Source organism: Erithacus rubecula (genome assembly GCF_903797595.1).
Source record: "Erithacus rubecula genome assembly, chromosome: 4".
Taxonomy (NCBI): Eukaryota; Metazoa; Chordata; class Aves; order Passeriformes; family Muscicapidae; genus Erithacus; species Erithacus rubecula.
Genome location: NC_136686.1, coordinates 67,862,133 through 67,965,184, shown reverse-complemented (window position 1 = coordinate 67,965,184; position 103,052 = coordinate 67,862,133). Strand labels below are relative to the sequence as shown.

The following is a 103,052-nucleotide window of genomic DNA, read 5'->3' as shown; positions in this document are numbered from 1 at the left end:
GAATGGAAGGGCTGGACTGCACTAGTAATTCCCATTTCATACTGGGACAGACTGGGGGGATGGATCCTGAACCAGTGACTCCCATTTCATACTGGGAGAGGCTGCAGGGGATGGAGCTGCACCAGTGACTCCCATTTCATACTGGGACAGACTGGGGGGATGGATCCTGAACCAGTGACTCCCATTTCATACTGGGACACACTGGGAGGATGGATCCTGCACCAGTGACTCCCATTTTGTACTGGGACAGACTGGGGGGATGGATCCTGCACCAGTGACTCCCATTTCATACTGGGAATAACTGGTGGGAATCGATCTCTGTACCAGTAACCTCCAGTTCAGACTGGGACAGAATGGAAGGGCTGGACTAGTAATTCCCATTTCATACTGGGAGAGACTGGAGGGGGTGGACTGCACCAGTAACCTCCAGCTCGGACTGGGACAGACTGATGGCACCAGTGACTCCCAGTTCAGACTGGGACAGACTGGGGGGGATGGATCCATCCCCTCCCCCATCCTGGGTGTTACAGGGGGTCCCCCAGACATTTGGGGGGGGTCTCTGTGTGGATTTTCTGCCTCTCCCCCCATCTGCTGCCCCAGGGAGGGCCCTGCACTGCAAGGTGTGACCCCAAAAATGAAGGATTGAACCCCCAAAATGCAGGATTGGACCCCAAATTGCAGGTGGGTGCTGAGGATGAGGAGGGAGGGGGTTTTGGGGAGCTGATCCCAGGGAAGGTCAGTCCGGGGGGCACCGGGGAATTTGGGGTGGAGCCTTTGGGGGTGGAGCTTTGGGTGTGGTCAGGGGGTGGGGGTGGGGATGCTCCACCCCCGACCCCTCCCCCACAGGGCAGGGCCCCGGGGCAGGGTGGGGGAGGGGTTAAAAAAACCCAGCACGGGGGAAGGGAGGGGTGGACAGACTGGGAGATGGGTCAGGGGATGGACAGACGGACAGACAGAGGAAAGGATGGTGGAGGGATGGAGGGATGGACAGACAGGGGTTGGATGGACAGAGGGATGGATGGATGGATGGATGGATGGATGGATGGATGGATGGATGGATGGATGGATGGATGGATGGATGGATGGATGGATGGAGGGATGGATGGATGGATGGTCAGAGGGATGGATGGATGGATGGATGGACAGATGGAGGGATGGATGGATAGAGGGACAGAGGGATAGAGGGATGGATGGATGGATGGATGGATGGATGGATGGATGGATGGATGGATGGATGGATGGATGGATGGATGGATGGACGGACGGAGGGATGGATGGATGGACAGACAGACAGACAGGGGATGGATGGATGGACAGAGGGATGGATGGATGGACGGACAGACAGACAGACGATGTGTGTCCGCACAGCCGCGGCCGCAGCAATGGACAGACGGACGTTGGGTGTTCGTTACCTGGACGAGCAGACGGACGAACGGCCGGACAGACACACGGACACTGCGCCCCCCCCCCAGCCCCCAGCTCCATGGGAACCCCCGTGCGTCCGTCTGTCCGTCCCGCCCCGCCCCCAGCGGGGATGAGCGCAGCCTGCAGCCTAATCCAGCGTGATCCAATCTGGGCTTAGGGCAAAGCTGCGTAATCGCCCGCGCTGCCCTACATACCCCGGCGGGGGGAAGGGGCAGCCCGGCCCCCGCACAGCCCCGAGCCCCCGCACAGCCCCGAGCCCCCGCACAGCCCCGAGCCCCCGCACAGCCCCGAGCCCCCGCACAGCCCGGAGCCCCCGCACAGCCCGGAGCCCCTGCACAGCCCCGAGCCCCCGCACTGCCCCGGAGCCCCCGCACAGCCCCGAGCCCCCGCACAGCCCCGAGCCCCCGCACAGCCCCGAGCCCCCGCACAGCCCGGAGCCCCCGCACAGCCCCGAGCCCCCGCACAGCCCGGAGCCCCCGCACAGCCCCGAGCCCCCGCACAGCCCCGAGCCCCCGCACAGCCCCGAACCCCGCACAGCCCGGAGCCCCCGCACAGCCCCGAACCCCCGCACAGCCCCGAACCCCGCACAGCCCCGAGCCCCCGCACAGCCCCGAGCCCCCGCACAGCCCCGAACCCCCGCACAGCCCCGAACCCCGCACAGCCCCGAGCCCCCGCGCTGCCCGGAGCCCCCGCACAGCCCGGAGCCCCCGCACAGCCCCGAGCCCCCGCACAGCCCCGAACCCCGCACAGCCCCGAGCCCCCGCACAGCCCCGAGCCCCCGCACAGCCCCGAATCCCCGCACAGCCCGGAGCCCCCGCGCTGCCCCGAGCCCCCGCACAGCCCCGAGCCCCGCACAGCCCGGAGCCCCCGCGCTGCCACCGGCCCGGCGACACCGGGGGGACACCGGGGGGACACGTGGCAGCCACCACCGCGGCTGCTTCACCTGTGCCTGTTTCCTCCCTGCACGGGGCTGGGGTGGGATCTGATCTGGGGATGGGGTCGGATCGGGGAGTGGGATTGGATCCAGCAGCAGGGGCTGGATCTGGGATCGGGGGTTGGATCTGGGGCTGGGGTTGGATCTGGGGCTGGATTGGATCCAGGAACAGGGGTTAGATCCAGAGCTGGGGCTGGATCTGGTATCAGGGGTTGGATCTGGGGTTGGGATTGGATCTGGGGTCAGAGGTTGGATCTGGAGCTGGATTGGATCCTGGATCAAAGGTTGATTCTGGAGTTGGGGTTGGATTTGGGAGCAGGGGTTGGATCTGGAGCAGGAGTTGGATCCAGGATCAGGGGTTGGATCTGGGATTGGGGTTGGATCTGGAGCAAGGGCTGGATCCATGGCTGGATTTGGGGCTGGGTCCCCAATCCCACCCCCCAAGCCCTGCCCAGGGATCAGCCCCTGGCGCTGGAGTCACACAGGGACAGCGGCCGTGCTGCTCCAATGACCCCCATCCCACAGATCCCATTTCCCTGACATGGAGACGGGCTGGGATGCCAGACCCCCCCCAAACCCCCCCCCATGCCACACCCAGAGCATCCCCCAAACCCTCCCCAGCCCCCACAGCGCCCTCCCAGCCCTGGGGGGGTGTGTGGGGTGCCGGGGGGCACCGGGGGCTCGCGTGGGTGCCCCGGGGCCGTAGTTGGCAAGTCTAGAACCACCGGATCCTGCTGCTCACCAGTGTGAGTTCTACCATTGCCAAAGGCAGCCCCGGGGCTGGGGACACGAGGGACACGCGGGACACACGGGACACGCGGGGCCGGGCCTGGAGAGCTGCAAAAAAAAACCAGGAAAAACGATGAAATACCATTTCAGAAAACCCCACACGCAGCTGCAGATCCCCCGCGGGGACAAGAAGAGCGGCGTCCATCCTGCTGCTGGTGGCCACCGTGGGGACACAGCCTGGCCCAGGTGTCCCCACGGGCTGGGACACCGCGCTGGGATGGACACCACCTCAGTGTCACCGCTGCTCGGCTGTGATCCCGACAATCCCGGAGGGGTTTCCACCATCCCCAGCCCACCCAAACCCCGCTGCTCCTCCGCCCCGGCGCTGCTCTCCCCGCCCTCTCCCATATTGGCACTACACATAATTGCTCAAAAGCTACCAATCAAAGCAAAAATGTGCTAGTGCCAAAACGGGCCAGGCGGCCTCGGCGACGGCCCCAGGGGCTCGCGGGTCTTTCTCTGCTCTGTTTATGGCCCTATGGTAATTCACTGACCGCGGGGTTGCACAGTGAATTCTACCAGTGCCATACACAGAACAGGAGTAGCGAGCTCGCACCTCCCTTTTTTCCCCTTGGATTTCCACCCAAATCCTCCCCCAGCAGGAGTACAACACCCCCCCCAGCCTCGGGATGGCGACAGGAAAAAGGGGAATTGATGATTATTGATTGGTAGAATGATTCGGGAATGGGTGAGTGAGGGGAGAGGGTGGGGAGGATCCGGTCCCCAGCTCGGCTGGTGGGTTTTTTGGGATGGGGATGTTGGAAGCCATTTCCCAGCCACTGTCTTTGTGGGGCTATCCAGGAATTCCAGCCCCAGGTCCGCCACCCACAAACCCCCCAAAATGGCCCCAGACCCCCAAAATAGCCCCCAGACCCCCAAAATGTTGCAACCTCCCCCAGATGGCCATGAGTCCCCCAAAATGGTCCCAGATCTCAAACGTTACAAAGATTCTGGATGGTGCCACACCCCCAGAGTGCTGCAATCCTTCCAGTTAATTCTGAACTATCCAGATTGCTGCAGCCCCCCAAAAATGTTTCAATCCCCCAAAAGATTGCAACCCCCCAGGATGATTGAAGGCCCCCCAAAAATCTGCAATTCTTCTGGATGGTTGCAAGCCCTCGGAAGGTTAAACCCCCCTGGATGGTCACAGACACCCCCAAAATTTGTAACCTCCCCTGGATGCTTCTGAAGCATTCAGGTAACTTGAATTCTCCTCAAAAAAAAAAAAAAAAAAAAAAAAAAAAAAAGAAGACTGCAACCCCCCCTCGGAAGGTTACAAACCCCCCAAATGGCAAAACGTTTCAGAATACTCCTGATGGCTTCACGCCCCTCAAAACTGCGACACCCCAAAAAGATGCAGACATCCCTGAGGACTGCAAACCCCCAAATGGCTGCAAGCCCCCCAAAATGCTGAACCACCCCCCAGATCCTTCAGACCCTCCAAAACTCACAACCCCCCTGCGTTGCTGCAGATCCTCCAAAAGCAGGAGCCCACCCCAAGGATGCAGAACCCCTCGAGTGGTTGAGACCCCCCGGATGGCCGCAGACCCCCCAAAAACCTGCGACCCCCTGGGATGGTGGCAAAGCCCCCCCGGCTGGCAGTGACACCGTTCCCAGCGGCCGCGGCGGAGCAGGAGCAGGAGGAGGAGGAGGAGGAGGAGGAGGAGGAGGAGGAGGAAGGCACAAAGTCTCCTTTGTGTGGCCGAAGCCGAGGCCCCATCGAGCCGGGCGGGCCCGGGATGAGCTCGGGGTGCCCCAAATCCAGCGCTGGGGGCTGAACCCCCCTCGAGGTTCGCAGCCCCACCCCTCACACCCCGTCCGGCCTCAAATTTGGGGATGAAGGTCAATTTGGGGATGAAGGTCAATTTGGGGATGAAGGTGAGAGCGGCGCTCGCTGGGCTCGGCCATGCCCGCGCTTTGGGGAGGGGTCACCGCCGGCAGGGACAGCGCTGTCCCCAACCTGCACCCAACAGCAGCGCCCCAAAACCCTGGAGAAACCCCAAAACGCGGTGGCGCTCAGCCAAAGGAGGAGAAGGCGCGGTGGGCACAGCGCTGTCCTCACCTGGGGGACCCCGCCCTGGCGCCGCGGTGCTTGGGGACACGGGGGACACGGGCCAGGCCGAGCCGCCATCCTTGGCGTGACTTTGACCGCGACGGCTTCGCCTTAATCCGCGTGGCCGCGGCACCGAGCCAGGCGGGGCCCGAACCCCGACTCCGGGCCGGTGGCAGCCTTGGGGCGCCCCGTTTGTGGCTGTCCCCCTCGCTGCTGGCGGCTGTCCCCCTCGGCGGCCCGAGGCCACTGCGGCAGCCCAGCCCCTCTGCGGAGCCGCCGCACCCCGGCTCATGACGTTGGGAGCTGCCGCATTGCGGATGTTGCCCCCCCGGGGCCCCCCCCGGCCCCGCTCCCCCAGCCCCCTCCGAGGGCTCCCGAGGCTCCTGCAGCCAGGCCCGACACCTCCAGCATGGGGACGTCGGGGTCCCCTGGCCCCCCAGACGCGTTTTGGGGGTAAAAAGCCATCCCTCCCCAAAAGCCCAAAGGCCGCCCGAGTCACCTGCGGATGCTCGTGGAGCACCAAGATGGTGCTCGGGCTCTGTCGCTGCCACCGCGACCTGGCGGCTCCGGGATGTGGCCATGGGGGGCACTGGGGGTGGGCACCCGGCCAGCGACACCCCGACACCTGTGGGGGCAGGTGGCCATCCATGGGAATCGCCAGGTGGGGATCGGGATGGGGACAAGGACAGGGAGGGACAGAGATGGGGATGGGGACAGGGACAAGGATGGGAATGGGAATAGGGATGGAGATGAAGAGCGGGACGAGGAGAAGGAGAAGGAGAAGGAGAAGGAGAAGGAGAAGGAGAAGGAGAAGGAGAAGGAGAAGGAGAAGGAGAAGGAGAAGGAGAAGGAGAAGGAGAAGGAGAAGGAGAAGGAGAAGGAGAAGGAGCTCATGGGGATGGAGACACGGACAGAGATGGGGAATGGAAACGGGAGAACGAAAGAGACAGAAATTCGATCAGGGATACAGAGGAGGATGAGGATGGGGCTTGGGATGGGGACAGGGATGGAGACAGTGACGAGAACAGTGACAGGGATAGTGACAGTGACAGGGACAGTGCCGGAGCCGCCGTGCGCAGCCGGGAGCTCCATTTCGGGGTCAAACCGGGCGGATTTGTGCCGCAGTGCCCGAGGCTCCGGCCGTGCCCCCCCGCCCCCCCAGGGGAGCCCCCTCACCGGGCCAGGACCCCACCCTGCCACCCCCGACCGAGGTTCGGTGTCCCCAAGCAGGGCTGGGGACCCGCCTGAGCCCCCGAGGGTCCCTCCGCGCTCCGCAGCACCGGGGGGCAGGGGATGCGCACCCCGAGGATTGGGGGGCTCGGGCAGCCCCCCAGAGCAACCCCCCCGCCTTACGGGGTCCCCCCCAGCCCGGCTTTCGTTACCGGCGCTATTCGCTGACAGCGGAGCCGCCATCGGGGCTGCAGAGCGGCCAAGGAGCGCGGCCGGGGGCCGGGGAAGGCACCCCCGGACCCCCAAACAGCCCCCCCAGAGCCGGGGAGCAGCCGCGGCTGCGGGCGGAGGGGGCTGCACCCCGATTTCGTTGTCACTAACATCGAACCGCGGGATGCGGCCGCTGCGCCACCGCCCCGACGGCAGAGGTTTGGGGGAGCCCGAGCAGGATGGGGGGCTCGGGGAGGGGGGCTCGGCACGGGGGGCTCAGCCCGAAGGAGTTTTGGGGGGACCCTCACGTCGAGGGAAAGCTGGGAGAGCGGGGAACGCACGGGGTCGGGTCGTGTCGGGAGCGGTCGCGGGGGGAAGGGAGCGCTCAATGGGGGGTCCCCAAACCCCGGGGGGTCCCAGCACACCCGACCCATCCCCCCGCCCCCGGGGCCGCACTTACCCCTGCTCCGGGCGCTGCCTCTGCTCCGGGCGGGCACACCGACGGGGGGGTTACCGTGGGGCTGGGGGGACACGGAGGGACACGGGACCCCCTCCCGCATCCCGCATCCCCCGGGGGGGTCCCGCCGCCGCCCGCCGCCCCGGCGCTCGCCCAAGTGGCGGGGAGCGGCAGCGGCGGCGGCCTTAGCCCGGCCGGGTGCCCCCCCTGCGGCTCCCAATTGGCCCAGGTGCCCCGGAAGGTGGAGCCGGGCCCGGGGCGGGGATGGGGGGGGGGGATTCAGGGGGGGGACGGGCTCACCTTGGGCCACCCCCCCCTCCCACGCACCGCACCCCCGGGGCCGCCCCGGCGGGGCCAGCGGCGCGCTCCGTGCGCCCCGTTCCGAGGGGGGATGGAGAGACCCCCGAGTGCCGAGCACGGAGCGGGGGCTCCCGAACAGGCGGAGAAACCCCCCCGCTCCATCCCTCCATCGCTCCGGAGGCGGTGCCCGCAAATCCCCGCGGCCCCGGGGCGGCACCGGCACCGGCTCCGGCCCGGGGAAAGGCTGAGCCCCCAGCGGCGCTTCCTTCCCCTTGGGGGGGCATTTTTATAGCCGCTGCCGTCCCGCCCCGGGGCCGCCGTCGGGGCCGCTCACCGGCTGTCGGACACCGGAGCCGCGCACCTGAGCCGCCCCGCCAGCAACGATCCGGTTTCCCGTGCCTAAACTCCCCCCAATCCCCCCTCGGGGCCGGGGGGGGGGGGGAAGGAAACCGATCCCGAGCCCCCCCCGCGCCCCCCGGCACCGCAACTCGAGAGGCGCAGCTGCCGCCGCCCCGGGGGGACGGGACGGGCGGGGGATCGGGGGGCGCGACCCCCGGCTCGTGGGATGGATCCCGGGGGTCTGCAGGGTCCCCTCCTTGTCGCAGCCCCGCACGCCGCCCCTCAGCCTGCTAAAATTATATCCCACCCTACCAAAATTCTTGTCCCCAGTTTAAAACCCCCTCCCCGCCCCCCGAATCCGACACAAACTCCCCCAGCGCAAAAACGCGGGTTCTGACCATATAAAAAAATAAAAATACGTAAAAATATAAATACATAAAAACAAAAATATATACAAAACCTCAAATATACAAAACCTCAAATACATAAAAACCCAAATATATAAAAACTCAAATATACAAAAACTCAAATACATAAAATCTCAAATATCTAAAAACTCAAATATATAAACCCAGAAATATATGAAACCATAAATCTCTCGGGGGGTCAGTGCCGCCCCCCCGCCCCCAAGGTGCGTGTGCAGCGCTGGCTCCAGCGCCGCAAACCAGCCCGACCAGTTTGGGGCCAGGCTGCCCGCTGGGACCGGGATCGGGTTGCCGCGGGGATGGAGGGTGGGAGAAGCCATCGGCGCTTCCCGGGGTTTTTTTTGGGGGGAGGTGGGAGTATTTTTGGGGGCTGGGATGGGGCCAGCCCCCCCAAGAGATGGGGGAGAGGGGAGGGAAGGACAGTGATGGATCCTGGGATTGGGATGAGTTTGGGATGCTGCGCTGTGGGAGAAAGGAGCGTCCTGGGATGGTTCCCAAAACCAGGGAGCCCGGGACTTCTGGGGGTCCCCACGAGCCAGGGGTGGTCCCCAAGGATGGTTGGCAAGCAAGGAAGCACCTGGGATGGCCCTAACATCCCATTGGATGCTTCCCATGATTCCTCAGGTAGGGAGGGCTGCAGGTGCAAGCAAGGAACCCAAGAGGGTCCTGGGGACCTCAAGAACTTCTGGAGCCTCTGAGATGATCCCCAAGAAAAGATGAACCCCAGATGGTGCCCAGAAGTTGGGATGATCCTCAGGACCCCAGGATGATGTTCAAGAGCCTGGGATGGTCACTGAGACCCCACGATGGCTCCTGAGACCCCAAAACTGTCCTCAAGGTGGGAAGCATCCTAGATCCAGGATGATCCCTCCCTAAAATCCTTGGGTGGTCTCCAGGCAGGAAAGATCCCAAGAGCCTGGGATGGTCCCTGGGTTCCCAGGATGGCCCCAACCAAGGAGGGAACTTGGATGATCCCCAGGACCATGGGATGGACCCCAAACAAGGGTGGTGGTGCCCAAGGGATGATCCCAAAGCTGGGACATCCTGAGGCCGCATGGGATGGGGCTCTCAGCTCCAGGCTCACCCCTCTCCTGGCATCACCGACATTCCGGCTCCACCAAGGCGTGGCCGAAATTTCGCAGGATCCTCGTCCCGGCGTAAACCGAGCGGAGCAAACGGCCCTGTTTAAAAATTTACATCTCCTCCTTTTGTTCCTCCGCCGAATATTTAATGGGGATGGACCTGGAAGAGCCTCTGGAAAGGCGGAGGGGGTCGGGCGGGGGCTCTGCCGGGCCGGGTTTCTCCGAGGGGGATGGAGGGTGATGCAATATTGATGTGGAGGGATGAGGAAGAGCAGCCGAGTGCATCAGCCAGGGAACCCTCCCATGGCAAAATCCTCCCCTTTCCATGAGATCCTGGCTGAAAATGGGGTGGGAGCTCAGGGATGGGACGGGGAGCCTCGTTCACCCCAAGCTGGGAAGGGCAGGGATGAGTTCCTGTGGGTTTGGGGGGCTGGGAAGTGCAGGGATGAGCCCTGTGGGTTTTGGAAGTGGAAGGATGAGTTCTGTGGGTTTTGGAAGTGGAGGGATGAGTTCTGTGGGTTTGGGGATTTTGGAAGTGCAGGGATGAGCCCTGTGGGTTTGGGAAGTGCACGGATGAGTTCTGTGGGTTTGGGGATTTTGGAAGTGCAGGGATGAGCTCCTGTGGGTTTGGGGGTTTGGGAAGTGCAGGGATGAGTTCCTGTGGGTTTGGGGGGTTGGGAAGTGCAGGGATGAGCCCTGTGGGTTTTGGAAGTGGAGGGATGAGTTCCTGTGACTTTGGGGATTTTGGAAGTGCAGGGATGAGTTCCTGTGGGTTTAAGGATTTTGGAAGTGCAGGGATGAGTTCTGTGAGTTTGGGGGTTTGGAAAGTGCTGGGATGAGCTCCTGTGGGTTTGGGAAGGGTAGGGATCAGTTCCTGTGGGTTTAGGGATTTTGGAAGGGCAGGGATGAGTTCCTGTGACTTTGGGGATTTTGGAAGTGCAGGGATGAGCTCCTGTGTGTTCGGGGTTTCGGAAGTGCAGGCATGAGGTCCTGTGGGTTTGGGGGTTTGGGGGTTTGGGAAGTGCAGGGATGAGTTCCTGTGAGTTTGGGGGTTTTTGATCTGAAGCTGTGGGGATGAAAGGAGGAGTTGGGGGGGGAAAGCTAAAAATCGTGAAGGAGCAAAGCAGGGAGGGAGAAACCCCGGCTCCAAAAGTCTCAGAATCACCAGTTATGGGGGAAATTGAGATATTTGTACCCTGAGCTGGGACACTGGTGGTCACCTGGGATGTGACCAGGAAGGTCTGGGAAGGTCCATCCTGGCTCCAGCCCCACCACTCGGGGTCTGGATGGAGGAACAGGGATCCAAACCCTTCCCCACCCGCCCTGCCCTTCCCGGGGGGGGGGTCCCGGTCCCGCCGGGGCCGCACGGGGCCGCGTCCCTCGGGAATGTCATGCATTAGTAATGGCCAGCGATCCGCCGGCGCTGACGGCATTTCTTCCAGGCGGGAGGAACAATCCGGGCGGAAACCGGAGCCGGCCAGGGGCAGGCAGAGAGGCTCAGGTGTCCCCCAGGGGGACATCGGGGTCACCACCAGTGGCCTGGCTCGTCCTGGTGCCCGCTTGGGGCTCGGGGTGCATCCGGATCCTTTGGATGTCCAGGGGGTTGGGGAGAGGTTCTCATGGTGGAAGGTCCTGGCATGTGGCACAGGGACAAAGCCAGGAGGGCTGGGAATGTCCCAGTGCCACCAGGAGCAGCCCCAGGAGCACCGGGCAGCGCTGGACTGTCCCCTGTGTCACAGGGGCTGTGGGGCTGGGGGTGGCACCCAGAGACCCTTGGGGGTGGCACCAAGCACAGCCTGGTGGCAATGTCACCCAGAGAACTTTGGGGGTGGCACCAAGCACAGCCTGGTGACAATGGCACCCAGAGAACTTTGGGGATGGCAATGTCACCCAGAGACCCTTGGGGGTGGCACCAAGCACAGCCTGGTGGCAATGGCACCCAGAGAACTTTGGGGGTGGCACCAAGCACAGCCTGGTGGCAATGGCACCCAGAGACCCCTTGGGGGTGGCACCAAGAACAGCCTGGTGGCAATGGCACCCAGAGAACTTTGGGGTGGTGATGGCACCCAAACCTTCATGGAGGTGGCACCCAGGTCCCCACAGTGGTGGCACCAAGCAGAGCCAGGTGGGAGCAGCCAGAGCCCAATGGAGGTGGCACCCAAACCCTGCAGGGTTGGCACCCAAAACACCACAGGGAGAGCACCCAGAGCCCGGGGGAGACAACACCCAGGTGTCCAGAAAGTCCTTGGAATTCCAGGGGAATGGCACTACAAAACATTGTGGAAATAGGACCTGGAGACCCACGGGGATGGCACCCAGAATTCCACAGGCTGGCACCCAAAATCCCTGAGGGATGGCACGGATGGCCATGGCAGCCAGAGCCCCTCTGGGGTGGCATCTGAAGCTCCATGGGAATGTCACCCAGACCCCATTGGAATGTCACCTAGAGTCCCATGGGAATGTCACTCAGAGTCCCATGGGAATGTCACCTAGAGTCCTATGGGAATGTCACTCAGAGTCCCTTGCGAATGTCACCTAGAGTCCCATGAGATTGTCACCTAGAGTTTCATGGGAATGTCACCCAGAGTCCCATGAGATTGTCACCCAGAGTCCCATGGGAATGTCACCCAGAGTCCCATGGGATTGTCACCTAGAGTCCTATGGGAATGTCACCCAGACCCCTTAGGAATGTCACCCAGACCCCCATGGGAATGTCACCCAGAGCCCGTGAGGTGTCACCCCCATCCCAGGGAGCCTCAGGGCTTTGCCCTTTGCACCGTCACAGACCGGGCAGGTGACACTTTTGGGTGTCCCCAGGGCAGGGTGACACCTCCGGGTGCCCCCGTGAGCAGGAGCAGCCCCTGCCACCAGCACTGGGTCCCTGTCCCCCCAAACCACAGGTGGCAGCAGGTGGCACTTGGGGACACAGCAGCCCCGGGGGCAGCGCCAGGGGACAGGGAGGGCAGCCACTGGCGGGGCGCGGGGGCCACCTGCCGGGCCGAGGGGACAGTGCCAGCCCCGCTGGCCGCTGACAGGGGGGCCACCTGCCGGGCCGAGGGGACAGTGCCAGCCCCGCTGGCCGCTGACAGGGGGGACACCGCCGGGCCGAGGGGACAGTGCCACCCCCGCTGGCCGCTGACAGGGGGGACACCGCCGGGAGGGGGTGGCACTGTCCCCGCTGCCCGGCGCACGGGAAGGCGCAGAGCCCGGAGCGCTGGTGGCCCCGGCGGTGGCCCCGGGGGTGGCCCGGGGACAATGTCCCAGTCAGTGGCGCTGGCAGCAGGTGGCACTGGCGCGACACCGAGCTGGGGACAAACACCCCGAGCTGCGGAGGAGGAGGGGGATGGGGAGGAAGGTCAGGCTCAGATTTGGGGACAAGCCACGTGCCAGCCCTTGTCACCCCGCCAGCCCCGGAGCTGTCCCCATCCCCTGCACGTTCATCCCAACTCCAAAATTAGGAGAGATTATCCACAAAACAGCCGCTCTGCCTAATTAGCACCCATTAATGACACATCCATTAATTACAGAGCTCCCGTGGCAGCCGCACCTGGAACAGCTTCTGCAGCTGCGAGGGAAATATGGGATCTGGGAGGAATGGATGCCCCAAAATCCCAAAATCCTAAAAATCCTAAAAATACTAAAATTCCTAAAAATCAGCCCGGGAGCCGCGGCTGTGGTCACGGGGCATCACCTAAAAATTCTAAAATTCCTAAATGCCTAAAATCCGAAAAATCCTAAAACCCTAAAAATCCTAAAAATCAGCCTGGGAGTCGTGGCTGTGGTCACAGGGCATCACCTAAAAACCCTAAAATTCCTAAAAATTCTAAAAATGAGCTCGGGAGCCGTGGTTGTGGTCATGGGGCATCACCTAAATTCCTAAAAATCCTAAAAATTCTAAAAGTCCTAAAAATCAGCTCCGGAGTCGTGGCTGTGGTCATGGGGCATCACCTAAAAATCCTAAAATTCCTAAATTCCTAAAATTCCTAAAAATCCTAAAACCCTAAAAATCCTAAAACCCTAAAATCCTAAAATTCCTAAAAATCAGCTCGGGAGCGTGGCTGTGGTCACGGGGCATCACCTAAAAATCCTAAAATTCCTAAAAATTCTAAAAATCAGCTCGGGAGCCGTGGGTGTGGTCACGGGGCATCACCTAAAAATCCTAAAATTCCTAAAAATTCTAAAAATCAGCTCGGGAGCCGTGGCTGGGGCATCACCTCAAGAGCTGGAAAAGGAATTTGTGAGGTTGGAAAATCCTCCAAGATGATCAATTTTCCCTTCAGCCAGAAATTTTGGGGCTGATCCCTGAGGATCACAGCTGCTCCTGGGTTTTCCCTGCAAGCCCAAACACCAGCCAGGTTTCAAGGTATATACAGATTTTATTTTAAAAAAAGAGAAAAAAAGGAAAAAAAAAATTACAGTTCTTGAATTATACATGACTATTGGAGAGGTTCTACCCAGAGCTGTGTCACTTCAGTGACAAAAAAAAGGAGAAAAAGGAAAAATAACCAAGAACTGACTCCACCAAAGGGCAAAACCACCCCAAAATCAACTCAGGTCTCACCTGACAGGTGAAAGAGGCAGCAGGATGAGGAGGAGGGGAAGAAAAAAAGAAAAAAAAAAAAATAAAGTTGTCAAAGATAACCCAAAACCATCCCTGGCTGGGGATGTGTCCACTCAGCTTCTTCCAGGGAAAAACTCGAGGAAAAATGAGATTTTTTTTTTTTTTTTGGCAGGGGTAGAAGGCAAAAGTTGTTCCCAAAGCAGCTCCAGGGGCTGTGGCAAAATTTGGCAGTGGGAATTCCCAAAGTGACTCCACCACTGTTTTGTGAAGAAGAAAAACAACAAAAACCACCCTGAAGATGATAAAGAAAAATTTTTAAAAAAGCTGAAAATGATCCAAAAAAACCTTTCTTGCCCACCCCCCTCCAGCCAGGACACTCCAAGCAGCTGCTGCTCCCTGCCAGGACCAACCTGGGATTTGGGATTTGCTTTTTCCTGGGATTTGTCCTGGACAAACTCCATGAATCCATCCCAAAGTCTCACATCCAGCTGTGCTTCCCCAATTTTTTTTTTGTTTTTTTTGTTTTTGGGAATCCCAGCTCAATATTTCTCATATTTTGATGCCCTAAATCCACGTGGGGTGAATAATGTAGACAAAAAAAAAACCCTGCAAGGGAAAGGGGGGAGTGAGGGAATTAGAACACTATTTTTATACAATATTGAAAAAATACAAATTTTTATTGTGATTTTTTTTTTTGGTTGCCTTTTTTTTTTTTCTTGTTTTTTTTGTTGTTGTTGTTTTTTTTCCCTCGTTTTTTTTTTTTTTTTTTTTTAAGCTTTTTAAACTGAAATCACCACCCAGCACTGGACTCTAATCCTAAGTAGCACCTACAAGGTTTATAGCACAAGCAAAAAACTGCCAGGGCAGCAGGAAAAGCAGGTTCAACGTGGCCCCTCCCTCCCCAAATTAATGAGCAAACAACGTGCTAGATAAGAGTTAATTACATCATTACATGTTAAATAATTAATATTACCCTCCAACAAGCCACAAATTGCTAGATAGAGAACTTCAGCACAGAACTAGCCACAGCCCTACACCACTGCTGGAAAAAAAACAAATAAAAAAAAGGAGAGGGGAAAAAAAAAATTAAAAAATCTTTTCTTGGTGCCCAGAATTAACAGAAAGGAAATCCAAGAAGGTTTTTTATTAAGGAAAATCATGCCAAAGCCAAGTGGGACTTGATGGAGTTTTGGTTTTTTTTGTTGTTGTTTTCTCCCTCCCCCCCTCCTCCCCATCAAAATAAGAGAAAAAAAAGAAACTGATTGTGCTTTATGGATGGAGATGGGGTTGGGATGTCCCAGCCCCAAGTGGGTGGAAAGGAAAAGGAAACAAACCCAAATAATTCTGGGAAAATGACAAATGTACCAGTCTGACATTCAAAACTCTGCTCCAGAGTCGCTCAGGGTGGGTTGATTTTTTTTTTTTTTTTTTTTCTTCTCTTTTCCTGCATCACAAATGAAAAGATTTTATCCAAACCCCTCTGAAAAAAATCCCCAGAAGAAAAAACAGCAGGTAACATTCAGCTTTAAAAATCCATCTCAGTTCCAATCTCTGATGCACAATTATCCCAATTCAAGTATCCCAGCATCCCAAGGAGACATTTACTCATCAGATTTCTAGGAACAACAGCCAAAAAAAAAAAAAAAAAAAGGAAAAAAAAGGAAAAAAAAAATCTCTCAGCTTGCTGCAAGACACCAGGAGAAATCCAACATTCCAATTCCCAAACATCCTGGAGGAAAAAAAAAACCAAAATAAAGAAAAAACCAAACCAACCAACAAAAACCCAAAGAGTGAATTAATTTGCTTCCTCAGTTGGTGCTTTTTAGGCTTTTTTTTTTTTTTTTTTATTCAGTTCAAATTTTGTGTGGATTTTTTTTTCCCCCTAGATCATATTCTTAACTCTTCAAGAATTTTTGGTTTTGTTTTCTAGATCATATTCTTAACTCTTAAGGAATTTTTATCCTGTTGTACACACACAAGCAGATGAGAACCAAGGTGGTGCAGAAGAGGGGAAGAAAGAAAGATTTTAAAAATAAAATAAAATAAAAAGAACAAAAAAAAAAAAAGAAAAAAAGAAAATCAGTGCTGATGATCTGAAGCTCTGGTGAGGCAAATCCATCTGGTCAGAGAAAATTCCCAGGACACACAGAGAGTGTTTGTCAGCTCTGAACCAGATTTCCAGCAAAAGAGGGAGGAGGAAAAAAAGAAAAATAAAAAATAATAATAATATTAATAATAATAATAATAATAAAGCCAACTGGAAGCCATTGGAGGTTCCAAAGTGGGACAGAGAAGAGTTTGAATTTTTGAATTCCATGTGCTCAGGGATCCCAGTGGTTCCAACCTTCCAGCAAGGGAACAGCTCCTGATCCACTGCAGGGCAGGAACAGCATCCAGAATTCTCCAAAATTCTCCAAAATTCTCCAAAATTCTTCTCCAAACTTCTCCAATCTCCCCAGGAATGCAGCAGTGCAGGAGGAGTCCACAGCAGAACTGAAATTCTGATTTTCCAGATCCAGTGCTCCCAGCAGCTCCACTCATTTTCATTTTTTTTCTTTACTTAAATTTCAATTTTTTTTTTGTCTTTTTAAAACACAAACCTAGAGGAGCTCCTTCCATCCCTACACAGCTCAACCACCCCCAAGGTTTAAATTCCAACATCTCAAGTGGAAACCTCCATCCAACAGCAAATTCCTCTTTTTGTTTTCTGCTCTGTTTGGATTTTTGTTTGTTTTCTCTCTTTTTTTCTTTTTTGTTATTCCCTCCCTCCCAGGGCAGCACACCAAAAAGTAGACTTGGCCAAATGGGAAAAAAAAAATAAAATTAAATTAAATCTCAATGCATGCATCCAGGCTGCATATTGCTACCAGAATGGAATGTTGGGAATACTCTAAAAATGCACCTTGGGACAAAAAAAAAACCAAAAATAAACCAAAAAAATTGAGAAATGACTGAGAAAAAAAAAATCAAGATTCTAAAGGGTGATATATATATATGTATATATATATATCAATGCTATAATTCATAAAAACCTTGTTTAGTAATAAAAAAAAAATTGCTTTGTTTAAATATGAATATTATAGTCTTGCTTCTCATGGTTAGGAAATTAGAGTGTCTCTGAAAAGCCTCTACTACAACTCCATATCCTGAGCCTCATCTTCAGAGAAATCAGACATGGAGCTCTCAGATGAGCTGTCCCCAGTGCCTTCTTCCTGCTCTTTTAGTGCTTCTTCTGTTGCATATTTCTGGATGTATTCTGGGGGAAAAGAGGAAAAAAAAAAAAATAGAAATGAATTTTTAGGGGTGGTGGGGTGGGGGGTTGGTGAGAATTAAATGGGGGGGATATAGGGAAATATTGTGTGTATTAGTAAAATGTGGGGTGATATGATATGGTATGATTAATATAATATAATATAATATAATTATAATATAATATAATATAATATAATATAATATAATATAATATAATATAACAATATAGTATAATATAATATAATATAATATAATATAATATAATATAATATAATATAATATAATATAATATAATATAATATAATATAATTATAATATAATATAATATAATATAATATAATATAACATAATATAATATAACATAATATAACATAATATAATATATAACATAATAAAATATAACCTAACATAATAAAATGTAACATAATATATAACATAATATATAATATAGATTCATATAATATCATATAGTATAAGAATATAAGAATATATAAAATAATATATAATATAATGATATATGTTATATAATAATCTATAATAATCTATAATATAATAATCTATAATATGATGATCTATAATAATCTATAATATAATTATAGATTACATAATTATATATATATTATAATATTTATTGTAATATACTGAAATATCATCATGAATAAAAATAATAAAGGGAAATATCATCATGAATAAAAGCAATAAAAACAATTAACAATTATTGCTGATAAATTATATAATTTTTAAGTGATTTTAGTGCCCAGAGAAACTGTGGCTCCTCACTGGCTGCTCCAGGGAAATTCCCACAATTTCCTGGTGAGAAAAACCTCCTTGAAGCTTTTCAAGCTTTAAATGTCATTTTTTAAATGTCATTTTTTATCCAGAAAAGCTCCATGGCTGCTTTGTTGTTGTTTTTTTAAATTTATCTTATTTTTTGGGAAGGTTTAGCACAGGAAAAGTGAAATTCTTTCCATGCTGAGTCTTGCATTAATTGGGATTTGCATTGGGATTTTCAGTCCATTGAGGAAAACATAAAAATAAAAACTAAAAATAAAATAAAATAAAATAAAATAAAATAAAATAAAACAAAAAATACTCTCCCATCACACACACAAAAATTCCCTGTGCTCTGAATGACAAAAGCAGAGCAGCAATAAATAAATCAATCATGGATCTGTTCCTTTATTCCTGACTTTCAGCAATCTGAACCTGCCCAAGGTTCTTTTTTTTCAATTCAGCTCCATCCCATCCTTGTCAGGCAACCCTGGGAAGAGTTTTTGGGTTGATGGATTTATAAAATTTTATAAAATGTATTCCAAGATGAGGGGGCAGGATATTCCTTTATCCCAAGGGATTTGCTCAGAGCTTCCTTGGGATTAAATCAAATTTTTCTGGAATTTTTCCAAGGATATTTTTAAGTTTTAAGCAGTTTCCAGAGGACTCTCAGTGGAGATTTTATCTGATAAATCTTTTTTTTTTTTTTTGGCCTGGAAGCTCCATGGTATAAAAAAAAGCAAGGAATGGATTTTGGGATACTGAATAATCCTGAATAATTGACAATTTTAATCAAATTGTGACTCCAGCTTTAAGGTGATGTGGTAGAGCTGATCCCAGTACAGAACTCAAAACTCATCTCAAATCCAAATTTCCCCACCAGGAGATGAAATGTTGGTTGTGTTCTCTGGATCAGAGGAGAAATCACCTCCATAAATTTGGCACAGCAGGAAAGGGGCCCTGCTGATTTTTAGGCAAATTTTAAACATAATTCCTCATTTTTTTTTAATCCCAATTCTTATTTTTGCAAGGCTAAATCAGTTTGGTGTCTCACTCAGCAGATTGCTTGGATAATTCTATTTATCCAAAATATTTATCCAAAGTGTTTTGGGATCCTTCCCTGATCCCAAGGAGGTTCTGCCCTTGTTTTCTCCTCCAAAGCTCCTGAACCCCTTTGGAATTTTAGTTGAAATTCCTCCAATTTTTCCTTCCCCTCCTCTGCCAGTTTTTATTAATTTCCCTGCAGTTTCCAGACATGGATTTAGGAAGCCTTGGCTGAATTAAGAAGCAGCAAGAAAGGATTATTTGGCCTTTTCCACAAATTCCTGCTCTGGCCACAGAACCACCTCATCATCAATTCTCTCAGAACTTTCCAGCAAATCATTTTTTATCCACTGGCTGTTTAAAATTGGAATTTTTCCTGCTTTTTTTTTTTGATCACACATCTTTTCTTCCTTGCTTAACCTCAACACCCCTTAAAAAAATCACCAAAGGAATAATTTCCTTTGTGGAAAAGTGGCAAAGCTGATCTCCCCCAATAAATCCAATTCAAGCATTCCAATGATTTTTCTCCCCAAAAAAATCTCCCAAAATCCCACTGAATCATTCCCACCTTTCCTTGTTTAAGCTTTGCTGATGATTTTTAACCCAGCAGTTCCATTTAACTAAAAGAGAGGGAAAAAAACCCCAAAACTAAACGAGCAGCAAAGAGTTTCATTCCCAGAGGATGGAACCTCATTAATTGTGTTAATTAGGGCTCACCTTTAATTTTCTGTTTGTACTCTTCTGGTCGGTGGAGGTACATGGCTGCAGCATCACCATTTAGAGGATCTATGGGATTGGGATAAGCCAGCAGCTGGGGCAGGAAGGACTCAAATATATTGGTGAGATCTGCAAGGCAAACAGAATGTTGGTGTTCATGTCCTCAGAGGCAGAATTATCCCAAAAAAAAAAAAAAAAAAATCATCCTGGAATATCCAGGCAGGGAAATGCACTGAGAATCTGGGAATAAATGGAATAAAAACAAAAATAAAAACAGCAGCTCCTCACAAACTCCTGCACCCTGCACATAAATGCTGGTGTAAGAAAGGAAGGGGATGGAATTTTTCTGGTTTTTAATCCTGGCTTGAAAAATTAAGAAAAACTCTAAATTGTTGAATTCTTGACCTCTTCCAGTCTCTATTTAAATTGGTTTCCACTGCCTGGATCAGAATTTGGGAATCCCAGCCCTGGTCAGGATTCACCACAGCAGTTTGGCCACCTCAAGTTGTTTCTTCTCATGGAAAAAAGATTTTTTTTTTCAGGTTGAAAAGAAAAAAAAAGGGAAAAAAAAATTCCCATTCCAGAGTCATGAATTCAACCAGATCCTGGAGCTCTCAACTTCCCAAAAAATTCATAAAAAAGGGATGGAGCCACAGAATTGCAGCTCCAGAATTGATGTTTGGGGATGGAACACAACAGCACCTGGAAAAAGGATTTTAATCCCCAAAAAAATCCCAAAAACCAGCAGGAATTCTCTGTATGGAAAGGCAGAGGCAGCTGGAATTTCCAGGGATGGATTCAGGCATGAAGTTGATTTTAATTTGTAAAATTTGGGCTGTGTCTCTTCATTTGGCTCATAAAAATGACTTTTTTTTTTTTTCTTGAAAGAATTTTTTCTCAAAGCTCCCAAATCTCTGCTGGATCAGCAGGAACAGCTGCAGGAATTTCACACCTTCCCTAAGGAAGGAGCAGGAATTGAACCATGAGATCCTCAGGAATTTTTTTGGGGTGGATATTCCAAATTTAACCCAAAAAATAAATTGATTTATTCCCTTTTTTTCCATCAGAGAGGGAAAAGGAAAGTGTGGAGTGAGGAGGAGGAGCTGGAATTTTGGATTTGGTGATTCTGCCATCCCAGAGTCCCCCTGCAGCTCCAAGGCAGGAATATAAAAACTGGATTTTTTTTTATTTTTCTGTCTTTTATGTGGAAAAGTGGCAAAGTGGTGACAAATCCATCCCTGACCATACTGGGAATTCCAGCTAAAATCAAATTTTCAGGGAAAAACCTGAAGGATTTGATGTCCAAATCCCCCTGAATTTCTTCCACAACTGGAATATCTGAAATTCCCATTTTTTCAAGAGAGACTCAGCTGTCAATTTGAACAATTCCAGCTTTCTCTAAATTCCATTTTATGTTGATCTATTTATCTCTAAAAACCAATTTTTAACCAGGAATGACCACTCTGTGCAGCATCAGAGGCAATATCACTTCCTAACCTGTAAAAAATTTTATTTTTCTCAAGATCTTGGCACAGGGAGGAGTTTCAAATTCAGTAAAAAATCACCCTAAAACTCCAAAAAAAACCCCAAAAAGTGGCTTGAAATCATCTGTAATAAGGAAAATGCCCAACTCACCATAGAGAGCTGTCCAAGTCTGATTGATTACATCTAGACAGACAGTTCCTGACCTGGAACACATGGAAAAAAAATTAAATTAACACTGGAAAAACACTCAGGGAATTGAAAAAAAAAAAAATCCTCCCCCAACCCCATTCCCTAATTTATTTATTTATTTATTTATTATTTAATTTTTATTTTTAATTTTTTTCCCCCCAACCTCATTCCTTAAGGTTTGGGATGAGCATATATTTATTTATTTAATTTATTTTTAATTTTTTTCTCCCCAACCCCATTCCCTAAGGTTTGGGATAAGTATTTATTTATTTATTTAAAATTTTATTTTTATTTTTAATTTTTTTTCCCCAACCCCATTCCTTAAGGTTTGGGATAAGCCCTGATTATTTATTTATTTATTTATTTATTTATTTATTATTTTTAGTTTTAGTTTTTTTATTTATAACCACCTCAATCTTCCCAAGAGGAAATAAAGTTACCATTTTATTTCTATTTTTAATTTTTTTTTCCCCCAACCCCATTCCTTAAGGTTTGGGATAAGCCCTGATTATTTATTTATTTATAATTTTATTTTTAATTTTTTATATATTTTTAGTTATTTTATTTATAACCACCTCAATCTTCCCAAGAAGAAATAATTTTACCATTTTATTTTTATTTTTAATTTTTTTTTAATTTATAACCACCTCATCTTCCCAAGAGGAAATAAATTTACCATTTTATTTTTATTCTTAAATTTTTTTTATTTTTAACCACCTCAATCTTCCCAAGAGGAAATAAATTTACCATTTTATTTTTATTTTTTTTTTTTTTTTTATTTATAACCACCTCATCTTCCCAAGAGGAAATAAATTTACCATTTTATTTTTATTTTAAAATTTTTTTTATTTTTAACCACCTCAATCTTCCCAAGAGGAAATAAATTTACCATTTTATTTTTATTTCTTATTTTTTTCATTTTTAATTTTTTTTATTTTGAACCACCTCAATCTTCCCAAGAGGAAATAAATTTATCATTTTATTTTTTATTTTTTAATTTTTTTTTTAATTTATAACCACCTCAATCTTCCCAAGAGGAAATAAATTGGAATTTTATTTCCATGAAAGCACAGGCAGCTCCACATTAAAAAAAATTAAAAATTCTCCCAATTAAAAAATTGGGGAAATATTTGGAATTTTGTTAGATTTAATCCAAACATGAAAGAAATATTCACTCACGCTTCATCAATGTTGGGATGGAAGATTTTATTCATGAATCCTGCAAGGAAAAAAAGAGGAAAATTAGAAAAAAAAAACCCAAATAAATATATTTTTTTTACATGAGAAATCTGAAATTTAACAATTTAAAATAGACACCATTCCCACCTATGGCTTTGTCCACATTTCAGATTTCTAGATTTGAAAGGATTTTTAAATTTTTTTAAATTCTGAGTTGTAAATTAAATTATTAAATAAACTCCAGTGGTTTCATACTTTACAATGCACCAGAAGGTGATTCACACTTTAATCAAAAAATTAATTTTTTAATTAATTCAACCTCAAGTTCAAGGCAGTTGGAAGCTCCAAAAATTCATTTTTTTTATCCCATAAATAATGATATAAAATCAAATATATAATTGAATTATGCACCATCCTCAGCCTGTGGGGAAGCAAAGCACATCCACCCTAAAAAAATGTTAATTTTAATTTTAATGTTAATTTAATTTAAATGTTAATCAGAGATTTCTAAAGGAAATTTTATTCCCTGACTTATCCAGAGCTCAGGTTGGGTCAGGAATGAGAAAATTTTGATTTTCATCATTTCCAGATGAATTTTTTTTATCAAAAATTTCCATTTAACCCCTAAAATTTTTCACTTCTACCTCTAAAAAATCAGATTTTCAGAGGAATTTTTTTCTTTGTGTTATCCAGAGCTCAGGCTGGGTCAGGAAGGAGAAAATTTTGATTTTCATCATTTCCAAATGAATTTTTTATCAGGAATGTCCAGACCAGAGATAATCAGGATGGTCCAGGAGGTTTCACCCAGCTCTGGCTGTTCCAGATAAGCTGGGGCAGAAAAAAAACAAAATAAAAAAAAAACAGAAAAAAAAAAACAACCAAAAAACCCCAAAACAAAATAACAACCAAAAAACCAAAAAAAACCAAACCAAACAACAACAAAAAAAACAAACAGCAAAAAACCCAAACACCTCCCACCAAAATAAACAAAACAAAAACAAAACAAACAAACAAAAAAAAAAAAAAAAAAAAAAAAAACAAATAAAAAAAACCCCAAACCAAAAAAAAAAAAAAAACCAAAAAAAAAAAAAAAAACAAAAAAAAAAGAGAAAAAAAAAATAAAATAAACCCTCCTGGGAGTTTTCCTGAGTCTCAGCTTTTTTTTTTTTTTTTTGAGAAGGAAAAAAATTGGATTTTTCAAAAAGAGCAAGATTTTGGGAAGGAAAAAGGGTTTTTTAGCAATTTTTTTCAGTAATTCAGGCAGTTTTTTTGGAAGGAAAAAAGGAGGTTTCAGCCAGAGTTTGTTGAGAAAAAAGAGATTTTCCAGCAAGAGCAAGATTCTAGGAAGGAAAAAAGGATTTTCAGCAAGAGGAATATTTTGGGAAGGAAAAAAAGGGATTTTCCAGCAAGGGAAAGTTTTTTAGGGAGAAAAAAAGGATTTTCAGCAAGAGGTTGAGGAGAAAAAATGGAATTTTTTCAGCAAGAAGATTTTTGGGAAGGTAAAAAGGGATTTTCCAGTAAGATATTTTTGGGAAGGAAAAAAGGAGGTTTCAGAAAGATCTTGAGAATTAAAAAAAGGATTTTTCAACAAGAAGATTTTGGCAAGGAAAAAAGGGATTTTCCAGTAAGAGGAAGATTTTGGGAAGGAAAAAAGGGATTTTCCAGTAAGAGGAAGATTTTGGGAAGGAAAAAAGGGATTTTCCAGCAAGGGGAAGATTTTGGGAAGGAAAAAAGGGATTTTCCAGTAAGAGGAAGATTTTGGGAAGGAAAAAAGGGATTTTTCTAGCAAGAAGCAGTTATTTAGGAAGAAAAAAAAGGGATTTTTAGCCAATTGAACAGAAATTTGAAGGGTGAGGGAAACTCCTGATGAGATCTGGGCTGAACCAATGGAAACACAAAGAATTTAAACAAGTGAGGGATGGAAAAGTGAGAGAAAAGCAGCAAAATCACCAAAAAACTGATTTTTAAAATTAAATAATTAATATATATAATAAATATATAATATATATAATATATATAATATATAATATTATAATTACAATTATAATATAATATATAATAATAACATATAATCATAATATATATAATATAATATATAATAAATAATTAATATATAATATATAATATATATTAATTATTTATATATAAAAAAATATATATAATTTTGCATATATAATATATTACATATATTGTATATTACATAATTATATTGATATTATAGATTATAGATTATAGATTATAGATTATAGATTATAGATTATATATATATAATTAAATATCTGATCTGAGCTCCCTGCAGATGTTGGGTTGGGGTTTTGGGGCTGGAATTGGATGAGGTGTGGGTTTTTTTTAAACCATCCCATAATTTCAGACTGCCCTGACAGGTGCTAGTTTTGTATAAAAGGCACCAAAGTTGCACAATGTGCAGATTTTCCCAAGCAAATGCAAATTGTAAAAGTAAAATCACAAAATCATTTATTCTTAAAAAAAACCCAAACCTATAGTCAAAACAAAAAGAAATTTCTCTCCCTAAAGTCAATAAAAATAATTATTTAAGTAAAAAAAAAACTAATTAAAGTGTCTCTCTATATTGTTGTGGTGGAGGAAGAAATAATCTAAAAATCTTATTCCAAAAATTTATTATTTTTTCTCTGTGTTGTTCAGAAATTTCCTCTTTTTACCCTTTGAAGTTTTAGACCTGCCTTGTTTTAACTCCTGAATCTTATCTCCAAAAGAAATTGAGTATATTAAAATTAGCAATTAAATGAATTTAATTAAACTAAGACACACCCAAAGACATCTGAGGTGGTTCTTGCTCCCCAATGATGGATCCAAACTAAAAATCATTTTATAATTGAATTTCCTATTGCTCTCCAATTATCAGCCATGCCAGCATTATTTCTTTTTTGTTTGTTTTTTTGGTGATAAATTAATTCTTTTCAGTTTTTCCATATATGGATTCCCTGATCCAAGAGGATGGAAATGGAAATACTTCAGTGGGAAAAATGACACTCATTTTTAGACAGAAGAAATCAAAAGTTGGGTTCACTCAACACCAAGAACATCCCACAATAAATGGAATTATTATTAAAAACCCCATTTGGAATAAAGATTGAATTGATCCACACACAAAAATGCAGCCAAATCCCTCTCCCAGCTCCTCCTTTTTCCAAATCTCCTTGGGATTTGAACTCTGATAAAAATATTTTGCAGATTTAAAGTCTTTCTATTGCACTGGAACCTGCAAATTAGGCACAAATCAGTGGATTTTAATGAAAAATGAATGTTTGTTACCTATAGATGGGGATTTGAAGGGGTATTTGTCAGGAAGGTCAACTCTAACTTTCCATACTCCACCTTCATATGGTGCTGCAAAGGAAAAAAAAAACAGGAATTAGACATTCCAGAGCATAAACAGAATTCCAGCATTTAGGAAAATCCACATTTTCATCTCTGGAAAAAAGCTCCCACAGCAAAAAGCTTTTTTTCTTTTCTGCCTCACATGATTTGAAGTGATCCTGGAAAGGATCTTGGCACAGAAATTAAAATTTAAAACTGATTAAAAACAAGCACTTTGAGATCATCTCATCTTTGGAGATGGTGCTGAATGAAGGTGGAAAAGTCATTTTCATGACAAAATCCATTGAATTTCCCACAACTGATGCAAGTTTTGCCAGGTCAGGAAAACTCAGGGATGCTGAAGGAATTTTTCCAGAGGGATGCATGTCCAGGAGGAAATTCCCTGGATTTCTCTCCATCCCCTTTAAATCTGCTCATCTCTTCCCTTCTGGAAAGGCATTTCCTCACTCCTCAACAAACCAATTTTTTTTGCTTGTTTGTTTTTTTGGGTTTTTTTGGCCCAAACTTACTTCCTTGTGGTCCATAAAACTTCACAACAAATTCGTTGAGTCCTCCCAGGATCGTGACCTCGTGTTTGCTCTCGATCCTGAGGCAGCAAGTCAAGGAAAAATCTTCAATCCAGAAAACAAAATCCATTCAATCCAAGTCCCTTGACTCAAATATTTAAAATATTTTGAGCCTCACACAGAATTTCAGTGTCCTGGCATGTCTAAGTGACCACAGCAGCACAATGATGGTGGTAAAAGTCAATTTTCCACCCAAACCTGCCCTGAGGAATTTTAGGATGAATCCTCAAAAGTTTTCCATGGTGTAAACTCAGATTTGGGAGATCACTGAGGTTGTTCTGAGTCTCTGCTTTGATAAATTCAATTTTTCCCTCCTACAGCTCCCATGCAAATCATGGCAATCTCACATTAATTTGACTTACAAGACCAAAATAACTCAAAAAAAACCCAAAAACCAAAAACATATTGGGAGAAACAGCATGAAAAGAACAACAGGAAGAAGGGAATACAAGAGGAAAGGCAGGAAATCTTTATTCCAAGACAATTAATGATGGTGTTTCAATGCTGAAACTTGATAAGGAATTCTGCTTTAAATCAGGATTAATGGATTGGGAATAATATCCTACAGCAATTACCTTTCATCAGTGGTCTGGGAATTAAAAGGGGAAGCAGGAGAAAATCAAAGTTTTTTTCCCACCTGAATTTCAGCTGCTCCCATTTCAGGGAAGGGGACATGGAATATTTTACACAAAATCCTTCACATCTCAGCAGGGGTTTGGCAGGAATGTTCCAGCTACAGGCAATTAATGATTTTTTCCATGATTTTTCACTCAGGTGGAAAAGTTTTCTTGTTTTCATGGCACCAAGTTTGCCCAGGACTGCAGGAATTCTTGATGAACTGAAATATTCCAAACTCACCAGGAAAAAAGAATCCCCACCTCAAGACCCCTAAATTTTAAATCACAACCTATAAAATCTGTTTTCTGTGAGCAGATCCCAGCCCTATCTCTGGGTTCCATCAGGATTTATTGCAATTCCTCGAGTTTTTAATTCCCAGATTTTCCCTACAGTGTCACCTCCAAAAAGGATTTGGGGACAGGAAAAATTTATGGTTGTTTTGGAATTTTCTTAGTTCAGCACCAGCTGCTCTGCCCTAAAATTCCCCAGCAAGGAGCTCACTGCACCCAGCTCACAAAGGGCAGATAAATACATAAATATAAAATATTTACATAAAATATATAAAATATTCATATTAATTAATCAAATAAATAAATAAGTATTTATATAATATTTCTATAAACCATAAATGCCCTCAGGGATGCTGTGTGCAATGATGGCCCTGAAAATGTTGAATTCTGGAGGATTTTCACACTCACCAGCAGCTTCATGGATCAGGTTAAACACAAATGGTTTTATTCTGGACTAAATCAAAATCAAATCCTGCTTAATAAAAACCAACCTGACACAGAGCTCCCTGAATTAATGCCAACTGTAAATTAAAGCTGAGTTTTCAAACCTGGTGTTGCCAAATTCAAAAAATACTCAGGAGCCACACAGGGCCACAATTGAACATGTGGCAAAGACCTAAAATTCCTACCAGAAAATAAATTTCTGTGAGTGAATTAGGTTAATTAGGGAGAAATATTGGGATGAAAGGTTTGGGAACAACAAATTTTTCCCTGTGAGGGCAGTGAAACAAATTGCCAGAGCAGCCTCTGGATCCCTGCCCATGGTTTGGGCTGGAATTGGATAATTTTTTAAGGTCCCATCCCACCCAAACCATTCCTGTTTAACTGAGGAGAGATTGAAAATAAAGTGAATTTCAGCAACAAAGCCCAAAAGTGAGGAATTTCATCCTAGGAATGAGGAATTCCATCCCAGGAATGAAGAACTCCATCCCAAAAATGAGAAATTGCATCCCAAAAATGAGGAACTCCACCCCAGGAATGAAGAATTCCACCCCAGGAATGAAGAATTCCACCCCAGGAATGAGGAATTCCACCCAGGAATCAAGAATTCCATCCCAGGAATGAAGAATTCCATCCCAAAAATGAGGAATTTCATCCCAAAAATGAGCAATTCCACCCCAGGAATGAAGAATTCCATCCCAAAAATGAGGAACTCCACCCCAGGAATGAAGAATTCCATCCCAGGAATGAAGAATTCCATCCCAAAAATGAGGAATTTCATCCCAAAAATGAGGAACTCCACCCCAGGAATGAAGAATTCCACCCCAGGAATGAAGAATTCCACCCCAGGAATGAAGAATTCCATCCCAGGAATGAAGAATTCCATCCCAAAAATGAGGAATTCCATCCCAAAAATGAGGAATTCCATCCCAGGAATTCAAGAATTCATCCCACTTCATCCAGAATTTTTTGGGAAGACAATTTTGGAAGATCTTTTTTTTTTGGACCACCCCAATCTCTCTGCTCCCACATTCTCCCCCATTGCTCTTCTCATCAGCCAAATTTACAAAAAAAACCTCCAATAAATTAATGGATAAATCAAATTTTACCACTCCTGATTGCAGGGGTTCATCCTGGAAGGAGTCAAGCTCCCAGCTACAAACTCAACCCTAAAATGTTTCAAAACCATCACCCAAATCCCTTCTAAGACTTTTATCTCATCACCTCAGGATGCCAAAAAAAACCAAACCAAACCAAACAAAAAAACCAAAAAAACCAAAAAACCACCACAAAACAAACAAACAAAAAAACCCCAACCAAACAAAACACAAACAAAAAAAAAACCCCAAACAAACAAAATCACAAAAAAAAGCAAAACAAAAAAAAAAAAATCAACAGCAAAAAAAACCAACAACATAAAAAAAAAAAAACAAAAAAAACCCACAAAAAACCCAAAAAAACCCCAACAGTGGAAAAATCAAGGGAAAAAGAAAAATCTGGATACCAGCCGGATTTTTAAATTCAAAAGCCACAGAAATGAGGAGTGCTGAGGACTTCAAAATAAATTAACTCAATCTCAGGATTATGAAGAGAATTTTAACATCAGTAAATATTGGGAATATTGAGATGATGCTATGGAAACTTGATTTTAAATATCACCTTGGAGATACCCAAGGGAATTTTTCAGGTTTCCTGCTCCCTGTTGGGATCAAGGTTCTGCTTTCTGGGCTGAACTCATCAGAATAAAAAGCAATTTAAATAATTTTGGGGTTTTTTCTACATCAGGACAAAAATCTCCACAAAAACTTTAAAATCTGGACTGTGAGGACAAGGAAAAAAGTGGCCACTGTGGATTTTGGCTGTTTCAGAGTCAAATTCTCATTTCCTCATCCTCATGCAGGGCCACCCATCACTGCAGGGCTGGATTTCCCCTGCAGCAATTAAAAAAAAATAATTAAAAAATTGTTAGGATTTGACTTCCCACCCAGATGTCCCCAAATCCCAGATGAACATCATGGCCTGCAGATGGTTTGTCTGTTCACAGGGTTGAGTGTTTTTTTCCTGGCAAATATTTAACTAAAAAAAAAATCTTTTCATTAAGTTTCTATAAAATTAACATTAGTTACAAGCTTGGGAAAATGAGTTTTCCAGTTAAAAATATTCAGTGAGCAACACAAATGGCCAAGAGCAGCCCTGAGCCACAGAGGAGCAGAAAACTGGAATGAAAAATTAAATTGTGGATTTATCTGGGGGTTATAAGTGAAGTGAGAGATGGGTCATGATGAGGAATTAAGTAATTTTTAAGGTTCTCTGTCATTTCCTCTGTTATTTAGATATTTATCTGCAGGTGAAGAACATCACCAAAGAAACCATCCTGAATTTGTAGAAAAATAAACACCACACATGAATGTATTTAAAAATAAATTTAAAAAAAATCATCCAGCTCTGCCACTTAAGCAGAGAAACTGCCTTTGAGCAAATAAGTCAGTGTATTTTGTCATTTTTAAAAGGTGAGTTATAAAAAGTAATTTATAAAAAGTGATTTAAAAATGAGATTAACACCCAGCCAACTCATTTTTTTTTCCCATTGTGAAGAGTTTTCCACCACCTGCTCTATGGAAATTCAGGGTGTCAGAGGTGTGAATCCTTCTGAAGCCTTTGCACTAACATCAATTAGCATCATTAGTGCAACTGATACTTATTCATGTTTATTTTCTCACAAAGGCAGATGAGCAACAGCAACCTGAGGATTTCCTGAGCTCCAGGAGTGTGGGAAGCAAAGGGCAAGTTCAGCTCAGCCCCTCCCTCCCTCCTTCCAAGCTTTGCCTCCTCCAAAATCCCTCCAAAATTTCCTGCTGCACCTGAAACCACAGCCAGCACCAGGGGGTTGATGCTTGATGGAATATTTATCCATATTTTTCCTTTATCCTTATTTTCCATTTATCCTTATTTATCCCTATTTTCTCCAATTCCCTGCCCATAACTCACTTTTCATTTCCCTCAGGCTCCTCCAGCCCTGCAGGACACCAGAAAAAAAAAGGACTTTTAGAAGTTAAAAAGGTTATAAAGGTCACCAAAAATTTTAAAAAAAATATATATTTCTGGGAAGTAGCAAGAGGTGGATTTTTAGCACTTGAGTTGTTGCAAACCTTGGGTCCCCTGATCCCTGGGACAAGTGACCCTCCTTGCTCTGTTTGCTGCCAAAAACCCCCTGGAGGGACAGGAATTGTGAATTAATAATGAACAGCATCCTGTGCCTGCCTGCTGAGTTTTTCTTTTATTGCACACAAGAGTTTCCTTGTTGGAAATGCAGCTTTGATTGGGGGGAAAAAAACCATTCCTGGCCATTTCTCTACCAGGTTTTACCTGTCTGAGGCAAGAAATCACACAAGAAAAAGAATTCTTCAATTATTCCACAGGCATCCCTCCCAATTCCACATGATGACAAATTCCCCACCTTGCTCACCACTGACCCCATTAAAAGGAATTTTCCTGGGAACCAAAAGGCACCTTTGGGATGAAAATGGGGATTTGGGGAGAAGGAAATGCTGTTCCAGCAAAGTTTCCAGCCTGCCTTGCTTTCTCTGGAGCTCCTGATTTCCACCTGGCTGATTTCCACCCATCTTTGTGCCAAGAAATCCAAATAATAAGGAGAAGGTAGAAGGAAAAATCAGCTTTTCCCTGGAGACACTTTGCAGAGCAGCTGGCTGCTGTGAAGCCAGCACAAATCAAGTCAGCATTTTCTTCCACTCCAACCTCAAAATCTGGTTTTTCCTTCCCCAGAAACACCACAGGAAGATGAGGTGCATCCCATTCCATGCTGGATAGAGCAGCACTGCACTTTTCCACAGAAAATAAATCAACTCACTGCCCTCCTCAACTCTCTGTGGCTCCCTTAAAAAGTTTCAACTTGAGAAAAAAAGGGAGAAAATACATATTGGATTTTTTTATCCATGAAAGGAGTTGGGAAGGGGCTCAGCCTGGAGAAAAGGGGGATCAGGGGGGACCCTGTGGCTCTGACAGGAGGGGACAGTCCCAGGAACAGGAGAGGGAACAGCCTCAGGGTGGGACAGGGGAGGTTTAAATTGGATTTTGAGAAAATTCCTTCATGGAAAAGGTTGCAAAGCCCTTTGGGAGTCCCCATTCCCATTTCCAAGCCATGTGGATGTGGCACTTGGGGACATGGGGCAGTGGTGACATTGGCACTGCTGGGAAAGGTTGGAGTGGATGATCTCAGACAAAATGATTCCATGATCCTGCTGTTTTATATTTTATATTTTGCATTTGAAAACAGATTGGAACAGACTTGTCCAGAAGTGTTTTCAGCTTCCACAGGATGGGCCAATTCTGAACTGCAGTGGTGGCACCAGGAATTCCCTCCCTGAAACCAGGACCTGGAGTCCTGGCAGGGAAATGCATCAATCAGGGTGAGAGGCTGGCACAGGAATTTTAAAGGGAATTTGGAATAAAACTGGGATTAATAAAGCTGAAGTGATGTCCCTGTGTGTGACCACAAGATTTCCTAAAAAAATCTCAGGAAAAGCCAAACAGGAACCCAAGAGGTGCAATCAACACTTAATTAAATGAGCAAACTCTAAATACATCCCACTTCTTCTGGGATAACTAGAGAGAGGCAAAAAAACATCCCCAAAATTCAGCTCTGCCCTGATGCCTGAGCTTCCTAGGAGAATTCAGTGAAATAATCAGAATTCCCAGGAGAATTCAGTGAAATAATCAGGATTCCCAGTGTGAGTTTCAGCTGGATGCAGCAGCACTGAGGATGGACCTGAGCTGAAGCACCACTCTCAGTGTTTTTTGCATCACTCCAATCTCCCACCCAGAGAAATGGTTTCCATGGAGATGGGACACACTGCTGGAATTGAGTGTTTCATGTACAAATAATCAACTTCTCAAAGCAGCCAGAGATTTCAAGTGTGTTTTCAGAGAAATAGCAGAAGGAGAAAATATAATATTTGCTTTTTTTTTTCTTTTTTTTCCAGGTGTGCTGGTAACGGTTCATTTCCTCTTTGGGAGGATTCAAGAAGTGCTGAAACTCTTGAGAAAGAGAAACCACAAGACTGAGTGTGACCCAAACCTGGGCTAGATCTGACACCAAAACTAAGATTTAAGTGGAATTTTAGGGGCTGGGCCTCATCACATGATTTACAAGAATGCAGCAGGTCTGTTAAAAGCAGATTTGATATATTCAAATACTTCTTCATTTTAGTCTTCAGGGGAAAAAAAAAAAAAAAGTATTATTTTAAGATGTGGCTTTTTCCCTTAAGGGGAGTTTGGTTTCTGTAGGTTTTACTGATTTTTTTTTTTTTTGTAGGTTTTACTGAAATGCTTCTTTTTTTTTTTTGTAGGTTTTTCTGAAATGTTGGGTTTTTTTGCTCACAGAAACCTCCAGAATAATTCAGAGCACCTCAGCAATAGTGACATGAAGCCCCAAAGGGACAAACATCCATCTCCTCCTGCTGGAAAACCCTTGGGATGAGATGTTGGCACTCAAAGCAGATGCACAAGAGTTTTTTGGCAAAAGCTTATTTAGAGGGGAAAAAAAAAAATAAAAAAATCTAGAATTATGTCAAGGTCTTGATTTTCAACAAGATAAAAGAGTTTCGTGGCAGGAAGGAGAAAAGTGCCAAAGGAAATGTTTGAAGCTTAAAAATAATAATAAATAAGAAAATAATAAATATTTGAAGCTTAATAATAATAATAATAATAAATAATAGTAAATAACAAAAAAAATTTGAAATCAAGCTTAAATTTAGCTTTGGCAGAGAGCAGGTCCAGTTCTGGAGGTGGATTCCACATCCTCTCCTTGCATCCAAAAAATGCTCAGCTCAAACTCCAGCCTAACCCTGATTTAAGGAAGGGTGAGACCAGGCAATCCTGAAAACTGGTTTAATGAACACTCCATGCTGAGATGCTTCAAGAACAATCAGGTCTGGGAGAAGCTTCCCCCAAAAAAACTGAACCTTGAGCTGCCAAATCATCACAAGGGGGAGGAAACACTTCCCAAGTCCTGCTCAGGACAATCCTGGGGGATTTTTGTTGTCCTGCTCCCCAGGCCTCCCCAACACCAAGGAAAATAGAATTTTATCCACTGTGGAGTTGTTTTGCAGAGTTCCAACCCCACCAGAAATTCTCAGAAATTTTCTTGATTCTACTTGCAGCAGGTTTTTTTTTTTTTAATCATGGTTTTCAGAACCAATGATTGAAATTCCAGCCTGGGCAAGCTGAGCTTAGCTCTAAACCAGACTCAGAGCTCATGTGAAAATGAGGCTCACAAAGCTGCTTCAGCTTTCATTCATCAATAATTGGATTTTGTGCTTAAAATCCAAACTGCCAGCAGGGAGCTGCCTCTCACCCAGGTATTTTCTGCTCCAGCCACAGCAGCAATAAGCTCTCCCAAAGGTATTTTTGGGGGGATTTGTCCCCTGAAGAAGAAGAAAGAACAACTGGTATCTCATAGAATAATAAAATTTGGGTGGGAAGGGATTTGCAAAGCATCCAGTGCCACCTTCCACTGTCCCAGGGTGCTCCAACTCCATCCAACCTGGTCCTGGATAATTCCAGAGATCCCTGTGCCAAGGTTTCACCACCCTCACAGTGAAGAATTTCTTCCTAAAATTTAATCTAAGCTTATCCTCTCCAGTTTTAGGCTGTTCCCAGCTGTTTGTTCCAGCCAGAAGCTCCTGCAGTTCTGAGATTTCCTGGCTCTTACCTGCCAATCCTCAAAGAAAAGAGCTTTAAAACAAATCTCCAAACCCACTGGGATTTCTCCAGCATTGGTGGAAGAAATAAAAGCCAGCTGAATGTGGAAATTAGGCCTGAGATTAATCCAATTCCTTCAGCCTAAAGTAACACAGAGGAAAATCCTGGTTTGGCCTCACTGGTGATTTCCCAACATCCAGGCTGAAAAAACTCCACCAGCTCCAGGTGGTTTTTTCACAGGGTGGATCATTCCTGAGGCAGCTGGGGGATTTTTTTTGTTCCTTTCAAAACACTATTAAAATGATAAATAATATTTTCAAGGAGAAGTGGAAATTCTGCTCTGCTGATTCTCAGGTGCAGCAGACAAGGCACGGAGCAGCTCAAAAATCAGGATGAACATCAAGCCTGTGCAAGGGGCTTCCACCCAAAATTCTTCTTTGAGTGCTGAGGCAACAGCCACACTTTGGAAAAGCTCCTTTGAAACCCATTTGCAGTGGATGGGATTTGTTCCCTTCCCTCCCTGCCAGAACTTCCAGAGGGGTCAGATTTGCTTCTCCCCTTCCTTGGCTTTGTTCAAAGTGTTTTAAAGGAGCAGCACAGGCAGGATTTACACACAATTTCATTGAGTTTTGAGCACAAACTCCAAACCTGAATCACAGATCTGGTGAAGTTAGAACCACCATAATTTCCCTGTTTTCTCTCACACCAAAGCAGAAAAACCCCCAAGTGATTTAGGAACAAGCACCCTGGTTACAACACTGAAATTTACACAATTTTCTTTCTTTCCAGGTCACCTGCAACATAAAAACACCACAAAGCCACAGGTCAGGAAAGTGCAGGTCAGTGTTGCTGGAGGAAAAGGTGCAGGAGTTTCCTGCATGCAGAAATTCCTGCAGCAATCCAACATGCCACAGTCACAGCTATTAAATCAATTATCCTCTTCATCCTTCCAAAGGAATGAGGGCAATGGGGCACTGTGGCTTCCCCAGTGCATCCCATAAACACATCCAAACATCCCAGGGCTGCTCCCTGAATTTTGCCCAGTGTCTATTTTAATGGCCACATTTATAAATTTCATCATTTAATAATAAATTTATTCACTTAATGAATACATTTGAGTTGATCACTTGACTCTGGCAAGTCAGGTGGGATTCCACTGCACTGATCAGTGCTGAGAAAATACAAATACACAATTTCCAAGGTTGGCTCAGTACAAGGAGTTCCCACCCACCAAGCCATTAATTGGAAAAGTGGAATCACAGGCTGGTCTGGGTTGGAATGGACTCTCAAACCATCCAGTTCCACCTGCAGGGACACCTTCCTCTACTCCATATTGTTCCAAACCCAACCCAACTCTGCTTTAAATGTCAATTAAAAAGACTGACAATAGGCAGTTAATCACCAAACCACCTGCAAGAAGTTCATTTAATCACTAAATCATCTGCAAAAAGTACAATTTTCTTTTCCTCCCTCTGGATTTGGTTGGGTAAGTGGGAATTGTGTGTGAAAAGTTTGTTTTAACACAGCAAACCTATTTTAGGCAATCAGATCATCTTGAAGGTTCCTACCACCCCAAAAAATTCATTTCATCACCTAACTTAAAATCTTCCTTCTTTCCAGTCACCTGCAACACAAAAACACCACAAACCCACAGACCAGGAAAGTGCAGGTCAGTGTTGCTGGAGGAAAAGGTGCAGGAGTTTCCTGCATGCAGAAATTCCTGCAGCAATCACCAAAGGCAGGAGTGGAGGGTGCCCAAATCTCAGGGTAGTTGTCATGCTGAAGGCAGGAATGGTAAACAACTATTTTTTAAATTTTTTTTCAATGGTTTTCAGGTTTTGGAAACTTCTTTTGCTCAGCAGCTGCAGCAGAAGCAGAAGGAAAAGGTTCAGGTTGGGATTTCTGTGACTATGGGAAGCTTCAGCATTTAGCAGGAAGGAAAGGATGAAAATCATGGAATGGTTTGGGTGGGAAGAGACCTTAAAGCTCATCCACATCCTGGCTGGGCAGGAATTCCCTCTCAACTTCCCATCTAAAACTCCCCTCTCTCAGTTTATGGCCATTCCTGTCCCTCCAGCCCCTTCCAAATTCCTCTCCCTCCTTTTTTTAAGGCACTGGGAGGGTTCATTAAACCCATTTTGGTACAACTGGAAGAGAGAGAAATTGGAATTTTGTTTTATAACAAGAGCAGAGGGTGTTGGTAAAACACAGAACACAAACTCCAGGCAGATTTATCCAAAACAATCTCCAAGATGTAGAGGGGGGAGGGCTGCAGAATGATTGGGAAATTTCCCTGGGAGAGTCTGGAAGCTCTTGGAAATAAAATTTCCTACTCAGAAGCACCAAATCCACTTTTGAGAGAGGGAAACCAGGAGAGAGGGGTGAGTTTGTACCTGCTGGAATCAGGAACAGCTCATCCTCACTCCTGAGCCAGTTCTAGCACTTCTGCTCTGCCTTAATTATCCCACTTCCCTCCCTAATGAGAGAAAGGCAGAGCCCAGGGGAGCTTCACAAATCAGCCATCCCTGAATTTATGTCCTCGTGTTTTGCAGGAAGAAAAACTCACCTGGAGGTTTCCTGCAGGAATAACAATACCTGAAGGTTTGTTATGTGGATTAAAAAAAAAAAAAAAAAAAAAATACCAGCAGTCAATTTAAAATGGAAGTTGAGGTTTGGGTTCTGGAACACACCCCAGAGTGTCAGGATAAATGGTGGTGTCAGGATATTTAGGCTGAGCTTTCTCATAATTAGTTAAACTCAGCTGAAACAGAAGATTCCTTGACATCATCTCTTTGAATCACCATTATAGAAGAGACAAAGGAGCACCACTGCCACTGCACTAAAAACTAATTAACAGTTTGGTCGTTAGCAGGTGCAGCTGCCTGAAAAGTGGGATTTTGTCACCCAGTTTGAAGTGTCTCCTCCTTCAGAGAGGAGCTGATAAAAAGCCCCTGAGTTTTCCCCAGCACAGAACAAAAACCCTGGAGCCGACCTCTGCCAGATGCTCTGAATTCCAGGTGACCTCCCAGAGCCAGCCAGGCTTTCAAAAACTCACATTTATCACAGCCTTCTGAAATAAATCAGAATTAAGCAGCCTTGACACACTTGAAGCTGTTTTGGAGGACAATATTACTAATCCACACACAAAAAAAATAAAAAAAAATTTAAAAATTCAACCCCAATTAACCAGTGTGCTGCTGCAAAGAACCTGCACCAACCAAGGAAATGAAAATAAAGACAACTTGGAATTACAGATCCAGCACACTGCTCCCAGCAATTTTCCCTTATGCTGCCACAGTGACTTATTTTCCTTCCCTTTACTCATCTCTGCCATTTGACAATTTTACCAGAGATGTGGGGCTTGGGAAGGAAAAAAAAAAATAAACTAGAAAAAGTGGGAATGTTCCTTACTTGAGATAAATGTAAAGGATAATGAGAAAAATGGTTTTCTCCTTTTACCCTAAACTGTCCCCACCCTAAACCTAAATCTCCCAGTTGTGCAAGTCACAGTTTTCACAGACAAAAATGGGACTTTGGGATCCAAAACCTTCCTCTTCTGGCTCATAGGTTAAATTTAGCCCAGCCTGGTAATGACCTAAAAAGCAGCTGATGTGGGTTTCTGTGGCAGCTCCAGCCACTTGCTGAGACAGGGATGTGCACGTGGCACAGTCCTGCTGCCTCCTGGCTGACTTCAGGAGACCCAAAATGGGAAATGTGGGTGTTTATTTCATACCTGGACACAAAAAAAATCTGTTTCTGATTCATGCTGTGTCCTGAGAGAATTCAGGGAATGTTCCCCACCTTCTTTCAGGGTTTTTTTTTTTTGCTGTTTGAAGCACCTTGAAAAAGAGTATCAAAGCCTTCAGCATCCCACCTGTTCCTGGAAAAAGTTTTATTTCCTGTCACTTGGAAATTAAACAAAATTTCCAAAGGATTATGGAGTTCTCCCATCTCATTTTTCACCTCTGGTGCATTCCAAGCCTGGAGAAAACCAGCAAGAGAAAATCAGACACAGAATATCCTGAAATGCCTTAAGGACACTGAACTTGGGGTGGCAACAGAGAAATCTGTGACTCTGGAAAGCACCAAGAGCCACAGAGGACAATTTAAACTACTCAGTCTGGAAAAAAAAATCCAAAATTCTTTCAAAAAATCCCATTAATGCATCTCCTGAGCCTGCAGAATCCTGTTATATCCCAGCCACACTGAGCAGGAAGCCCCTGCAAAAAGATGAAATTCAAAAAGAAGCAAACTACAGCAAATTCAACATTTATCAGCACAAGATTAAAATTTGCCTCTACCAAGACAGAGATGCTGGTTCACACTCAAAGCAGGCAATTATTATGGGGTGGAAGCAACATTTATGATTCCCTACAACAGGTTTGTAGTGTTGGAACAAACTTTTCACACACAATTCCCACTTATCCAACCAACTCCAGAGAAAAATTAATGGGGGAAAAAAAAAAGCCCCAAATTGCACAATATTGAGAAGAGGCACCAAAATCTCTGCACAAACCCCCCAAACCCATTTTTTGCTACATTTAAACAGTGTAACAAGGAAATCTTTGCTTAGAGCTCAGCTAAGAAATGCTGCTAAATGAGGAAAAATACTGCTTTTTTTTTTTTTTTTTTTCCCCAGAGAACTGATACTCTAAAAGCTCAGGCAGTTTAGGACCACACCTGAGAAGCTGCAAGAATCAAGGTGTGAGTGCAGAATTACCAAACACATCCTTGTCCTCCACAACTTATTCCCTAAATGTGGAAAATGGGAATTTAGCACCAGGAGGGGCAGATGGTTTAAATGCAGAGCTTTGCAGATTTCCTGATTTCAGAGCAAAAGCAGAGTTGTGGCAAATATTGAAATGCAAATTAGAGGTTCCTGCTCATCAGCTCATCAATTTTTAGGGGATTTTTGTTTCATCTGGCAAGGATTTGACTTCAAGCAATGACCAAGGTTCAGTTTAACTGATTTGGGATTCCATGTGGGAATATTTCTTCTGGGAGGTTTGAGGCATTTCCCACTCCTGTCACTTCTTTTGGGTTTTCCCCACGTGTAAAACAAACTAATTTTACCTCCAGCCCAGTTTGCAGAATGTGGTTATTTATTTTCTGGGGAATTTTTGTTCCAAACCAGGCAAATATTTAAAATTATCTTTTCATGGCAACACCAAATAAACCATGAAGTAATAAAAGTAAGGTGCAGCTTTCTCAGCACTTGTGAGCACGACAAAATCTGTTTAAATCCAAGAGCCTGGAGCTTTAGAGGAGGCACAGGAGTTGAAAAAAGCATGGAGCAGCTCCAGGGTGAGTTAACACCTCCTCACATACCTTCCCTTTCAAGGAACACAAGCTTTGGCTCTGACTTAGCAGGATCTGATTTCTGACATCCCAACTTTTCAACCCAGACCCTTCTGAGAGCACATTCTCCTGTTGGGATCTGAGCTTTCTCCAATATCCAGGCACAGATTCCTGCCCTGAGCCAGGAGGATTCAGTTATCAACCTTGTTAAACAAAGCACTGATCATTCAGTTTCCTTATTTCCACTGCTTCCCTCAATTCAACACTGACACAGCCCCCAAAGGGGAAAAAAAAAATATAAATAAACAGTGGGAAACAAAAAGTAGGAGCAGCAGGGAATAAATCAGTATAACCACACTGAGTCACCTCAGAGATGTGACATTCCCAGGATAACTGCAAAGAGTGTTCCTTTATTTCAGCCCTGGTGATTTTGGAATTGAGGATTCCCAAATGTTGGAATCAGTGAGTTGGGGTCTCTCTGAATTCTTCAGAGAAATCACAGTGCAGGGATTGAGTAAGTTTTAGAGTGAGTTCTGATGTTTTTAGTGAGTAAAAGGTCTCAAATGCCACAGTAGCAGAGAGTTTTCTAGTGAAGGTTGAAACATATTGATATACAGATTAAAAAAATTTAAAAAAAGAGGGGGAAACATCAGAACTCACTCTAAGACTTATTCAATCTGAAGAATTCAGAGACCCCTGACTCACTGACTCCAACACCCAAAGCCACCCCCAAATCCAAAATCAATCCAAACAAAGCCCCTGCTGGTTTCTAAACCTGATTTTGTGTTGAGAGAGCTCCTAAAATCCATCAGCCCAGCCAAGGGGGGAGAAAAGATCCATGGGCACAACATGAGCTCAGCAGCAAAGCAGCCAGGCCATTGTGAGCTCTAAAACCTGCCATGTGAAACCAGCACCAGCCCTGCTGCCTTTGGAGATCTCAGGGGGAAGGTCACCCAGTCTGAATTAATGGCATCAGACACAAGAAAAACAAAACCAGCTCCAGTTGCCTTCAGTAGAAAAAAGGAGAGGGTGGTTTCCCCTGATGGAGCAGCTTTTATTGGATTTAGCAGCAGGGAGAAACCTCTCTCCCTGTTCCCAAAAAGGAAGAAAAATCAGGGAGATAAAAGGATAATTAAATATATATACATATAGCTTAAAAAGGATTTTCACTGAATAAATGAGTTTGGGAAGAGTCAGGAGGCAAAGGCAAGTTCTGGGCTGTGTTTTTCACTAATTCCATGTCTTGTTCTTGCTGTCCAGCCAAGTGTGGGGTTCCCATCCCTGGGAGTGGCCAGGGCCAGGCTGGGAACCCCTGGGACAGTGGGAAGTGTCCCTGCCATGGTTTGGGTGGGAACTGGATGAAATTTAAGTTCCTTTCCACTCAAACACCCCATGATTCCATGTTCTGCTCCTCTCAGTGCAGATCTCCCTAAATTATATTTTTAAAAGCCATCAGTTCCACACCCCAAATGCATTTGAAAGCTAAACCTGGTCCTTCTCTAACTAAAAAAAAAAAAAAAATGTTTGGCTTCACACCACTCACACACCACTGAGCAAGGCTTAAAGGAGCAGCTTCATTTCATAAAAACAAGAAGAGTTTTAATTTTAACCCTTCAACCATGGCCATGCTGCTGACACAAGAGCTTCAGAGCCCAGTTTTAAAAGAGAATTTTCATTTAGAAACTCCTTTAAGAGCAAAATGATTTTCAATTTCTGCTCAGACAAGCCAGGCTTGTGTTCTCATGCAGTTTTCCTGCTGCACAAATGGGGTTGTCTCCTCAGAGCAGGCCTGGACCTGCCAGAGACAAAACAAAGCACCACAGCCCACAAAAAAAAAAAGAAAAAAAAAAAAAAATTGCCAGCGTGGTTAAGTTAATAATTTATCAATCTTTTCAACTTTGCATCCATTAATCCAGCAGGGTGGAAGGTCAATCCAGGACACTCAGGCTCAGTATCACACACTGGATTTTACTTTTTCAGGGGTAATGTTTGGTAAACAGCTGATCCTACCTCCAAAATCTGTTTTGTTTTATCAAAATCCTGGATTTTACAGCCAGCCAGGGTCTGTCCCTGGTGCAAACATCCTTAAAGTTGATTTAATTTTGAATCCTGGCTGCAGAGCCTGGATTTTTCCTCCCTCAATCCCATTCTTTTATTATTCAGGTCCTGTCCTTCCCTCCCATTCCTGTCCCAAACCAGCCTTTGGAAAAAAAAATAATAAATCCACACACCAGTGCCTAGAAACAATCAGCTGTGACACTGAGGAGGCAGCCAGGAACTGCACAGCTCTAATTTCCACCCCTGCCACTGCTCAAAGGCAGGTAAAAGCCCCTTGGAATTTGGCAAATAATGCAAAATTTATTTAATCATCAACTGTCAGCTTTTCACCTCAACCTTTCACAGGGAATGACACAAAAGCTCCAGGGTGAAGCTCCTCTAAAAGGCAGCAACTGCCATAAATGTAGAGTTTCCCCAAAGAAAACATGAACAAATTCAAACCATTCATTTTTAAGGAAATAACAGCAAAAAAAACACCCCAAACAATTAAATCCAGAGATTGCAAAACCTTTCAGAATAATCCATCCAGACACTCTTATTTGTACAATCCCTAAATAAAAATAATATTTGATGCAGTTTTTCTTGTAGTGATTCCAAGGAAAGCACACACAGGGAGATGCAGCAATTTGTGGAAAGCAGAATTTGACCCTTAAAAAAAAAAAAAAAAAATTCAGAATGGTTCTATTCCTTCCTCAGGCTGAGTCACAAATATTTGGGAGTCTCCATCACCCTAAGGATGTCCAACCCTGCTCTGTAATTCCCAGTTTAAAGGGATTAAAGTGGATCCACTGATGTGCAACACCCTCATGCCAAGTGATTTGGCATCTCCTGGAAGGATGCATCAATTTATTCCAGGGCATCTGAAGTGATTTAAGATTTAGAGGATGGGCTCTTGGAAAGCTGCAAAATAAAAATAGTGGCCAAGTCCTGCATTCAGCATCATTACTGGATAGACAAGAAGCAGCAAAATCATTTTGCAAGAGATTAAATCCATCCTCAATCTCAGAGGAGGTTGGGAGAGTGAAAATGAGAGAAAAATTGGAGGTGAAGGGATGGAAAAATCTGGGAAGAGATTGTCTTGGTGATGGAGAGTGAATCCTTGCACTCCTCTCCAATAACCAGGTGACTCCACACCAAGGCACAAACACCTCTGAGCATCCCAAGAAGGTACAAAAAAAAATTAAATAATTAAAAATTAAAAAAAACAAAGCAAATCCCAGCCAGGAGCTCATCCAGAGGCTCCTGCTGGAATCCAGTGGAAGGTGGGATGATCCTTCAGTCACGAGAGTTTTGCTTTGGTGAGGAAAAAAACACAAAGAGCTGGAGCTCTGTGCTCATGATTCCAGAAATCCATGGACAAAATCCACAGGGGGGAAAGGAGCCAGTGAAAGGAGGGAAGCTGAATGAACACAGCAAGACACACAATGGCCTCTGATACACACACCCACAGTTATAATTCACATTTGATATTAAAAAAAAGAAAACACCTCTGACTTAAGCAGACAGTGAAAACAGGAGGGATTTGGCTGGGAATCTGCTCCATATGGGAGCCTGTTGATAGAACTTTTCCCTTTTTGTTTTCTTCTTTTTTCCCCCCTAAATTTCAAGTCCTGATAGATTTTTCCTCCTCTTTATTTCCTTGGGTTTTATTCCTGTTGATAGAACTTTCCCCTTTTTGTTTTCTTCTTTTTTTTCCCCCCTAAATTAAGTCTTGAGAAGACTTTTCCTCCTCTTTGTTTCCTTGGGTTTTATTCCTAGATTAAAAGCCTTGATAGACTTTTTTCCCATTTTGTTTTCTCTTTTTTTTCCCCCCAAAATTCCAAGTCCTGATAGATTTTTCCTCCTCTTTATTTCCTTGGGTTTTATTCCTGAACTGGAAGTCTTGACAGACTTTTCCTGTCTTTGTTTTCTTCTTTTTTTCCCCTCTAAATTAAGTCTTGAGAAGACTTTTCCTCCTCTTTGTTTCCTTGGGTTTTATTCCTAGAATAAAAGCCTTGATAGACTTTTTTCCCTTTTTATTTTCTCTTTTTTTTTCCCCAAAAATTTCAAGTCCTGGTAGATTTTTCCTCCTCTTTATTTCCTTGGGTTTTATTCTAAACTGAAAGCTTTGATAGCTTTGTTTTCATTTTTTTCCCTTTAATTTCAAGTCTTGGTAGATTTCCCCCCCTCTTTGTTTTCTTCTTTTTTTTTCCCCTTAATTTCAAGAAAATAAACAGGAGAAAAGTTTAGCAAGGTTTTTAATCTTGGAAAAAACAACCAAGGAAATAAAGAGGGGGAAAAGTCAATCAGGTCTGGAAATTTAGGAATAAAACCCAAGGAAATAAAGGGGGAAAGTCTAGCAAGACTTGAAATTTAGGAAACAAAAATAAGGAAATAAAGAGGTAAAAAAAAAAATCTATCAAGACTTGAAATTTAGGGAAAAAAAGAAAACAAAGCTATCAAGACTTTCAGTTTAGGAATAAAACCCAAGGAAACAAAAAAGGGGGAAAATTCTATCAAGAATTTCAGTTTAGGAAAAAACCCAAAGAAATGAAGAGGAAGAAAAGTCTATCAGGACTTGAAATTTAGGGGAAAAAAAGAAGAAAACAAACAGGGAAAAGGTCTATTAAGACTTTTAATTTAGGAATAAAACCCAAGGAAATAAAGGGGGAAAAGTCTATCAAGACTTGAAATTTAGGGGGAAAAAAAGAAGAAAACAAAGAGGGAAAAAAATCTACCAAGACTTTAAGATTAGGGAGAAAAAAGAAGAAAACAAAGAGGGAAAAAGTCTATCAGGACTGGAAATTTAGAAAGAAAAATTCCAGGGAAACAAAGGGGGGAAAAAAAATCAAAACTTTCAGTTTAAGGAGTTCTTTGCTTTTTTTTTTTTTTTTTTTTTTTTTTTTCCCCAGGACACAGGGCAGGGAATCTCCTGCAATGATTTGGGTGTGAACTCTGAGAAAAACCTTCCAGGATTTCCTCCCTCAGCTTCCAGACTATCTGCTCCTTATTTAAGGGTGAGTTTGAAGGAAAAATTATTTTAAAAAACCCCCAAAATATTAAAAAAACTCAACCACCATTTAATGCCAGTGCAGGATGGTGAGCAGAACACTTTCCATGAAGATTAAATGCAATTTTCACCTAGTAAATGGAACAATACAGGGTCTTATCAAGGGGCATCTCCTGTTTTATCCAAAATCTTGGGATTTGCAGGATCAGCTCCTGCTGCTGAGAAATGCTGAGCACGTGGGAGTCACTCAGGGAGATGTTTCCAAAAGCTCACCAGGATTGTAAAATAGTCATGATGACACTTAAAAACAATCCCCTACTACAAATCCAGCACTAGGAAAGCCAGGAAAAACAGCTGGCACAACCTCCTGCACCCCAGGACATCATTTTACAAGGAATGGCTGTTTTTCATGAAATCCCCTGATCACTTTTGGGGTTTGGAAACTGTTAGCACAAAGAAAACACCTCTAGAATTTGATTAATCAGTATTTAGTGCTCTGATGGCACTTCAGAACTGGGAATCTGGGAAGCATCATTTTGCCAGAATACTCAGTATTCCAAAATCTCTGCTCTGAGTCTGGGGAAATAATGAAAATTACCCATATTTTTATTATTTTAGGCAGGGCTGGGATGTCAGGCTCCAAGCAGCCCTAAGCAAATCCAGATTTCCCAGTTTGAACTCCATGACCTTGACAATTCCATGATTAAACAGGTGCACCTGGGATTTCAGGTCTGCTTCCAAATCCTCCCCAATCCAACTGATAAGGCAACAAAAGGAAAATAAAATTCCAGCTCCCATCCAGCCACCAGCAAACAGAGTGAATTCTGCTCTAAAAGCAGCAAGATGACACCCTTGGAAGTTGTCATTTAGGCAACAAAGATTATTTATTTCTCTCCAGTTGGTTTGGTTTGAGCAGAGATTTATGGATTTTGAGTTCTCCTCAAGACAGGCACCACCTCCCAAGCCACATTTACCTGATTTGATTTATAAACCACCACCTGTGCCAGCATTTCAGGGGAAAAAAAGGAGGGGGGGGCTCTCCCACTTCTATTGCCACATCTTTTGTGCATTTTGAAGCATCACCACACGATTCCCTTCATCCCTGGAGACCTCATTAAAAACCAGAACCCCAGAAGTGGAGCAGAAAGCAAAACGTAGCGTGACACTCGAAAAAAAAAAAAAAAAAAATTATAAATTTACATTCAAAGTTTCCAGAAATATCCATCCTATAAATTCAAAACAAAACCCTGAGCAAAACAACAAAGCTCCACCAAAACCCTACCAAAACAAGACATTCCAGTGCACACGCTCTTCCCTGGGGACAGGCCAAAGAGAACAAAGGCACGTGATGCCATTGCTCAATGCTGCTCTTGGAAGGTGTTCAAGTGGGATGATAAGTGCAGTGTAAGCCTGGAATGAGCAGAAAAAGGAATTTATCCCAAATGTAAACTCTGTCCCAGCCTTTGCCTCGACGGAGCAAACACGGTGGGGGAGTTCTGAGATTACCAAACGCTCTGCAGGTAAACTAAGGAGATTTGTACTTTTGTTCTCATGGACTCAGGATGAGCCTAAAATTAGCAGGGAGTGCAACACACACTGTGAGTTCCAGTCCCAAACCCCCGGCTCGGCAAACTGGGCAGCACAGGGACATTCAAACAAAGGTGCCCACTATTTAGAATTCCTTTCAGGCACAAAACAGGGTGACACTTCCCTTTACCAGCTTCAAAATAGAGCTCGGGGACTACAAACCCGCGGCCAGCAGCGTCGCTCCACAAAAGGAGGAAAATAAATCAGCACTAAATAAACGAAGTAAACTGCGGTGGAACAATACACGGCGGGGTGGAAGGGGAAGCAGCGCTGTGGTTGGGGTGTGGGGTGGAAGGGGAAGCAGCGCTGTGCCTGGGGTGTGGGGTGGAAGGGGAAGCAGCGCTGTGCCTGGGGTGTGGGGTGGAAGGGGAAGCAGCGCTGTGGTTGGGGTGCTGGGGTGGAAGGGGAAGCAGCGCTGTGGTTGGGGGTGCTGGGGTGGAAGGGGAAGCAGCGCTGTGGCTGGGTTTGCTGGGGTGGAAGGGGAAGCAGCGCTGTGGCCGGGGGTGTGGGGTGGAAGGGGAAGCAGCGCTGTGGCTGGGGTGTGGGGTGGAAGGGGAAGCAGCGCTGTGGTTGGGGTGTGGGGTGGAGGGGAAGCAGCGCTGTGGCCGGGGGTGTGGGGTGGAAGGGGAAGCAGCGCTGTGGTTGGGGTGTGGGGTGGAGGGGAAGCAGCGCTGTGGTTGGGGTGTGGGGTGGAAGGGGAAGCAGCGCTGTGGCCGGGGGTGTGGGGTGGAAGGGGAAGCAGCGCTGGGGCCGGGGGTGTGGGGTGGAAGGGGAAGCAGCGCTGTGGTTGGGGTGCTGGGGTGGAAGGGGAAGCAGCGCTGTGCCTGGGGTGTGGGGTGAAGGGGAAGCAGCGCTGTGGTTGGGGTGTGGGGTGGAAGGGGAAGCAGCGCTGTGGTTGGGGTGTGGGGTGAAGGGGAAGCAGCGCTGTGGCTGGGTTTGCTGGGGTGGAAGGGGAAGCAGCGCTGTGGTTGGGGTGTGGGGTGGAAGGGGAAGCAGCGCTGTGGTTGGGGTGTGGGGTGGAAGGGGAAGCAGCGCTGGGGCCGGGGGTGCTGGGGTGGAAGGGGAAGCAGCGCTGTGGTTGGGGTGTGGGGTGGAAGGGGAAGCAGCGCTGGGGCCGGGGGTGTGGGGTGGAAGGGGAAGCAGCGCTGTGGCTGGGGTGGAAGGGGAAGCAGCGCTGTGGTTGGGGTGTGGGGTGGAAGGGGAAGCAGCGCTGTGGCTGGGGTGTGGGGTGGAAGGGGAAGCAGCGCTGTGGCTGGGGTGTGGGGTGGAAGGGGAAGCAGCGCTGTGGCTGGGGTGTGGGGTGGAAGGGGAAGCAGCGCTGTGGTTGGGGTGTGGGGTGGAAGGGGAAGCAGCGCTGTGGCTGGGGTGTGGGGTGGAAGGGGAAGCAGCGCTGGGGCCGGGGGTGTGGGGTGGAAGGGGAAGCAGCGCTGGGGCCGGGGGTGTGGGGTGGGTCCCCCCGGGGTGTAACAGCCGGGCAGGGACACCCCAGCACGGCGGCCTCGCTCCGCCCCGGGCCCGGTTTCCGGGTAGTAACAGAGCAGCCAATCCGCGGAGCTGGGAGAGAACGAGGCCTTTCCCTGCAAACACTCGCCCCAAAAGCGGGCCAGGCACAAAGGGAGCCCCCAGGCTGCGGCTCGTGGAGTGGGAGATACCCCGAGAGGCCAGGAATGGGGTCTGGGGGTTTCCCAGTGGGATAACCCTGCGATTCCAGGCCGCTGGGGAGCACGGAGCTTTCCTGCAAAAACCCTACTCTGAAAGGTCACAGGTTACTCAGGAAACTTCAGCTGGACCCCCCCCCAAAAGGGGGATTTATGATTAATTATTACAGATGACGAGTCTCTTTTCCCAGCCTCAGCACCACAAACCCAGTCAGAGGGAGACAATGCCAGGGGAGTTGGAGCAGGAGATTATTAAACATCAGTTCCAGAGCTCTGCCCTTCCTGCAGCCCCACGGAGAGAGAGCAGCCACCTCTCCCCTCCCCTCCTCACAAAGAGGCATCCACAAAAGGACACGGACGTGTTAGGATTGAAAATAAGAATCGTAAAAAGACCTCGCTCGGCTCCTAAACCTGTCAGAGCAGGAGAAGGCAGGAGTGTTATTCACCCTGCTCGGTGCCCCCTCCCCACTGGGAAAGGTAGCCCTTGGCAGGCCATAAATCCACACTATTATTCTCTGTTGGAGACGTGGAAAGGGGATGAAAAGTGAAACCGTAATAAAAATGGCAGCAAAAAAAAAAACCAAACCCAAACAAAAAACCCTACACGGCAACAAAACCCTGAAATCCCCAGGAGCAGCACATTCCTTCAGACGAGTCCCTTCTCCTCTGGCCACCAGCGAGACCTTGCCGGCTGCCACGTCTCAAAGGAGACGAGGATGATTTTTGATCCAGAGGGGGAAATTCCCCCGGGAAGCGTCTGGGGAGCCGGGGCCTAGCGAGCTGCTCACCCCGGGCGAGTCAGGCAGACAAACAAAAAAAGGCTGGGGAGGGAGGGAGAGAGGGAGGGAGGAGTGGTGAGGAGTCATCTGACACATCCAACTTCCTAAGTTTGTTGTCCGCAGGAGACCGACTGCTCTAACCCTCACCCCCCCTCGGAAAACAAGATAAAAAGAGGAGCCGACAACAAGGGGCTTTGCTTTTTTGGAAAAGCCATTTTGGCAGGGGGGCAGAAAGAACAGAGCAGCAACTCCCCAAGCACCGAGAGGAATCCCAGATATTCGGGGATTTCTACCTACCCAGCTCTTAGAAACACATTTCGCAGGGAAAAACCTGCTCTTTGTCCTCCAAAATGCTGCGATCGCTGGAGAATCCGGCAAGGAACCGAACAAAAAAGGGGAAAAAAAAAAAAACAAACACACAAAAAAAAACAAAAAAAAGGAAAAGAGAGGGGGAGGGGAAAGGGAAATAGAGCAGCAGCCGATCAGGTTGGGCCCTGTGTGGCCCAGGGGTGTTTTCAGGGTATCCCCAAGAAAGGTTTTCCCCCCTCACTAAACAGCTGGAATTCCCGACCCTCCTCCCGGTGCGATTAAGCATCGATCGCAATTGGCGGAGTCTGACATGTGTGTAACTTTAAACCCCCGGATAAAAATAGCTGCGATTCGAGCACCATCAGGACTCATTTCCTATTTGCTTCAAAACAGGGCGAAAAATACACCGAGAGCAGCTTTGTGGGGAGAAAGGCGCTGGGCGAACGTCAGACAAGTTTCCTTCGATAAGCCACAAACAGGAGCGTTGCTGCTGCTGCTCCTCCCTCCTCCCCCCCTTCCAAAAAAACACCACCGAATCCTGATAAGTTTGTTTATCTCTCTCTGGGAACTAAATCAAGACTTGTTTCTCGACCCCTGGGCACCTCCAGGGCAGAGGCACCAACCCCATATCCTGTTGAGAGAGGTTCAGGCGATAGATCAGAGAAACATTTCGTCCACTTTTTGTCATTCCTACCCTTTCCCGGCTCACACCGCCACCTTGTAAACAAAAACTATTAATAAAACAATCCTAGAACCCAATTCCCAATGGTATTTTTCAACGCCACCCACTCTCCAGACAGAGAGGAAAAAAAAAAAAAAAAAAAAAAAAAAAAAAGGGATTCACCGCCCCGTAAAGGGCCAGGAATGAAAACAAGGAGGAAAAATATAAACAGATCTATGAAGGAAGAAAGGCAAAAATAAAAAGTAATAAAGCCTAACCAAACCTGGAGGGTTACATAAACCTCTTGGGAGACAGGCTCGGGCCCTGATGCCCTTCACCCACCCCTGGGTCTGGCGAGCCAGACCCCGAGGGACCCCCCCCCGTCCTCCCCAAAAAATGAAATCCCTAAACCGGCAGCAGAAGCTTCGTGAGCCGCGGGGTGAAATGGGGGAATAAATAATCATAATAAACCCCACAAAAGCCTTTCTTTGGGCTGTGGCTGCTGGAAGTGCTCTCCCCAAAGAGGCAAAAGGGGGGTGCGGGGCACCCAGATTGGGGGGGGGGCATCACCAAGGGGGGGGATCTGCAGAGACACCCCCAGCGCCACAGAGGGGGATAAACCCCCAAAATACGGCCCAAGGAGGGGGGTTAGGCCTCTCCTGATGGGCAGGGGGGGCAGATCCGACCCCCAGCTCCGGGGAGAGGCCGAGGGGCTGCGAATGGGGGGGTTTGGGGCGGGGGGGTCCCCGGTGCCCCCCGCCCTCCCAACCCCCCTGCAGGCCCGGCCCTGGGGGGGGGGAGGGGAGGTGGGGGGAGAATCCTCGTCCCCCCGTGGGCCCGGGGAGAGGGGGGGCACGACAAGGATACAGCTTGACCACGTCGGTGTCCATCCGCCTCTTGCCCGGGCTGGGGGACGACATGGTGGCCGCGGCCGCCCCCGGGGCTCCGGGCGGGCTGTCAGCGCCGCCGCCGCGGGCCGGGGCCGCCCGGCGCCGAGAGGAGCGGGGGAACGCCGGGCCGCGAGGCGCTGGGACCCGCCGCTGTCGCTGTCGCCGCTCCTGTCGCCGCTGTCGTCGCTGTCGCCGACAGGGCCCCCCCCGCGCCGCTCGCGCTCCCTCAGCCGCTCCGGCCGCCTCTGCCCCAGCCTCTCTCTGGACCCCTGACGTCACCCGCGGTGACGTCACCGCCCCGCGGCGCTGCCATTGGCCGCGCCCTCAACGCTCCGCCGGCCCCGAGGCACGCTGGGAGTTGTAGTTCCGAGGGGGGAGGAGGAAGGAGGAAATGATGGATGGGCCGCGGGTTCGAGGCCGCGCTGGGGCCGCAAATTCCAGTTCTTCCTTTCCCAATGTTTCCCGCAATTCCCCTCGGCTCCCCGCGTTCCCTGTGTCTCCAGGGATTCTGGCACTCCTCTTATCCCCCATTTCCATTTTACCCGTTTCCACCATGGCCAGGCAACCATCTCATAAAATATGGGGTGCACCTATGTGAGGACCCCCATTTCCACTGATTTTCCACAATTCCCCCTGGCCCCCCCATTCCCACGGATTCTGCCACCCCTTTATTCCCCTATTTCCCATTCGGATCAGGGAACCACCTCACAGAATAAGGATTTTGCCCATGGCAATCCTGTTCAATCCAAGCAGGAATGTGGCAGCAGGAGTCACAATTCTTCATTTCCTCTGTGACATTGGCAAAGCATTTCCTGCTGCCTCAGTTTACCCACCTGAATGATGACAGCACTCATGGGTGTCTCCCAAACCGATGGGATTCCACTGTGCAACCTCCTCACCCCACATTCCTGAGCCCAGCATCATCCCATAAATCTGCCCTGCTGCTTCCTGCCCCTGTGGGGAGGAGACATGGCCAAAAAATCCCAAAAAACCTCCTCCATTTAATATCCCAACGTGCCCTGAGTCTGGCAGGGGCAGGAGGTGACAGCACCTGAGGGGACTCAAACCCACACCCCACATTCCAGGAGGGAATTTGGCATATTTGATCAGAGCAGCTGGAAAATTTGGGATAGAGGATCCTATATTTCCCAGGCCACAATATTCCCTGACTGATTCCAAGCAACTGGGAGAACTGGACAAGGAAAATAAGGACTTTACCATCATTTCTTGGAATGCTTCTATTCCATCTTTTTGCAACAGGGATTATTCCAGGGTATCAGGGACTACAACAGCACCCTGTTCCTTTCTGGGATACCTTAAGGCCACTCTTACAGCACCCAAACCTTGGAATGTGGGTGCTGAGGGAATTTTTGGAATTCTCTGAGCATTCTTTGGTATGGAAATTTGGATAGAGGGGTTGTGGCTGGCTTTTTCCCCCCTGGAATGGGAATTTCATCCTCCCTGGATTGGGTGCATCCCATGATTTGTGGGGTGCAAAAAACCAGCAAAATGGAGATGGGGGAGAGCCAGGAGAATCCATGGATAGGGAATGTAGGGAGACATAGGAAATTACTGGAAACCACTGGAAATGGGCAAGCAAAGTTCCAGGGAGATGTAAGGAATGGGGAAACCATGGGGGGCAGCTGGAAAAGGGGCTCTTCCATCCCAGGCACTTCCCAGGATTGGGGGTTTCCCCATCCCCACCCAACCCCCACCCAGCAGGGCCATGGGGTGAAGCAGCCCCTCATTAGGGCCCCCTAATTAGAACCCCTTAGGAAAGGAAGGGAATCCCCCCAAATTCAGGCCCTGCTGCTTCCTGCCCCAGAGGGCAGCACCCCAAATGGGTGGATCCCAGGAGAAACCCCAAAATTTTGGGGTTCAGGGAGAGCTGGGATCAGCCCTGCCCAAGGCATTCCCAGGCACAGGGCAGCCAGAATCCCAAAATCCAACCAAGGGGATGGGACAGATGAAACCTCAGAGCTGGGGCTGAGGAAATGGAGGCAGGAGATCCTTTCCCCCCCAAAAAAAAGAAATAAAAAGGGAATGACAAATCCCTGTCATTGACAGACCTGCAGTGAAGCTGTGCCAGGCTGTGTGTGGAACCTCAGCCCTTCCCAAAGCCCCTTCCCCAATATCCCCAAGGATGGAGATGACACCACTCCCTTCCCAGCAGCCCAAGGCATGGAAACTCATTTTTTCCCAGGATTTGGCTCCAACCTGGGGGATTTATCACCCCAAACTGGCCATCAGCAGAGGGGCACAAGGGATTGAGGCAATGGAAAAATGCCCAAAAACAAGAGACAATAAAAAATGGGAAACAGGGAGGCAGCCAGATGTGTGATCCCATAATCAGCATCCCAAGGGATACAGCAGCTACACCTCCTCCTACCCTGGGGGAAAAAAACCAAAAAAACAAAGCAGCAAGCAGGAAAAAGAAAAAAACAACAAAACTGAAATGTTTATTCCCACCTGGGGTCCCGACACGGCCGGACACCAGGGGGGTGACAAGGGGACAGTGCCACCCCACGTGTCACAGTGCCACCCTGGCACATCCCTCAGAGCTGAGGGACACAGCAGCAGCTGGTGAAGGCAGCAGGTCAGCCAGGGAAAGGGATCCAGTGTGTGCAGGGCTCTGTTTGAGCAGCTTCCCCAGATCCCCTTCCTGCTGCAGCAAGCACAGAGAGGGTTGGCTCCCTCAGGATGTCCCTGTGCTGCTGCTCAGGAGGAATCCAGGCTCTCCCACTGCCTGAAAATTCGGAATACCTTGCAGGATTTCTCTGAGAGACTCTGGAAAGAGATGGGGACAAAGTGACAGGCAGAGGTCAGGGTGCTGCAGCTGCCACGGGCAAAGGGGAGGAGGGGAAACTGCAGCAAAAAAACCACCCAAAATATCCCAACTGGATGGGGGACAGCTGTTTGTTCCTTGTTTTCATGATCCCAAATTGTTAGCTGGAGGGAAGAATAAGGAGACTGTGAGCAAGAAGCAGGAAAGGGACCCCAAAAAGCAGGAAAGGATCTCAAGAAGCAGGAAAGGACTTCAAATAGCAGAAAGGGGACTGCAAAAAGCAGGAAAGAACCCCAAAAAGCAGGAAGGGACTCCAAAAAGCAGGAATGGAACCCAAAGAGCAAAAAGGGACTCCAAAGAGCAGAAAAGAATCTCAAAAAACAGGTAAGAACTCCCAAAGTAGGAAAGGGACTCCAAAAAGCAAAAAAGAATCTCAAAAAACAGGAAAGGATCTCAAGAAGCAGGAAAGGAACCCAAAAAGCAAAAAAAGGACCCCAAAAAGCAGAAAAGGATCTCAAAAAGCAGGAAAGGATCTCAAGAAGCAGGAAGGGAACCCAAAAAGCAAAAAAGGGACCCCAAAAAGCAGGAAGGAACCACAAAAAAGAGAAAGGAAGCCCAAAAAAGCAGAAAGGGAGCCCAAAAAGCAGAAAGGGACCCCAAAAAGCAGAAAGGGACCCCAAAAAGCAGAAAGAGACTCCAACCATTCCCTGCTCCAGCTGGGTCTGGTGCCTCTGACTTGTGCCTGGTCCCACTGAACCATCTGGAGCTTTCCAGGGATGTGGCAGAATCAGAAAATCATGGAATGGTTTGGGTTGGAAGGGACCTTAAAGATTCCAGTTCCAACCTCCTGCTGTGGGCAGGGACACCTGCCACTAGAAGGGACCTGCTGGGGACACAAATCACAGGAAACCCCCAGGACAAATCCTGGAACAGGAATGTTCCAGTGCTCCCCTGAGCTCCAAGCAAAAAGGAGCTGGCAGGAGGAATCCAAGTGGATAATGAGATCCAGGGAGGCAGCAGCTGCTCCAAAGCTGCACAGGGAGGGAGTTGTGGCCTCAGCTCTGCTCCCCTGGCTTGGCAAAGGTGGCAATCCAAGAGCCTGGAGCCAGGAATTGGGATGGCTGCAGAGAGGAGCTCTGGGGACACAGGATGAAACTGGATCTTGGGCAGTGCCAAGCTCAGGGATGTTATTTATAGCTGCCCTCCAGCAGCTCAGCACAGCCTGGCCTTGGATGGAGGCAGAGCTCAGGATCTGCAGCTTGGTCCTTGTCACCTGCCTGATATCTTGTTCATCCACACAAAGCCCACCCAGCCCAAATTTTTGCTGCCTGGACAAGTAGCATTAAGGTTTGGGGTATCCCAGGCTCACCACTGGCTCTGTTTCAGGCACTGTGTCACATTTTTGGATGCCAAGGAGCCTCTTCAGCACCACTGCCCAGCCTGGCTCTGCCTTGCCAGGCTCCTTCTCTGTCTGGGATGCAGAATCTTCCAGGGACTCCTCTCCCTCCCCAGTGCTGACCCAGGGACACCAGTCCCGGTGCTGGGAGCTGGGGTGGAAGAAGCTCCTCGAGGAAGTGTCCTGGGAAATGAGGAGGTGACAGAAGGGACACAACAATGGGATGGTTTAGAGACCCTCTTTGTGCCCAAATCTCAGCCCTGAGCTGGTTACAGGATGTCCTGGGTTGCAATATAGGATGTGGCAGCAATGTGTGTTCTGTCCCAGCTGGGGCAGTGCCCCTGATCTCCTGGCACACATTATCTGCTCATGGGCATCTTTAAACCAGCTGGGCAATCATCTTTATCTTCCCACAGCCCATCCTCCCTCCAGGAGATATCTCCTGTTCATGGCCACTGAGTCCCAGTGCATGGCTGATAAAATTCCATCATCCCACTGGGAGATGCTCCAGCCAGGGCAGGAGCCAAGCCTTTCCTAGCCAGAGAAAAACTGACATTTCGGACACCAAGGCACCTTCTTCCCACTGCATTCCAGAGGAAAACCAGAGCCTTGCACATCATCCCTGGAGCTTCAGAGGAAACTGCACCTTCTCCAGGAGCACTGCTCCAGCTGAGCCACATCTGCCCCTGCAGGAGGATGCAGCACCATGGAATGGGACTGTGCCACCACCCTGACTGACTGACTGTGCCAGCTTGGATTCTGACTCTGGCAGGGTTGGGATTGTTCTGTGTAATACTGCATTGCTATTGGAATTGTCCTAGCAAAGAACTGTTATTCCTATTCCCATCTCTTTGCCTGAGAGCCCCTCAATTTCAAAATTATAACAATTTGGAGGGAGGGGGCTCAAAGACAACTTCCAAGAGGAGTTTTCTGCCTGTATTAGCAGATACCTAGGACAAACCAGGAGAGCAAGGATCCCATGCAAAGGCTGAGGAGCAGAGCTGGCTCACTCACCGAGCTGCTGGAGGAGCAGAGCCGTGCCCTCTTGGCCCTGCGCACGGGGCTCGATGGCACCTCCATGGTGTCCCCTTGTCCCATGCTCCTGGTGACAGGGCGGCTCCTCAGGGCAGGGCTGCTCACATCCAGCTCACCCCTGTCCATGGAGCTGGGGGAATCCCAGCCCCTGGGGCGGGACACGGCTGGGGATGGGCTCTTCTCATGCTGCTGACAAAGCAGGGATTCATTAATGCTCAGCTGGAATCTTAGAAAATTCGGATTTTAGTTACCGTGCTAAAAATAATTAAAAGTTAGAAGTTAGAAAATAATTGGTTGTGTGTCATTTTATGTTTGCTCAGCTGGGCTTGCAATGGGAAAAAGGCAAAACTAGTGAGCAGATCCAAAGAAACATAAACAATGCAAACAGAAACCCATCCTTTGAAAAACTGGACTGTCCCCAGAAATCATTTGTATTTGAGAGTTTAGGGTGAGGAAGATTCACCTTACTTCCTCCTTTTAAGATCCCTCCCCACAAAAACAACCCCAGACTCAATTTAAGTGTGTTAGAACCCTGGATACTGAGAATTTTAGACTTTCTGTGCTGACAGGCACAGACCTACAAGAAAACACTGTTTTGGGGCTGGAGAAGGCTTCCAAAATGGAATGACAGAACTAAAATCATTGGTGCGCAGTTTGAATAGAAATGTTCAATATCACAGGGTGAAAAATTTAGAATGTGGGGGTTTAGAAAGTAAGATGGAGGTATCTTTCTTCTTCACCTTCTCCTTCATGAGTCTAGGTGGGATTTTGTTAAATTGGACAAAAAGTGCTGCACTGTTTGGTCATTGGGTCAAAAGTAAAAATAATTGGGCAGTTTAAGTTTAAAAGACCTTGTAACAGGAGAGATAGACAACATTTCACCATTTTTAGCTTGTTGGCTAAATCCAACATGGATAAGAACTAACAAACATCTGAGCCCAAACACAAAATCCCATCTCCAGAGCTTTTAATCCCGACTCTGGCAAGAAGAAAACAAAGGGAATAAAACCCAATGCAAGTGTCCCTGCAGCAGCCAGGGGTGCCAGAGGTACCTGCTCAGGTGCTGGGTCCTGGCTGCGTGTCAGCATCCTGCGGGGGGACGCGGGGGCGGCGCTGGGGCTGCAGGAGTCCAGCTCGGGGGCTGGGGCAGATTCCAGCTGCTGGAAACTCCAGAGCCCCACCCTGCGCATGCAGCGCGAGCAGCTGATCACAGACAGGCTCAGGGAGCCGCGGGCGGCGCTGCGGGACAGACACGGCACGGGGTCGGAGCGGGCTTGGGGTGGGATTGGCACAGGATTGGGGTGGGATCAACACGGGATTGGGGTGGGATTGGGGTGGGATTGGGGTGGGATCAACACGGGATTGGGGTGGGATTGGGGTGGGATTGGGGTGGGATTGGCACAGGATTGGGGTGGGATTGGGGTGGGATTGGCACAGGATTGGGATGGGATTGGGGTGGGATTGGGGTGGGATCAACACGGGATTGGGGTGGGATTGGCACAGGATTGGGGTGGGATTGGGGTGGGATTGGTGTGGGATTGGTGTGGGATTGGGGTGGGATTGGCATGGGATTGGTGTGGGATCAACATGGGATTGGTGTGGGATTGGCATGGGATTGGTGTGGGATTGGCACGGGATTGGTGTGGGATTGGCATGGGATTGGTGTGGGATCAACATGGGATTGGTGTGGGATTGGCATGGGATTGGTGTGGGATTGGCGTGGGATCAACATGGGATTGGTGTAGGATTGGCATGGGATTGGCGTGGGATTGGTGTGGGATTGGTGTGGGATCAACATGGGATTGGTGTGGGATCAACATGGGATTGGTGTGGGATTGGCGTGGGATTGGCGTGGGATTGGCGTGGGATTGGTGTGGGATCAACATGGGATTGGTGTGGGATCAACATGGGATTGGTGTGGGATTGGCGTGGGATTGGTGTGGGATTGGCGTGGGATTGGTGTGGGATCAACATGGGATTGGTGTGGGATTGGTGTGGGATTGGTGTGGGATTGGTGTGGGATTGGTGTGGGATCAACATGGGATTGGTGTGGGATTGGTGTGGGATTGGCGTGGGATTGGTGTGGGATTGGCGTGGGATTGGTGTGGGATCAACATGGGATTGGTGTGGGATTGGTGTGGGATTGGTGTGGGATTGGCGTGGGATTGGTGTGGGATCAACATGGGATTGGTGTGGGATTGGTGTGGGATTGGTGTGGGATTGGTGTGGGACTGGCGTGGGATTGGTGTGGGATCAACATGGGATTGGTGTGGGATTGGTGTGGGATTGGTGTGGGATTTGCGTGGGATTGGTGTGGGATTGGTGTGGGATTGGCGTGGGATTGGCGTGGGATTGGTGTGGGATTGGGGTGGGATCAACATGGGATTGGTGTGGGATCAACATGGGATTGGTGTGGGATTGGTGTGGGATTGGTGTGGGATTGGTGTGGGATTGGTGTGGGATTGGCGTGGGATTGGTGTGGGATTGGTGTGGGATTGGCATGGGATTGGTGTGGGATTGGCGTGGGATTGGCATGGGATCAACATGGGATTGGCATGGGATTGGTGTGGGATTGGCGTGGGATTGGTGTGGGATCAACATGGGATTGGCGTGGGATTGGTGTGGGATCAACATGGGATTGGTGTGGGATCGTCACAGGATCAAAATGGGATTGTCACGGGATCATCATGGGATTGTCATGGGATCACCATGGGATCATCATGGGATCATCATGGGATTGTCATGAGATGGAATCACCATTGGATCATCATGGGATCCTCAGGAATGTTTATTGGATCCCCATGGGATCCTCAGGAATCTTCATGGGATCCTCATGGGATCCTTGTGGGATCACCATGGGATTGTCACAGGATCACCATGGGATCACCATGGGATAGTCATGGGATCACCATGGCAACCTTATGGGATCCTCGTGGGATCCTCACAGAATCCTCATGTGATACTCATGGAATCCTCATGGGATCTTTATAGGATCCTCATGGAATCTTCAGGAATCCTGATGGGATCACCATGGAATCCTGATGGGATCATCATGGGCTGCTCATGGAATCCTTGTGGAATCCTCATAGGATCCTCACAGGATCCTCATGGGATCCCAGAATGGGTTGGGAGGGATCTTAAAAATCATCTCATTCCAACCCCTCATGGACAGGGACACCTCCCACTATCCCAAGGAAAAGATTTTAGGAGAAGGTTGGATTTTAGGAGAAGGTTGCTCCAAGCCTCTGTCCAACCCAGCTTTAGACATTTCCAGGGATGATGAAAGTCAGGAGAGGTGATCAGGGATAAGTCTGGGCTTGGAAAAGTCAGAGGAAAAATTGTATTAAACCCCATCTAGGATTAAAATTGGCTCAGTTGCTTTTTGCCTTGCTAAGAGGGGAAAAGAGGGGAAAAGAGGAAAAAAGGGGAAAAAAGAGGGGAAAAGAGGGAAAAAGAGGGAAAAAGAGGAAAAAAAGGGGAAAAAAGAGGGGAAAAGAGGGAAAAGGGGAAAATATGGTGAAATAAGGGATGCAGGAATGTAATGGAATAGTGTGAAAACAGTTAAATAAGGGAAGCAGGATGCTAGTGAAAAAGAGGGAAAATGGGAAAAAACTACACAAAAAAGTGGGAGAGTAGTGAAAAAAGAGGAAAATGGGAAAATAAAATCAGGGAGGCAGAAACATGGTGAAAAAGAGGGGAAACAGGAAAACAGTGCAGGAGAGTAGTAAATAAGGGAAAATAAAAACAGGTAGGTAGAAGCATGGTGAAAAAGAGGGGAAATAGGAAAATAATGACACAAAGGAAGAAGGAGAGTTGTGAAAAAGGGAAAACAAAATCAGGTAGGCAGAAGCATGGTGAAAAAGAGGGAAATTAGGAAAAAAGTGCAGGAGAGTAGTAAATAAGGGAAAATAAAAACAGGTAGGCAGAAGCATGGTGAAAAAGAGGGGAAAACAGGAAAATAGTAAAATAAGGGAAGTGAGAGTGTTGTGGAAAAGAGGAAAAACATCAAAAATAGAGAATAAAGGGACACTGAACATTGCACAGGAGGAACACTGCACATCCCTCCAGCCTCCCAGAGGTTTCATGGCAAGCCCAGAGTGTGGGGGACATTCCAGGCCCCCCCTGCAGCTCTGCCCACCTGCAGGTCCAGCCACACAGTGCCAGGATACAGGCAGGAACCTGCACCTGCAGGATTTCTGTGGAAATCTTCCCAGGAATCTTTTCTCCCTCTGTTCCTTTGTGCTCCAGCTCCTCCTCGATGAGCTGGAGGAGCCGAGTGATCCTTTCCTCTGTCAGGGACTGTGGAGCACAGGGATAAATGCATTGGTTTACTCCCAAATTGTGGAGAAAAAAAACCCCTTTTTCATCTCCTAGAATTGCATTGTCCAGCTCTAGTTAATAGGGAGAAGTCTCAGAGCAATCCTCCTTCCCTCTGGCTGCCCATTGCATGAAATCTGCCCCTTTCCCCAAGCAGTGGAGAAGGTTGCTGATGTGGTTTGGGAGTCTCTGGTGGTTTCTGAGCTCAGCCAGCCCTAAACCAGCCCTAAACCAACCCTAAACCAGCCCTAAACCAGCCCTAAACCAGCCCTGTGCTCATGCTGGATGGATGAAGATTCTCTGGATCCCACTCAGCTCCTGGCTGCCCAGAGCCATCTGTTCCCTGGCCAAGGAGTGTCCAGAGAGCCAGACTTGGCTGCAAGGCCAGGACAGTCCCCACAGGGTGGCAATTCCACACTTGTTCCTGGCTTTTCCTGATTTTCCCTGCTGCCTGTGGAGCTTCTTCACCTTTCCAAGTCTCTGCCCACACCTCAGGTCCAGGGCAGCTCCAAATTCCTGCCTCCAGATGTGTGGCATCCCAGCTAAAGGAGAGACCCAAGGGCTGCCACTTCTCATGGAGTGCTTGGAGCTGCCAAGGAGAGATCCCAAAGGAATCTGTGGGATCCCAAATCCCTCTCCCAGGCACCTGGACACTGGGAAAGGTTCAGAGTGGGAACCACACACACTTCCCAGCTGATGAGCCATCCCAAATTCCTCTTTACATGATTCCATGGTGGCAATTCCACACATGGGGAATGTCCAAGGGAAAAAAACAAGGTGGGAGTAGATCCCTCCCTCCCACACACACACAGAGGTTGAAATTCCTGATTTTGGGTGCACCCAGCATCATCCCTAAAACCTAAAAAGCTCCAGATTTTGAGAGCAGGAGGGAACTCACCATGTTTTTCAAGTCTTCTGGTCTGAGGGAGGGCAGCTGCAGCTCCAGCTGGCACAGGCTCTGGAAACGATCCAGGAAATCCTGGAGGAGAACTCTGGGCTCATCCACCAGCAGCCTGGCAAAACGATCTGGGGAGAAAAAAAATTCAAAAACTCAGCACCCCCAACCCCTCCTGACCCCACAGGGAAAGGCAGAACAGCAGCCCAGCCAGGGTCTGCACCCAAATGCAGCTTTAGGAAAATATAGGAAAAGGCTGGACTTCTGGAAAGGCTGGATTTTAGGAAAAAGTTGGATTTTAGGAAAGGTTGGATTTTAGGAAAAAGATGGAATTAATTTAAAGTTTGGATTTCTGGAAAGACTCAATTTCAGGGAAAGATTGGATTTCAGGAACAGGCTGGATTTTAGGAAAGACTGGATTTTAGGAGAAGGTGGGATTTTATGAAAAGGTGGGTTTTGGGAGAAGGTGGGATCTTAGGAAAAGGCCTGATTTTAGGAACAGGAAGGATTTGAGGAAAAGGTTGGATTTTAGGAAGAGGCTGGATTTTAGGAAAAGGTTCTTCCTCCAGAGGGAACATAAATGCAATTATAGGATAAAAAGGAATGACCTTAAGGTGAAAGAGGTTTTTTTATTTGCTTTCCTGTTGTATTTCACCATTCCCACTGGGAAAAGGAGAGTGTGATGACAGGAATAACAACAGAAAGGGGGGGAAAAACATTGGGAATAATGCTGGATTGTGCAGGAATTTGAGGTACTCAAAAGTCAGGAAAAGCTGGATACAACCTTGGGATTTTTTTTTATTTGCTTTCCTGTTGTATTTCACCATTCCCACTGGGAAAAGGAGAGTGTGATGACAGGAATACCAATGGAAAGGGGGAAAAATTGGGAATAATGCAGGAATCTGAGGCACCCAAGGGTCAGGAAAAGCTGGATACAACCCTGGGATATTTTTAAATTTGCTTTCCTGTTGTATTTCACCATTCCCACTGGGAAAAGGAGAGTGTGATGATGGGAACAACAATGGAAAGGGGGGAAAAAATGGGAATAATGCAGGAATCTGAGTCACCCACCTGGGCAGGGGCTGTCTGGCCAGAAGCAGAACTTCTCATGGGCAGTGCTCAGGGCCTTCCTCAGCTCCTCACAGCGCTCCTTGTCTGCAGGGAAAAAAAAAAAAAAAAACAGGGAATGGCCAGGAAAAGCAAGGCAGGATGGGAGAATTTCCTTTGGATGCTGCCTGAAAATTCATCTCAGTCCTTCCCCCCTTCCCACCAAGAGGAATTCCAGGAACAGCAAATGTCACCTCAACAGTTTCACCTGCCCACAGCCAAAATCATCCCCATTTCCAGGCACAGGAGCTCCCAAAGGATTAAAAAAACAATAAATCTGACATTTAATTTCACTCTTTCAGAAGTAAATAGTTTCTTTCCCAGTTTGTTTTTCAATGCTTTCTTCCCAGTCTTTTGATTTATTTTAGATTTTCCTAATCTGGTGTGGTTTCCAATGGAATAATTAGGCCAAGGTTTATTTAACAGAGATAATCTGAATAAACAGGGAATGTTGATATTGAGTGACCCAAAAGGAAGGGCTCAGTATTGGCAGGGATGTGACCAGGGTGTTCACTTCCAGGGGAACTGAAGCCTGGAAAATTGAGAAGTGGGGATGATACTTCCTTGTGGGATAATCAAGAGTTTATTAATTAAATCTCACAATGTAATTGCTGCCTGAATGGCCTTGGTGAGCAGCAAACACCACACTGGAAATATTTAGTGGAGGATCAGGGAAGCAGATTCAGGAATTGGGAAAGAAAAGTTTTAAAAGAGAATTTTTTAAAAAGAATTTTCAGATCCTTAAATGCATCCAGAGGGCAACAAGGCTGGAGAAATGGCTGGAAAAGCTGGAAAGAGGCTGAGAGCCTTGGGATTGTTTGGAGAAAAGGAGGATGAGGGGTGAATTCTGCACCTTCCTGAGGAGGGAAATGCTGAGCTCCTCTCCCTGGAATCCTGTGGCAGCACTGGCACAGAATTCCAGCATGGGAATGGCTCAGAGCTGCACCAGGAGAGCCTCAGGCTCAACCTCAGGAATTATTTCTCTATCAACTAACTCTGGAATAACCCCAGTGCTCCAAGCCTGGGAGTGTTTCAGATGTTTTGGATGATTCCCTTGGTCTGATTCAAGGTTTGGAAGCTCACTGTGGTTTCCCAGTCATTAAAGGATGGGTACAGAGAGGATGGAGGGTCTCCTTTCCATGGAGAGGACAAGGAGCAGAGGGGACAGGGTGTGCTGGGAGAGGTTTTATCCCAGTATAAAGACATTTTTTACAGTGGGAATTCCATCATTCCATGGACACCATCATTCCCTGACATCATCATTTCTTGAACACATAATTCATTGGAACCATCATTCCCTGAAAACATAATTCCTTTCCTTGGAACCATCATTCCCTGGGGCTATCATTCCCTGGGACCATTATTCCTTGAAAACAATTCCTTGGAACCACCATTCCTTAGGACCATTAGTCCTTGAAAACATAATTCCCTGAGACCATCATTTCCTAAAACCATCACTCCTTGGAACCATCAACTCTCTGAGATCATCATTCCCTGAAACCATTGTTCCCTGAGATCATCATTCCCTTAAACCATCATTCCCTGACATCATAACTCCCTGAAAACATAACTCCTTTCCTTGGGGCTACCATTCCCTGGACCATCATTCCTTGGAACCATCATTTCCTGGGATCATCATTCCCTGAAATCATCACTCCTTAGGATCATCATTCCTTGGGGCCATCATTCCTTTAGGGAATGGGATTCCCTGGGATCATCATTCCTTGGGGCCAGAATTCCCTGAGATCCTTTTTCCCTGAAAACAATTCCTTAGAACCACCATTCCTTGTGATCATCATTCCCTGAGATCATCATTCCTTGAGGCCAGAATTCCCTTGAAAACATAATTCCTTTTCTTGGAACCATTATTCCCTGGGGCTATCATTCCTTGAGATCATCATCCCCTTAAATCATCATTCCTTGGAGACATCATTCCTTGTGACCATCATTCCCTGAGATAATTGGGGCCAGAATTCCTTGAAAATATAATTCCTTTCCTTGGAATAATCATCCCCTGAAACCATCACTCCTTGGAACCACCATTCCCTGGGACCATCATTCCCTGAAAACAATTCCTTGGAACCACCATCCCTTGGAACCTTCACTCCTGGGACCTGCAGCTTGAAGATCCCTCCCTACAGCCCCACCACCTCCAACAATAAACCAGGATTGATTATCCCATTCCCCCCAACACAACACCCCTTCCTCGATTCCAGGGTTTGGGGCCAAAATTTCCAGGATTTTGGGGCTGAAATTCCCCAATTTTGTGGCTGAAATTCCCAGACACCCCAAATTTTGGCTGTTTCCCCCAGACACCCCAAACCCCCAACCATCCCTGGAAGCCCCAAAATCCCAAAACCCCGAAACCCCAAAATCCTGCAATCCCAAAACCCTGAAACTCTGCAATCCTGCAATCCCATAATCCTGCAATCCCAAAACCCTGAAATCCCCAAACCCCGAAATCCCACAATCCCAAAACCCCAAAATCCTGCAATCCTGAAATGCCAAAACCCTGAAATCTTGCAATCCCAAAATCCCAAAACCCCCAAATTCCAAAATCCCGCAATCCCAAAATCCAAAATCCAAAACCCGAATCCCTGCAAACCCACAACCCCAAAATCCCTAAATCCCAAAACCCCAAAATCCCGCAATCCAAAAACCCTGCAATCCTGCAATCCCAAACCCCTGAAATCCCAGCAACCTGAAATCCCCAAACCCCGAAACCCCACAATCCCAAAACCCCGAAACCCTGAAATCCCAAAATCCTGCAATCCCAAACCCCTAAAATCCCAAAACCCCATAATCCCCAAACCCCAAAGTCCTCCAATCCCAAAACCCTGCAATCCCACAATCCCAAAACCCCAAAATCCCAAAACCCCCAAAGTCCTGCAATCCCAAAACCCTGAAACCCCCAAAACCCTGAAACCCCCAAACCCAAAATCCCGCAATCCCAAAACCCCAAAGTCCTGAAATCCCAAAACCCCAAAATCCCAAAGCCCCGAAACTCCCAAACCCCAAAATCCCGCAATCCCAAAACCCCAAAACCCCAAAATCCTGCAATCCAAAAACCCTGCAATCTTGCAATCCCAAAACCCCAAAACCCTGCAATCCCAAAACCCTGCAATCTCAGCAACCTGCAATCCCCAAACCCTGAAACCCCAAAATCCCTCAATCCCAAAACCTCGAAACCCCGAAACCCCAAAATCCCGCAATCAAAAAATCCTGCAATCCTGTAATCCCAAAACCCCGAAACCCCAAACCCCTGAACCCCCAAACTCCACAACCCCAAACCCCACAATCCCAAACCCCAAACCCCGCAATCCCAAACCCCCAAACCCCGCAATCCCAAACCCCAAACCCCAAACCCCCAAAACCCAAACCCCCAAACCCTGCAATCCCAAACCCCAAACCCCCAATCCCCGCAATCCCAAACCCCCAAACCCCAAACCCCGCAACCCCAAACCCCAAACCCCCAAACCCCGCAATCCCAAACCCCCAAACCCCAAACCCCCAAAACCCAAACCCCCAAACCCCGCAATCTCAAACCCCAAACCCCCAATCCCCGCAATCCCAAACCCCCAAACCCCCAAACCCTAAACCCCCAAACCCCGCAATCCCAAACCCCAAACCCCCAATCCCCGCAATCCCAAACCCCCAAATCCCCAATCCCCGCAATCCCAAACCCCCAAACCCCCAAACCCCAAACCCCCAAACCCCGCAATCCCAAACCCCGCAGCCCCAAAACCCCGCAATCCCCAATCCCCCAAACCCCCAAACCCCAATCCCCAATCCCCCAAACCCCGCAACCCCAAACCCCGCAATCCCAAACCCCAAACCCCGCAATCCCAAACCCCCAAACCCCCAAACCCCAAACCCCCAAACACCAAACCCCCAAACCCCGCAATCCCAAACCCCGCAACCCCAAACCCCGCAGCCCCAAAACCCCGCAATCCCCAATCCCCCAAACCCCAATCCCCAATCCCCCAAACCCCGCAATCCCAAACCCCGCAGCCCCAAAACCCCGCAATCCCCAATCCCCCAAATCCCCAAAACCCCACAACCCAAACCCCGCAATCCCCACACCCCAAACCCCAAACCCCCAAATCCCCAAACCCCGCAATCCCAATCCCCCAAACCCTCAAAACCCCACAATCCCAAACCCCGCACCCCCAAACCCCGCAATCCCAAACCCCAAACCCCCAAACCCTGCAACCCCAAACCCCCAAACCCCGCAATCCCAATCCCCCAAACCCCCAAACCCCGCAACCCCAAACCCCAAACCCCCAACCCCGCAATCCCAAACCCCCAAACCCCAAACCCCCAAAACCCAAACCCCAAACCCCGCAATCTCAAACCCCCAAACCCCAAACCCCGCAACCCCAAACCCCAAACCCCCAAAACCCAAACCCCCAAACCCCGCAATCCCAATCCCCCAAACCCCAAACCCTGCGACCCCAAACCCCAAACCCCAAACCCCCAAACCCCGCAATCCCAAACCCCCAAACCCCGCAATCTCAAACCCCAAACCCCCAAACCCCGCAATCCCAAACCCCCAAACCCCCAAACCCCGCAATCCCAAACCCCCAAACCCCCAAACCCCAAACCCCCAAACACCAAACCCCCAAACCCCGCAATCCCAAACCCCAAAACCCAAACCCCCAAACCCCGCAATCCCCAAACCCCAAACCCCAAACCCCGCAATCCCAAACCCCGCAGCCCCAAAACCCCGCAATCCCAAACCCCCAAACCCCAAACCCCGCAACCCCAAACCCCAAACCCCCAAACCCCCAAACCCCGCAACCCCAAACCCCCAAACCCCCAAAACCCAAACCCTCAAACCCCGCAATCCCCAATCCCCCAAACCCTCAAAACCCCCGCAATCCCAAACCCCGCAACCCCAAACCCCAAACCCCCAAACCCCGCAACCCCAAACCCCCAAACCCCAAACCCCGCAATCCCAACCCCCCAAACCCCGCAATCCCAAACCCCAAACCCCGCAATCCCAAACCCCGCAGCCCCAAAACCCCGCAATCCCCAATCCCCCAAACCCCCAAACCCCGCAACCCCAAACCCCAAACCCCCAAACCCCGCAATCCCAAACCCCAAACCCCCAAACCCCCAAACCCCGCAACCCCAAACCCCCAAACCCAAACCCCCAAACCCCGCAATCCCAAACCCCAAACCCCCAAACCCCAAACCCCGCAACCCCAAACCCCCAAACCCAAACCCCCAAACCCCGCAGCCCCAAAACCCCGCAATCCCAAACCCCGCAGCCCCAAACCCCGCAACCCCAAACCCCAAACCCCCAAACCCCGCAATCCCAAACCCCCAAACCCCAATCCCAAATCCCGCAGCCCGCTGCCCGCACGCACAGCTGCTGAGGTGCAGCGGCAGCTGCAGGCTGATGCACAGGTGCGCCTGGCAGCTGGAGCACCGCAGCATGTCGCACTCCACGTTCCGCCAGCCGAACCGCGCGCACACCAGCGGCGACAGCGCCCGCGGCTTCCCCGCCCAGCGCAGCGGGTCCCGGCGTCAAGGACAAACCCCGGGTGCGAAAATCAGGAAATCAGGAAAGATTGCAATTTAGGGAGAGGTTGGATTTTGGGAAAAAAGTTGGAATTTAGGAAGAGGCTGGGTTAGTGGAAAAGGGATTTTGGAAAATGCTGGATTTTGGGGAAAGGTTGGAATTTAGGAAAGATTGGGTTTTAGGAAGAGGTTGGATTTCAGGAAGAGGTTGGATTTTATAAGGTGAGATTTTAAGAACAGGCTGGATATTGGGAAAAGGTTGGATGATAGGAAAAGGCTGGATTTTGGGAAAAGGGTGGATTTTGGGAAGAGGCTGGACTTTGGGAAAAGGCTGGGTTATTGGAAAAGGTTGATTTTTAGGAAGAGGCTGGGTTTTTGGAAAAGGTGGGATTTTGGAAAATGCTGGATTTTGGGGAAAAGGTTGGAATTTAGGAAAGATTGGATTTTAGGAAGAGGTGGGATTTTATAAAGTGGGATTTTAAGAACAGGCTGGATCTTGGGAAAAGGTCAGATTTCAGGAAAAGGTTGGATTATAGGAAAAGGTGGGATTTTAGAAAAAGACTGGATTTTAGGAAGAGGCGGGATTTTAGGAAAGATTGGATTTTAGGAAAAGGTAAGAATTTCAGAAAAAGGTTGGATTTCTGGAAAGGCTGGATTTTAGGAAGAGGTTGGATTATAGGAAAAGGTTGGATTTTTGGAAAACACTGGATTTTTGGAAAGCACTGGATTTTAGGAAGAGGCTGGACTTAAGGAAAGATTGGATTTCAGGAAAAGGTCAGATTTTAGGAGAAGGTAGGATTTTAGGAGAAGGCTGGATTTTGGGAAGAGGCTGGACTTTAGGAAAAGGCTGGGTTATTGGAAAAGGTGGGATTTTGGAAAATGCTGGATTTTGGGGAAAGGTTGGAATTTAGGAAAGATTGGATTTTAGGAAGAGGTGGGATTTTATAAAGTGGGATTTTAAGAACAGGCTGGATCTTGGGAAAAGGTCAGATTTCAGGAAAAGGTTGGATTATAGGAAAAGGTGGGATTTTAGAAAAAGGCTGGATTTTAGGAAAGATTGGATTTTAGGAAAAGGTAAGAATTTCAGAAAAAGGTTGGATTTCTGGAAAGGCTGGATTTTAGGAAGAGGTTGGATTATAGGAAAAGGATGAATTTTTGGAAAACACTGGATTTTTGGAAAGCACTGGATTTTAGGAAGAGGCTGCACTTTAGGAAAGATTGGATTTTAGGAAAAGGTCAGATTGTAGGAGAAGGTGGGATTTTAAGAACAGGTGGGATTTTGGGAAAAAGTTGGAATTTAAGAAGAGGCTGGATTTTGGGAAAACTCTGAAATTTAGGAAAAGGTTGGATTTCTGGAAAGGTCAGATTTCAGGAAAAAGTTGGATTATAGGAAAAGGTGGGATTTTAGGAAAAGTTTGGAATTTAGGAAAAGGTTGGATTTTTTGAAAAGGCTGGATTTTAGGAAGAGGTAGGATTTTAGGAAAAAGCTGGGTTTTAGGAGAAGGTAGGATTTGAGGAAAAGGTTGGATTTTAAGAAGAGGCTGGATTTTGAGAAAAGGATAGTTTTTAGGAAGAGACTGGATTTTAGGAAAAAGTTGGATTTCAGGAAAAAGTTGGATTTCAGGAAAAAGCTGAATTTTAGGAAGAGGCAAGAATTTAATGAAAAGGTTGGATTTCTGGAAAGACTCAATTTTACGAAAATATGGGATTTCAGGATAAGGCCAGATTTTAAGAAAAGGTTAGAATCTAAGAAAAGACATGATTTTAAGAACGTGTGTGATTTGAGGAAGAGGTTGGATTTTGAGAACAGGCTGGACTTTAGGAAAAGGTAAGAATTTCAGGAAAAGGTTGGATTTTAGGAAGAGGTGGGATTTTTAGGAAGAAGCTGAATTTTAGGAGAAGGTAGGATTTTAGGAAAGGCTGGATTTTAAGAAAAGGTTGGGTTTTAGGAAGAGACAGGATTTTAGGAAGAGGTAAGAATTTCAGGAAAAGGTTGGATTTTAGGAAAAGGCTCTTCCCCCAGATGATGCTGAGGCACTCATCATCCTCCTGGCAAAGCTCCAGGTGCATTTTCACACCTTTTAGGGACAGGGCAGAATTTTGGGATGTCTGTGCAAGGTCAGGAATTGGATCAATGCTCCCTGTGGATCCCTTCTCCCCCAATTCCAAGGTGGAATTCCCAAAGGATATGGTGAATGTTTCCACTCTGCTGAAATAAGCTTCCCTGCTGGCAGACTCCAAGGACAGAGCCTCCATTTGGGAAGGTCCATTGGCTTGCTCTGAACAGTCAGATGTGTCTTTCCTAAAATTAAAAAAAATCAGAAAAAAAACCCTTCTGGAATTAATCCATTAATTAAAAAATAAAAAAAAAGCACAGAGCATTTCCTAATCCATCATTCCTCAGGTTTGTCCTGATAAGAATTTTCTCCAGAGCTCCCCATCCCCAACTTTTCATTAATTTTTAATAAAGAAATGAATGATTAAAATGCCAAGGGTGCCTTGAATTGCAGCCCCCATTGCTGCCAGTGCTTCCCAGTGTCCCCAGTAACCCCTGGCACTCCCAGTGTCCCACCAAGGTGTGACCAGTGTGACCAGCAGGTGGCCAGTGCAGGACATGGGGACTCCCTCAGGACAGGTCACTTCCCTGGGCTGCCCTCCCAGTGCCCCCACTATCCTCCCAGTGCAATCCCAGTGTCCTCCCAGTGCCCTCCCAGTGCCTCCAGTGCATTCCCAGTGTCCTCCCAATGCACCATGATCTATTCCCACTGCTGCCTCCTTGTCCTTCCAGTATTCCCAGTGCCCCTGAGTCTCTCCAGTATTCCCAGTACCCCACAGTCTCTCCAGTATTCCCAGTACCCCACAGTCTCTCCAGTATTCCCAGCTCCCCACAGTCACTCCAGTATTCCCAGTGCCCACAGTCACTCCAGTATTCCCAGTGCCCCTGAGTCTCTCCAGTATTCCCAGTTCCCCACAGTCTCTCCAGTATTCCCAGTACCCCACAGTCTCTCCAGTATTCCCAGTGCCACAGTCACTCCAGTATTCCCAGTTCCCCACAGTCTCTCCAGTATTCCCAGTTCCCCACAGTCCCTCCAGTATTCCCAGTTCCCCACAGTCACTCCAGTATTCCCAGTACCCCACAGTCACTCCAGTATTCCCAGTGCCCCACAGTCTCTCCAGTATTCCCAGTGCCCCTGAGTCTCTCCAATATTCCCAGTGCCCCACAGTCTCTCCAGTATTCCCAGTGCCCCTGAGTCTCTCCAGTATTCCCAGTTCCCCACAGTCTCTCCAGTATTCCCAGTGCCCCTGAGTCTCTCCAGTATTCCCAGTGCCCCACAGTCTCTCCAGTATTCCCAGTGCCCCTGAGTCTCTCCAGTATTCCCAGTACCCCACAGTCTCTCCAGTATTCCCAGTGCCCCTGAGTCTCTCCAGTATTCCCAGTTCCCCACAGTCTCTCCAGTATTCCCAGTGCCCCTGAGTCTCTCCAGTATTCCCAGTGCCCCACAGTCTCTCCAGTATTCCCAGTGCCCCTGAGTCTCTCCAGTATTCCCAGTTCCCCACAGTCTCTCCAGTATTCCCAGTTCCCCACAGTCACTCCAGTATTCCCAGTTCCCCACAGTCACTCCAGTATTCCCAGTACCCCACAGTCTCTCCAGTATTCCCAGTACCCCACAGTCTCTCCAGTATTCCCAGTGCCCCTGAGTCTCTCCAGTATTCCCAGTGCCCACAGTCTCTCCAGTATTCCCAGTGCCCCACAGTCTCTCCAGTATTCCCAGTTCCCCACAGTCTCTCCAGTATTCCCAGTTCCCCACAGTCTCTCCAGTATTCCCAGTTCCCCACAGTCTCTCCAGTATTCCCAGTTCCCCACAGTCACTCCAGTATTCCCAGTTCCCCACAGTCTCTCCAGTATTTCCAGTTCCCCACAGTCTCTCCAGTATTCCCAGTTCCCCACAGTCACTCCAGTATTCCCAGTACCCCACAGTCACTCCAGTATTCCCAGTGCCCCACAGTCTCTCCAGTATTCCCAGTGCCCCACAGTCTCTCCAGTATTCCCAGTACCCCTCAATCCCACCAGTGCTCCCAGTTCCCAATCGCTCCCAGTGCTCCCCAGTCTCTCCCAGCCCATTCCCTCCTTTTTTTCCCCTTATCCTCCCCAATAAAACTCCCAGCACCTCCCAGTCCCCCCAGCCCCAAATCCCCCCAAGCAGCCCCGAGGGGTCCCCAATCCCCTCACCAGCCCCCCCCTCCCCTCCCACAGCCGGGCCTCCCCCGCTCCCCGCGGGTCCCTCCCGCCGCCGCCCCTCACCCGCCGGGCCCGGGCCCCTCGGTGGCGATGCCCCCATCGATGAGGTCGCGGATCTGCCGGGGGGTGACGGGGGGCGGCCGCCCGCGGTTCCCCCCCGAGGCCGAGGCCGCCGCCGCCATCGCTCCCCCGCCGCTGGGCGCCGCCATCTTGGCCCCGCCCACCCCTCACGGCCGCGGGGGCTCGGAATGAGAAATAAAACTCTCGGTATTTATGGGATTAGCTAAGGGAGTTCTTTCTGACCCCCGGGTGCTCTATGGGCTTGTGGGATAATCTTAAATAAGTAAAGCAGCTAATAGTTAAATATGTTATTTATTACAAGCACATCAGTCTCAACAGGCAATAGCAAAAAAGGCAATGGCAAAAGCAGCAGCAATAAATGAATGGCTGGAAACCAGAATGGCTGAAAGCGACAATGGCTAAAAGCTGAATAGCTAAAAGCAGAAATTCTCCCAATCCACACTGTTATACAGGATTTTTCCAAGCTAAGACACAAACTCTTTAACCTATTAGAATTCCAGTTTCTTAGCACACCAGGTTACCTATAACACTACACATACACTCTGTCCTGTTCTATCTAAGAAATATCAGCAATATTGTTACCATAGCTCTAGTATGTTTAAATCCCGTCTATAACTGTGGGCCTGGAGATTGTACTGAAGATATCAGTGTGTTCCAACCTTCACTAGAACACTCACTGCCACTGTGGCATTTGAGACCTTTTACTCACTAAAAACATCAGAACTCACTCTAAGATTTATTCAATCCCTGCACTCTGATTACTCAGATCCCTGACTCCCACAGATATTCAGCAAAATTTTGATTTATTTTATACAGACAGAGCAAAGCAGCGCTGGGGAAAACGTGAAGGGTCTCCCCCACCGAATTTGGTTTGCAGCTCCCTTTTTATAGGATGGTTTTCCTTGTAGGAATCAATAATTGTTATTGTTGTTGTAATTCTGCAAGGTAAGCAGTGGTGGGCAAAGAAACTTCCAAATTTCCGTGGGACAGCTCTTGGGACAATTGGTCATGGAACCAGCTGGTCTCGGTAGATAAAAACAGGAGAAATGGGAATTCTGACCTTTAGCAGATAGTTTGTGATTGATCACACAAAGGCAAAAAAACCTTTCACACTGTGGAAAACCCTCTTTTTTTCTTTTACAAACTAGTATACAATATCCAATATACACAATTTAAACAGAACGGGTTTAATCATATATTTCCCTTTATTTAGGTCCATATTCTTCTCTTATTTTAAGCATTCTGCGTTTATACAAACTCCAAAACTTCTACGATTAACACGAATCATTTATCGATTATCACGGGGGGAAACGCGGCCCCGCACCAACGCTCCGCTCGCGTCCCCGCGCAACCTTCGCACGGCCTCTGGAAGGTCGCGGAGGGACCGGGGGGCGCCCTGAAAGACCCCGGCGAATATCGCCGTGAATATCGCCGGGAATGTCGCCGGGAATGTCGCCGGGAATGTCCGCACACCTCCCGCTCTCGGCGCTCTATTGCTCTAGCTTAGCGCTCCACCAGCGGCGCCTCAGCGCTGCCTCCCCCCACCTGCCAACAAGCCCGCAGCTGATAGGCCGCGCTGCAAGAAGCTCGCCGCTGATTGGCGGATCGCGCCCGGTCCCTCAGGCAGCGGACGGGCCATGTCGGCGGCGGCCGCGGCCCGGGACGGGCTCGGGGAGGGAGCGGGCGGCGCCGCGGGAGGCGGCGATGGCGGCGGGACAGGGATCCTGAACCGCTTCGTGCAGCTGCCGGGCAGGCCGCGGGCGGCGGGTGAGTGGCGATGACCCCGATGCCAAGGCCCAGAAGGGATTCGGGAGCGAGGCAGCTCCGACCCTGAGGGGTTTGGGAGCAAAGCGACCCCATCCCAGCGCGACCGGGACCGGGGCACCCCCATTTCTAAGCTCCTGAGGGATTCGGGTTCAGGTTCGGGGAGCGGGAGGGACAGCGCCATCCCCAAGGTCCTGAGGGGTTCTGGGCTGGGCACCCCCATTCCTGAGGATCAGGGACTGGGATAGATCCATTCCCTGTGATTGGGAATTAGCTATTCCCACAGTGTTGGGGACCGGGGCACCCCCATTCCTGGGGGTCCTTTAATGGGGACATCCCTATCCTAGGGGGTCCTGGACTGGGCACCTCCATTCCTGAGGATCAGGGACTGGGATAGATCCATTCCCTGTGATTGGGAATTAGCTATTCCCACAGTGTTGGGGACGGGGGCACCCCCATTCCTGGGGGTCCCTTAGTGGGAACATCCCCATCCCCACACTCCAGAGAGGTTGGGTCACTCCATCCACAATGTCCCAGGTGTGTGAGACTGGGACAGGGACACCCAGTTGTGTCCCTTTCCAAAGGGAGCTGGAGTACCCCAAAAAGTTGGGAATAATGGGGTCACTCTGTCCCCAAAGCCTGGGAATGCTGGGTCTTCCCATCCTGACTATCCTGGAATACAAAACCTGGAATCAGGGATGGAGAGGGGCAGTTATCCTTTAAAAATGGATTTAGGGTCACCCCCTCCTACAGCCTGGTGGGTGGCAGCTCTTCCATGCCCATTCCAGTGTTTTCCAGGTTTTGGGAGATGCTTGGATGCCCCTCAAGAGCTGTTCATCCCCATGGATCCCCACAGGGATCAGCCCTGTTTCAGTTATCCTGGAATAATCCCTGGTGATCCCCCTACTCTGCAATCCCAGTGTATTGGGGTTTTTTGGGACATCCCCACAATCCTGGGAAGGGAGATCCAAGGGTAGGGATGTGACATTAGCTTAGTTCCCTGGGAAAAGTGTTTCTTTCCTTTTCCACCTCTTTCCTAGCAAGGTTGGATGCTGAAGGGTTTCTGGATATTTGGGTCACCCCAACAACTCTCAGATATTCCAGGAGGAGGCTGAGGTTACCCCAGGATTGCTGTGGCAATATCCCTTTTTTCCTTATCTCTCTCACTCCTCATGACCTTGAGCTGGATATCCCAGGATCAGGAATCCTTTCCCTCCATTCATGTGGGACATGAAGCCCCTCACCCCTCAGGGCTGGGAGCACCAAGAGAGCTGAGAAGGGATTTTCAATCCTTATTCCCATCCCTGAAACCTGCATCAGCCTTCCAGCCTCTCCCAGAATTTGCTGAGTGGCTCCACACCTTCTATTTTTGGGCAAATGCTCAGCCACGTTTCCTTCCTTCTGTGGAAAGTCCCTTTTTTGGTAACACAGGCCCCTTCCTGAAGATTCTCTTCTCCTTCCTGAATTTTAATCCTTGGCTGGAGCAGATGGGAATTGCATCCTCCTGATCCTCATGGATTCTGGAGCTGCACAGGATGAACCAGCCTTGTCCAGCTCAGCCTTGGCACTCAAACAAACCCCAAACTCCTGGAAAAATCCTGGATTGATGGATTTTTCTCCCAGTTTGACACCTGTTAAGATCTTATTTATAAAATTCCAGCAGCAGCCCTTACATAACCATTGAGAGAGGGAGATTTTTCCCCCCCTCATTCCATTTTCTCCAACCAGATTTGTTCCCAAGCTCCCAATTCTCTTCCAGAATTTCCAGGGTTTTTTTCCTTATTCTTAGCTCCCAGTTCTCCTCCAGACTTGTCAGGTTTCATTCCTCCCCTCCCAGTTTTCCTGCAGAATTTCCAGGTTTTCTTTTCTTTCTCCCAATTATTTTCCAGAGTTTCCAGGTGTTTTTTTTCTTAGCTCCCAGTTCTCCTCCAGACTTGTCAGGTTTCATTCCTCCCCTCCCAGTTCTCCTGCAGAATTTCCAGGTTTTCTTGTCTTACTTCCCAATTCTCTTCCAGGGTTTTTAGTTACCTCCTAAATTTTCTTCCAAACTTTTTCAGATTTCTTTTCTTACTCCCATTTCTCTCCCAGAGTTTCCATTTTCCCCATGCTATTCCATGCCCTGGTGTTTGTAAAATTTGGAAATTTGGCAAGATGAAAAAAAAAAGTCAAACACAGGTGGTTTGTGGTTTGTTCTTCTTTTTCTGTCCACATTTTTCAGTGTTTCCATCAGACTCCTGGGATTAAGGGAATTGGAACAATCTGGACACTTAAATGGATTTTTTGCCTCTCCTGCCTCAGCATTCCTGCTTTTTGCCTTCAGCTGTGATTTTCCCAGTCACAGAAGAGTTTGGGATTTTTTTTATGGAGAAAATTTTTAACATATATTTTAAAAGAGCAGAAATTCCAAATATTCCAAATCCCTTTGTGTCATGGAGAATTTTGTGTTCCTGTGATTCCTTAATTAATGGAATTACATTCCTGCTCAGGCTGGAGGAGTGTGAAGTGTACCAAAGACAAAATTCCAAGTGCAGCAGCTGGAATGACATCCCAAAAGTCCAGCACAGGAACTTTGGGAGGGAGAGATGGGATCTACCCAGTGCCCCTGGAATTCTCTGTCCAGTTCTGGGCTTCAACAAATTCACAACCAGGCTGGAGAGGATCCAAAGGAGATGGAATGGGATGATCCTTAAGCTCCTTTCCAAGCCTGGAATTCCATTCCATCATTCCATGAGAAGAGAAGGCTCAGGAGGAACCTCACTGAGGTTTTCCAGTCCTTAAAGGATGGATGCAAAGAAAACAGAGTCTCCCTTCACGTGGAGAGGATGAGGAGCAGTGAGGACAGGGAAGGTTCAATGGGAAAAAACCCATTTTTTCCAGTGAGAACCACCATTCCCTGAAACCACCATTCCCTGGGATGTGGTGGAATCCCTGGAGGGTTTCAGGATTTGGCTGCTCAAGGTGTTGAACAACCTCATCCTTTTCCCACAGGACATTTTACCAGATGATCTTCCCAGTTCTATGGGTTTCATCCTCCACAATTCCTTTATTTTCCTTTATGCTTCTTGGGAACAAACAACCTGAGGATCACTCAGTTTTAGTGGTGTGAAATCCTTTAAAATGTGATTACCCCAAAAGTTTTGGACATAAAGCCTGGGAGATCCAGAGCTGTTCCCAACATTGATCCAAACCCTGGAGCTCTCCCAGGATGATCCATTCTGGAAACACTCTTGAAAAATCTCTTGGCTGACCTGCAGCTTGTTTTTGAATGGATCTTGTGGCTTCTCCCATTTTTCCTCAGCCCCTTGGAGCCCCTTAACCCAGCTACAGCTGGGAATTTTTCCTCTAGGGAATTTTTCCATTTGGGAATTTCTCAGCTGTGGGCAGCCTGCCAAGGAAGGGAAGTGTGGGATCTGCAGAGGCTGAACACAGCTGGGATGAACAAATAGGTTTTAAACCTCACTCTCAGCCATGTTTTCCCAACCCTGCTTATCCAAACATTCCTGAGGGGCTCCAATTACATGAGTTCCAAACTTACTTTCTCCAGCTGTTGTGGAAAAGATGAAACTTTGAAGATGGGAGTCAAAGTCAATATTGACTTGTCTTGTTCTTGGGTTCAGCCCTTGCCCTAAATGCCCTTCAAGCTTCCTGCAGGGATCAAAAATGGAAAGGGAGAGATTGAATCCTGCTGTTGTGGATGTTGAAAAACCAGGCAGGAGGAAAAATAATACCAAAAGCATCTTTAGAAAGCTTTAAAAAAGCAGAGAAAAGGACACGTGGGATATTCAGGAGGGATGTGGCACTTGGAACAGAGGAGGATCCAAAGCCACGTTGGATTTGTTGCTTTTACACCCTGTAGTTATTCCATTTGTATTTCCAAAAATAGAGCTTGGAGCAGAAATTCTGCTGATGCTGGTGTAAAACACACATCATGGGATGGACTTGCACTGGGATTTGTAGGATGGAAATCATGGATTGTTTGGGACACCCTGGTTGCTGCTGTTCCTTTTCCTGTTATCCTGACAGGAAGAACTTTAAGATACTCAAATACTGCACATAACCCTGGGGTGGATATTTGGATTAAATTATCTTGGGGGAAAAAAAGGGAGCTGATAAAGGAGTGTAGAATTGTGGGATGGTTTGGGTGGGAAGGGGTCTCAAAGCCCATCCAGTGTCACCCCTGCCATGTTTAGGGACACCTCCCACTGTCCCAAAGTGCTCCAAGCCCATCCAGCCTGGCCCTGGACATTTCCAGGGATCCAGAGGCAGCCACAATTTCTTTAGGCATCTTGTTCAGTTCTCCATCATTCTCAAAGTGGAAGTTTTTCCTCATATCCAGCTGGAATTTCCTGTGTTTCAGTTTGTGCCCATTGTCCCTTCTCCTGTCACTCAGCAGCCCCATTCCTCTCCACACCCACCCTTGAGATATAAATGGATTTCTTTGGGTTTTCTGACAGTCTTAACAAAAAGGATGGTTTCAGGAGGCTCAAAACAACTTGGTATTCATGGAATCATGGAATTGTTTCAGTTGGAAAAGGTCTCAGACTGCTGAGCCAAACCTTTCCCAGCACTGCCAAGGCCACCACTGACCTTGTCCCCAAGTGCCACATCCACAGGGCTTTGAAATCCCTGCAGGGATGGGGACTCCACCACTGCCAAGGGTTTTACAACCTTTTCCATGAAGGAATTTTCCCAAAATCCAATCTAAACCTCCCCTGACCCAGCCTGAGGCCATCCCCTCTCCTCCTGGGGCTGTCCCTGATCCCACATTTTCTCCTGTGTCACATCTGGAAACACCTTCCTGTTCCATGTCCTAATTCCAGCTCCTGCAGGACAGTTCAATTAGGAATAATTTGGAATTGTCAGTGCAGCAGCTCCTCAGAGCTCCAGGAGTGAATCACTGTTAAAAAGGGAATTTAGCAGGGTGTTGGCAGGACAGTGCCCAACCAGCCCTTTCTGTCCCATGCCTCAACCCTTAATTAGGACTTTTCCTTAATTATGTCCTTGTTGGGATGTTTCAGCCTGGAATCACTGAATCCATTGGGTTGGAAAAACCCTCCCAGACCATCCCATCCAAGCTGTCCCCAAAGCCCTGAGTGTCACATCCAGGAATTCCTTGGACACCTCCAGGGATGGGGACTCCAAACCTCCCCTTCCAATATTTAATAATTCTTGCCATGAGGAAATTCCTACTGAGATTTTCCTGCTGAAATGTCCAACCTGAGTCTCCCCTGGCACATCTTGAGGCTGTTTCTTCTCATCCTCTTGTTAAATTTCATTCTGATTGTAGAACTTGCTCCCTGAAAATTTTACTGTTCTCATTTTTGTTCTCAGGATTAAAAAAAAAGGAGCCTCTTTGTCAATTCACCTTCCCATCCTTCCTTCCTGCTTATTTCTGGAATATTAAAATAGGAAAACAGGTTCTTCCCAGATTATATCCATCCATCCATCCATCCATCCATCCATCCATCCATCCATCCATCCATCCATCCATCCATCCATCCACTCATTTTAAAGCCATTTTCCATCATTTTAAAACCTTTTCCCCACAGACCTGCTGCTTTCCATGTCCAGCATCAAGGATTTCACAGCAGGACTTGGTGAATTTTAGCTTTTCACAGGAATGGGATCTTGTATTTCCCTGAGCTTTGGGTGTTTTGGGGTTCAACTCTGAGAAAATGGGTTTTGCTCAAATCCTGGGATTTTTTTTTTTACATGGGATTTTCCCATCTAAAAGTTACTTTAATTACTTTATATAAAACTCAGCCTTATTCTCCTCTTTTCCCCCTGGAAAATTCTCATGGCAAGTGTTAGAACTAGAGAGAAATAAAACCTGTATTTGATATAATATCTGATCTCCTAATTCCTTAACACCTTTTAAATTAGGACATTGAATATCCTCCTGTCCTGTGCCCCTAAATCCTAAATTTTTTCCCTTAATTCCTTAACTTCCTTCCCCTCTTTTTTTCAGCCTGTGCTTATTAGTTTTCTAAGTGGGAATTGCTGCAAGACACAATTATTCCTGGAAACACCCCAAATCTGTCAAAACTTTGTCTGAACCTTGGAGAGCAGCTTAATTTTGGACCAGAGTTGGACAAAGCTGCTTGTGCTCAGCTCAAGTTCATTATTTGGTCTGGACAAATAATTTATTTCCTTTTTCTTGTAGGAAAAATGCTTCATGCCTCTTTTTTTTTTTTGTTTTTGGTTTTTTTTGGTTTTTGGTTTTTTTTGGTTTTTTTTTTTTTTTTTTTTTGGTTTTTGTTTTTTTTTTTGCAGTGTTGGATTCACTGCTGGGAATTATAACAGAAGCAAACATGCTGGATCCTAATTAAATGCTTTTTCCTGGCTCCTTTTCCATCCTAAAACCCATAAAAAGTCTGTGGGAGCAGGTGGGAGGTGAAGGTCACTGATTTGTTTGGTTTTATTTTGTTCACTTTTCAGCCAAGACCTCAATTTCTGTTGTCCAGGAATATTCCTGGTTAGGTTTTCCTTGGCTGAATTCATCTTTTTTATTTTTTTTTTTTTTTTTAAATCTATTCCAGTTGAGAGCTGAGCTGGAATTGTGCTCCCTGCTTTTTATTTTCATTGAGTTTTAGGGGTGAGATTTTTTGGGAATCTCAGCTGGATTCTCTGCTCCTACCCAGATTTTCCCTGTTCTATCAGACCTGTGCCACTTAAAATTTAGTGACAAAATCATCTTGAGATCCAAGGAACAAAAAAGGAAATCACAGAGAGAGGAGAGAAAGCAAATCCTTAATTTTTCCTTTATTGGGCAGTATTTTTCTGTACTGTTTGCATTAAAATACAAACATTTGGAATTGCCCTGAGTGAGAATTTCCAAACAGAATGAAAAAAGAGGGATTTTATCCAACACATCAGAACCTGTTGTGGGAGGATTGTGGAAGATGGTGACACACAGATTATTCTTTTTCCACCTTGTCCTTACAAAGCCATTTCCTCCTGCTGCACAGGCACTTCTCCATAAATTCCCTATGGATTCAATACATCCCATGGGTGGATTTCTGACCTTCCCACACACCCTGAGCTCCTGTTGAGCTGTTTTTAATTTTTTTTTCTCTTTTTTCCTCCTGCAGGCCACCGGTGCCCCCCGGCCAGGAGCGGCCATCGCTGCGTGGCCGACAATTCCAACCTCTACGTTTTTGGGGGCTACAATCCTGACTATGATGAGTCTGGAGGGCCAGAAAATGAGGATTACCCCCTCTTCAGGGAGCTCTGGAGGTACAACTTTGCCACAGACACCTGGCACCAGATGGGCACTGAGGGCTACATGCCCAGGGAATTGGCCTCCATGTCACGTACGTATGGAAATCCAACTCCTTGTGTGCCTACTCCTGAAGCTATTTTAATCCTTGGCTATTTTAATCTGGAATCCTGTTTTTCCAAGTATTTGGGTTGAGTAGGATTTTTTTTCCTGAGGTTGGGTTGAGTTTGGGATTTTTCTTTCTCTTTTTTCTGGGTTGAGGTGGAGAGAAAGAAAAAAATGGGGAAGCTAAAAGTGTTTTCCAGGTGTTTTTACCTTGCTGGCTGTGCTTTCAGCAGGGTGCAGGCATCTCAAAGCATCCAAAAATAGCTGTCTTTGTTCACTTTCCAAAGCAGACCTTTGGTTACCATGGTTTTACTTGGGATCTTTTCTCTTTTAGAACCTCTCAAAGTAGGGAATTTCAACAGCACTGAGCACTGCTGTCCCCAGAGCATGGAAACATGGAATGGTTTGGGTTGGGATGGAGCTTAAAGATCATCCAGTTCCATGCCATGGGCAGGGACACCTTCCCTAGAGCAGCTGCTGCAAGCCTGGCAAAAACCATTATATTCTGGAATTGTCATCCTTGTTGTTTTTTCCTCTCTTTCTCCCAGTTGTTTTACATGGCAACAACCTCCTGGTGTTTGGGGGCACTGGGATCCCCTTTGGAGAGAGCAATGGCAACGATGTCCACGTGTGCAACGTCAAGTACAAGAGATGGGCTCTGCTCAGCTGCCGTGGCAAAAAACCCAACCGCATCTACGGCCAGGTGGGCAGCTCAGGGCACCCCCCAGGGGCTCCCAAAGGCCTCAGAGCACCAAAGTATCTCCTCTGCTCCTCACCAGAGTTGTTGTTTCTTTGTAACAGCACAAAGAAAAGCAGGTGTTCTTAGTAAAGAAATAAAGCAGCTTCGGTTCTTTGAGATTTCGGAGAAAATCCGAGTTAGAAAGGTCAGAATTTGTTCATTTTGCTGCAGGGTGGAAGGAAATGCTGGATTGTATTTCCTAGCAGTGTTAATTGTGCCAATAAAAGTAAGGCAGGAGCTGGGAGATGCTTCCAGACCAGTAGCAGGATTTGGCAGATTTGGCAGTCTCTGAGTTGGGAACTTGGGCAAAGCTGAGAGCAAGGCAGGTCTGGGAGCTGGGGCTTAAAATCCCTGCAGCTGAATGAAAAGAATCTGATTTAAGGAGTAGGCGGGTAGTCAAAAACCTTCAAACACCAAAACTCAAGATGAAAATCTGATTTAAGGAGTAGGTTGATGGTCAAAAACCTTCAAACACCAAAACTCAAGATGAAAATCTGATTTAAGGAGTAGGTTGATGGTCAAAAACCTTCAAACACCAAAACTCAAGATGAAAATCTGATTTAAGGAGTAGGTTGATGGTCAAAAACCTTCAAACACCAAAACTCAAGATGAAAATCTGATTTAAGGAGTAGGTTGATGGTCAAAAACCTTCAAACCCCAAAACTCAAAATGAAAATCTGATTTAAGGAATAGTGTGTAGTCAAAATTTTCAAAACTTAAGATTCCAAATGAAAATTTGTAGAGTTGCTTTATGTGAGAATTACACTTTCCACAAAGTGGATGAAGGAGGTGAACAAATGGATTCCCCCTCACAGCAGGATTGGGAGCTGGGACTTAAAATCCCTGCAGCTGAATGAAAAGAATCTGATTTAAGGAGTAGGTGGGTATTCAAAAACCTTCAAACCCCAAAACTCAAAATGAAAAAATGATCAAAACTTTCTAAACCTAAAACTCAAAATGAAAACGTGTGGTTCATTTATATTAGAATTCCACTTTCAATGAAGTGGGTGGACAAATGGATTCACCCTCACAGCAGGACTGACCCTTTTTGCTTTAGAAGAGCAGGAATTCCCTTTTTTCCAGTGCCAAGTCCTTTCTGACTGCTTTCTCTGGCAGGCCATGGCCATCATCAATGGGTGTCTGTATGTCTTTGGAGGAACCACTGGCTACATTTACAGCACTGACCTGCACAAGCTGGACCTCAACACCAGGGAGTGGAGCCAGCTGAAGCCAAACAACATGTCCTGTGACATGCCAGAGGAGAGGTGAGCAGCTCAGGGAGCATTTTTGGGAGGCAGAGAAGGGGAAGCTTTGGGGTATCTTGCTCTGGTTGGAATTTCCAGCCTTCCTTTGCCTGATGTGGCATTGGGAGGATGGATTTTGTTTGCTCTAATTCATGGTTTGGTGTCCAAGTGGGAATGGGAATGGAAGAATTCCAGAATGGTTTGGGTTCATAGGAATCTTAAAATAAATCAAATTCCACCCTCCTGGACACTTTCCACTATCCCAGGTTGCTCCAAGCCCTGTCTAGCCTGGCCTTGGGCACTTCCACTTTAGAAGGAGCTGGAATATTGATGGTATGCACTAATCAATTGCATTTAATTATTTAATAATTACTCTGCAATCAGAAAATACCTTTCAGATTTCTGAGCTCAGGAAAACTTCCACATCTCCTGAATGCTCCCAGCCTGAGAGATTAATGCAGCAGAACCAGGAGTTTCTGCTCAAATCCTTGGAATTTGATGATGATTTCCAGAAGGTTTATTTTGTTGTTGCTAATTTTGTTGTTGTTTTGTACCTTCAGGTACAGACACGAAATTGCTCATGATGGCCAACGGATTTATATCCTGGGAGGTGGAACTTCCTGGACAGCTTATTCCTTGGATAAGGTGAGGCATTTAGAACCCAGGACAGGAGATTTTCCACACTGAGGAACAGCCAGCACAGCCTCCTGGAGAGCCCCTGGTTAAAAAAAAAATAAATAAAAATTAGAAGAGATAATTTGGAGCAGATTGTTCTCCTATTTGTGTAAAACCTGGATTTGCCACACAATGTCCTGGTGATGAATCTGTGGTCACTTTAAATAGTGCTCTGCTTCCAAAAAAGTGGAGTCTGCAGCACTTAATGTGACATTTTCTCTCTTCACTGTCCCATTTTTCTCCCTGCTTGCAGCAAGAGGAAGGTATTTCTAAATCCTTCTGAGAACAAGAGGGTGTGGATTTTAATTGGTCCAGCTCTTTTAAAAAGCATTATTATTTTCTTTTTTTTCAGCTGTAGGGCTGAAATAGCAAAGCTGGGATGGAGCTTGGAAGGTGATTTTAGACCTGCTTAGTCACTGGCTGGGATCAGCTATTTTTGGGTTTGCACTTAATGAAAAAAAGGGATTTATTTCTAGAGGGTCAGAGCTTGTGGCTGCACCATCCTGGAGGATTTCATGGCTCCTCTTTTTCCCTCCAGATCCATGCCTACAACCTGGAAACCAACACCTGGGAGGAGATCACCACAAAACCTCACGAGAAAGTTGGTGAGTTGGGAATTTCCCTTCTTCCCCTGTGAACCACAGTGGCCAAGGTGCTTGAAGGTGCAGTTTTCTTCTTCAATGTGTGACTTTATGTTGGAATTTGAATCCTGCACAAGGGAATTTGGCAGCCTGGCTTCCCTCTCTCCCTGCTTGGGAAAGGTGTGAGTCAGGATCCAGGTCATCCCTGCTCACTTTGGGCTTCCCCTGGAATCTCACATCTTGCTTTTCACCAAGCCACACTTGGGGAACAAAATTCCAGCATTTTTCTTCCTTCCCTGGACAGGAACTAGAAATCAAACCTGAAAACTGCTTGAAATTGCACCTTTTGTACCTGGGATTGCAGGAAAGCAGAACCTCTTAAAAATTAAACACAGTGGTTAAATGCTGAGACAAAATCACCACTTGCACAAGCACTTTAAAACAATTATTGCTGGTATATTTATATTTAAATCTGTTCTCCCCAGGCTTCCCAGCAGCCAGAAGATGCCACAGCTGTGTGCAGATAAAAAATGGTAAAATTTATCTCTGGAAAATTGGTGTGTCTTGTACAACCTGAAGGGGCTGCAGGAGAGCTGGAGAGGGACTGGGGACAAGGGATGGAGGGACAGGACACCCAGGGAATTGGGGAAGGGGAGATTGGGGCAGGAATTGCTGGGCTGGCATTGCCAGAGAATCCCTGGATCCTGCAATGCCCCAGCAAGGATTGGAGCAGCCTGGGATGCTGGAGGTGTCCCTGCCATGAGCTTTGAGCTCCTTCCCAGCCAAGGCAGCCCAGGATTCTGGGATTCAGGACACTCAGCATCCATCCAGAGGGGTTTGGATGGACAGTGGGCATGGAAAAGAGAGGAAAAGGGAAGGGAGAGCCTGGATGGTTCCCTGAGATTGCAAGGGAAGGCCCTGGATCCATCAATGCCTTGGAGAGGAGATGGATCCAATGGGAGGTTGTGGAGAGCTGGGAATTGGCAGCCTGGAGAAGGGAAGGATCCAGGGAGAGCTTCCAGCACATTCCAGGGGCTGGAGGGGCTGCAGGAGAGCTGGAGAGGGACTGGGGACAAGGGATGGAGGGACAGGACCCAGGGAATTGGGAAAGGGGAGATTGGGGCAGGAATTGCTGGGCTGGCATTGCCAGAGAATCCCTGGAATGTCCAAGGCCCTGGGACAGTGGGAGGTGTCCCTGCCCACTGAGCTGGAACTGGATGGGCTTTGGGGTCCCTTCCCACCCAAACCAGTCTGGGAATCTCTGAATGACCTGTGCTGTGTGATGGGCCTGATCTGGGAGATCCTGAGAGCTTTTGCTGAGTGACTGATCCCAAATCTGTGTGGGGAGGGGGATCCCTGACCTGTCCCCTCCATGGTTCCTGGCACCTCCCCCTCCTCCTCTCTTGCAGATGTGTTTGTGTGTGGAGGCTACAATGGAGAGGTGATCCTGGGAGATGTCTGGAAGCTGAACCTCCAAACTTTCCAGTGGGTCAAGCTGCCAGCTGCAATGCCAGAGCCTGTGTACTTCCACTGTGCTGCTGTCACCCCAGTAAGTGACTCCTTTTGTTCCTCCATCCAAGCACTCTGACCTTGGTGATGTTCCCAAGTCATCTCCTCTGGATGCAGCAGATTTTGGGAGGCTCTTCCTCCTCATGCTGTTTGAAAATCCACACCATGGTTTTCCTTTCTGAAAAAAAGGATGCAGAAATTGAGCTTTTAAACTCTATGTGTGAGCAGCAGTAAAAGGAAAAAAAAAAAAAATCACAAAAACTACCAGAGTAAAGTGATTTTTTCCTCCTGAGAACAGCCTGAGGATAAAGATTACATGAGGCTGTTCCCATCCCTTTGGAATGTTGGTATTGCCAGAGCTTTTGGCCATAAGTAGAAGGCTGGAAACCTGGGATTGATAATAAAGCAGCAAGAAATGCCTTTGGTAGAGCCTTCACCTCCTTCAGCTCATCTCCTTAGGGCACAGATCACATTCCTTGGTGTCATTTCATTTGGGGAATGTTAGAAATGCAGCTTTTCCTGGGAAGCCTGATAAAGGTGTTTCCCAGGCAGCTCAGTGACTGCCTGGACAGCAGGAATGCCCTTTCTTTGCCAGCATATAGGGAAAAAAAAGAAAAAAAAAAAGAAAAAAAGCCACTCAGCAGCTGAGGTTTTCCCATCTCTCTGTGTGCCTGTCATCTCTGGAGCAGGGTTGTGCTGAGCCAAGGGAATGCAGGATCTCTGTGTGAGGTGGGTGTAGTTTAAAAATACATTCTTTTCAGCTTTATCAACAGTTTGCCACACTCCTAAAATGGATTTCTTAGGATGGAAATCACCTAAAATTCAGAGCAGAGCACACTGAGGTGGTGGATGTGTGGTGGAGGATGAGACATGACCCCTCCAGCAGTGATTCCTGCCTTGATTCAGAGGATCCCACAGTGAAGGGCTGAGGCAGTGACAGCTCTGCTGAAGGCTTTGAGGTGGCAAATCCTGCTTTTCCTGCCTCTGTAACCCCTGTCCCCCTTTTTCCCCCCACCCAGGCTGGCTGCATGTACGTCCATGGAGGGGTGGTCAACATCCACGAAAACAAACGGACTGGCTCCCTGTTCAAAATGTGGCTGGTGGTGCCCAGCCTGCTGGAACTGTGCTGGGAGAAGCTTCTGGAATCTTTCCCTCACCTAGCAACTCTGGCCAGATCCCAACTTTTGCACCTTGGACTGACACAGGGACTCGTGGAGAGACTAAAATGAGAACATCTCCCACTTGTGTCCAAGACTCACCCCGGTGAAGAATTCCCCCTCCCACCACCCCCCTATTTATGGATTCCATGGATGGTCTTGCTAAGAACATGGAGGAACCTGCTCAAGGCCTTACTCTGCAAATACATCAATGCCTTTCCAGACACTGTTACTTTTAGTCATTGGAAACAAAAAAAAAAAAAAAAAACTGAACAAATCCCCTTTTTATTTATGGAGCTATGTTACACCATTAATCCAAAAGTATTTTCTGAGAACTAAGCAACCAACCAGCAACCAGCACAATGCTTGCAAATTAATTGGGGAGCTTAATGAGCTACTGAATGTGCTTCACACCTTGGTATTTCCACCCTTATATCCAACGAGGAACATGCAGAACAACCACCAAACCTGTTCTTTGGCTTTGGATAACTCATCCCTCCCACCCAGCTGAGCTCCCCTTCTCCAAACCCCCCACCAGTTGCTCCAGCCCTGCATGTTTTCCATGGAATGTTCCCATCCCTGAGCTCTGGAGACGCTGGAACGTCCCCCCTGCAGCACTGGCTGTGTTTTCTCCCCTTTCCACACTGAAAGCTTTGCTTGGAAGAGTGGGAAAAAGTTGCTGCTTAAGGGATTGCTGTGTAGTTTATTGATGGTGGGGGAGGGAAAAGGTTTTGCTGGGAGTTTTTTGAACCTTTTCAGCTCACTTTGCACCCAGAATGAGCTACAGCAAACCCTTAAAGTTCAGAGTTCTTTGAACCTTTTTAACCAAACCCTGGTTCTCTGCATCTCCCAGCTTTTGGTTTTCTTTCTCCCACACATGCCAAACTTCCTTTTTCTTGTTGTTTCATGTTGCCCTGAGGGTAGGAAATGTTTAAAGGTGGTTTGGGGAGTGGCTTTGTGGATTGCTCAGCATCCAAAAAAGGGGAGAGGGAACATCTCTGCCTCCTGCTGGGAGCAGGGATTGTCTCTGCACAGGAAGGGGTGGCTCTGCTCCTCTTGTGCTCTCTACACTGAATTTATTTAAGTGGCCACTGAACTGTCAGCAGCTCCAGGCATGAGGTTTGTGCAAAATCCTTTTCAGTTGGAGCCCATTTTTAAGTGCCTTTTGTTTTTAAAATCAGCTTTTTCCAATGCTTTCCTCTTCATCAAAGGCAGAGGTTATACCCTGGAGTTTTAGTTTCTTTTCAAAAGATTGCATTTATGTTTAAATAAACCATAGCATTATCTTCATGTTGTTAATCCAAAGGTGCTGCCTGCTGGAGTCACTGCCCCCCACTTAAGGAACCCAGATTTTGTTCACAATTAAGCTTCACCTGGTCTTGGGAATATTTTCCTCTTTCTCCAGCTCCAGTTGCTGCTTTCCCCCCTACCCAAGGCTCAGAAAACAAAGGCTGGGCATCACAGCTGAGGCTTTCTCAGGTGCTTGGACCACAGGAACTGCTGGGAGCTCTGCTGTCTCCATCCCCTGCATTGAACCTTCACAGGAATTGTGCATTTCAACCCCTTCCAGCCTCCCTGGCTGCTGAATCCAGAACCTGCTGGCAGCTGTGGACAGGGAAAGGTTCCCTGCTCAACCATTTCTCCTTCTTCTATCCCAAACTACTCTGAGGCTGAATATCCACACTTCTATCTTTGCCTTGTGGGACCTTGGTCATCCCTGTGCTGCTTTTTGTCTCACCTGCTTTAAAGAGCATCTTCCTCATCTCCAAGGTGACATTGGAGCCATCCAAGCCTGCATCTCTGAGGTTCTTGGGTTTTCCTTACTCTGGAAATCTTTGGAGCTTTCTCTGAGGTTGTCACGAAGCCTCTCTCTATGATTTTGGAGCAGTCTTGGGACTCTGGAGAGGTCTCAGAAAATTGGAAGTTGGTGCAAGGAACAACATTATAAACCACAGGGCTGTCAGTGCCTGGAAAAATCCTGGAAGAGATTATTCTGGAAAAAACCAACACAGACATCAGTCACAGCCAGCACAACTTCAGGAGAGGGAAGTCCTGGCTTGGCCACCCTGATTTCTGCTACAACAGCACAACCCACCTGGATGATCCAGGAAGGGCAGGAGATGGAATCCTCAGACTTCAGCAAAGTGCATCCAGAACAGGCTGGGGAGCAGCCTGGGGGTGCTGGATCTGAGTCAGCAGTGCCCAGGAGGGACATCTGGGGACAGCAGCAAGGGAGGGGATTGTCCTGCTCTGAACAGGCTCCCCAGGGAATGGGCACAGCCCCAAGGCTGCAGGAATCAGGGTGGGGTTGTTGGATCCCTGTGGATTCCTCCACCCCCAGCCCACAGGAGCTGGGAAAGCATCACCAAGAAAACCACAGAGCTCCAAGAACTTCATTTTGGGCTGATAAAACCCAAACAAGCACCACCACTGATGGATTTCCAGGGGTCTTTCCCATTCCATGACCTCCATTGGCTGCTCATGAGGGACTTTGGAGATCTTTGAAGGCTGCTCTTCCTAAAAAAATTACTTGGTTTAATCACTGAGCTCACAGCTCCTGCTGAGAGGGGCTTTAATTCCTGCTGGGCTACTGCCTGTATGTAAAAGCCTTAATTATAAGATATTATTAAAGATAGATATTATTAGATCATAATTTAAGGGAGAGGGAAAGGATCTGCATCCAGCATCTGCAGCAAGTGATGGAGAGGGGATAAGAGCATCCCAGTGCTGCCTGGGTTGGGGACAGCATGGAAGGAGAAAAATCCAGCTCAGAACAGAATTCCTGAGCATCCCTCACCCAGGAGAGCTGGTTTATTTAATCTCAGTAAAATGATGGCACTGAGCAGGTTCTCTACAGTTTCTGCTCTCCCATCACATCCCTCCTCCCTCCTTCCCTGTCCTGCCATCAGGAATTCCAGCTACTCACCCAGCAAAGCTCCCAAATGTCCCAAGACTAATGACAGCAGGATTGTCTGTGCTGATGCCTCACTAGGAAAACAGAAAGGCTTAATAAAGCAGCTTCATTAATCCCTAATGAGCTGCTGCCTTCTGCCTGCTCAGGGCTGTCCATCCTTTCAGAGCCCAGCATTCCTGGTTTTCATGTGAGGGACATCCCAGTGGAACAGAGGAGGGGAAAGAGGCACCAGAGCCTCCTTGCCTGTGTTAATGGAGCTGTCAGTGTTTTGCTTTGGGGTTGTTTTGGTTTTTAAAGATAATAAATCAATCCAAGCCCCAGCTTTGTCCTCTCACCACATCCAGCAGCATTTCCCTGCGTGGAGGGAGATGTCCATAGGGTGGGACAGGTTGGGGACAACACCAGGAGCATCCCTGACCCTTCTCTCAGTCTGGTACAGACCTCAAACCAGGAGGAGCAAGGACAGGCAGACAAGAGCAGGCTGGAATGAGCTGGAGCTTTGGGAGGCTCTCAGAAAGCTGGAGCCACAGCCACCCCCCCTGGCTCTGTCCCTGAGGGACCCAGGCTGGTGACAGAGGCTCATTTAAGGAGAAACAAACTTGTTTCTGATTTGTACAAAACTGCTTTAATGACAAAACAGCTGAAAATACCTTTGAGTGCATTTCTGGTGCCATCAAACATCCCATGTGCAATTCCCAGGGTTGGGAGGATGAGGAACTTCTCAGGCACCTTCTCTCAGTGCAGCACATCCCCAGGGATGGGTCTGTCCTCCAGACACACCAAAATCCCCTTCAAGACCCTCCACTAAGGACAGTTTTCCTTCCAGCCACTCAAGTGTGGGCTGGAGATGCCTCTGTGACGTGCTCTGGCTGTGAGGCTCCTCATTTTGGGAGCAATTCCATTGCCACCACCCTTATGCCACACAGGAGGAGCCCAGCAGCAGCAGCAGCTTCAGGAAACCACTTCCAGACTGGAGCCAGCCCAGCCCAGTCCCTGAGACACTGGAAAAGGTCTTGATGGGTGCTGAGCCCAACAGAGGGGCTGGAGAAAGGAGAATCCAAACCTCAGCAGCCACTGGGCGAGGGGGCGAAGAAATACACAGCCAGCAGGATGAAGTAAACCATCACCAGCACCGTGCCTGGGGACAGAGAGGGGTGGGGGGAGTTAATCCCTGGAACAAGGAGGGTCCCCTCTAGAGGGCTTGACCATTAAAAGGGAGTTAAAAACCTTTTAAAGGTGAAAATGGAGTGACCCCCCTCGGAGCTGGTGCAGAGAACAGCTCCAGATGAACCCCAGGATCACTCAGGTCACCACACACCCCAACAGGCAGATGAGGCCAGGGATGGAGCCAGGAGCCCACATCCCACATCCCAGGGAATACAGGGATACTCCAGGTCACCTTGGAAATAGTCACATTTGCCATCCATGAAGATGTAGTTCATGAGCACCACGCTGAACATGCTGGCATAGACATGGAGGTCACTGAAGACCAGAGTGAAGTTGGTTGGCTGCAAGGAAGAGGATTTGGGGTTCATGGCAAATCAGGACAACCCACACTAGCTCCATCTGGGGACTTGTGTGTCACCCCCTAAAGCCCCTCTGTCACCTGTCCCTAAGGTGGGGACAGCACAGGGGACATCTGACCCTTCTAAGCAGAAGGGGAGGACAGCTGTGTCCTTTCCATGTCCCCCAGACAGTGTCCCCAACCCTCAGGGGACCCCAGGGCTGTCCTGGGGCTACTCACATAGAAGATGGTGAAGAGCACCAGGATGGGGATCTGGAGCATGCAGACCTGCACAGCAATGCAGTTCCCAATCTCGATGCTGGGGAGGAAGAACAACTCACTGGGTCAGTCTCTGGGAGAGAAAATCCCAGTCCACACAGCCCATCCCAGTTCTGGCAGCATTTTTTGGGTGACTAAGTTTCCTTAAGGACAAGCTGACCCACAATCTGACCCACTGGGTGCCCACCATGGGCACAGGAACCACCCCAAAACTCATCCTTGGAGCCAGCTCACCTCAAGCTCAGATTGTTCTGCAGGGCAAACTGGATGCCATTGACAATCTCTGGCAGCTCAGGCACCATTGCCAGCACAGTGACACCAATGAAGTACTGCAGGGAAGAGGTGACATCAACATCTGCAGAGCATCTCAGCATCTTCCCCACTGCTTTTGGGGTTCCAGCTGCAGCCAGGGCAGGTCCCCATCCCTGGAGGGCACAGCCAGAGGCAGCTCACCTGTGAGATGGTGGAGTTGGTGAGGATGGGGCTGATGTGCTCCGTGGCCAGGTCAGCACAGGCTGACATGCAGAGGGTGGAGAGCAGCAGGATGAGCAGGGCCCGCCAGCGGGACCAGTGCACCACAGCACTGTGGTGGTGGCCAGGCACTGGGGAGAGAGCAGAGCTGTGTGGGACATTGTGAGCAGTGACAAGAGCCAGCACATTTGGGGACACTGGCAGTGGGAGTGACACTCACTGTGACAGTCGCTGATGTGGATGTCGTAGATGTGTGTGTGGGTTTTGAGGGTGAAGCAGAGCCCGATGAGGTAAGCAGCAGGGAGCAGGATGGACACTGTGTACACCAGGGGTCTGTGGGACACAGGTGACACCGTCAGTGCCACCAGGGGCTGGCATGCACACCCCAGGGGATTCCCCTGGGGATGGAGGAAATGGGGTGCTGGATCATTGGGGTGGAGAGGGGATTGGGAGGGATATGTGGGAACACAACCAAACTGGGAGGTGCCACCCCAATGTGGGGACAGCCCTGTCCCCACTGCCATGACACTCACTGGACGTGGCTGTAGTAGAGGGTGCCGTTGTTGTCCATCTGCAGAGAGAGCACCTGTCACCAGGGATACAGGGACAAGGGACAATCCCACTGCCACCACCCAGCACGAGAGCCAGGGGGGCTCAGAGCACCCCCCACCCCAAACCTGCCCTGTCTCCCACTCACCAGGTCAAAGTGACAGTTGTGGCACAGGTAGTGGCCCAGCGGGTTCTGGGTGACGTTGTGGCACTCGCCGCACACCAGCTTCCCGTACACCTTGGAGAAGAGCGTCGGGGCAAAGACACCTGCAGGGACAGCACATGCAGCACACACCCTCCCTGAGGGACCCCCAACCCTGGGGGACACCCTGGGGACACCCCTGTCCCCAACTCACCTCCCACAGAGAGGAAGAGCAGGGCCGAGCTGACGCCGGCAGAGCGGCTGTTGAAGCGCTGCTCCTGGTGCCGGATGCCCCCGATCACCATGCACAGACCCTTGGGCACAGAGAAACCCCCAAAAAATCCCCATCAGTGCTTTGCTCACAGTGATGTACCAAAATAAGAGTATTGCTTTAACACTGATACTGAACTGTGACAGACAGAAGACTCTCTAACAATTTAAAGTTAGAAAGTGAATGTTTATGTGAGGTAATCCTCTGATACACACTGCAAAATCTATTTATTGACAAAGGATTCAAACAAATAGATATTCATAATAACAGCCCCTCCCATCCCCTGCTTCCTATGGTAATTAGCTTGAATAGCTATTAAGCATTGATTGACTTCTTAAAAGAAGTCTGGGGTTGTTTTCATGGGGAGGGGTCTTAAAAGGAGGAAGTAAGGTGAGTCTTCCTCACCCTAAACTCTCAAATACAAATGATTTCTGGGGATAGTCCCATTTTCCAAAGAATGAGTTTCTGCTTGCATTGTCTGTTTCTTTGGCTCTGCTCACTACTTTCATCTTCTCCCATTACAAACCCAGCTGAACAAACACCAGACAACCAATTATTCAAATTTCAGACAACTACTCCCTTCTAACTCCTAATCCTTTCCAGCAAGGTAACTAAAACCCTAATTCTTAAAGATTACTGTTTCCCCAGCACCCTCCCAGCCCTCAGTGCACCCATCTCACCGGCACAAAGAGGACACATCCCACCAGTGTCCCTGTCAGGGCTGATTTCACCACCTCGGCGTAGCAGCGGTTGCCCTCGCGCGAGCCCTTGATGAGCGCCGAGATGTAGAAGGTGAGCTCGGTGATGGAGCCGAACGTGGCATTCACCACTGCCCCCACTGCAAAGTTACTCTGGGCTGAGATGCTGGACAGGAGAGAAAAGGGTGTCACAGCAGGGCTGGAGTGTCCTCATTCCCCCCCAGGTGTCCCCATTCCCCCCCAGGTGTCCCCATTCCCCCCCAGGTGTCCCCACGCCGCTCACCTGGCGATGGCCATGCCGATGTAGTAGGAGAGGGGCATGATGGAGAGCAAAGCCAAGGTGAACTTCACAGCAGAGCCTGTCAGGTGGTTGGAGCTATCCACATAACCCAGCACCAGCGTCACCAGCACCAGGGGCAGCAGGTCTGGGGTGCTCAGTCAAGGGCACAACAGAGGGGGATGGGTTTGGGGTCACTCCCCCTCATCCCATCACTGTGGGAGCCTGGGGGGGGACAGGGGGCAGGACAAACTCTCCATATTCTGGTCTTGAAGTTTGCAGTTTGTTGCACAGGGTGTGGGTGAAAGGGCTGAGCTGGGAGCTGCCAGCTCAGAGCAGGGCAGAGAGTGGGGGGTAGAAGGTCTAAGAGAGAAGAAAGGAAAGCAAGAGAATGAAGTAAGAGACTAAGAGAGCAATTTTCCTGTTTACAACACAATAAATCTTCTATGTTGAATATTCTAATTTCCACTAACCAATCTAATACAAGATACAAATTCTCTAGCATTTACACACAGCCTATAGGAATCTCTACACTACCATGTTTTACTGCTTTATCTGGGACCCTTCCTGCCATGCCTGGAGAGGGTCTCTGCTGCTCTCTGGTATTATCTAAACAAAAGGACAAGATCTTCAAGTATCCACATTGCTGCTCTCAGCCACTCAGTTGAAAACTGCTTTCATTTCTATCTCACTTATGGTTTCCATGTTGTCAAAATCTTTAGCTGGGCACTCATATTTTATAAGGTTTATCCTGATTCATCCTTCCCATCCCACCCCATCTCCAGAAGGATACTGACAGCAAAGACATTGATGCCATCCACGGCGTATTTGTAGTAGTAGGGGTTGGCAGCTCGGTAGCAGCAGAGAATCACCTCCCCCTCCAGAGGCAGCTCTGCCTGCAGGGTGACACAGGGGTCACCCCATGCCCCCCCCGGGCAGAGCAGGGTGTGGGACCCCCTGCCCAGTCACGCACCCTGCGGAGGCGTTGGACGCGCAGGCGCTGCGGGGGCAGCCGCAGGACGCGGGCGGCGGCGCGGGCGCTCAGCTTGGCCACGGGGATGAGCACGATGAGCAGCCAGGCACTGACACACACCAGCCCGTGGGCCAGCAGCAGCAGAGGGTAGCCCAGGCACAGCCACACCGCAGCGCTGGCGTGGTGCTGTTAATGAGAGCCACCTTCAGGGAGGGACCCCATGGGCGCCCTCCCCTCCAGGCTGGGGGTCCAGGGGTGGTCACGGGGCTCACCCAGTATCCAGAGCCCAGCCAGCGGCGCGGTGTGGGACCCCCCAGCAGGGCTGAGCTCTCCCCCACGCCAGCTTCACACACCTGATGGGATTTGGGGACCTGGGGAGAGGGAGGATGTCAGGGGGTGCATAGAGCACCCCATACCCCCCCCCCCCCCAAGGGATTCCCAAGGCAGCCTCACCTCCACTTTCTGGATCACTTTGCCAAAGGGCCAGAGGAAATACCCGGCCAGCTCCCAGCAGAGCCGCCCTGTGGGGGGGACACAGCCATCAGTGTCCCTTCAGCTACAGGGACATTCTGTGGAGGAGGGAGCCAGGAGCCCCCACACCCATCAGCACAGCCCTGAGCTCATCCAGCCTTCACATGTGGAACTCACCATAAGGAGCCCCCATGACACTGAGGAACATCACAGCAGCCACCAGGACGTAGAGGAGAGAGAGCCACCAGCCGAAGAGCAGCAGGTAAAGGACATTGCCACACGTCAGCGTGGAGCCTGCGGGAGGGGAGGCACCGGCTGGGACCATTGACACCAAATCCACACTGCCACCACCCAGGACTGTCCCCAAGGCCACCCACCTGCAGAGCCTCGGATGACATTGAGGTCAGAGTAGAGCTCCTTGACAATCTCGGATCGATCCTCCCAGGGCCGTGCTGTCACGTGGCTCTTCCATTTCTTGAAGCCAAACTACAGAGAGAGAGAATTTTTTGGGTTTTTTTTTGGGATGAGTGAAAAGGAAGAAAATTAAAACCCGTGACAGCACCCATGGGCGCCCCCACCCACCTTGTAGTTGTTGGAGAGCTTGTTGGCCTCCACGGCGTTCTCGGCCGTCAGGGTGGTTTTCAGCACGCAGCTCTCGCAAACCTCCTCCGAGTGCTGCTGGCAGCAGGACGGGGTGGACGCGGCTGCGGGTGACACGCGGGGTCACAGCGGGTGCGGGACCCCCAGACCCGCATCCAGCCCACCCCACAGCCGCATACCTGCGGGGACACGCGGCCGGTGCAGGTGGCAGCCCAGCTCGCCCAGGTCGCCGTGCACGTTGTTGATGGCAGCGCAGTGCCGCTCACAGAGGGAGCCCCGGCGGGGGCCGTCACTGTCACCGCGGCAATCCCGGACCTTGGGGACATCTGCGGGAACTGCCGGGGTCACGGCGGGGCCATATCCCCGTTCCCTGTGGGGTGTCACGGTCCCCAAACCCCGCAGCGGGGACACAGAGTGGTACCCAAGGGATGCTCAGGAGGGGAGACCCCACCGGGGGGGAAATCCCGCTCGGTGTGCGGGTCGGGAAGGTGCGACCCGGTGGTGCCCAGAGATGGGGGGACCCCTCCGGTGCCCCCCCAGCCCCAGAGACCACCCCCTCCCCAGCTCACCGGGCGTGTCCTGCGCGCAGCAGCAGCAGCGGCGCCCGTGCTCGCTGTCAGTGGCCATGGCGAGAGCAGCAGGTGCGGGACCGGTGGTCCCGGCCCGGCCCGGCCCGCCGGAATTTAACGGGCGGGGCCGGACATGCGCGCCCCCGGGAGCCGCCCCCATCCCGGCGGGAGGGGCCGGGGGTGAGATGCACCTGGGAACGGGGCGGGAATGGGGGTGCGGGGATAGAGATGTGCGAGGATCGGGAGGAGCGGGGATCGGGATGAGCGGGGGGATCCGGATGTGAGCGGGGATCGGGAGGAGCGGGGAGATCGGGGTGCGCGGGGGCATCGGGATGCGCGGGGGGATCCGGATGTGAGCGGGGATCGGGAGGAGCGGGGATCGGGATGAGCGGGGGGATCCGGATGTGAGCGGGGATCGGGAGGAGCGGGGGATTTGGAGTGCGGGGGGGATCGGGGTGCGCAGGTGAGAGGATGCAGAGATTGGGGTGTACGGTGACCACGATGCGGGGTGGAACGGGGTGCAAGGAGAGCGCGGTGTTTGGGGGTGCAGAGAGAACAGGGTGCAAAGGGTTTCCGGGTGCAGAGAGAGTGGGGTGCGCGGTGTTTTGGGGTGCAGAGAGATCGGGGTGCAAAGAGACCAGGGTGCAGAGAGAGCGGGTTGTGCAGTGTTTTGGGGTGCAGAGAGACTCGAGTGCACAGAGTGTTGGGGTGCACAGAGTTTTGGGGTGCAGAGAAAGCGGGGTACACGGTATATGGGTGCACACAGGTGAGAGGGTGCAGATATTGGGGTGCCGGGGGACTAGGAGACACAGGGATATCGGGGTGCCCGGGAATTGGGGTGCACGGTGTGTATGGGGCACACACAGGGGTAGGAGTGAACAGGATCTGGGCTGTGCCGTGTATTGGGGTGCGGGGGGATGTGGGGTGCAGAGTTAGGGCCTGCAGGAGCGGGGGTGTGTGATGTATTGGGGTGCACGGGGAGGGGCTGTGCAGTGTTGGGGTGCACAGGGAGCAGGGCTGTGCAGTGTTGGGGTGCACGGGGAACAGGGGTGTGCAGTGTTGGGGTGCACAGGGAGGGGCTGTGCAGTGTTGGGGTGCACAGGGAGCAGGGCTGTGCAGTGTTGGGGTGCACAGGGAGCAGGGGTGTGCAGTGTTGGGGTGCACGGGGAGGGGCTGTGCAGTGTTGGGGTGCACAGGGAGGGGCTGTGCAGTGTTGGGGTGCACAGGGAGCAGGGGTGTGCAGTGTTGGGGTGCACAGGGAGCAGGGGTGTGCAGTGTTGGGGTGCACAGGGAGCAGGGGGTGTGCAGTGTTGGGGTGCACGGGGAGCAGGGGTGTGCAGTGTTGGGGTGCACAGGGAGGGGCTGTGCAGTGTTGGGGTGCACAGGGAGCAGGGGTGTGCAGTGTTGGGGTGCACGGAAGCAGGGCTGTGCAGTGTTGGGGTGCGCAGGGAGCAGGGATGTGCAGTGTTGGGGTGCACAGGGAGCAGGGGTGTGCAGTATTGGGGTGCACAAGGAGGAGCTGTGCAGTGTTGGGGTGCACAGGGAGCAGGGGTGTGCAGTGTTGGGGTGCACAGGGAGCAGGGCTGTGCAGTGTTGGGGTGCACAGGGAGGGGCTGTGCAGTGTTGGGGTGCACGGGGAGCAGGGCTGTGCAGTGTTGGGGTGCACAGGGAGCAGGGGTGTGCAGTGTTGGGGTGCACAGGGAGCAGGGGTGTGTGATGTGAGTGTGCAGTGTTGGGGTGCACAGGGAACAGGGGTGTGCAGTGTTGGGGTGCACAGGGAGCAGTGGTGTGTGATGTGGGTGTGCAGTGTTGGGGTGCACAGGGAGCAGGGCTGTGCAGTGTTGGGGTGCACAGGGAGGGGGGGTTGTGATGTATTGGGGTGCACAGGGAGGGGGGGTTGTGATGTATTGGGGTGCACAGGGAGCAGGATAGGTGCACCAGGTATTGGGGTGCACAGGGACTGGGAAGTGTGAGGTATTGGGGTACAGAGGGACTGAGAAGTGTGGTGCAGAGTATTGGGGTACAGAAGGACTGAGGGGTGTGATCTATTGGGGTGTGTGATTATTGGGGTGTGATATTGGGGTGCACAGGCACTGAAGTGTGTGATTTATTGGGGTGTGTGATTTATTGGGGTGCACAGGCACTGAAGTGTGTGATTTATTGGGGTGCACAGGGACTGGGGTGTGTGATTATTGGGGTGTGAGATCTCTTGGGGTGCACAATGATCCATCTGGGGGCTGTGTGGGATCCTGGGGGTTCTGGGCACCCCAAAAACCTGCAGGGTCCTGGGGCTGCAGAGCCCAAGGTGCCCTATGGGCTGGGCTCCTCCTCAGGATCCTCATTTTTGGTGAAAAAGAATTTTCTGCACTTCAAGTTTTTAGAAACTAACAGAGCTCACAGGGCTGTGCTGTCCTTGAAGGGGGAAGTTTTGGGGTAAAACCCAGATAAATCTGCTTCTTGAACTTTTCTCTTTGTACATGGATGGATGTGGTGATGCTGAATGCCAAGAAAAACCCCAAAAAGTGTTGGATAAAACAAACTCATTTAATACAAGAACCAAATGAGCCAGTTTATTGCCAGTTTTTTGGAAAAACCCCAGGTCCCCCAGGGACAGTCACCAAAACCAGTCAAGAGTCACCAAAATCCCAAAAATCCCAAAAATCCCTTTCCTTCCCCTCAGTAAAAAATACAGTACAATGATTCCATGTGGTCATGGTTCTATTTACATTTTTTAAATACTCAATTTACCAGAATTTACAACAAATTCTACCCTTCAGAGAAATCTGACAAATATTGATTGATCCTTTCTTTGAAGCAAATCCAAGTGCTTTTATCCAAAAAAGGTAAATTCCCAAAAACCTGTGGGTGTGTCCAGCCTCAATTCCCACCAAGGTGCATAAAGCTCCCAAATTAGGTGGTGATTAGTGAACAATTAAATTCCAATTTAGGCAGGTGAGAGGTGGAGGCAGTGAAGGAACCCCTAAGAGGGGAGGCCATGCTGGTTTTGTACAAAACAATGAAAATAAAAATGGAAAATAACATAAATATTCATATTTGCTGAAGTCAGCAAGACAAACATGGTTTTGGCCTTCCTTTTCAGCTGCAGGGGTCAGAAATCACAATTACACCAATAATCAAGGGAGAAAATGAATTGGTTTTTATCATGCAGAATAAAATGAAGCAAAACTGAGTCTGAGCTTCCAAACTTGGAATTTCTTGGATCCTGAAGTTGTGCAGGTTGTTTTATCCTGCCAGGTGCTCACAGCCTTGGGGAGGCTCAAAGGAGATTTGGTTTAGTTTAGTCTGAGATCAGTTAAACTCAGTTTAAACAGCACTGGTTGAGGTGAGGAGCAGGAAAGAGGAAATTCCTGCCTGGAGTTCATTCCCACAGTGAAATATTTTGTGTAATGCCTTGAGAAAATCCAGACTGGAATAATCACAGGCACTTGCTGCTTGTGTCCACAGAGCTGAGTTTGAATGATCCTGTTGTGTGGAAATCCTGTTTTCTGTCTCATTATTCCCCAAAGATCCACAGGACGTTGACTCCTGATAAACCCAAATTCACACGCCTGCAAAAAAAGGGATCAGGGTTAATTGTTGATGATTTTTTTTTTAATTAGTTTGATTTTAAAACCATTAATTACCACCCCACTGTGGTGGTTTGGGTCTGACACCATTCCCCATGGGATACTTACCCCAACATCCCAGATTCCTTTGTCTTTATGATGTACAGGAACATCAGCAAGGTGTGGAACATGTTGTTCCTGCCCTGGAGCCACAGAAGGAAACAAGGATTTAAAATCAAAATAATTCAAAATCTCAGCATTTTCCTAGTTTGGAACTCCACTCCTTGGAGTGACAGCAGAGACATCACCCAGCAGGGATTGTGATTTGGGGTTTTACAATCAAATGGCAGAAAATTAAGAAGAGGAAGGAACTCCTGTCTCCTGAACAGACACCACAGGTGTTATCCTGAGTGCTGTGCAAATGGACCCAAAATGTGTTTAGGGTTTAAAAAGACCCCAAAGCAGCCCAGGAATTGATTCCTGAGAGCAGCAGGAGAGCAAAGCTGTACCTTGGGCAGGCTGTAGACATGACACTCATAGATCAGCTCATAGTGGGGAGGGTTGATGCTGCTCTGGTAGATGCAGAACACGTTTTCATTTGAAGTGTCTGAATGAAAAATTAATTAAAAACAACATTTCAGAGGTGCTGCTGTGATCCCAAAAGAAAAGAGCAGCTCCAGGGCAGCCCATACCTGGTTTATCTGGAGTCTGGATGAAGTGCTGGGAAGTGAAGGTTTTGCCATCAGGATATTTGGGGTGAGGAGGGAGCCTGGAGTCCAGGTAAGTGCAAAACACGTGCATCAGGATCTGGGCAAAGACAAGCAAAGCTCATGGAATGGCCCCAAAACTGCAGCTTCCCCCCATGATCCCAGCAGCCAATCCCAGAATTGATAATCTGTGGTTAATCCCAGGTTTAGGAGCAGCTTCATGCCTAAATCATCAATTTTAAGTTTGGCTGAGAACAGCAAAAAAAGCTCAAAAACCTAAAAGGAAACTTCTCCCTTTCCCTCATGAAAAGCACTGGAAAAATCTGGGCTGGTCACAAATCTGAGGAATGCCAGAATTGTGAAATAAAGTTAGGATGGGCATCCAAAAAACCAGGGAGCAGCCTGGGGGTTGTTCTCAATATTTTATGTGGGTAACATCAGAAATGATCTGGTGCTTTCTGTGCTCCTTATACCCAACAGGAGCTGTTTGACAGGAAAAAATGGAAGATTTGCTGGGAAAAAAATGCCACAAATCTTAAATAATCTGGGATACTCACAGCACTGTATTACCCACAATTAACAAAAATGTGAAATTGTGGTTTGGTTTTTTTTACTACTAACCTCAAATTAATATCCAAACTTCTTTATTTGCATTTTTGAGCTGCTCCTGTTTATCAGGACACTCAGAGCTGCTCCACAGCTGAACAATTCCAAATATTTAACCACATTCCCCAAAGAGAAAAATCAAATCCCATTTCAAGGTCGATTCTTTACTTGCAGCAATGGAATCTCTTGAATTAACCAGCTGCAAATCTCCATTTTTCTGATTTTTCCACGTTGTTTAAAGACTCCTTGGCTGCTCCATCCTAATCCCATCCCAAAATCCAGAGTGGGAACTCACTGAGGAGTCAGTGGGAAGGTCAGTGTCCCATTTCCTGCCCTTGAAATCCCCTCCTCCATTCCAACGAAAGGAGCTCATGCAGCCCCCCTGGGAAAGCTCTGCAAACAACAATTAAAAAAGGGTTAATTGCACTAATTAATTAGTGGTTGTTGGTTTTGAATTTTTGTTTTGTTTTTACTTAGTTAGGATTAGAAATGTGAAGGAGAAGAATTTTTTGTGTTCAGTTTTGGTTGTTTATTAGATTGTATTTAAAGTACAGAGAGTTTTGCAACACTTCAAGCTACCAGCTAAAAGTGAGCAAAATGGGAATTAATTTAATTACAAAGTCTTTTAAAGTTAAATAGTTCAATAAAGAACATTTATATTATTTATATTTTTGACCTAATAACTAAATACTTGTGACCTGTATTGCAGCACTATTTAACCAAAAGCAAAATGAAAGTGAATTTAGCTGGTTACAGGGTCTTTTAGAGTTAAACAGTTCAATAAAGAACATTTATATTATTTATATTTTTGACCTAATAACTAAATACTTGTGACCTGTATTGCAGCACTATTTAACCAAAAACTACTTGAAATGATGAAGGAGGAAAAAGAAAGAGGGAAGAGACAATGCTCAAGAACCTCAATTTGGTTCTGTATTTATCACTATATTTTAAAAATCCAAAATTCCAAACCCTTTATCATGTGAAATCACACATTTCTAATCTAATTACACACTTATATTTTAACTCCATCACTCAAATGTGGAAGTTTTTTCCAAATCTCAAGTCAAAGCAGTGTTCTGCTGGGGGTCAGTGCCAGAAAATACAGAAAGTTCAAAACTGGCAGAACTGTGGGGATGCAACAGGAGGGAAAGTGGAGGGACAAGCACAGAACTGCAGCATGGAAATGTTTGCAAATCACAACAGCACCAACCTCTGATCCTTTCCACCAAATATTCCTGGTTTGGGGTGAGATCCAGGTACTGCACCAGGGCATTGAGGGTGGGGATGAGTGGAGCTTTCACCAGGGCTGCCTGTTTGAGGCTGCTGATGCTGGCTTCTGAAACACACAACAACAAAAAAAAAAGAAACTCAGCTACTACAAAGTAGCACAGAGCTCCTCGACATCAGCTACAAGGAAACAGCAGGAGTTTAAGGGATGGGGGAGAGAAACAAAGTGAAAATGAAGCAGCTT

The 103,052-nt window shown here is 48.0% G+C and overlaps 5 protein-coding genes across 9 annotated transcripts in view; 1 reads left to right on the top strand and 4 right to left on the bottom strand.

The window, feature by feature from the left end:
- Positions 1–15,627: 15,627 nt before the first annotated feature.
- UBE2H (ubiquitin conjugating enzyme E2 H) lies at positions 15,628–50,885 on the bottom strand. 2 transcript variants are annotated; one of them, XM_079303724.1, is made up of 7 exons: positions 50,584–50,885; positions 26,252–26,328; positions 25,677–25,751; positions 22,383–22,422; positions 21,165–21,217; positions 19,530–19,658; positions 15,628–17,001 (listed from the first exon to the last, which is right to left on the bottom strand). In XM_079303724.1, the coding sequence occupies exons 1-7, from the start codon at positions 50,634–50,636 to the stop codon at positions 16,877–16,879; spliced, it is 552 nt and encodes a 183-aa protein (XP_079159850.1). In that variant the 5' UTR covers positions 50,637–50,885; the 3' UTR covers positions 15,628–16,876. The 2 variants fall into 2 exon arrangements, with proteins under 2 accessions (XP_079159850.1, XP_079159851.1); XM_079303725.1 differs by lacking the exon at positions 50,584–50,885 and adding an exon at positions 30,646–30,664 and having other exon boundaries at positions 26,252–26,353.
- A 2,145-nt stretch (positions 50,886–53,030) lies between these two features.
- Positions 53,031–72,130, bottom strand: ZC3HC1 (zinc finger C3HC-type containing 1). The gene is made up of 10 exons (XM_079303609.1): positions 71,971–72,130; positions 69,858–69,969; positions 67,514–67,664; positions 62,106–62,189; positions 61,038–61,165; positions 59,961–60,121; positions 56,875–57,061; positions 55,802–56,008; positions 54,761–54,970; positions 53,031–53,393 (listed from the first exon to the last, which is right to left on the bottom strand). Exons 1-10 carry the CDS (start codon positions 72,114–72,116, stop codon positions 53,325–53,327), a joined length of 1,455 nt encoding a protein of 484 aa, XP_079159735.1. The 5' UTR covers positions 72,117–72,130; the 3' UTR covers positions 53,031–53,324.
- Positions 72,131–73,593: 1,463 nt separating this feature from the next.
- Positions 73,594–88,286, top strand: KLHDC10 (kelch domain containing 10). The gene is made up of 9 exons (XM_079303608.1): positions 73,594–73,755; positions 80,844–81,065; positions 81,625–81,779; positions 82,932–83,080; positions 83,620–83,704; positions 84,273–84,339; positions 84,801–84,848; positions 85,725–85,864; positions 86,844–88,286. Exons 1-9 carry the CDS (start codon positions 73,626–73,628, stop codon positions 87,051–87,053), a joined length of 1,206 nt encoding a protein of 401 aa, XP_079159734.1. The 5' UTR covers positions 73,594–73,625; the 3' UTR covers positions 87,054–88,286.
- A 2,208-nt stretch (positions 88,287–90,494) lies between these two features.
- Positions 90,495–96,850, bottom strand: LOC306801057 (uncharacterized protein). Of its 2 annotated transcripts, none has more exons than XM_079303723.1 (20): positions 96,700–96,850; positions 96,310–96,456; positions 96,113–96,234; positions 95,908–96,016; positions 95,708–95,824; positions 95,513–95,580; positions 95,332–95,430; positions 95,060–95,245; positions 94,880–94,982; positions 94,093–94,234; positions 93,792–93,975; positions 93,055–93,154; positions 92,847–92,965; positions 92,683–92,720; positions 92,370–92,482; positions 92,132–92,280; positions 91,913–92,007; positions 91,640–91,718; positions 91,295–91,403; positions 90,495–91,033 (listed from the first exon to the last, which is right to left on the bottom strand). In XM_079303723.1, the coding sequence occupies exons 1-20, from the start codon at positions 96,755–96,757 to the stop codon at positions 90,960–90,962; spliced, it is 2,211 nt and encodes a 736-aa protein (XP_079159849.1). In that variant the 5' UTR covers positions 96,758–96,850; the 3' UTR covers positions 90,495–90,959. The 2 variants fall into 2 exon arrangements, with proteins under 2 accessions (XP_079159849.1, XP_079159848.1); XM_079303722.1 differs by having other exon boundaries at positions 96,310–96,465; positions 96,700–96,772.
- A 2,986-nt stretch (positions 96,851–99,836) lies between these two features.
- TMEM209 (transmembrane protein 209) overlaps positions 99,837–103,052 on the bottom strand; it is a 10,184-nt gene continuing 6,968 nt past the window's right edge. For 2 of the 3 annotated variants that reach the window (XM_079303300.1, XM_079303301.1), the window contains exons 10-15: positions 102,792–102,917; positions 101,874–101,971; positions 100,958–101,072; positions 100,775–100,872; positions 100,395–100,468; positions 100,100–100,268 (exon numbers count right to left, since the gene is read on the bottom strand). In XM_079303300.1, coding sequence (XP_079159426.1) covers positions 100,214–100,268; positions 100,395–100,468; positions 100,775–100,872; positions 100,958–101,072; positions 101,874–101,971; positions 102,792–102,917 — 566 coding nt within the window. In that variant the 3' untranslated portion in view covers positions 100,100–100,213. Of the gene's footprint in view, positions 100,269–100,394; positions 100,469–100,774; positions 100,873–100,957; positions 101,073–101,873; positions 101,972–102,791; positions 102,918–103,052 lie in introns of all 3 variants that reach the window. The other variant, XM_079303302.1, reaches the window with a different exon arrangement.

Bases quoted from the DNA above. Each gene is read 5' to 3' on its own strand.
- UBE2H (XM_079303724.1), bottom strand. From the start codon at position 50,636: ATGTCGTCCCCCAGCCCGGGCAAGAGGCGGATGGACACCGACGTGGTC. The intron at 25,752-26,251 runs GTAAGTTTGGGC...TTTCCTTTGCAG, and splicing joins GTTTTATGGACCACAAGGAA to CACCATATGAAGGTGGAGTA. The intron at 19,659-21,164 runs GTGAGTTGGGCA...TTTGCCTTGCAG, and splicing joins GACTTGGACAGCTCTCTATG to ATCTCACCAATATATTTGAG.
- ZC3HC1 (XM_079303609.1), bottom strand. From the start codon at position 72,116: ATGGCGGCGCCCAGCGGCGGGGGAGCGATGGCGGCGGCGGCCTCGGCC. The intron at 69,970-71,970 runs GTGAGGGGCGGC...TTTTAATTTTAG, and splicing joins GAGGGGCCCGGGCCCGGCGG to GAAAGACACATCTGACTGTT. The intron at 53,394-54,760 runs GTGAGCCTGGGA...ATCTCTTTCCAG, and splicing joins TGCCTGAAACAGAGCCAGTG to AGTCTCTCAGAGAAATCCTG.
- KLHDC10 (XM_079303608.1), top strand. From the start codon at position 73,626: ATGTCGGCGGCGGCCGCGGCCCGGGACGGGCTCGGGGAGGGAGCGGGC. The intron at 73,756-80,843 runs GTGAGTGGCGAT...TTCCTCCTGCAG, and splicing joins GGGCAGGCCGCGGGCGGCGG to GCCACCGGTGCCCCCCGGCC. The intron at 83,081-83,619 runs GTGAGCAGCTCA...TTGTACCTTCAG, and splicing joins TGTGACATGCCAGAGGAGAG to GTACAGACACGAAATTGCTC.
- LOC306801057 (XM_079303722.1), bottom strand. From the start codon at position 96,757: ATGGCCACTGACAGCGAGCACGGGCGCCGCTGCTGCTGCTGCGCGCAG. The intron at 96,235-96,309 runs GTATGCGGCTGT...TGTCACCCGCAG, and splicing joins CCGGCCGCGTGTCCCCGCAG to CCGCGTCCACCCCGTCCTGC. The intron at 93,976-94,092 runs GTGAGCGGCGTG...TCTCCTGTCCAG, and splicing joins ATCGGCATGGCCATCGCCAG to CATCTCAGCCCAGAGTAACT.